This window comes from Primulina eburnea, chromosome 8 (assembly GCF_022965805.1).
Source record: "Primulina eburnea isolate SZY01 chromosome 8, ASM2296580v1, whole genome shotgun sequence".
In the NCBI taxonomy this organism is placed as follows: Eukaryota; Viridiplantae; Streptophyta; class Magnoliopsida; order Lamiales; family Gesneriaceae; genus Primulina; species Primulina eburnea.
This window is the reverse complement of record NC_133108.1, coordinates 3,049,209-3,180,747: the sequence shown is the minus strand read 5'-3', so window position 1 is coordinate 3,180,747 and position 131,539 is coordinate 3,049,209. Positions and strand designations below refer to the sequence as shown.

Below are 131,539 nucleotides of genomic sequence, written 5' to 3'. Positions count from 1 at the left end.
AATGAATGACTCATTTTTGGTCATAATAATGAAAATTCAGTGAGAATACTGCATTCTGTGCACACGATCCTTGAGAATCCCACTGTACAAAGCTACATGATTTGCAGGAATTTTCTGAATTTCATTACCTGCAACTCTTTCGAATTTCTCCGAATTTTGTCTGTTCATTTATGTACGACCGACTGTTGATTTTCTTGCTTGAATCTTTCACATCTTCCGCGAATTTCACTATGTTCTTCTTCTTCGCCTGATCACTTTTCTTGCTCCATATGAATTCATGAACATGTAGATGAACAGAAAAATCCAATGAAAAAGAAGTGCTTTCTTGATATTTAGTACCTGAATCAGAAGCTAAACACGATTTGAGAGCCTTCGTTTCAGGACATAAGTAAAAAATATTTATCGGGATTTTGTCTCCCTTCCCGACCCGATCCCGAACATTCGGGATCCCGAAAATTCGGGTCCCGATATTTGTCGGGTACGGGATCGGGAATCTTTTTTTATTCCCAATTCTTATCGGGACGGGGATCGGGTTAGAGGGTTACGGGACGGGTCCCTACCCGATCCCAGCCCTAGTTTCATATGACAAAATAATAATAATAATAATAATAATAAAAGATATATATTATTTCATTAATCTGTTGACCTATCCCGTCAACAGAAATTATATGAGTAAATTTATTTACTCATAAATAATGTAACGTATTAATGTCTGTTGACGGGATAGGTCAACCAGCATATATATATATATATCACAAAATAATATTAATGTTAATATTAATATATTAATAAAAGTTATATAAATAAAATTAAATCAGTTTGTCGGAGGCTATTATTGTGAAGCCAAAGGAGATAATTATTGTATTGTATTATACTCATAGGCTACGTTTGGTTGGAAGGATAGGATAAACTAATGATTAGTATGTAAATGATAAAGAAAATGATTGTGGTAGGATTGTAATATATGGTGTAAAATAATATTATGTTTGATACGATTTTTAAGTGTAGGATAATTTTGAATTTTTTGATGAAAAGACAAAATTGCCATTTCCCTTCGCGGCGGCGACCGGCCGGCCGGAAACGATTGACGGGGCGGCGGCCTGAAACGGCCGGCCGGAAAAATCGGTCGGCGCCGGTGGTCGGACGACGGCGGTCGTGGCGGCGACGGCGGTCGGTGACGGGAAGTGGTGGTGAGTTTGAATATAAGAGAAGGGTAAAATTGGAAAAATAGGAGGTATTAAGAGTGAGACAAATAATCATAGGGGGTGAGGAGGTATTATTTTAACCTACCTAATATAACCTAATCATTCATAGGAGGGATTGACTTGATTTAATAAAAACCGAACCAAACGAATGATTAGGTGGGTTTAAAAAAAATAAACCCACCTAATCAAGAAAACCAAACACTCCCATATTGTTTTATCACGTATTAATGTCTGTTGACCTGATAGGTCAACCAGCAAAAGATTAAGGGGGACGATTATTATTTTATATATTGCAAATTAGTTTCATTTTTATTTTATTTAAAGTTTCCTTGAAGATTTAAAATTTGAGATATTGTATACATACATGCATCACGCGATTATATCTAAATATGTATAAAATTACAAACACAAAAACATATATTATGAATCAATTTTATAATACTTATTTTCTATTTGATCAGAAAAATTATTACGTTTTATACTAAAAATATTATTTTTTATTAAAGAATGAGGATGGTAGTTTTATCCAAGATTTTTTTTTTTTGAAGTAATTCATGAAAACTTTTGCTACAGCTGTTGCACAAACTTGTTTCTGGGTTTGACAGGAAGTTTAGATAAAACTTTCAGAATTTTTTTTACAAGATTTACTAATTTTCAAGGATTTCTCTCAATTCTTGGCATTTTCTCACCTTTCTTTTTCTATCTTTTTTAATGAATTATTTTGCCCTATTTTTTTTTTATCTTTTCCTAATGGAATGATGGTATTTATAGGCAAAAGTAGGTGAAATATCATGCCAAGTATCTAAGATAATTGACACTGCTCACTTATAACTTGGAGAAGCAATCTATCTATATATTTATTTATTTATTTAAATGGTTATTAATTGTTTATTTTGTGTTTTTATTAGTAATTATATTATTATTATAATGGAGCTGTTACATGTGATACCGTATAAGAAAAACCTAAATTACAATTTATAAATTTGACTTTTTCAAATCATTGAAGAACCCATCAATTTCTATAAATATATCTTTTTTAATGTAATACTGTACTTAAATGTATGCTTAAATGTATGCTTTAATTGATTGAGATTATTGTAATTATTTTTGTAAAAACGCTCAAAATATAATTTGACTACTAGCTAGAAATAAAACTTATGTTTTCGTATTAATTAATAATATTCAATACGTAACTTTTTTGTGTAAATATAATTATTAAAAGTTTGTTTTTAATGTTAAATTAAGGATTTGTGGGATTATTCGGACATGGAGACATAATATGTATGATCCCCATAAAGAGAGGATAGATTGTTTTACATAGTAGTGATATCAAACGAAACAGTAATTATTTTCTTGATTTGAATAGGGAAGCTTTCTTTTTGTATTTTAGTTTAGAAAGCATCACACAAACAGAATCACAAATGTTTCTTTTGTCAAATTGAAATATTAAAACGCACAGAAAACTCAGTGATACGCAGTGATCACAAAGATCAGTGACCACCAGAACCTTTCCCTGCTCCGGCGCCAACTCCTACACCAACACCAACTCCAACTCCAAAACCGCCGCCACCACCACTGCCTTTTCCTGAACCTCCACCAAGGCCACCACCATGACCTAAGCCACCTCCTCCGCCTCCTCCTCCTCCTCCTCCACCGCCACCTCCAAGACCACCACCACCACCAACTCCACCTCCGGCTCCAAATCCTCCTCCATGTCCAGAACCACCGCCTACACCACCACCTCCACCACCACCGAATCCTCCACCTCCCCCTACGCCTCCTCCAACACCTCCACCGCCTCCCACACCTCCACCAGCTCCAAATCCACCGCCATGACCAGAACCACCTCCCACTCCACCTCCTCCACCACCACCGAATCCTCCACCTCCCCCTACGCCTCCTCCAACACCTCCACCGCCTCCGACGCCTCCACCAGCTCCGAATCCTCCGCCATGACCAGAACCACCTCCCACTCCACCTCCTCCACCACCACCGAATCCTCCTCCTCCGCCAACGCCTCCTCCAACACCTCCACCGCCTCCGACGCCTCCACCAGCTCCGAATCCTCCGCCATGACCAGAACCTCCTCCCACTCCACCTCCTCCACCACCACCGAATCCTCCTCCTCCGCCAACGCCACCTCCAACACCTCCACCACCTCCGACGCCGCCTCCAGCTCCGAATCCTCCGCCATGACCAGAACCACCTCCCACTCCACCTCCTCCACCACCGCCGAACCCGCCACCTCCGCCAACGCCTCCTCCAACACCTCCACCACCTCCAACACCTCCCCCTGCACCAAATCCTCCACCGTGTCCAGAACCACCTCCTAGTCCACCACCACCACCAAACCCTCCACCTCCTCCTGCTCCCAGCCCTCCACCACGCCCTCCACCTCCTCCCAAACCCCCTCCAGCTCCTCCACCAAGCCCACGGCCGCCTCGTGGACCTCCAAATCCTCCTCTCCCTAAGCACCCTCTCCTACTGAATCTGCAATCGTCACCTCTCCAATCATCCTTTTCAAGTTTCCTATCCCCTAAGGCATTGGCGCTCAAATTCAAGATAATCGCAAGCAAAAGCACCAATGCACGCACCCATTTCCGTGAGAAGAACCCCATTGCTTAAAATATATAAGCTTAGAACTCTCACTTCACTCTGGATGCTCAGCATTACTGGAACAGATCAGTTTATATAGAGCTGAGAAAATACCAATGATGGATAAGTTTACACTATTTTTTCTACGCCCCCATTAATGCAGAGTGTGTGCATGCATGGAAATGTCACGCGTTAAACGGATGGGAAGTGGCGGAGAGCCTTAAATGAGAATGACAATATACAAGAAGACTGATTCAAAGTCAGATCAACACACATGCAAGGCTTTCATTTCACTTTACAGTTTACTCTCTGTTCCATTTTTATACTCCACAATTCCTCTCCGACGCATTGCAGTGATCTTATATTTTGACACAAGCCATATAAATTAAATTAATAAAATATAGCATTTCCGTCTGAAAAGCCCAAGTAAATAACCAGGATTTTCGGGAAACGAGGAATTCAGCGAAAATTCAGTGTTCGAACCAGGATTTTTAAAATATCGAAATTTCAAAAAAAATTATTATTTTCTTCAAAAACATTCTCAGCTAAAATGTTTCCAGAAATCCAATATTATGACTAATATATATATACACACACACAATATTATGACATATATATATATATATGTGTGTGTGTGACACACACACAGATATATATATATATATATACAATATTATGACATATATATATATATGTGTGTGTGTCACACACACACATATATATATATATATATATTTTAAAAATTATTTTGTGTTAGCTTTCTCCAGATACTTTGCAATTAAACTAATGTAATTTCTTAATTAAAAATAAAAATTTAAACAAAACAAATAAATTTGTATCAATTATATATTATTCGTTGAAAAGTTTAAAAAATCAAATCAAGGATATTTAGAAAATATTTGATTTTGAACATATGAATCGTGGTATGATTTATATCCCAGGAATTCTGTTCGCATTCTTGGGATCGGCGTATGGTATATTCTAAAAAATAATAAGTGATTATTTAAATTTTCACAAACTATTTTTTTTGAAAAAAAATAAAAAATCATGTGCATTAAAACATGGATTGGATTAAAATCGGATTTATGATATTAATCGATGAGTATTTACATTTATAAAATATCGTAATAATTTTAAAGTCACTGTATTCTGAAAAAGTTGTGTGAACCCTAAATTGATGTATAAATAAATACATAGACTTGGTTGGGTGTTACTTTCTCTAATACGTTTATAAATCTCATTATTAAAATAATAAATATTTTATTATTATTTAAATAATATTGCGTCAAATTTGGCACATAGGTGGTCAAAATAGTGTAGCCTCTTTTATCAGTTCCAATTTAATGCACCTATTTCCCCGTAGTAAAGACTTAATTTCTATATAGTAAACAAATCATCCTTCCTTGCATTGAGCAACATAAAAAAATACACGAAATCCTTTGAAGTCCGCACATGTTGTAAAGATCAGACACAAATATAAATATGTATGTAACATTTAATCGCGATATCAATGATTGTTATTAGCTATTATTGAGTCTCATGTGAGACCGTCTCATGAATCATATATAATCTGTGAGACGGGTCAACCCTACTCGTATTCACAATAAAAAGTAATACTCTTAGAATAAAAAGTAATACTTTTTCATGAGTGACCCAAATAAGAGATCCGTCTCACAAATATGACCTGACCGTCTCACACAAGTTTTTGCCTAGCTATTATGGTACAATCTATCATTACTCAACAAAATATTTGACTGAGATTACACGAGAAACATTTGTGATTAATGAAATAATGTTTTGACGTGGTTGATAAGATAAGTACAAAAGTTATTTGATCAAAAATCAATCTACATCAAACATAATATAAAAAGTAATTTTATTGTATAATATAATTTTTTATATTTATCAATTTCATTTATGATCATATTACATTTCCATATCGTTTCATAATCTTATGTCATGAGTCAAATTTTGTAATAATGTTTTGAATTCGATTAAACGAGGGTCAAGGTGGGGGTGTAGACAAACAAGGGGCTAAGTCGATACAATTGGGCTTTACTTGGTTTTGGTTTTGAGATTTGGGGAAATATTTTGGAGCATCTGAACTCATGTAAAAACTTCTGTGAGACGGTTTTATGGATCGTATTTTGTAAGACAGATATCTTATTTGAATAATCCATGAAAAAGTATAACTTTTATGCTAAGTTTATTACTTTTTATTGTGAATCTATCGGTAGGGTTGACCCGTCTCACAGATAAAAATTCGTGAAACCGTCTCACATAAGACCTATTTTTGAATGTATATTTGATTTTTTTTAGAAAACATAAGACTATTATCGTAGTTAAATTAAATCATGTTGGGAAATATTTCAGATAACTAAAATAATGTTTTGAAAATGGGGAAAAAGAAAAAAATTTAAAAATTGGGAAACGTGATTTTGGGAAATTAATTAAAAATTTATTAAATATCAAATAAAGACAAGGTCTCATCATGAACTGCATCATTTTCCATTAATTTTATATCAGTTTTTTAGTTAATAAAATAAACTTTTTTTTTTTACGGTAAAACCTGTGATCAATTATTACAAGATTTACTAACCAAGAGAGAAACTCACCATTCACCCACACAAAAGAGGAATGGTAGTAAGAAGAAAAATCAGCAATGTTATGAGCTACTTTATTAGTCAATCTATTCTCATGAATAAATTCCGCAACTACGGGTTTTTTTAATAATGTATATGACTTCTGAAATGCGAAGATCCGCATAACTAATATCTTCCTTAAAGTTCGTGACTGGTTGCACTATCAATAAGGAGTCTGTTGTTACTTGAACATTATAAAACTGTTTGTCATATAGTACCTTGAATCTTGATACCTTCCTTGATGGCCTCTAATTCTCCAATAAGGACGGAAACAGGTTTTGAAATTTGTTTATCAGTAAACTTTTAATGGATGAATTTTAATCTGGGAATTGTTGCCACATGAAGCATCAATTATCACAGTACGTAAGATTCATCTAAAAATAATGGAGTTTTCTGTAATTAATAATTTTTTCTTATTTAAATTTAATGGAGAATTTGTATTTTCAGTAAAATAAAATAATTTAGGCATTTATTTAGAACTTAAAATTTCCATAATCAAAAGCAAATAAATATCTATGTAAGAATAAAATTGTTAAAATTAATATAAAAAACATACACGCACAAAGGAATAGCAATTCACTTTTGTATATATATAATTATTTATTAAATAAGAATAATAAATTGTTTAAATTAAATGTTATTTCAGTCAATATAAAGTTTATAATACATAAATTAGAATTAAATGATTTTTATAATATCAATCATATCCACAAATAACTATTTAGATTAATCATTTATTTCGACGTATAAAGATTTCTTCCCAAATTTACCGTCAAATCCAAAGAAGATGAGTTTACAGACAAATTGGATGATTTCAATTAATTAAACACAAAAAACTCATTTGACACTGTCTTACTAATCAATTTTATAAGACGGATATCATATCCGATCCGATTCATTAAAAAAATATTAATTTGATGCTAAAAATATCACTTTTCACTTCAAACATAGATTGAATAGACTTGTATCACAAATATAAATACGTGAGATCAACTCATATGAAACTTATTGTGAATTAAAATATGTATATTTCTATAATTTTTATTTTCATGTGTATGGCATTAGTTACATTTCTTTCTAGAAGCAGTCATAATAGTGGGCCAAAAGACTAGAAAACAAATTCAGATTAGAGAAAAAAATTCTTGGGCTGCATTTTAGATGGATGGATTGGGACTAATGATTTAAATTCCATAATAACAAATTAATTAGTTTGATTGAGTTGAGAATTGATGTCAAATTATAGTTATTTTTGATTTATTCATCTCAATATAAAGATATTTTAAATCATTCGTTCAAATTTTATCTCAAATTCAAATCTTTTCGATCCGAACGCAACCTTAATTTCTTCGTGGACTCCTTTCTTGACTTTCGGATGAATGTGACTTCAAAAGAACATCAACCATGTCAAATATTAATACGACGGATTTAGCAAGATATAAACTGAGATTTTTTTAAAAAAAATTAAAAGAAAAAATCTTCAAATCGTGTCCATTTATCAAAAAAATCTTAATTTTTTCAAATGTAATAAAATTTTATCCAAGAAATTGCCTCAACTGAATTTCATCTCATTTTATGCTACGTTTTCCATCGGGCTATTTTGTCTTTAAGCATAGGAATTAGGATAATACAAAGACATTGACAAGTTCTACACAGTATACAAAAAAGACTTTTCCGAATCCACACAAAACCCATTATTTTTCTATTCAATTTTTGTCTACATTGAATAACAATTTGGCTTTCAAGAATTATTCGAAACATGAAAGAAGAATATTGTACTATATCGATATACCTATCTATCTGTAAACAAAACAGAAAAAGATGAAATGTTTATTTAAAAAATCTAGTGCTTTGATCATCAGTTGACTGGAAAATTACTTGATGAGTTGATTTTGTTGTTGCCATTGCCATTATTATTGGCATTAATATTGCTCCCATTTTCTTGATATGGGCCCCCGATGATCGAAGAAATGGCAGCAGCCAATGCAGCAGTGAAATTCGGATCATTTGCGATAGCATTTACACTATCTGTCAACTGAGTTTGCTGACCTTGATGCTGCATCACTTGAAGCGAAGAAGATATTTGATGAGCCCCTTCAAGATCTTGCGACATTTGTAGGCCCGAAAACTTGGACTGGTTGTATAAAGCTTGGCCTAAGATCTGTGGCAAAAGGGCAGCAGCCGGATTCCCATTTCCAACTATGTTTTGAGGTGGATTTGGGAATGGGATCGAGAATTGGTTCGAGGGTGTTCTTGGAAATGGATTAGGGGATTGCGTGAGGTCTAATGTAACGGTTGGAAAAGGCGCGGATGCAGATATGGTTGCCATGTTCGAGGAACAAGGGAGGAGTGTTCTTGCCAAGAAATTCGGGTTTATTAACTCGTCGGCGCTAGGCATTGAACCCGAGAGTAGCATTCTTGCTGCTGAGGATGTGGTTGAGGCCATAGCCATCGCGGCTGGAGGCAATGGGTGGTTGTGGTTGCCTTCGTATGTTGTTATGAGGATACTTCTATCTTCTGCGCATCTTTGAACCTAGAATCATGTAATGGAATAGGAGATTAGACCAAGGAAATTCGTCAAATCTGATTTAAGGGAGACGAAGAAGCCTCACTTGTTTTCGTACTGGGCAACCAGCGGCCATGGTGCAACGATAATACGCTCGTGGGCATGGGTTTCCCTTAGCCATTTTCTGCCCGTATTTTCGCCATTGACATCCGTCAGTGATCTAATCAAACATTCAAACCAAAAACCATTTTACTATATGCAATTACAAGAAAACAGACAGAAACAGAAATCAATCTCAAGTTATCTATATCGAGGGAAGTCGGATGAACAGAATATATTGCACATTCACATGTAGATGGCATGACCACACACCGTTAATATGAGAGTTGTATTACAATCTAATAGAACTATAGTTTGGGAATCAATTATTAAATCATAGTCATAAATTACGTACATATGCAGTGGGGTTAAGACAGCATATTCAAGTTGTTATCGAGGAAAGTCTTGCCAGAACGCGTGACTAGGCGATCCTGGACCATCTTAGAAGGCATTTTATTAGATGTGGAAAAAAAGTTTGGAAGACTGACAAAATTTTGACTCGTACTCATTTTTAGGTAATTAAAATCGTTGAATTTTATACTCGATGAAAGCTGATCAAGTTCATGACTCGTTAACGACGCAGACTCGCATGGAAGATCGATAACAATATTCCGGTATGTTACGGAACATTAGCAACAAAGGTCCTCGATCGAGTCTTGAACCCAGTCGACGTTGCTCTAATATCATACATGTTCGATACCACTTATCTTGAGAATTCGAAATAGTTGAAAGTGAGATGATACTTTTATGTTCTAATAGATTTTGCCAGCATGATATATAGATTCTACAAAGATTATTTAGTCGAGCGTTACTTATACATACCATAGGAGCCTCAGATCGAGCTCGAACTGAAACACGAGCCTTCCTCATAGTAGCCTCGGTAGCTTGATCAACACTTTTAGGGGAGGGGGTTAGCCTGGGAACCTTGTTCTCGACACTTTGATCCTCTCCTCCGCCCATTTCCTTATCACTCTCTGGTGGCGGATCACGGCCAATCCTCCCCTCGGATGATGATGACAAGGATGCCTCATACGTGTCATTCGAAACCGCCAATCCAAGATCCATGAACTGTCTAGGAACCATGAGTCCATTCCCAACGCCATTTTTGTGTTCCTCTGCAGCACCTCCGTTGTGATCAATCGGTTTTTGCTGCATAAGGTTGATCATATGCATTTGAAGGCCATTGTAATTGTTTGTTACTTGATTTAGCATGTCCTTCAGACGGCGATTCTCAGAATTCATTCTTTCTAGCTCAGCTTGTAGAACTGTCAGCTGTTGCTGAGTAGTGACAGAATCAAGAGTCTCATTTTAACGATATTTAAAGATTCGATGACAAAATATTGATTTTGTTAAATTTCTCGGGGAATCAATCGTCCTAAATCATTCTTTTTAGCAAAGTTTGTATAATGGACAGAATCAAGACTTGAAACGATTTTTGGTCTCCATACCTCACTAGTTTTAGCTTTCTTGTCCTCCGAGGTGGAAGATATACCATCGTCCACGATGGACCCATCACTGCCAGTATTCCCAGCAGTAAGAAGATGCAAACCAGTCTGTGTAATTATATATAATTCGCAAACAAATCAACCGTTTATCAGTAGAAAAAACGTCAAATGAAGAACCCAATAACAACATCAATCGATAATACAGTAAAACAGGTTTATTTCCTCGAACGTACGCACGTTTACATTGAAATCCACGACTCTAGTGTTCTCTTCCTGAACATGAAGATCATCGGCGGCGGCGCAGCCTTTCTTGTCGGAAAAGAAATCCATTTCATCGATGACCTTCCTCTTGTCTTCATGATCAACCATGGAGGTGCAACAGTTAAGATTTACAGGGAAGTGAATAGTGGTGGGAGGTGGCGAGGAAGAGGACTGGTCCATGAATTTGATGGCGTGAAGATGACGATGGGTTTTGTTGGGTTGAAGAAAAGTATACAAACGAGAATTGTGATCTGGATCAAAGGAGAGTCCACTTCCTTTGGCCATAATATATAACAAGAAAGAAAGAATGGGGAGAGGAAATGGCAAAGTCTAGTGAGATCAGAGCAAATGACTCGCCTACAAAACGGGAAGAATGGGACTAGAGAACCAAGACCAAATATAAAGAGGGAGAAATTAGTAATGTTCGCGCGTGCGTGTGTGTTGTTTGAAGAGATATCCAAGGGATTTGATTTTTGGTCCTGTTTCATATCTTGCTCACATTAAATTTGGTCAAGGGCAGACTATTTTTTTACGTTTGCAAATTTTTCTTGTTACATTAATTTATTATTTTTGACTGACGAAATCAAAAATTTATAATGTCATATCAATATTTTTCGACGGTATATCAACCCTACGATGAGGCTATTGTCGTCTGAAATATTCATAAAACTTCCTGCCTGAAGTGGTAATTGGCTTCCCTTTGATCCTTATTCGTACTGCTGCTGTACTACCAATCTTGAAGGAAGATTAACGTAGTCATAAAATCATTCATCAAATCAAATTTCTTACTAAAAATTAAATCATCACGTTTTAGGAGTATGATAATAAAATTGTTGTATATGTCGGTGGCCGTATGGTATTAGTCAAGAAATGTAGTTAATGTAAAACCTGTTTCCATTGATTATATATTTAATATGCAAAAGTTTGAAAAACCAACTTGATTTGAAATACCGATGGCTTAACCTCTAAAAGTCAAAAACGAAAGAAAAATTACATATACAAGAGATAAAGTGTCAAAGAGTAGAAAGAAAAATTAAGTACATAAATAATAAAGATTTAAGTATCAAAGAAGAACAAAGAATGTACCATTTTCAATAACATCAACATAAGAGTAGGTCTTTTGTGAGACTGTCTTACGAATCTTTATCTGTTAGACAGACCAACCCTACCGATATTCACAATAAAAGTAATATTCTTATCATAAAAAGTTATATTTTTTAATGGATGGCCCAAATAAGAGATCCGTCTTATAAAATACGACCCGTGAGACAATCTCACACAAATTTTTGCATTAACATAAATGAGAAAACCCAAAAAAAAACGATAAATGAGAAAACCCAAAAAAAAAAACGATAAATTAGAAAACCCAAAAAAAAACGACATTTAAAGGGTTGTTAGTTGTCTCACATCGGTTGGATAAAATACCTGGGAGTTGTATGTATGGTCTTGGACAATCTTCTCTCCTTGAGCTAGCTTTTGAGGTTGAGTTATGTCCAAGTTTCAATCTTAACATGATATCAGAGCTCGAGTTCCACCGTTATCTGTTGCATTGTCCATAGTTGGGTCACTCGTTCTATCCATAATTGGATTATTTGTAAACTTCATGCACCAGATGTTCATTCCTGAGCGTGAGGGCGGTGTGTTAGTTGTCTCACATCGGTTGAATAAAATACATGAGAGTTGTATGTATGGTCTTAGACACACCTCTCCTTTGAAACTAGCTTTTCAGGTTGAATTAGGTACAAATTTCAATCTTAACAGTGGTCAATATTGTGACCCAACATAGGAAGTGAGCTATGCGTATATAAGATGGATGGTCCACTTAATTATGGACCCACTTGGAAAATATGCAAAAGTTTTGGGAGCAACTGCAAAATGACTGTGATTCTGTTTCTGTTATTTGTCAACGGAGATGAGGTTGACATGTTCTAGAAAATCTCCGCCTTATTTACAATGGCGGTCCCTATAAATTTCATTAGTTACACTATATCCACATTCAGATATTTTTATTATTTTTATAGTTAATTTAAAAACTGGCGAAAACAAGTAATCATCCATGATTATGTTATACGTAAAATTGCATAATTTTGTCGTAAATAACGTGGTTAGGTATTATTATAATCCTATTATAAATATCCCAAATTTTAATAATTTATTATTATCATTTGTTCGGGATAACGCTTGACTCCAACGTGCAAAAGGACCGAATTAATTGCCCTGTCTTCTTATTTTTTATAATTACTATAGTGACCACATCTCTGATAAAATATTTGGGAATTTGTCGTACGTATTGAATTGAATAATCTTCATATTTTTTGAGAGGATATTTTATTTTTAACTTCGATCAACTATTTATTTAAGAAAATGATCTCCTCAATTATAATTTAAATACCTTTAGGAACTTTCGGGATTGAAATCCGAAAGTTATGGATTCGTCCCAACAGTATTCCACATGTTTATTTCGGACTCCGGTTTGTAAGGAATTTTTGTATGATAACATGTGAATCATGATTACTGAGTTATAATAAAAAAGATTTGCAGTAATTATCTCAAGAATGGGTTTCATGTGAGACTGTCTCACGGATCTTAATCTGTGAGACGGGTCAACCCTACCCATATTCACAATAAAAGTAATACTATTAACATAAAAAATAATATTTTTTATGAATGACCCAAATAAGATATCCGTCTCATAAATGCAAGCCGTGAGACCGTCTCACACAAGTTTTTGCCATATGACGATTACATTCTCTAATATTTATAAAAACATAAACAATATTTGTCTTTTGTTTTCCTCGCTCATTTAGCAAAATTTGAAAACTTATATGTACCTGATGCACGTACATATATACATATCTTCCAGAAAAAGATCATAAACATTGTAATTACAGGCTCAAACCTATACATACATACATATATATATGGTCGGGTTTTTGCGGCCATGGTGAGCTAATGACGTGAACAACAGCAGACATCACAAAAATATCTAAAAATAACTTTTCATAATAACTCAACTTTTCACTTAGAAGTTTGCGCCCGAAAGAGTGAAAAAAGGATCAACCTCATGGAATGAGCTGATGGACTGCGTCCTAGACTGTATTTGGAGTTGGAATGAACTTCTCTACTAAAATGGAGAAGCATTGGAAGACGACTCTTTCGAGTATACGTCTCTGTGTAATCATATACAAGAAAACTGGAGAAAGTAGCTGGAATCTTGTGTTCTTGCTGACTTGGGAAGTGCTGATGATCGGCAGAATCAGAAGACAGCTTTCCAAATAGCATCCTCTCCTTCTCCACACTTTCTGTGGACATCCCTTATCCTATCGACAGATCTGCATATCCCGCTGCAGCTCCAATCAAACGAGGCAGCACAGAGGTTTCCTGCCTGTGCTTTCCATTCACAATCTGCAGAGACATTCCAGGTTGGCAGAGAACGTGAACATCTCCAAAAAAATAGTATTGAAGTATTTATTGGATTGCACAAATAAACACGATAGATTTTTCAGGCAACTGTGGATAACCAACCACAGGCAAGGCCTGATAACTCTTATAATCAAGAAAAAGCAGCGAATGCGTAATTTTGGTCACGTGGACAGTTTAGAAGAAGGTCTTTTACCAGGTGCGGTTCCGCAACAAAATCTACGATCATCGATATGATGAACGTCAAGTCCAATGAACCAAGATCCCAGAGACACATCCTCATTAGCATACTTGTGCAAAACATGCCTGCAATAATTGGAGAATTTAACATCACATGCATCACCAAGATTTAGATACATCACCTGTTATTTAAATCTTAGTTTCAAGCAAGAAATGGAACTTAACTGGTTTACCGAAATGTAAGAAGCCAAATCTTTTGAAATGGCGTACAATTGTCCCGTGGCATGACGGAAATACTTGTTTCCCGTCTCCCCAAATTTCCAGTACTCGGGTTCATGGTATCTTACTCCCCTGCGCCATGTGATTCGAGAAAAAAAACACCTGATGAAAAGCTAAGTAGATTGAATGGGAAAGTTTGAGAGGTTTAGCTGGCATACCTCTGAGCAAGGACGGGACCGGACTTCATACATCCTATGTACGCCCTTGGTTTTTTTCGGTGTCTTGCTAATATTCCCCCGAGAGTTGCTGCAGGAAAACAGGATAATAAAGAACTCAGCAATGATTCTGGAGATCCAATCTGTCAAGAGTGGATAAGCACAAGAAATTGTGCTCAGAAGACAGCGAAATAAATATTGAAAATACAATGTTAACCGAGTTGTATTTGTCATTGATCTTTCTCTCAGTTCTGATCAAAGTGCATTAACAGCAAGTCGAGGCAAGGATGTTCTTTTGTCCATAAGACGAAATTATGGTATCAAAGTGTTATACGTTGCAGACAATCATCTCTAAGATATAACGACTTTGAATCGAGAGCTTTCAAAAGCAGCGAACAAAAATACGAAATAACTTTCAAGTACAAGAAATATAATATGCAGCGAGATGGCAAGAAGAAAATTAACGATATATGAGAGGGATTATTTATAATTGATCATTGGATGCGTAGAAGAGACACGCCTTTACGGACCAGATGTGTAGAGGAGTCACAACTCTATGTGACTCGTCAAGGAACACATTGTTTGGTGCGGACAGCAGCCTAAAGCATATGCAACCTTAGCCAAGGGACGCGCACACTGTTTGGTACGTTCAGAATCAGTGGAACGAGCGCACCCGCGCGACAATACGCGCAGCAGCGCGCATGGTTCTGTGCTGCGCATTCAAAACCAGTGAAACTCACGCACCCACACGCCTAGTCGCTGGTACTACTTTCCAAATAAATTTGGTCCAAAAAGATTGATATCGGTCAAAGACCACAATGCACCGAGCCGAGCCGGCCTATCAGTGCTTCTCCCTTCTAAAAATTTCTGGTGCCCTTGAGGTCCAAACTTTTAGCTCAAAATTGAAGTTAATAAAGAGGACCTTATTTGGCACATTTCCTAATGTGGGACAAGTCGTTTCTTGGCACATTTTCAAAGTTCGTTCACTACTCATCTTCTTCATTTATCGAACAGTATCTACCCCTTATCATCACTTTTTTTTACAGGGCAATATTCTAACATTTCCTCACTAAAACGTAGATTTCGAGCAATTTAAGTTTATAATTGTTCGTTTCGATGATTAGCATAAGCAAAAAGAAAAGGAGGAAGTCTGTTTTACCTATATTAACATGGACATCGTCGTCAACTTTGACGTAGTACTCGGCATCCCATAAAGCAAATGCGGTTGAAAAATAAGCCTTGGTCTTAGCAGACAACTCGAGATAACCCTCGACATGGTCCTGATCACAAGTAAATAGCACACTTGTTGTTGCAGCCTCTTGCTAAAGAAGGCCTAGGAAACGAAAAGCAAACTAACGAAATATAATATGTTACCAGTCTCAAGATGTCTCCATGCTTTTTATCTTCTGCTTCAACGGCTCGATCCAATATGCCTCCTATAGTTGCACTGGCCAATAGAAAATTTTATGTCAAAAGAATCATATTTGAAAACATGATGCAAAAGTAGAATACAAGCATACATTGGTTGCTTTAGAAGATTAGTTTGAGTCCCACCTATGACCGATGACAAAGCGAACGACGATCCCTTTCTCTGATTCCAACTTGCTTCGTTTTTCACCTGTTTTTTCCATGATTTTAGTTTTAGGAAGTATTTCATATTCATCTAAATGTATATTTTATGGTTAAAGGGGTAATGATTGTAGATAGATGCACTACAGAGGAGGATAGAATTTGTTTTCATAAGCTGGATTAATATGATTCTGGATTAATAGATCCATGAATGAACCTCGTGGCAGCCATGTAGAACGAACTGAATCTCTCCTTTTTCGACTGCTAAATGCAGTATTTATTCCAATAACCATGAAACACTTTCGTTTGCCAGAAGGAACAGTTTGTGCTGCAGCTTCTGATACAGGGGAGACACTCAAGATCGACTCCTGTGCTTCCTTTGCCGCGGCTAACTCCATCTCAAGATTGGAAATGGTCTGGTCCAACGTCCTATTTCAAATGCAGCATCTTTTAGTCAAACCCACAATACAGTTACTCCGAAGACTTTTTTTTGCTAAAAAAAACAACACGAGCTCACTGTATAGCTTGTTGATTCTTCGTTACGTCCCAAAAGATTTCCTTTGGTTCCCTCTTGATATCCTTTGTCTGCAGAGGAATCGAGTCCAAAGATCATTCTCAAATATATTTCAAGACTTGCTAAATGTATCTATCTACTATGGAAAAGTTAGAAGACTCACAAATTTTGGGTCACAGCCTTCAGATACCAATTTCAATCTTTCGGCTTCTGATGCAGTTGTTCTTCCTAAGCCTTCTGATTCGGGCTCGGTCAATATTCTGCTACCAAATATCATGATTAATATTTTCAAGCTCCATGTTTAATTTATACAATACCAGGAAATTTGACTAAGATCTACATCTCCATCACCAACAACCAACCAAATTTAAGCAGCTTCCTTAGAAGAGCCAGATAGAGGAAATCCAAGTTAAAACTACTTGAAACATGAATCAGCACAATTCAAGATTTAGATTTATGACAGAAATTAGTGTATTTTCCAGAAGAATTATATATATAACTTTTTTAAAAAGAATAACTGCATACTAGCATTTACCTCTAAAGCGAGGAAAACAGAACAAATTCACTCATAAATCTGAAAACCACGAGAATTTGGATCTCAGCCGAAAAAAGACATTCGATTTTCTAAAATCATCAATGTTTATGCAAACAAACAAATACCCAGCTTCTTTTTTTTTTGATACACAAATACTCAGTTTTAAAAACCACTGAAAAGGGGAAAAAAAATTAAAAGCAACCGAGTGTACAAAAGCAAATAGGTAAATGAATCAAATAAAAAAAACAAACCAATACAAATACAAATTCAAAAGAAACAAAAGCAGCAATCTTTTTACCTATTGGTAAACAGCATTCCTGCAAAGAAACAGCCAATACAGAGAAAAAACGTCCATTTGTTGGACACAACACTTCTCGAAACCTGCTCTCCCCCTCTATTCTTCACGTGCATTTCAAAATATCCGTCTAAACCAAAAATTCTTCAAGATATTCCCACATGAGAAATAAGTTTTCTATAAACCTGAAACCCAAAATTCTCTCAGAATTTGATGATATTCTCGGTCAAGAAACGTAAAAAAGATTTAGTTTTAGGAGCCCAAAAAAAGAAAAGCTGCCTCCTTCTCTCAGGTTCTATTCCCTCCACTTTATTCCTTGCCTCTGTAAGTATATGTGTGGTGATTGCAGAACACTTTGCAGGGAAGGGACTTGAAGCACGAGTGAGGGAAGGGAGATTACCAGATTCCACGGTCTTATACTGACTTTACCAATCTATCATTTTCAACAATTTATCGGGCGACAGGTTCTCCCTCATGTCATGGAGGGCATCCATCAACTAACAGTTTTGCGGACTTGGATCCCACATCAATTCAAAGTTATATTGCTTTAAAAAATTGAGGTTATAATTTAAATCTCACACATTATTTTTCGTGATAAAAATCAATTATATTTATACTTATAATAAAATAAAATAAAAATAATAATTATAATATAAAAAATAATACATTTTAGTGTATAACTCAGATATAAAATATATTCATTTCACAAGAGTTTTTGTGATTTATTTATTCACAAAAACTTTTGTGACACATTCCCACGAGTCACAAAAAACGAATCTCCTATTTGAATCACTATGAAAAGTGTTTTTTTAGAACATGTTTATTGTAAGACAGTCTCACGGATCTTTATTCATTAAACGGGTTAACTCTGCTCATATTTATAATCAAAAGTGATATTTTTTTATATAAAAAAGAAATATTTTCATGACTGACCAAATAGAATATATATCACAAAATTGATACGTAAGAAGATCACACGTGAGTTTTTGTGTACTTTTCACGACAAAAGTATTGCTTATTATTATAAATATGGATAGATTTGACTCGTTTCACAGATAAAAAACTATGAAAACCATCTCACAATGTATCTATTATTATTTATTTTTTTTGGAAGATCCACGGAGATGTTTGTTGCATCGAATCAAATTTGGATTTTTATTCAGATGAGTTATATCGGTTTTTTTAGTAGGTATCTTGTGTGATGGTCTCTCGAATCTTTATCTATGAGACGGGTCAACCCTACCGATATTCATTATAAAAATAATACTCTTAACATAAAAAATAGTATTTTTTCATGGATGAACCAAATAAGAGACTTGTTCACATAAATACGATATGTGAGATCGTCTTACACAAATTTTTGCTTTTAAAAAAAATAAAAAATTCAAGGGTATTTGGTAAATATGCGGGTCCTGAAATAAATTTGGAATTTTTCGGTTAGATGGATTAAAAGAAAATGTCATTGAGGATATTTTGGTAAATACGCAGGTCCGACTCTAGTCCAGAAAGAAATATAGTAGTCTACACCCACGAAAATACAATGATATAAAAAAAAAACATTTGAAGCCGTTCGTCTCGAATTTAAAATTTTCAAGTTATATTATATATTAATCTCATACATAATTACAAAGTCAATTAAATAAGTAAAACGTCATTTTCAATATTCAACAGAAATTTAAATTATATATACAATAAAATCTCTAGTAAAATCTTATCAGTTATTAATCTAAACACGAAATTTTGTGAGCTGATTTCATGAGTCCAATTTTTGAGACGGATATCTTATTTGAGCACCTGTATTTTCCATGCAAAAAATATTACTTATTATTATAAATATGAGCATAATTGATCTGTCTCACAAGACTAAAATTGCATTGCCCATTCAATTTTAAAGTAGATCTCTTGTGAGACGGTCTAACGGATTTTTATCTGTGAGACGAAGTCAACCCTACCAATACTCACAATAAAAAGTAATACTTTTAACATAAAATGTAATACTTTTCATGAATGACCCAAATAGATATCTGTATCACAAAATATGACCCGTGAAACCGTTGCATACAAATTTTTGTTTCAATTTTAGATTTTAGGATTGAATGTTTTGGGAGGATATGGTTTAGCTATTAATGTGATTTTATTTTTACTTCTGTATTTGGTGGGGGAATTGTAATTTTTATGTGCGTACCAATTTAATTTAATCAATGGATGTCAACTTTTTGTTTTACTGTACAGCGGTAACCACTCGGGAATTATATTGTCATTATTGGATACATTAGCCTACCATTTGGGGGTTGACCTAATACAAATTTCGAAGCTGTTAGAATTAATAGTCTAAGTTTGAGGGTTCACCTCTAACATTTAATATCTATATAAAACAAAAAACTTTTATCAGACAGTTTCATATAAAAATTTGTCGGACAGTTTCATATATCAATTTTAATCTGATTTGAACATTAAATAATATTATATTTTATATCAAAAATATTAATTTTTTGAAAATATGAATCACATCAACTCGTCTCAAGGATATAGATTTATGATACTTTATCGCAAAAGACTTACCCTATATAAAAACATTAGCAAATTATCTTGCATTCAGTGTTGTTTTAGGCAAAAATTATAGAGTTGTGAAATTACTATCATTATTTTTTTTAGGCAAGGGCTTCTTATTGGATCAAGCTATTGATTTTTTTTTTACCCCTAAAAATCCACGTCGAGCAGATATTTTTACATCTTGAAAAGGGTAACAGTTTCTGTCTTCGAATAAATGATCTTTCATACAAGTACAACTAGTGATTTTTGACAAACATTTAGTGTCTATACATCAAAGATAAAAATGTAATTTTACCAACAATAATGTAAATCGAAGTTAATTTTTTTATAAGATTTCTTTTAAAACGACCTCACATATCTATATATGCGAGATGTATTGATCTCGTCCATATTTGTAGTGAAAAGTAATACTTTTGACAAAAGAATAACATTTTTTATGAGTTAGGTTTGGCCAGAAATTCTTCTAACAAAATTGTCTAATGAGACAATTTCGTATGAGTTTTCGTGCTTCTGAAGTAAGTCTCTTGTGAGACGATCTCACCAGTACAATTTGGACGAGGTTTGTTCTCTTATGCTACATGTACTGGCATACACGTCCCATCTCACTAGAAACCTTTGAAACACACATTATGCTGATTGAGGACATTCTCGTCATTTGCATCTTAGTGATCCTACCAGAGTGAAACTTGCCATCCAATGTATAGTACCATACCACCTAACGAGTTTGATTAAAAAATTATATACAATTATTACATTATTTTTTAGAAATAAAAAATAATTAAATGCAAAAAATAATACAAGAATAGAGATTATTATATCATACTACAGTACAAAAAGATATTAGAGAATATAAAATAACTCTATGAAAAATTAAAAAAAAAACGAGTACTTTATGTTTAGTACATTTATTTCTTAAATTTAATACATATTGGCAAAATTTTGGGACGAAGTATTTATTCTAAAATTTCAAAAAATCCTATATTTTTTTTATCTTAAATATTTAAATTCAATTGCTAAGCATTCACGTCTCGAGCTCGGGCCCATGTCTGCGTGATTGTACAATGAGTCTCTATAGCTACTACATCGTACTCGTCCTCGATTTACGAAAATGATTAACCCAAGTTGATATAGAATTCTATTGTAGCCTATTATAAACTCGTTTTAAATATTAAATTTTTACAATGTGGGATGAGATGTATCACAATCATCCTTTCTTCAGTCTGATCCCTCGATTCACTAGCGTCGATAATATGGAGGTGAATCCTACATGTTCAAGATGTGACTCCCGTCATATTAGGGGTATCAAAATGCGACACGATCCGGCAACCGACATGACCCAACACGAAAAAAATAAGATTCGGGTTGAGTGGATTCGGGTTAGTGCCATGTTATGCGGGTTGACCCGCGAACTTGTTTTTTGAAATATTACTTATATTTTTATATATTATACGTTTGAACAAAATTTATTGTATATTTATATGATAAATTTTCATCATTTAATATTTATTTTGCATATTTTTATTTTTTAACAATTTTTTATTTGATTTAATAAATATACTTTAAATTTTCTACGATTATACTTTCAAATTTAAATCGAAAATTTTGTTATTATGTTTTAAATTAAATATACTAATTTTGTTATTAGTAAATATACTTTTAATTTTCTACGATTAAACTTTCAAATTTAAATCGAAAATTTTGTTATTATGTGTTTAAATTAAAATATTATTATTATGTTTTATTTTTTTGAATTTTTTTCGGGTTAGGCAGGTTAGACGGGTTAGACGGGTTCGTGTTCGGGTTAGGGGGTTTTCGGGTTGCTTCGGGTTCGGGTGGGGTTCGGGTTGAAAAAAAAATAAAAAAAATTTCGCGTGTTGACTCGAAACATGACCCAACCCACCCGATTGACACCCCTACGTCATATAGCACTTTGCTTCGCAGGATCAAGATATGACTCGCTCCATGAACGTAACACTTTGACCCACATAACACTTATTTCTAGGTGTTTCTTGCGGGTTAGCGTCTTTGATACCATTTTGTCACGTCGCGAGCCCGAGCTCGTGCCCGCGCCTGCATGACTGCACAATGAGCTTTTATAGCTACTACTTCCTATTTATCCTCGTTTTACGAAAATGATTAACTCAAGTTGTTATAAAAGTCTATTTGTAGTCCATTATAAACTCTTTTTAAATCTTTAATTTTTACCATGTAAGATAAGATGTATCACATAAGCATTTCTTCAAAATATCAATTTCGTTAACTATATAATTTGTCTTTTTCATTTAAATTTGATCTCTAATAAGTCATTTAAGAATACTTGCGCATTATTTATTATAATAATTATTTGCAAGGATTTTTCAATCTAATTAATGTTTTGTAATGATATATATATATATATATATATATATATATATATAATCATCTTGTATTTGAATTGAATAATTTGGGTTTTCATAATTTGGAAAAAATATATTAAATCACACTAAATGAGACCCATTTCAAATCCCCTAAAACGACTCAAAATATAGCTTAATTAAAATAATACAATTAAAGAGTTAAAATTCATTGTAAAATAAATTTATTCGAACAAACTCAATAAACTTGTTATTATGAATTCGAAATCATTATCTCGAAATTAATCGGAGTCTTAAGTGACATAATCATACATTTTTAGTGCAGTATAATTATAATATGTGGATATTAACTTTATATGAATTTTAAGCTACGCAAGAGATAAAAATTATAAGTTTACCCACCAGCCTTTGCTCCATATCATGCATACAAAACAATTAATTCTTCCGAATTTCATAGGATTTCATAATTATTACGTTAAATATGCATGCATGGCCATCTTCTCGAAATGTCAAGGCGTTAGGTGTTAGGATTACATTCACTGTCGGGGATGCCGACAGGTGAGATTTATTATAATGACCAAGGGTGTGGGGTGGGGGCATAATGGCATATGATTTAATATATATATATATATATATATATATATATATATATATATATATGTTTATTAAATGAAGAAGAAAAAAGAGTAGAAGAAAAAAGAGTTCATAAAAGAAAGTTCATTAATAACTAATTATATAATATTATGGCCTATGACTTATAGCCACACATGAAAAAAAATATCTAATTTATTGATATAGTGACGTTACCGTATCGAAATCGTATTGAATTTATCAAAATTTTTGGTATTTTGAATGCGAAGATTTCAGTACGCTATGGTAACAATATCAAAATTTTCAATATGATCATAATATGAAATACAAAAAATCAATTTTTGGAACAAAATATATAAATTAAAAAATATATGATATTTTAAATAATAAAACTGTAAAAAAAATATATAAGATTTTTTCAGTATAAAATCTGTGTTCAACAAAATCTCTATAGACACGTATACCGAGACTCGCACACAATTTTTGGACAATTGGTGTATATTCTGATTCGTAATTTGGTAATATATAGTTCGCTATGGTACGATTATTAATCAACAGGGATGTAAACGATCCAAACTAGTCGAACGTATAGGTGAGCTTGGCTCGTTAGATTAATTACGAGATCAGTGATTGTTTTATAATGGCCTTGTTTAAAATTGATAGACTCGATCGACTTTTATCAGGCGAATTCGACTTGTTTTGGAAATACTACTTTGAAAAGCTGAGTTCTGATGTAGTCGTTATCATTTATCAGCGGGCTCGATAGCTCGTAATATTTAAAAGGAAGCTGGCTCGTTTCGAGCTGTAAACATACATGACTATGAGTTGATTCGACTGTTAAAATAAATATATCGAATAATTTATATTGACATAAAGTAACTTTTTGACAATATTTTATTGCCAATCTCACAAATGGTCAATAGCTACGAGCACACGAAAGTTCGATCGCGAGCCATAACTCTGTTTCGAGCTCAGACCGAACATGCTTCGAGCTTGGTTTTTAAGTGTCGACAAATCGAGTAGCTTGGTTGTATGTTAACAACGACTCAAACAAATAAGCAGCTCCGAAAGCGCGAACTTGGTGTTTACATCCCTACCTCAAACTATAGCAAATTGAAAACTTCTCAAGCTTTAAACAAAGTTTTTATTACTTACTAAAAAATATTTTTTATGAATATTTTTTATCTATTTAAAATCCCACTCGTTTATTCTCTAATAATTCCATTGAGATGTGTCCTCTATATATACTATTAAATGTTTGCCAAATCTCTCGATATTTCCAATTCCATGGAGCCACAAAATGTACTCCGTAGTCTATACCACCACAAAATCCAAATGTTTGCCCTTCCCATGCTGCATTAAGATTTGGGCCATCCTTTTTATATGCCATAAGTTAGTCGATAATTTTTTAAACTTTCTTGTTATTTTATTTCCATTTGAAATTCTAAGCAATTGTCCTATACATAAATTTGACCATGGACACAAATTAATCTTAAAAATTTAAAAAAAATCAATAACATTAAACTGAGAATTAATTACTTATTCTTACCAAAGAAAGAAAGTTTAAGCAACGACATGTACATTCCAAACAGTTTCTTAATTTTAGCCACTATATTGACAATGATGTATGCGTGTCACAATTTGATTTTTTGTAACACCCGAAATTGGACGAGTTTAGGGACTAATCGGGTCGAGGTTTGTGAATTTTTTGAATCCCGAAATAGTTCGGGCGAGTATGAAGATAAAATCATCATCACGAGCTTGTCCGTTATTATTATTATTATTAGTAATAATAAATTTGTGTCATTTTTGAAGTGAACACGGGACGGGGATGAAGATTTTATCTCCGCGGGTTCAGGTTTGGGGAAAAAAGTGAGTATGATAGCGAGAATACAATTTAGAGAAATAAATAGAGATGACAAACCCGTCCCAATACGTTGCCATCCTTACTAGTATTAATGTTGGTGGGTCAAATGTATAAATCAGTAATAATCAAGAATCATGTGATTGAGGTGGGGGGACTTGGCTTACCCATTTTTCGTGGGCAACTTACCCAAGAGTCGTGTGATAAAGCAAGATAAGAATCGTGGTTTCACTTAGCGAACACTTATAAAATTACAAAACATATTCTTAAAAAGTATATATGAAAATTTCCAACATGCATGAGCATATATATCAATCATGTCCAATTGAGTTCACGCACACGCACGGTGACCCAAATAAGAGACTCGTCTCACAAATACGACCCGTGAGACCGTCTCACACAAGTTTTTGCCTAAACTATATAACTAAATAATTTCAGCTCGATATTTGAGTTTACATTATTTTTATTCATGCTTTAATAAGCTAGAATTCTTATGTTTCTCTTACGAATCAACCGAAAATCGAACCGATTCGAGAAAACTGAATGGCTTAATTAATTGTCACTTCTGAATCTTCTACTAGAGAAAGAACGAACGAGGCCTATCGGGTCATTAAGCTCAGGCCCAATTATAATAGTTAGAGAAGTGTCGTGTAAGTCGGGCTGAGGTCATCATGCTCAGGCCCAATTATAATAAATAGAGAAGTATCGTATACGTTGGGCTGTGGTCACTTCAGCCCAACCAGTTTAATGGTCCGTTTTCCAGACTACCTGTAGTCAAGTTATTCCAAGTGCTTTGACTGCAAATAATCATGGCACCGAGCTCAGCAGCGATGGCGATGGAAGGAGACAAACTGAGCGGAGGGGCGACCGCGACGGCTGCGTTTGTCGCTTTCACATGTTTCTTCGCACTAGCAGTCTCTGTCCTCTTAATGAGACATCTACTCGTGAACAAAAAACGGGTGAAATCTTGTTATTTGAATACGGAACCGAAGCCTCAGAGCACTTTCAAACGAGTTTTGACCGAAAATTCATATTCTCAGTTCAAGCACCTCATGCTCCAGGCATCGGATGTACAGGCAGACGGTATGAGCTATTATTTTATTTACGGTCATTATCTTACCTGTTTGTTTTATACGTTGAATGGATTGCTTGGGTTTTCCTTTTACAGAGGAATGCACGAATTTGCATCCGTATAAGGGAGAGATTTCGAGGTTGATTAAGAATCCGAATGTTGGGATTCTGGAGTGCCTTTATGGTGATGATTATGAGTGCGGAGTTTCGACCATGGGGCGTTCTTTTGTGTGGGTTGATAGTGAAGCGGGATTGAGAGAGCTCGTGGAGGTGTTGAGTCAAGTGAGATTGTTTGCAGTGGATACTGAGCAGCACAGCTTCAGGTCCTTTTTAGGCTTCACAGCTCTTGTTCAGGTTTCATTCGACAATAAATCGACATTGTTACTATCACGTCTGCTCTTATGTGTTTAAGTGCATAATGTGCATTGATTTCCATTTAATGTTCAATTATGTGCATAAGCCAGGGGTGATTAGGAATTTGTATCGTTTGTATAAAATTAAAATTTGCTTTTTTTCTTTTCCATTTTAAGTAATAAATTATGTGCAGTTTCATTAAAAGACAACCAATTTGTGGCCTTGTTGTCTTGATCGGCCAAGATTCAGCCCTAAAAAAACAGAACGAATGTTCCTCTTAAACCAGTTTATAAAAAAAGTATGATGAGGGAAATGACTTTCTTGTCTTTTTATTTTTAAATAATCAAATAATGACTATGCATCCCAGTCAATTGCTAATGTTTGTTTTCTATTAAACCTAGAGCCCAGATTGCTGTACCCTGTGCCCTACTGAGAATTATTACTAACTCTTGTGCGAATGGTTGCTTATAATGTGTTTTATTTGATTCTTTGAGTCAATGCAAGTACTGCTCCATCCATTTTTTGTGGCCATATTGCCAATGCTAGGTATCTTTTATTTTAATTGTGTTTTCAAATGAATAGATGAACATGGCTTATATCATATGTCAGGGGAAGGGACTTTATCTTGCCATATTTTAGACCACACTATACACCCGTACAAATCTGGAATGTTTTCATTGAACATGGAAATAGCACAGAAAGAAGAACCTTTCACACTTCAAGTTCTGCTTTACAGTTTTAGGCAACTGTGTGCACTTGACGTTCTTATGTATTCTTCTTCCAAGCTATTTTATTTTACTTAGGTTTATATTAAAAGTGTGCAAAATTGATACAGATATCCACTAAAAGGAATGATTATCTAGTCGACACAATTAGATTACATGACATGATGGGGCTTCTTAGGCCAGCATTTGCTAATCCTGGAATCTGCAAGGTGATGCATCGATATTCTTGTTTTGAATTTGTCTTAGTTCATTTTTTTGGTGGTTTTAAATCCTTTTGATATTGTGTGATGGTGGTTCAATAAATTATGTGAACTCAAGCTATATTTTCTACTAATTGAAAATACTTGAATCTTTTTTTTTTTTGGTGGTTTTAAATAAGAAAATTAACAATTGCTTACTGGCTTAGGAAGAGTATCATGATGTCTTTTAAACTCTCAAGTCTCAATTACAGAGAAACATATAAGTCAGAGTCATGTTAGTCGTCACAATTCACTAGAACTGAAGACATGTTATTCACACCACACCCTTTCTTGTGACTAAAATATAGTCCTTGTTCAAAATTGAAAGTAAAAGTAGACTACTTAATAGCAAATAGAAGGTTCAGATGTGCTAATTTGAGGATGCAGATGTGCATATCCAAGTGTTAAAAGGAGGATATCTTTTTCTTTTACACCCTAGCTGTGGTTAATAGAGCCTGAAAAGATAAAATCTTATGCTTAGGAAAAGTAACTTAATTTTTTCTGTTACACAAATTTAGTCATGAATGGTGCATGAATAAGAGCCTCTTTTGCTAAACTTAAACATCTTATAATCCTTTTGAGTTTATAAGATGTTCTAGCAACGTATAAGACATTTTGTTTTAAAAATCAAGCTTTTAAAGCTTTGGATTTAAAAAGTTTTAATTGAAAAGTAGAGAAACAAAACAAATGATCAAAAGACTGGAAAATTAGTGAAGAAAAACGGATTTAAGAATAATCTTGGATATTAGCTGAAGTGTTGAGATCTTTCTAACCAAAACTTATATGATTTTAAAAAATAAATTTTTGAAAAGGTCTTAACAGTTAAATGTTACAAGTTCTTTTTTGAAAAATTTTAATGAACATTTTTAGACGGCTTATAAGTCGTTAAACACCTTATAAAACCTTTTAAATAGTTTATAAGTTTAAGCAAACTGGCTCTAAATCTTTTTTCTCCAATGAGAGCTTAATAGTTTTTTTATGAAGCCATATGATGCAAAACATTATATGAAGTAATTAAATCAAGTGGTGCTTGAGGAAAAAAATATCATGGTGCAGGTATTTCATGGTGCTGATAATGACATTATCTGGCTTCAAAGAGATTTCCACATCTATGTTGTGAACTTATTTGACACGGCTAAGGTGAAATCTTATCCTGCTCTCTATGAAGTTTTTCTGTAATTAAGTTTCTGATAACTACTATCCAAAATGTCTTAAGATTAAAGGAGAACATTAGATATTGGAGGTTTTGTCTTATAATTTTATTTGTTATCTCGTGGAGGGGCTATTCTATAATTGCTGTTGGTGCAATTATATTGCAGGCATGCGACGTGTTATCCAAACCACAAAGGTCATTGGCATATTTACTTGAAACATACTGCAGAGTTTCCACAAATAAAGTGTTACAGGTACTTATTATTTTGGATATTTTCTTATATCTTCATATTTAATACAGATAATTGAATATCATGTTTGATTTGTTCCTCTTCTTGAATAATTGTACGCAAAAAAAGCCAAGATAAGAAACCTTTTGTCCGTGTCTTCACTTCTTTTCTTGAAAATGCATCCTTGAATAAAATATGTTTGCACGCCTTTCAATTTTTACTGGCATTTTCCAAAAGCATGAGACAAATTAAAAAAGTGGAGACTGTCGAACTTTGAAATACTAATTATTTACACTAAATGATATACTGATTTTACAGTATTGTGGATGGTTTTTCTTGTTTTATTTGTCCTTTTTTTTTTGTAATTATTACTCTTCATGTTTATTTTCCATTATATGAGGTGTTACAGGGAAAATTCTATTATTATTTGTGAAATTTAGTGGTGGTTCAAGCAGGGGAATCTAAATTGAAATTTGTCAAGAAAATGAGAACCAATTAGTTTTTACTTTACCAGCAATTTCAAATTTTATTTTTATTCTAATAAACGTGTCTATGGAGGGGTTGAGCATTTGAGAAATTCATGAATATAAAAAACTTTGGATCATGTGGATCTGAATTTCACAACAGATTCCTCAATGATTCCCTTTCTTTTAGCTTTGAACACGAAGGAGACTCTCATAGTGAAGATTTGTAGCTGACTTTGTACAATCATCTGTATTGTAGAGAGAAGATTGGAGACGACGCCCCTTATCTGAGGAAATGATACAATATGCTCGAACAGATGCTCACTATTTGTTGTATATTGCACATCGTCTTTGTTTGGAGTTGCATCGGCAGAGAAAAGGTATGGTATAAATGTTACTTCCATCTCTGCACAAAAACTTAATGAGACTTCCTAAACGTCCCCACTTATTAATCACAATTCCTATACTCTATGATAATGCAACTTTACCTCAAGAAATTGTTGGAGAATATTCTATTCCCAATCATGTTAGATTTTTCTTTTAGTCGTTCTTATATTATGAGACAAGTTCAAATAATTATGTGAGGTTTAGAACAGAAACTTTGTCATTTGTCTAGTTACCACCATTGACGTGACAGCTGAAATTGTTTCATTTATTGGGATATAAGATTAGGGAAAGAAAATGAAAAGATGCTGAAAAATGATATGTAAGAGTACTAATTATGAAGTGTAATAGAGTCATCATAGTCTTTTAGTCTATATTTCTGCTCTTCACCGTCAACATCCTAAAAAGAATCAAGTGCAGCAGAAAATTTGTCTCCTGGTGACAAATTCCGTTTTCTTCTCGAGGCTAGTCGACGGTCCAATGCAACTTGTTTGCAGCTTTTCACAAAAGATGTTGAAGCTTGTCCAGGAGAATTGGCTGCAGCATCAATCATTTCTCGTTGCATGAATGATCAGGAAAAAATCCCCGGTCTTTGCAACACAAAGGTATCTTACTTTCTGAGTACCTAAGAGTGAATATGTCTACGTTCCCTAATGTATACCTAATCACATGAACCTCACATCACCTGAAAAGTCATTGAATTAACATGGGGAGGTGGATGTAATATACCCACGTGGGTACGAGTGGACAAACGCTGATGAACATTTCCTTTCAGTTTCAGGAAATTGTGAAACTACTTTGCACATGGAGGGATATAATGGTTAGTTGAAGCATGTCTCATCTTCCGATTAAAAGACTTGTATCATTGATTTGCTCACCATATTATCTATATTTTTATTGTTGCTGACCTGATTTATTTTTGTGGAACTCTAGTATTTTAGAGTAACTTTGTATCTCGACTTGATAAAACATGGTATTTCAAGTTGAATACCTTACAATCGTTAATACTTGTAAGAGCCTTTAAAAAGTAAGGTCATGTGTACTACCATAAACTTTATAGTAAGTTCACAAGTGTTTCCATAAGTTTCTATTTTTTCCTTGTTAAGCATATCACTATGTTCTCATTACTTTGCACGTGTTTGCATTTCTCATACTGAATTGGGTTTATAACATCCTACTTGGTCCGATGTATTCTTTCAGGCTCGTCTCCACGATGAGAGTCTGAGATTTGTTTTGTCTGAGAATGCCATCATTGCACTGGCAACTAAGATTCCAAAAACTGAGATTGAAATATGTAGCACCATCTCCAAAGTGGACGAAGATTCAGAATTCACCACACGATTTCCTTACCAATCTCCATCTCCTGTTGTTTGCTCACATTTAGAAGACCTAATTTACTTGCTCCGAGAAAGTGTAACAAAGATTGAGGATGTATTTCAATCGTTTGTCCAGCAGCACCTAGGTCCAGGAGGTAGCTGTCCTCTTTCTGCTTATAATTATGCTCTTATGTCAAAAAGTAACCTGAGACAAGCCTATAGATCAGCCTCCATTCATACAAGATTCAGAGTTTCAAAACAAGTTGCGAAGAAGGCTTCGCGAGAGCTATTTGTGCAAAAATTTTCCTGCAAATCCCCAGTTTATCACAACTGCAAGATCTATGCTGATGACGGGCGATTGTTATGTTACTGCGATCGCAGAAAGCTTGAATGGTTGAATGTCTTGTTTTGGATGTTTGTTATTTATGGCAACCCTTTATACATGTCATACTGGGTAATCTTCTAATGAACATGTTGGTTCAGGTATATCAATCGGAATCTGGCAAAACTGGTGGAAGATGACCCTCCTTCTATCATGCTTCTCTTTGAACCCAAAGGACGGCCAGAAGACGAGGATAATGACTTTTACATTCAAAGTAAGAAAAATATATGTGTTGGTTGTGGTGAAGCGAACCACTATTTGCGGTATAGAATTATACCTTCATGCTACAGAATACATTTCCCTGAGCATTTGAAAAGTCATCGTTCCCATGATATTGTCCTTGTTTGTGTGGATTGTCATGAAATTGCTCACGCTGCTGCTGAAAAGTACAAGAAAACAGTAGCTGCTGAATTTGGGATACCTCTTTTTGTTCGCAAAGTAGTCAACTTTGATGAGACTCATAACATTCCTACATCTTCTTTGCCTGTTGAGACATCCGGGGATGCAGGTGTATCTCCTTTAGAGTTGCGTACGGCAGCTATGGCTTTGCTACGCCATGGACCACAAATGCCATCCCAACGCCGTGAAGAATTGATGCTGGTATTTTGCTCAGAAGTATTGGTTAATTTATTTTTAGAAAAAAATATAGTTCGAAGTAAATGTTGCAATATTTTTATTCAGATGCCACTTTCGTAAATCAATTTACCATTTTTAATAAATGGGCAGGAATCATGGTTTAGGTATTCGTAAAGTGATGTCTTTGCTAAACTTTTTAGGAAGAAAGAATACGGATCTTGGCACTTGGTAAATAAGTAATGAAATATTTTGAAAGAGTATATTGAATATTAGTAATAACAAATTAAGTTATGCAACAATTAAATTACAATCTACAAGAACTCAATGTATTGTGTAGACCATGAAAATAAATGGAAGTTGAATCTAGTTTCATGATACAATTATTCAATATTGATATTAAATGATGCAGATAGTAGATATTAGTAATAATGAAGTAGTTACATTGATATAGATTTTTCCTCGTATCTCATTTTGTTAGTTTGTGGTTTACATTTGATTAGGAGTAATTTTGTCTCTTCACAATGAAAAATCAATGTCCATAGTTCACACTCACACATAGAGATAGATTGACACGCAAAAGGAAAATTCCATGTTTTGTTTTTCGTTTTTTTTGGCGCATTAGTTATTTCATTGTGAAAACTCACTCTGCTTTCAGATTTCCTGAATCAAACATAATACAGTGTTTGTCATGTAGTATGGCATTAAACAATTACTGATGATAGTAATCATAGATGTGTTTATATGAGTTTGTTTAAATGTTCTAAAAATCGTTTTGTTAAACGTCAATCTTGTCAAACTGTAATGTATTTTCCCCGTTTCATGAAAATCTCATATCCATTTTCTTGAACTATTTACTAACAAATTATTTCTTTGAGCAGATCATAATGATGTATTATGGTAGGCGAGAAATATCAGAGGAAGATCTTGAGAGAGCTTTGATGGTTGGAATGAGTCCTCATGAGAGAAGAAAGTTTGGAAAAAAGAAAGGTTATGCCTTTAAACATGTTAGAAAACATGAATATCTGAATGACGAGGAAGAAAATAACATTGGGAGTAAGCCAAATATCTCCTCTCAAAATGCATCAAGGGGTGAAATATTGGATTCTTTAGTTAGCAATACTGGAGAGACTGATGAGAAACAATATTACGACGATATTCTAATGGTAGAGGATACAGGAGTAAGCAGGCAGCCTTCATCTTCTTGTATCGGTGGCAATAATACAATATTTTCTGCTAATACCAGTTATATGAATTCAGTTGTTAAGAATGTTCCGGGTGTCATATTAGCGTCTGATTCCAGTTATGATAATATATCAGGAAACAGTAGCATATCAAAAGAAATTACCAGTGCAGGTCAAGTTAGAGATAGTTCTTTGAAGCATGAATCAAAAGTATCCTTATTAGGTCATGGACCCCATGGGAAACAGGTTGTTGAGTATCTGCTGAAGGAGTATGGACCAGATGGCATAAATCAATTTTGCCAAAGATGGAGACAAGTTTTTGTTGAGGCTCTTCATCCTCGTTTCTTGCCGGCTGGCTGGGATGTAATGCACAGGTATGCTGATGTTCGGTACTATCTAAAATTATAAAAGCTTTCATGTCTATTAGTTTGGCAATCTCGAACATGAGGTGATCAATTTCTTCGATTATCAGGTTCTGATTAGAGTATCTGGTGGATATCAGTTTATTTAGGAAGCTGAGTAAAAAAATAAAGAAAAGAAAAATGGTCTTGTGATGGAAAATGCAAAACATGTGAATTTTCGATCTACACTGTGAGTAAAGTATATATTCAAATTTAATATTGGTTGTATAACTGATTGAAAAATGAGAGATATCAGTGGGTCTTATGCATTGTTCATGCTTTACTGATTCCAGCTCTACAGTGTTTTTTTTTTTTTAACAAGGCTGTTAACTATTGCATATGGAGAATGGCTAGTTTTATTAGTTCTGTGAGCACGATTTGTCGATAATGGCTTCTTTCTTTCTTTTTTTTTTCCCAGTGGTAAAAGAGATTTCGGAGAATTCAGCGTGTACAGTCCTGCCTACAAAGTTTGTGCGGTATCTGAAACGGTATAGATGCACAAGATGTGCTATCCCAAGCTAAGGGTGTAACTTTCATATATTCATATTATCCCCTTTATTCGCGTTCTTAAAGAGGGCTCTCTATTGATTCATTGGCGGTTATTCTACTTTACAGAAGGGGGATTGTGAGATTTTGCGCCTTATTTATTTGTTTTGAGGTCCTTTTAGCACATGTAAGAAATCGAGCTCTAGTCGAGCCACGAGTTGGCTCACAATTTCACAAGGTTAACTCAAGTTTTTGGCTTCATGAACAAGGTCACCACTGTACTTGCGAATTTGGCTCCCAAACTCGAATCAGATATACGTTTAACAAATTTTATATTTAAAGAAAATGAGCAAGTCACGAGGTTAATTGATTCAAACAAACACAATGGGAAAAAAAAAATAAAAACACAATGCCAAAGTATGCGATTATCAGGCTTGGAAAAGTAACATATCCGCACCTGAGTGGCAATAACCAAGGTAAACTGTGAAAAGAACAACGGGTTCGAGTCAATTAAGGTCTCCGGGTACTCTTCGATAAATTTTGCTTTGACAGCATCGTTCAACTCTTGTAGAAATGCGCATACTGTTTTGGCCTTGGATTTCCCAACACTCAATTCATTCGCTACACACACGTCGGCCCGATTTACAGGATCAATGATAAGCCATCGACAAAAACTCACAATACAAATTAAATAAACTATGTTATAATACATTAGGAAAACCATACCCATGAAATTATTTCCCAAATCCCCATTCTCCACCTTAGAACCATCAATAACAGTGATACTTCCAACCCCACCAAGAACTAGATTTTTCAAGGTTTCCGATCCTTTGGGCCCACAGTTCAACAAACGTATGCTTGATTTCTCAAGATCTGCCTGCCCCTGCTCACCCCATATTCTGGAAAATCATTCAATATCAGAGCTGTGGACGTAATGATGAACACCAGGGATACAGTGGAGGGAAATGGGATTCAAGAAAACGTCACGTGTATAACCTGAGCTGGCGATCGTATTTAATTTTGGGCTCCGCCATTGAAGATTACTACTTTGCTTCGTCGGTACGCTGAAAATTTACATCCGCTAACATGTCCAATACTGAGTAGTAATATTTTAAATTTGTAAATATATCATCTCACATTGCTTAATATTTATTATTATAAATCAATGAACAATAACAAACCAGATATTTATTACTGCACGTAAAAATAAGATATCATTGTACTGAATTTACAAAAAAAAATATCCAATAATTGAGTTTCAGTCATGTTTACAACTTGATTCGAGGCATTGATCTAACCAAGTGTCGCAAGTTTATAACAGTCCGCACAAAAGCCGCCATGCCGAGCCCATTTTGTGCAAAAGTTGGATGGATTCCTTCCAAAACTGCAAAAGTTACTGCTGCCTGTGATTATAATCAAAGAACATCTTGAAGATGGTCTACGAAGCTGCTAAAAACAAGCTGACGAAAAATGAAGCCACATCTCACAACCGAAACACATTCCTCGCGAAAGGGCAGGGATTTTGTGAGGCATAGGTACAAGGGGGTCTCTCTATGCCTTGTGCCTAGAGTTTTTATAATCTTGATATATACATCTATGAGAAAGTAAATATAGTTTTATCATGTATTGACATTATTATGATCAAAATCAAATTTCAGGAAATAAAATTATAACAAGATCAGCAGAATATTTATTTCTCATTGTGTCGATATTACAACAATAAGACACCAAAACTACAATGAACAATCCCAGGGAAATAAGGGATCTAGCATGCAGTAATCTAAATCTAAATCTAAATCTAATGCATATGGCAAAACCAACCCCCGAAGTTTAAGTAGAACTAAAACACCTAACTATGGCACCTTAAGAGAGGGTATCAATGCGAGGTATGATGCGTATGCTCAGATCGTCCAAGCTCGGGCAGCCACTGATATGCATTCCATGCTCGTTTGCTAAATGCAGTAGACATATGAAGCACAAATGAGGTGAGATGTCATTGATAGATGTTGTAGCTTGGCAGCTGTCTGGAAAACAAGACAAGACTTGGCGGAAGGATATTGTTCCTTCTGGCGATTCTTTCTGAAAATATTGCAGCAGCGATAGATTACAAAGAAAGAAATAAGATATGTATATAGTATATACGTAAATGCACACACAAGTAAGTACTAGCATGTACATGGCACAAGCTATGGTAATTGAAGGATCATGAGAAAGCGGCCCTTTAAAATTTAATTGAGAAAATTTACCTGAAGTGAAGTTTTATTCAATTTCTGAATATGGTCCCAGAGAGTTTCCTTGAGTACATGAACATCAACCTGTTTGGAAGTCTTGTCGTACGGAACCTCAATCTTGTTTACCTGTTTTAAAAAAAAAATGAGCATGGCTGATGCCTTCTAGGCTCTAGCTGCCTTTTTGTTTCAGAAACATCGAATGTATTGGTGAGCAAAAAAAACATATCAGAAGGGGATATTTTCAGCCTTCTTGCTTGAGCATCACTTTAGGCGGTAAAACTATGACTTTGCTGTCTGCCAGCGATTGGGGCAGCCCATTAGCATGTGAGTGAATATTGCTATAAAGATGGAACTGGGAACAAACATGTGCTACCAATGAAGATACTAAACCTATCTCAGCGTTTAAATTGCCTACAGTTGGACTCTGCGAGCGATGATGAAAAATTGTAAGCTCTATCAAAATGTAACCAACCTGCCGAGGTTGGGAGATAAGTTTGCTCGACTCTTCAACATCGCTGTTGGAATGTCCATCGTCAAATGCACCGTCGAAACCACCACCATCATCATCCCAAAACTTTGCTTCTCCAAAGTCATCTCGATGTTGAATATCTTCATCTAAACATACATATTAGTGGTGTCATTGGGCCGACATGATATGAAAAGGTTAACAATAAGTTGGGTCAAAAAATATTTAAGTCAAAATGATGAAAAATTTGTCACCTATGTTAGCTGACATCAGGAAAACAATACCAACGTGTTATCATGTTTCGTTATAAAAATTGTCAGTTGCCACATGCAATGACACATTTCAATACAGATTGTGTCTACGATTTGAAAGGACTCTCGATTCTTGGTTATGGAAGAATTTATTTTCTTTTGTAAAGCTGAAACCGGGTCGAAATCGTATCACTATAAGTAGCACATAAGGTCGTGTGAAATCATTCAAGGCAAACCTACCTTTCCTCCTCCTTCCACCCTTTCCAAGGCACTGCAAGTAGAAATACAACAAAATGGTTAATATCCCAACACCATGATGCTTTGAATCTATTTAGAAGATTGAAAGACTAAATAGACATAGATCAGCATGTATCATTCTTCTTCCACGACTGACGCAAGAAATTCAAACTAGCAAACAAGAGTGGGGTTGGCGGTTGGGCTAGTAAGGGGGCAGGAGGTCAGACTATCAAGTTTACCAAAACATTAGGTAACAAAAATAACTTCACAAGATCCTCTGGTTGGTAGTGACAATCTTCTGGAAGCTTTGTGTTGCAAGGTGCTCGATTTGCTGGCAGCAACAGTGACTTGGGATTCTTAGGAGCATCAAATATATTTGAAATATCAGTGTCGATGGCTCTAGAAAAATCAAGGTCTGTCTCTGCTTTCTTGTTTTTCATTTTCTTGGCCTTTGCTGATCCAATTTCCTCAGCTGGGTCCTTAGGATCTATAAAACAGTTTTCCTTAAATATCAGAGCTTAAAAAAGTAGAAAACAGAAAAGAACTGGAAGTTTTCGATGTGCAAACACCTGTTGCAACTTGAAAGCATACCTTTCACCTTCTGATATTTCCAATGATTGGGCCCTGCCCATGCATTTTGCTTTGTCGAAAATCCCAAACTTAAAAACAAGTAGCCATCAACTTCTCCAATTCTATCATCTTCGTGGAAGTCATGGAACTTTACACTGTCATCACCCTGAAAAAAGCAACAAGTTACAGAGCATAATTATCATATAATTTATTTTTTAAAAGGGCGAATAGACACAAGAATAATGTAGAAAATCTAGGGATGAAAATCTACTGAATAAGAAACATCTGGCTGAGTTGGTAAAATTGGATCCTGATCATAAGCTCCTTCATCTACCGTATTTGCATGGTTATCATGACTGAAGCCGAAAGTTTCACCATTACCGAACAAATCGCCATCCATGTCAAGTTTATTGTCAGAACTCCCGATAACTTGCTCAGAAGAATTCAAATCATATGGTATCTGTTCATCTTTACCAAACTGATTTAATATGTCCCCAAGGCTGGGGGATATTTCTATATCGTTTGACATATTCAGCACCATCTGCTCAATGCACTCTGAAAAATTAAACAAACGAGAATTATGTGATTAAGAGACCAGTCATCTCTGCAGAATTTAAAAAAAGGTAAATTCCTACCAATACAAGCCAACATATGCGCAGATGTACATACCTCTAGCAAAAGACAAATCAATTGTCTCTGCCCCCTCACACTGAGACGTGGTAGACATACACTTTCCAGGTACTTCCATTGAATCGAAAAGGACCCGGCAATCAGCATAAACTCCAAGATTGTTCAGCAACAGACCCTTAGCCCCACCTTCATCAAACTGTGCTGATGTCTGATGGTAGAGAGGATCCACCACAAATGCAACTGAGTGACAAAATTCAACACACGCTTACTCATGCCAGTGAGTGAACGCATAAACAAAACAAAGGCAAAAACATATACAAAGAGTGTGAGTTCACAAAGTCAAACGAGGAAAACAAAAGCATTTTTCTAACAGTGGTAAGGACCAACATACCATCAAACTTCTTTACATTTATAGCATTAAAAGATGGCTCCAGTGTAGATAACGGAGACAACTGCACATAAATAGCCACTCTTTCAATATTCAACAATAGTGAATAGACTAGATACTGAAATCAAGTTATTGACCTACTACACAGGAAGAGACTCTTAACCTTTCTCCCTTGCTCCTTCTTCGAATCATTTTCTTCTTGTTCATTATTGATATTGGCATCCTCGACAATAGGATCTGGATAAGTACATATTAAACTCAATTAATCGAAAGTAAAATAAGGGAATAAAAACAATTATCGAAACCCACACATGCGAAAAATCTCAGGTCAAGCACCATCATTCATTTGAAAAGATCCAGGTGACAAATACTGACGGAAAAGCATTTAGTAAGAGTAAATGGTAGAATGAAATCCATCTGAAAATGTACAGATCAAATGCAACATTTAAGTTCTTATCAACTAAAGATCAAATAATTCATGAGCATAAAACTTATGAAAATAATGACAAGCAAGAATAAATATAGGTATTGGAACCCTAACCTTGTTCATTTTCTTGGCCAACCCTGTTGATTCCTCCAAGGACTTTATACGCCTCAGAATGAACTGAATCCACCCTCAAGGAATATATCTTAACTCCAGCTTCTAGAGTACAACTTGCCTACATAACAAGTTAAGATATAAAAGGTGTGAAAGGTACAAACTAACATAAACACAAGCCATACACACTCCGAAAGCGTTTTCTTGAATAAAGGGATGTCATTAGCAGTAGCCTCTGCTCCACATTTCCAGCCCAACTTGATATTATTTGCAGGTATGACTGATGATAACAACACGCCAAACCTACTTCAATATGAGGTTGAGCACATGATATGTGTGACCAAAGCTAGAACGTACATAATTGCTTTCTATATGATACTTAAGCACTTAATCATCCACTCGGGCAGAATCCCGCAACAACTTATCAAATATATATGTAAAAAAAGACAAAATACTAGCATGATAGCACAAAAGTTTCTTAGTCGGACTTGGACACTCAGTTTAGACTGATAATTAAAAAAAATTAGCTTTCCTTTTTCATTTTTTCTATCATTTTTAAAGTTCGGATCCCGTTATTTTTTAGTACCAAAATCTGCCAAATACAATACATAAACTTGAACTGCTTCAAACTGCTCTTGCAATTATTAATCTCCAGTAAACAACAGCAAAATAGACATTAGAACTAAGTTCTCAAAAGCTCAAATTGGGAATAAATTTAACTGTACGCCCCATAGGATCGTATAAACCACAGTGATTCACAACAAAGCCAATGCCAAACGGAGCTTTCCATAACCAAGAAGCTACCTTCCCCATGTATTAAAAGAAAAAGGCACCTTTTAATTGAACCCATGAAAAAAAATCAGTCTACCTTTTGGAAATTGGTCTCGGCATCATTTTCTTCTTCAACATTAATAATTTCGACGAGATGATCAATCAAATTCAGCTCCCACGTATTCCTCTGATTAATTTTCTGAACGGACATGCGTATTCAAAATATATAACCAAAAAAGAAAAAAAACTTATAAACAAAAACAGAAAACAAATAAGTAACAACAGAAACTGAAAAACAAATCCGAACATTTTCACTGGCAAGTTTAATGCAATTATGCAACAATTGAAGGATCTGTTCTTTTCCGAGACATGGGTCGTCTTCAGGAGCAGAAGAGGTAGGGGCGTCGAGCTTCCGGCGGACAGCAGCGGCTCGGGCTGCGCGTGCCTGGGCCCTTTCGAGTTTGTCGTTGTTGGAGGCTAGGAAGAACGGGCTTGTCGGGGAGAATGGAGCCCTTTGTTTCACTTTCGGGCTTAAGGCTTCAGCCATTTTCGTCAACGTTAGAAGAATTCAAAATTTCAAGAAATCGAAGCAACATATGAGATTTGATTGCAATTTTTTTCAAAATGATTGATGTTTATGTTTCCCCCCATTCAGTTTCAATTTTCAGTTGCTTATTATTATATAACTATACCATCTGGTATTTCCCTAAAAAAAATAAAGTATATTTGCTATTACGGGAGAAATGTAAAAATTTGTGTAAGACGGTCTCACAGGTCGTATTTGTTAGATAAATTTCTTATTTAGGTCATACATGAAAAATATTACTTTTTATTGTGAATATCAGTATGGTTGACCCGTCTCACATATTAAGATCTGTAAGACGGTCTCACATGAGATACACTCTGAGATGAGACACACTCTGAGAGAAATTGTATACACTGCTTTTGGAAATCCTGAGATCGATTGGTTATGAGAGTTTATAAATCATTTTTTTTCATGAGTTGTATAAAACTCAAGCAAGACTGATTTTATGAATCAATTTTGTGAGACAGATCTCAACGTACCAAAAATTATCTTTCATATTTATCTTTATCCTATTATACTCTAATATTTTGTAGTAAATAAAAAAAACTCGAAAACACGACAACATTTTTAAAATTATTATTATGTTTTACATTAAATTTACTAAACATAAAAATCCTACTTTTCATTAAATTTTAATAGGATTAAAAAATTTAAAAGTAATATATTATGTTTTACATTAGTGCCAATTATCACTAAGTTCACATAATCAAAGAAAAGTCATATAAACAATATGTTAAGGTATAAATCACAGTAAGAATTAGATTATTTCTTTGTAGTATTTCTTATTTCATATGATGTTTTATTTTTCTTCTAGTTATCATATGTAATACGAGAAATTTTAATATTTAAATATTTTTCATTTCAATTAATTAGTAAAAATAAAGCCCAACAAAATAAATATTGGTGTGGAAGAGCCCAAATTAAAGTCCATTACCTACAACCGTTAGGCCCAGAACCTTCTGGAACTAAAAAGTGGACTTTGAATATTGATTTTTGCATATGAAAATGGTATATATTATGCAGATTCACAGCTCTAAACTTTAACGGCAAGAAAGAATCAAGGAAGTTGAATCAAACTTTGAATCATCAATTCATTCATAAAATTTGCGATCGGAGCCCCTTAATTGTTGAATTTTCGATTGGATTTGATTGGAGACGATCTAAGATTTTTTGGGATGGATTTCGAATTGAGAAGGGCCAGAGAGAAGTTGGAGAAGGAGCAGAGAGAGAGGAAAGAGAAGGCCAAGTTGAAGTTTGAGAGAGAGAGGAAGGCTAAACAAGAAGCGGCACGCCAGCGTCAAGCTCTCGAAGCCGTACAGAGGACCCGTCGACTCGAAGCTGCAGAAGCAGAAGCCAAGGTTGATATCCCCTGCTTTACTTTTCCATTTCATAAGCTTTTTATTGAAAAGCTTGCTAGTTAGCATCAATATTTTTTTTAATCAGTTTCGATAAATTATCTTTTTATGATGACTGGATTTGATTGGGGATTAGATCTTGATACTGTAGAATTTTGTGTCTTTCTCAGGCAAACCAGCAAACTGAAGAAAATTTACTTGCTGGTCGGGGAGTCAATTTTTCACGTATGTTGGAAGCTATACCTTATCAGGGTAGTGGTGACAAGATTAAATTGCCTCCTTCCTGTTTCACGGAATTGTCTGATCAAGGTGCTTTCGACAAGGGGCCATCGCATTTCGCTTTATCCTTAATACATCAGGATTCTCTCTCGGGTGGGGAAAGTGCTGAAAAGGAATCGTCCAGGACAACACACGCTGGTGTCCTGGAGTTCACTGCGGAAGAAGGTTTCGTGGCACTTCCTCTGCACTGTTGGAGTAATTTATTCCCTGATGAGGCTCCAAAGTCTTCTATGGTGGAAGTGCGTTATGTTTGGCTGCCCAAAGGAACTTATGCAAGACTTCAATCAGATGAATTTGGTTTTTCTGACGTTCCCAATAATAAAGCGGTTCTGGAAACAAGCCTTCGCCAACATGCAACTCTTTCCCAAGGTGATGTACTTACGGTCAATCATGGTGTTCTGACTTATCATTTACGTGTACTCGAGTTGAAACCTTTTTCTAGCATATCTGTTCTAGAAACAGATATTGAGGTCGACATAATGGGTCCCGAGTCCCAAGAAAGTGCAAACCAGTATATTTTGAGACCTCTCGTATTTGGGAAGCCAGAGTCTGGAATGGTTGATGAAGGGAGTTACAAGTACTTCAAGTTCTCAATAGATGATGACACTTGGAATATGATTTTATTGGAAGATGTTAAAATTGTAGTCAATTTAGAGTCACAGACTCCAGAAGGAGATACTGATCTCTATGTCTCCAAACATCCCCTTCTGTTCCCTACCCACCACCAGCATGTCTGGTCTTCCCATGACATTGGTTCAAAGGCATTGATGCTTGGGTTAAAGGATCGGAACATGGGTCCAGGTACTTATAGTGTTGCTGTATATGGCTTTAAGGGAACATCAAAATTCTCTGTTTCAATAGTTGTTCAAGATATTTCCATACAATTGGGACAGCATGCTGTTTCTTCATCATCATTTACCAGGGAAGATACTACAGAATGTAGAAATTGTAAACGCTACGTCCCTTCAAGGACTATTGCACTTCATGAGGCCTATTGTACTAGACACAATATCATATGTCAGTATCATGGTTGCGATGTTGTTCTTAGAATTGAGGAGGCAAAAAACCACGTCCATTGTGAAAAATGTGGTCAAGCTTTCCAAATGGGTGAGATTGAGAAGCACATGAAAGTGTTTCATGAGCCACTTCATTGTCCTTGTGGAACTGTCCTTGAGAAAGAAGAAATGGTATGAATCGTGTTCTATACATTTCTTTTCAAATATGTCCACCATTGGGTGACTGTAATCTTTCTCCTTTTGGGGGTGATTTTGTGGCATTCATCGCATAAATATCTTGTCTTCAGTGAATGATGAGGAAAATCACGTGTTTTGTGTTATTTTTTTAAAACGTTTTCTCTTGGCTCACTGTTATGAACTTTGACAGGTTCGACACCAGTCTTCCGATTGCCCCTCGCGACTTATTCCATGTCGATTCTGTGGAGATATGGTTCAAGCTGGGACTTCAGCTGCAGATGTGAGAGACCGAATGAAGGGACTATCAGAACACGAGAGTGTCTGTGGATCTAGAACCACACCCTGCGATTCTTGCGGACGTTCTGTTATGTTGAAAGACATGGATATACATCAAATTGCCGTGCATCAGAAAAACTGATCTTCTACTGTTGCCTTTTTTTACTCTGCAGAATTGATCCTTTTTATGTAACGCACATTTGAAGACAATCTTTTTACGGGTCTGATCACCCTCTTGCATACTAGAATTGTTATTGCTCTCTTTTATGATATTGCATCATGATTCATGAAGGAATCTGATTATGTATGTTCCGTTTGAATTTTTTTGTATTCTTTTATCCGGGATTCGGTCGTCGATAATAAGACTGTCGCTCTGTTACAATCATTCAAACAAACGAGTAAACGACATGGTACTTTTGACGCATCAGCCAAGTGAAACTCGATTTCTTGCTAGGATAAAATGTTTGTGGGTTTTTCCTCCTGTAATTATTGTGAATTTCGGACTCGATGGAATCAAAATGAGCTTTTTCCTGTTATTAATTTGCTTCTAAATGTCTGCAGTCCGAACGTGCATGTATCATAGACATGACGATTCTAAATACGAGCGCCATGTTCTCAGCTCTACCTGCATTGACCCTTGCTGATGAGAAAAAGGTCAAAGTCACGCTTGCCTATCAAGGAAAACGTAAAAAATTTTCCACCCAGTTTCGAGAGGGGGCATTAATACATGAACACGAGGGATCTTTCGTCGTGGGGAATATCATCACAGCTGGTGGCAGGATAGGTGACCACTCAACACGGAACACATCGCTAGTAAATGTGAGGAATTTCCCCAGAAAACCAAAGCAAAGGAACAAAACCACTTCTGGAATTATGAAATCAAACTGACCCAATAAAGCACAAAAGACTTGGCATCGTCAAACATCACGTTATCAAAATGTTTCAACTTAGTTGGATTGACTGCATTTAACTTTCTTCCGAAAGGAGGTGCTCACGTCTAGATAAACATAATTACCATGTGTCTGGCTGGGTCGTATCTCACACTCTAATTGAACATGAGTAGGAAACAGTCCAGATGCATTAATAGATAACAAAGTTGCCACAATACGAAGCCTCTAGCTGTTCTAAATACAACAACAATACCGATGTGAGTATGCAAAGAAAAGGGAGCCTCTTCATTATGCATTGAAACCAGTCGGTCATCTCTTCCTTCGCTTCAGCTCCACCTGATGAGGAAAATAAACAAAAAACATTGAGCATGACCGGCTGACCAACAACTACTGACCAACAAAATTGAACTACGGTGAATTTCTTTGGTGCACAATGTTGACAAAAAACCTAGTCCTTGAAAATTAAGTATCAAAATTTCACGAGTTACAGACAACATAATCAGAGAGCAAAATTCAGGGTACACCATTCCGAACAGTTGAAAAATAGGTACAAGAGCTTCAAGAACAGGGACGCAAAGCCACATAACAGCCACCAAAGCATGTTCTAACATAAAAGAGGAAAGGAGAGCTAATTCTTGAAGTAATTTGGATACTATAATAGAAAGACAGATACACATCTTGCTGTGATAATCTGCTAAAGCAAAGAGTAATTTGGACAGCATAATAGCAACATCGCTACACATCTTGCTGTAACAATCTGCTCAAGCAAAGAAAGAAAAGGTTATGTGTAGATCTTATATCTCAAATACCAACCATAAAAGACCTTAAACCCAGATTCAAAGGGATCAATTGAAACTTTGACAGCATTATGACAGAGAAAAATTCATACCTTCGCTTCAGCAGGAGGTGATAAAGGAAATGAGTTCAAAGACCTTTTGGCGTCGTCATCAGATGAACAGTCAGAGCACAAAAAATGATCCAATTTCTTTGCGTCTTCAATGGTCATACGCATACAAGAAGGATGAAACCTTCAATAAAACAATACATTAAATATGTGCTCTCGACAGTGAATTAAAATAGAAAATCACAACCAAACCATTTCAAATTAATAAAGCTATGATCAGCAGTTTGAGACACCCATCACAAGGTGCTAGAACTTAACCTTACTGTTCAGTCAACAACAATCTAGAGCATGCATGCACGTATAAATGTCTTGCCACTAAACATCAGTCCGCTAGATTGCAAAACACAAGAAGCTTAGTTTGAATTAGTCAACTCACATTGACTTCCCCCATATTTATGTGCATCTAACCTCTGCATAAACATTTGATGTTATATAAAAGCCAGTACAGCTATCAAAAGCTATAATTCATCTTTGTCTGAACATAATAGCTAGAACTGAACTGCGATATATCAAGTCGGCACAATTTCAAAGTCTGCCAAATTGATGTTAAATCATTGCTGAAATGGGTGTGTTTTCAGTATTATTGTGTAGTTCTATTACCATAAAGTGTGTGTGACTGTGCTGCTGTGATGAAGTGGAGTGTGGTCTGGATTTTTTTTCTTGGTCCTTGTTGTATTTGCATATTTTAAGAAAAGGAAGGAAGATTTGGATTCTATGAGAATCAGGTGAAAAAATTGAAATTGTTGGCTGCTGTTTACTCACTTTGCATACATGAATTCAGCTAAAATGAGATGACCAGATTGAAGATCCGAAACGGGTAGCATTAGGTATGATTGTATGAAAGTGAGAAACATGTTTAAAATTCCAAAAAAATAATGTCACTTCAGAACCACTACAGTAAAAAATAGGCACAAACTATATATCTAACCACCTAAAACATTTAATGAAAAATATTTCATGTGTTGCATCCTAATTGCACAACCGAAGTAGTCAAGAGTTTTACACGATCTAATCATACCAGTCCTTGCATCCTTCACATTGTACCATGAGATCATCTGGGTTGTAAGGCATCTCACACTTGCAATACCTTCAAAATAAAACCAAATTCTCATATCAGATATCAACAAAGTGTATTTTACATTTTCAGTAACTAACACCAGAAGAAACGTCAAAATTCTAAAAAGTGACTCACACAGCTACACGGTCTGGAGTGAACCCTCCAGTTGCAGCCTTGTAGTCAAACCTACAGAAGTAATCCTCTGCTCCCACATTTTCAAGCTTGGTGTAGTTTTTAAAGGTGTGCACAATACACCTGCCTTCGATAGTATGAGCACTCTGTACATCGAAGTGATCCGACAAGAAGAGCTCCTTGGCACCATGGAACTGTCTGCGACCTCCAATTGATTCTTCAGGCCGGTAGTACCATTGTACATGCACCTTTACATTGTTCCTGTGATCAGCCTCGATTTTTTCCACTCTGGCCACGTAAGGGGGCTTGTCTAAATCTGATGGTCTCATCAACACACAATCACCCGCTGCAAAAATACCAACGTAGCTTAGTCTAGCACATTCCCCGTGTTTAACTAACCAAAAAACCATGTGATATACACATAGTTAAGTTTGTAAGCATAACAGGGAAGTTTGCCATGCATGCAAGATTGTAGAGAGCACTGAACTCTTGAATAATTCAAGCACTTGATATTATTATCTCAAAATGAAACGTGCATATGAGGGATGCACGTGCATTTCCAGGTAAGGACACGGCTGAATTTTCAAAAACTATCGGGTATGCCTAGATTAACTTTCCAAAAAAGGAATGAGAACGATAAATGCCTTTCTTTACCACAAAATAATGATATAATAATCATAACTATTAGAAGCACAAAGCTCATGAGTGTCTTAGCGGCCAGACGCAAATTGTGAAGCAACATGTGAGCCATTGTCGACTTGGGGAGAACTAAGGAATAATACAATCGAACATAAATATTTGAAGACACTCCCATCCAATATTTACTTCAAAACCATAAACATACAACAAAAATAAATTCATTAGTTTAAAGTGAAAATAAATAAAATTAATTTGCATTTCATCTCATATTCCCTATTTATTTAGGTCACACTTAAGGCAATCTTTAAAGCAATCTTGAGCCTTAAAGCACATCAAAACCTGTGCTTCACAGGATCACGAAATGAAAGATGGTGCCTTGTCACGTGTAGGCAGAAAGATGAATCTCCACGAGCCTTAGCTTTAGGCACATACCCCGAAGGCTTTTAATAACTATGAAAATAATATCAAACTGTAGACATCAACTTTTTCTGTCAGAAAACCTACGAATATAGTTTTCGACCCCAACCTCTTTTTCACAGGTACTACAAATGGAAATGGTGCTCACTTCTTTTAAATTAAACATTCCTGGTTAACTCCTATTTGCATTCAAACTTTACACTCATATCACTGTGAATCAACCTGTCATACAATAATTTCAAGGTCCTCATGTATGTGACTTTGACATGGGTATTCGAACAAATTGCCATCCAGAAGCTGCCGCTTAACATTTCTTTCTACAAGCCATAACTTAAAGCGTTTAGAGCTCTAAATAATTTGGAACTAAAATTTTCACCTCAAAATTATACATTTTGCACTAACAATGAGTTAATCCATGCAATAGTGGGTTTTTGTCACTACTTAGAGAGCATGATTCGTGGACACAATAGAAAACAACACAGTTTTTATTTGAAAAAAACAAAAAAAAAAGAAAAGAAAAGAAATAGAATCCCTTTGCCATGAATCAATGCACCTTGCAAGTAAAACCAACCCGGGCAGCCAGACCGACACGCAAAAACTATTAGAAAAGTAAAATTGTACACAAAAGGACAAATAAAATGACCATACGTCGAACGACTTTGTTGGTGCCCTTGATAGAGTAAGAGTCAAGGTCCTTTTTTCCCGGTTTCGTCTTCGCCATCTCTTCTCATCAAAAGTGAATTTTTACAGGTAATTTATGCAAGATTATAGCTAACTACAGAGACCAGCAAAACCCTAAATGCGCGGAGTTTGAGAGAGAAATTGGAAGGAAAAGGGGAACGGAGGGGCTGTGTCGGAACACGGGGGTTCAGTTCGCTTCCGGATTCTCTTTCTAAGCTAAATAATTAAGTCTCATGATAATACCAGTACAAAATCCCTAACGCCAGAGATATGAAAAATCTTATTTTCCTTTTTGCCCCTCGTGGTTTTTTGTTCTTGCCCCACATTGAATAAATGCAACTACGCAGTTCTTTATTATTTAATTAAGTGGATCTAATGTTAGACAGTTTCACGGATCTTAATTTATGAGATGAGTCCACTCTACCCATATTCACAAGAAAAAATAATAATCTTAACATAAAAAATAATATTTTTTAATGGATGACTCAAATAAGAGATCCGTCTCACAAATACGACCCGTGAGACCGTCTCACACAAGTTTTTGTCAAAAAAAAACTACCCAGTTTTTTAAGTTGTTTTTCCTATTCAATTTCACCATGTAATAAACAGCCTATCAAGTTCATTTATTGCATTAATTAATTAATAAGACGTAACAATTTGATTGACCAATGAGATGCTATCGTTAGAGTATTTTCAAACATGTACATGTTAATTAGAGCATGTTTTACCCGCATGAAATAAAATTGATCAATGGAGGTCATTGGTCAGTCTTTAAAAATCAATCTAAATTTTTTTCCTACGATTTGTTTATCCTTAACAAATTATTATTGTTGGTGATTTGTGGAAGATTTCATCCTATCTTGTGGGACACTGCCCCATGAAAAGATCAAAAGCCCAGATTTATACACACATACATGGGGTCCACCAATTTCTGTATGGAGTCCATCAATTTCTTTAAAATCAATGACCCAGATCTTGTTGGGACAGTGCCCCACAGGTAATGTCGAACCTACCGTGATTTGTCTGCCAAGCTAGCATTCTTACTTGAGAATCTTACTCGAGAGTGAGAGGAAGACTTCTTTAGCTGACTTTGACTGAAGCAACATGCAATCACATGTAACAAGAAATTGCTCACACTTGGGCAGGGGGGGAAACATGAACGGTCGGATGAGAAATAGCTGGTGGCATATAAATTTCCTTGTGGAAAAGAAAGAAGGAAGATGATAAGAAATTATGAGCAAAAACGAGAGAGAAGAAAGCAAGAAAGACGAAAGAGAAAGATAAAAGATATGTTGTAAATTGAAGTCTTTTCCGTAAATTTCTTTCATTTGAGATCTTCTGTAAACTCATTTGTTCTTGGTAATAAGAAAGTTGTTGCTCTCTTTGGAATGTAGGCCAATTTGGCTGAACCACGTAAATGATTGTGTTCAGCTGCTGCCATGTGGTTTGATGTGACCTCGCTGAAATGGAATGAGCTGGGTCAGAAGCTCCAACGGGCCAAATCAAGAATTTATAGTGTTTGGGAATTTGAGTATGGACAATGGCTTTTTCGACACCTGCAGATAAGAAAAGAACTCGTGAATGGGCACCGGGAGGGTGTCCGGCGTGACCACTCCGATGCTTAAGTCAGCCGATTTGTCAAGGAAGAAACTTAGAGCAATATGTATGAGTGCTTGAGAATGAAGAATTTTTCAGAATGTGTAAACGACAACTATACCTGTGATTTATAGGAAGGAAAACTAGGGTTACCTCGATGCGTGGGCGTACCTACCACTTGTACCCTCGAACGTTGACTGCCTGTCCAGTCCCTTTCTTCCCGATAGCTTCGCGGACACTCCAAGAATAAGGGACGTTGACTGCATGTCCAGTCCCTTTCTTCTCAATATTTTCGGGGATACGTTCAGACTAAAGGACGTTGACTTCCCGCCCAGTCCCTTTCTTCCCTATAATCTATAAGATCCTGTAAGGAAGTTACTTGGGTATTGGGCCCTCGGCTTTGACATGAGAACCCGGGTCCTAGTTAATCATCTCGGGTCATGTAGGAAATACCCGGCCCCTTGGTTCTCACACGGGCCATGCAATGAGACTTCCCGGGTCATTCATGACCCGGGCCCTTTCAAGGGTATCACCACCCATCCCTAAAATAGTCGGGCTAGAGTCTTACTCGCTGTCCCGATTAGTCTACAATAATCTGCGGCAAATAACAGCATCGAAGCCTTCAAATATCCCAGAGATGGGACGAGGTGCCGAGGCCTCATGTCTCTCGGGCTTACCGGAATAATTTGTTATCCCGCTTACCTGGATGTCCCGATTGTTATGACGACAGGGGTCAGCCTTAATTCCTTCCTGGAGACGCTTCGTATTTCGGGAATGGATAAGTGTGGCACCTCGAGAATCGCGTATGTCCTTTCGTCTTCTGATGACTAGTACTATAGTGCCTCGATATTCGTAATAACCTCTTCGCCTACCTCAATAATAAATGCTACGTGCTTATAAATACAGGAAGGCAATGGGAGGTAAGAAATAACACCTTCGATATGGCAAGCTCGAGTGAATCCACGGCCCGCAGTGGCATATACGTCCCAGCGCCCAATACACTACATCCTCATCTGGAGGACCTGAAGAGGACCATTGAAGAGTTGGTCCTGTCGAAGGTAATGTCTACTTGGTATAAGATTCAAGATCTTAATACCACGTTCCAGGAGGGCTTGGCCTTCACTCGGGCACAAAGAGCGGTGTCGAGGAGGTATAAACGGGAGCTTGAAGTAAACCATGTTGCAGAGCTAGCTACTGATGAAGTCCCTGCTTCATGCGATGTTGCTGAAGGACTGGCATCAACTGGAAAAAATTTCATCTTCTGAGTCCTTTAACATCATCCAGTTTCCTGAACTAACCCACTGGATCCACGAGTGGCAGGATGTTGTAGGTGTACTAATAATCGGTGCTAGGCATGAGCGATTCCTTTATTAATAAAATTTATTTATTTGTTTCATTTTCTTCTTCGCACGTTAATCAATGATAAACCGAATATAATTTGTAAATCTACGATTGGATCATCAAGACCAAAAATCTCACCTACTTTAAATAAAGTATTAGAGCTCTGTTTGGAATAAGATGCCGGGGCCTTGAATTTCCCGGACTGAAAATAGCGTGCCGGGGTTTTAAATCTCCCGGGCTTAAAATAATGTGCCGGGGCCTTAAACCTCCCGGACTGAAAATAGCGTGCCGGGGTTTTAAATCTCCCGGACTTAAAATAATGTGCCGGGGCCTTAAACCTCCCGGACTTAAAATACTGTGCCGGGGCCTTTAACCTCCCGGACTTAAAATAATGTGCCGGGGCCTTAAACCTCCCGGACTTAAAATAATGTGCCGGGGCCTTAAACCTCCCGGACTGAAAATAGCGTGCCGGGGTTTTAAATCTCCCGGACTTAAAATAATGTGCCGGGGCCTTAAACCTCCCGGACTTAAAATACTGTGCCGGGGCCTTTAACCTCCCGGACTTAAAATAATGTGCCGGGACCTTAAACCTCCCGGACTTAAAATAATGTGCCGGGGCCTTAAACCTCCCGGACTTAAAATAATGTGCCGTTTCATATTTCTGGGTGATTAACCTGGGGTAATGATGACGTGGGCCCCTCTGAACAACCGCCAAGATCAATTCGCATTCCGAGTAGATAAATCATCATGACGCCTCGATCTGTGTAACTGTCCTTTCATTCTGTCCGTCGCGACTTTCGAGGCGCATCGAAACCGTACACGTGTTCAATCAGTCGACGGTTCAGATCGTCCTTCGTCCCTTATATGTAGCAACCCCATGTTTTTCTAAAAATCACTTTCAAATCACCATTGTCGGCGAAGCCCTTGCAAATTCTTCTCTCGCAGTCTCCGGCGTTCGAAGTCTCCTTATTCCGACGATCTTCCACCATCTCCGCCCCAAATACTCGTAAGTTTCCTCTTCTCATTATGTCTAATTCTACTTCTTCTACTTCTGGGGCCAATGCACGAGGCTCGTCAGGATATGAATCCGCTGCACTTCGTTCTGATTCGTCTCCTTCTCCCACCTCTCGCCGCCCTTCTACCCAGACTGTCAGAAAACCTATAAGCTTTAAACCCCCATCTTCTTCCAGACGTTCTAAACCCTCTTCTTCGGGCATTTCCCGGATCCCTAAAAAAGATAAGAGTAAGGGCAAAGTCCAGGCTTCCGACCGCCCTTTAACCGAGGTCCTCGAGGTTCCATGGTTCTCCTCTTTGAGCAGCTCCTTGCGCCCCGGAGCAGAGAAGGAACTTCGAACCCTAGGGGTCATTCCCTCTACCTATCATATTCTCATACCCAAATCTTCTGACCGGGCGGATCAACCCCCCTCTGGTTATATTACCTTTTTTCGGGACCAGCTTTGAAATGGTCTTCGATTTCCCATTGCCCCATTCTACATCGAGGTCGCCAAATTCTTTGGTGTACCTATCAATCAATTTCACCCCAACTCCTTCCGGATCATGGCTTCGGTTTTTGTTCTCTTCCGTATGCATGATCTGGTAATAAATTCCAAAGTTCTGCATTACTTTTTTATTTGTAGATTAGGAGATAATGTCTTTTCCCTTTCTGCCCGGCTTAATGCCCGCTTTCTTGATGATATCCCTTCCTCTCAAAAGGGGTGGAAAGGGAGATATTTTTACATTCGCCTCCCGGGCTCTCTTGATTGTTCCATCGAATTCCTCCCTTCTCTTCCCCCTCAGCCAGAACTTCCCCGGGCGTATAAATCTGAAGAATTTTATACCCGAAGCCTCGCTTTGGTAGAGGGTAAAAAGTTTTCTTCCTCCACCCTTATTGCCTAAGAGCACCTGGTTACCCATCATTTAAGTGCCCGGGTTGAGGATCCGATTGACCAAGTGATTGATGAAGTTGCTGGCTCGGGCCTTCAACCCGGTAACTTCCCTTTACCTGTTATGCAATTGCTCCCTTGCTTTATATTTGCACTTGGATTTTACCCTTTCTTGCTCTTTATGCAGATTTAATGGATGAGGTTTTTGCCAAAAGATGGGCAGCCGAGAAGGCAGCCAAGTAGAAAAAGAGGGCAGCCCGAAAAGCTGCTGCCGAAAAAAGAGCTGAGGATGTGGCTGCCCGGGCAAAGGAGACGGCCCGGGTACAATTTGAACATAAGAGAGCGGCGCCTGAATCTAGGGAAGACGAAGAAGACCTCCTCCCCCTTCGCCAACGGCAACGAAGAGTCATGACCATCCCGGTTCTGACTCTTAGTGAAGATGACCAAGCGGGAGGCCAGGCTTCCTTTCAAGCGCATCAGTCAGACACACCTTCCCTTTCGCGCGATGACCAGGAGCCCCTCCAAGAGCCTTCCCAAGAATCTCTCCAAGAGCCTCTCCAAGAGCCCTTGCAAGAGCCTCTCCTTTATGTGCCATCTACTCGGGCTAGTTTTTTCATTGAAAAAGATTCCCGAGTCGTGGCAAACCTCTTCAAGCAGATGCTCCTTCCAATTGACGAGGCCTTCCTCCAGAGTGTGCCGCCAACCCCTCGATACCAGGAGGGCGTGAACAAACTCCTGGCTGTAAGCTAATTTTTTCCTTTCTCTTTTTTCTCTTTTTTTTTTTTTATTTTGATCCGCTTTCTCTTTTAATAGGGTGCTCATATGATGATGTCAGCCCACGAAGAGGTGACCTTCTTGGCCAATCGACAGGCTCCCCAACTCCAAGCCATCAGGGAAGCACATGAGCGCCTCCAGGAAGAACTTTTCCGATTGAAGGGACTCTATGCAGAAGAGGTGGCTACTCTTCGGGGTTCTGTGGAGTCTGTCCAGGCGGAACTGGCCAAAGCCCGGGATGAAATAAATGAAGGTCGCATCAGGGAAGAAACTCTCCGAGGACATAATTCGGTTCTCGAAGGAAAAAACCTCTCCCTGATGGACACCGTAGAACAACATATGTCACGGGCTGAGAAAGCGGAGGTGGCCCTGGCCGAGTCTGAGAGCCAAAAAGAGCAACTGAGGACCTCCTTCCTGGAATCCCCAGAATTCAAGGCAGCAGTTGAGCATAGAGCCTATCCTTTCTTTAAAACCGGCTTCGACAGATGTCGTCAACAATTTAAAGGAGCTGGGCTTATACCCAAGGATAAAGAACACTTCCCAGACTTCGGGCTAGCTATTGCATCCCTTGCAGGAGCCGGGGCGGAGGACAAAGAAGAAGAATCCGGAGAATCCGAAGAGGAGGAAGGAGAAGAGAAAACTGGAGAGGAGGAAGGAGAAGCAAAAGAGCAGCCGACAGAAGAGGAGAAAGAGCCGGGCACCGACCCTGTTGATATAGAATAGGATTGTAATCTCTTTCTTATTTTTAAATTCACCTCCTGTCCTCGGGCTTATTAGTAATGTAATACTTCCTTTCTTTTTATCCTTCTTCGCAATCTTCATAAAAATTTAGCATCCGATCTCGACAGGACTAGGATACTCCTGACTTAACAAGTCTTAGGAATTTTTCAAGTGTTAGAAACTTAACCGAGGTAGAAAACTAGGCAACGGTCTCCGGTATATTAACTGAACATTCGTGATGCAACTATCTGAAACAAACGCAAGTTTAAAACGGGGAACAGGTCCCAGATCTTTGGCATGGTCAAGGTACGGGGCCCCGAGCCAGGGTGTAACGCCCTGGGCTTATGTAGAGCTAAGGTACGGAACCTTAGGCCGGGGAGCAGGTCCCGGGACTTTGTAATGGTCGAGGTACGGAGCCCCGAGCCAGGGTGTAATGCCCTGGGCTTATGTAGAGCTAAGGTACGGAACCTTAGGCCGGGGAGCAGGTCCCGGGACTTTGGAATGGTTGAGGTACGGAGCCCCGAGCCAGGGTGTAATGCCCTGGGCTTATGTAGAGCTAAGGTACGGAACCTTAGGCCGGGGAGCAGGTCCCGAGACTTTGGAATGGTCGAGGTACGGAGCCCCGAGCCAGGGTGTAATGCCCTGGGCTTATGTAGAGCTAAGGTACGGAACCTTAGGCCAGGGAGCAGGTCCCGGGACTTTGGAATGGTCGAAGTACGGAGCCCCGAGCCAGGGTGTAATGCCCTGGGCTTATGTAGAGCTAAGGTACGGAACCTTAGGCCGGGGAGCAGGTCCCGGGACTTTGGAATGGTCGAGGTACGGAGCCCCGAGCCAGGGTGTAATGCCCTGGGCTTATGTAGAGCTAAGGTACGGAACCTTAGGCCGGGGAGCAGGTCCCGGGACTTTGGAATGGTCGAGGTGCGGAGCCCCGAGCCAGGGTGTAATGCCCTGGGCTTAGTTCTTCTCGGTTTGATGTATTAATAACTTAAAGCAGACAGAAACATGAGAAAAGCGATCCTTTATTATTTCTTGAAAAGCGAAAATTACATCTGTGCATCGGCTAAGGGTAATATTTCTGTAAATGAAGTACATTCCAAGGCCTCTTAAGAAGTTTTCCCTGAGCATCTTCCAGATAAAAAGATCCTGAACTAACTCTCCTAATGATTTTATAAGGCCCCTCCCATCGAGCTTCAAGTTTGCCCACATCCCCAGCCGGATTAACCTTCTTCATAACCAAGTCCCCTATCTGCAGATCTCGAACTCGGACCTTTTTGTTGTAGGATTTCATGACCCGGCCTCGATACGCTTCCATCCGAATCATGGCTTGATCCCTCTTCTCTTCTAATAAATCCAGTTCCACTGCACGGCTATCATCATTATTGCTCGGGTAAGATTCCACCCGGGCAGATGTTTGCCCAATCTCAACAGGAAGGACGGCCTCGGATCCATATACCAAGCTGAACGGAGTTTCTTGAGTCGGTGCCCGGGGTGTAGTCCTGTATGCCCATAGTACACTGGGCAATTCTTCTACCCAGTCCTTCCATTTGCCTTGCAGTCTGGTCTTTAAGGCTTGCACAATAATTCTGTTTACAACTTCTGTTTGACCATTGGCTTGAGGGTACGCCACAGAAGTAAAGGACTGGGTGATCCTCATTTCCCGGCACCAAGACGTTATCTCCTTTCCCTGAAATTGCCTTCCATTATCTGAGATCAATCGTCGGGGTACGCCGAAACGACAGACTATATTCTTCCATAGGAACTTTAGAACCTCCTGCTCGGTGATCTTGGCCAAGGCCTCAGCTTCTACCCACTTAGAGAAATAATCAACAGCCACCAGCAAGAATTTTTTCTGAGCCCGGGCAACCGGAAATGGACCCACTATATCCATACCTCATTGATCAAAAGGACAAGATGCCCAGATAGGCTTCATAGGAGTGGCTGGGCTGTGTTGAAAGTTTGAATGATGCTGACATCCCTCACAAGTCCGGACCACTCGGGCGGAATCACAGTGAAGAGTCGGCCACCAGAATCTGGCTAGCATCGCTTTTCGAGCCAGAGATATTCCTCCCAAATGCTCACCACAGCATCCTTCATGAATCTCTTGAAGAACATAAATCACTTCCTTCCCGCTCAAACACTTCAATAATGGTCCCTGGAATGATCTCCTGTATAGAACATTATTTAAGAGAACAAACCTGGGAGCTTGTCTTTTTATCTTCTATGCTCGAGCTTTCTCCTCGGGCAGTTCACTATCCCGGATGAATTTTATCAGAGGAACCATCCACGAATCTTCTGGCACTGTCAACATCTCCTCCTCTTCAGTAGCCAAAATTACTTGGGAGACAAACAAAACTTCCCGGGTACTGTCTTCCGACAAAGAGGCGGCTATTTTCGCTAAGGCATCTGCTTCTCCATTCTCCTCTCGGGGTATCTATTCAATACTCCAATCCATGAATACTTCTGCCTGGGCTTTGATGAGATGCAAATATTTGAGCATCCTGTCATCCTTGACTTCATACGCGCCCTTTATCTGCTGAGTGATCAACTGTGAATCGGAGTACAATATAATTCTGGCCGCTCCAATCTCCCGGGTAGCTCGGATACCGGCTAGAACGGCCTCATATTCTGCTTCATTATTCGTCACCCGGGAATCAATTTTCACTGCCAACTTAATCTTCTCTCCCGTCGGGGATATTATCACGACTCCGACTCCGCATCCTGCCAGGCAAGAAGCCCCATCCACAAACACTCGCCATCTTTCCTCCTCAGCAGGTTGAATCATCTCAGACAGGAAATCGGATAAAGCCTGCGCTTTTATGGCCACCCGGGGTCTGTACTCAATATCGTATTCCCCCAATTCCACATTCCATTTAATCATCCGCCCGGACACTTCTGAATGAGTCATAATTCTTCCCAGCGGGCTGTTAGTAAGGACGATAATGGGATGTGATAGAAAGTAGGGCCGCAACTTCCGGGCAGTCACAACTAGAGCCAAGGCCATCTTCTCCACTTCATTGTATCGTAGCTCGGGACCTCTCAGGGCATGACTGACATAGTAGACATGCTTCTGATCAGAATCCTCTTCCTTTATTAACACTGAGCTAAGGCATACTCTGTGGTGGACAAATACACAAATAATTTATCCCCAGGCTCGGGTTTTACCAGCACTGGGAGCTCAGCCAAATGATTTTTTAGATCTTGGAAGGCCTGCTCGCACTTATCATCCCATCCGAACTTCTGGGCTTTCCTGAGAACCTGAAAGAAAAGATAACTCCTGTGGGCTGACCGAGATATAAACCGAGATAAAGAGGCAATCCTCCCGGTCAACTTCTGCACTTCTTTGACAGATCGGGGAGAAGGCATACATAGCACGGATTTTACTTTTTCTTGATTGACCTCGATCCCCCGCTCTGTCACTATAAAACCCAAGAACTTACCACTCCTGACTCCGAAAATACATTTAGCAGGATTGAGCTTGATTCCATAAGATGTCAAAGTAGCAAAGGTCCTCTTCCAAATCAACAATAAAATCCGCCACCTCCTTTGATTTTCCCAGAATGTCATCCACATAAACCTCTAGGTTTCTTCCCAGCTGCTTCTCAAAGACTTTATTCATTAAACGTTGATACGTGGCCCCTGCATTTTTCAACCCGAAAGGCATTACAACATAGCAAAATGTACCTCCCGAGGTGATAAAGCTGGCCTTTTCTTGATCATTTTTTGCCAAAGGAATTTGATGATATCCTTGATAGGCATCCATGAAACTGAGCAGCTCGAAGCCTGAGGTGGAATCCACCAACTGATCAATCCGGGGTAACGGGTAATGATCTTTTGGACAGGCTTTATTGAGGTCCCGGAAATCAACACACATCCTCCATTTCCCGGTGGCTTTGGGTACCAGCACCACATTCGAGAGCCATGCAGAAATTGTACCTCGCGAATGTGGCCGGCTTGCAGCAACTCTTTTACCTGTTCATCGATAACTTTGTCCTTCTCGGGACCAAAGTGTCTCTTCTTCTGCTTGATCCGGTGAGCTCCCGGGAGAATGTTTAATTGATGCTCAGATATCAGGGGTAAAATCCCTGTTAGTTCCTGCTGGGACAAGGCAAAAACATGAATATTAGTCTTTAAACATTTCAGTAAACTGACCCGGGTGGATATATTGAGGTCCCGAGCTACCCGGATCTGTTGGCCTGGTCCTATCTCCACAGCCTCCTTGCTCCTCTTCTGCTACAAAGTGTACTTCCCCTCTTCCACCACTCTCCCTCTGATTTCCTCCGTCTTGGCTTTCTTCCCTTCCTTTCGAGACTTGCCTTGATCTGCCCGGATACCCTCCACATAACATTTCCGGGAAGAAGGCTGATCTCCACGGACCTCTCCCACTTGACTTCCCACTGGAAATTTGATCTTTTGATGGTAAGTAGATGCTACTGCCCTCAACTCATTCATGGCCGGCCTCCCCAGAATGATATTGTAAGATGAGGGGGAATCCACCACTGTGAAGGTGGTCATGACTGTATTCTTGACATTCTGGAAGCCTAGAGTGAGCGGCAGAACAATTTCTCACTCCGGATAAACCGCATGTCCAGCAAAACCGAAAAAGGCAGTCTCCACAGTCTCCAACTTAAACCCTTGCAAATCCATATGCACTAAGGCATCTTTAAAAATCACATTGACTGAACTGCCCTGAATCCACAAAGACTCTCATAATGTCGTAGTTGGCCACCCGGGCTTGGATGAACAGAGCATCGTTGTGTGGCATGTTTACTCCCTTTAGATCCTCCGGACCAAAACTGATCACGGCCTCGTTCATCCTAGATCCTTCCACCTCCATACACTCCCGCCTACTTCTCGACTTCCTGGCTCGATTTGAATCTCCATCAGTAGATCCTCCCGAAATCATTTTGATCAGTCCCGCCGCAGGGGAGGAAGATCTCTTCTTCTCGGGCTCCAGCTCCCTCCTTCTACCCACATCGTTCCTCGGGCTATTTCTTGCGTTTATCCGAGTGTTAGGCATTGGTGGCCGAGGTGTCCAGAGTGGACCTCTCGACCTCTTGACCGATTGATTATATCCCTGATTGGTGGGTGGAACATAATTTCTCTTTAAAACCTTGCAATTCTCAGTACTGTGCTGACATACCCCGTGCCTAGTACAAAATCCACTTCTCTCGGGCGGAGACAACGGGTGATCGGGAACTGGATCCCTACTGCATTCCTGTACCTCTCTCTCCCGGATAATTTTCAGAGGCACGTGTTGGGAGAAGTGCCCTGGGTTACCCCGCCTTGGTCCTCTCTCCTCGGGCTTAGATGCCCGGTCACCTCTCTACTTTCTGATGGCTTCCCTCTTTTGTCTCTGGGCTTCCTCCATATTAATGTATTTCTCTGCCCGAGATAGCAAATCTTCAAAGTCCTCAGGCACTTTCTTTGTCAAAGATTTGAAAAACTCACTCTCTTTCAAACCTTGAGTGAAGGCAGTGGTTTTTGTCTCCGCAGCACAAGTGGGCACATCCAAAGCCACTTTATTAAACCTCTTAATATACATCCTCAGACTCTCCTCCGGGCCTTGCCTTACTTCGAACAGACTGAAAGCAGTTTTCTTATACTTTTTGCTGCTACTGAAATGATGCAAGAAGATTTTCTGAAAATCATCAAACGATTTAATACTCATTGGAGCCAACCCATCAAACCATCTCTGAGCCGAATCTACCAGCGTAGTCAAAAACACTTTACACTTGATCCTATCGGTGTAGCAATGCAACATAGCCATATTCTCGAATCTGGCCAAATGTTCCTCTGGATCTTCGTTTCCATCATATGTTGCTATTTTGGCAGACTTGAAGTTCCCGGGAAGAGGCTCCCGAATAATTGCCTCAGCAAACGGGCGTCCTTTGACAGACGCTCGAGAAGTTCCACGATTTTCCAGCTGTCCTTCCAAGACTTTCATTTTCTGCCTTAACTCCAACATCTCCTCGGCCATCGTTGGTGACTTAGATCCAGCAGAGGATTCCTCAACTTCTCCCCTCTTCTCCTCCTCCCTCAACTCCTGCTGATGCTCTTGCTCTTTTTCTGGTTCCTCCTCGAGTGGTATATCATGGTGGGAAGCTTCTCGCCTAGCCATAGCTTTCTCCACGGCTTCATTAATGCGCTTATCCAACTCCGCTGGAGTCATGGTAATAAGATCAGGAGGAGCGTCCTCTTGTCTTGAATGATTTGCGTCAACTCCCTGAACCCGAGAAGTGTTCTGGTTAGTTTTCCTCGTGTGAGCCATATCAACGCCTTAGTCTCAAGTTTCCCACAGACGGCGCCAATGATGCGACCTCGCTGAAATGGAATGAGCTAGGTCAGAAGCTCCAACGGGCCAAATCAAGAATTTATAGTGTTTGGGAATTTGAGTATGGACAATGGCTTTTTCGACACCTGCAGATAAGAAAAGAACTCGTGAATGGGCGCCGAGAGGGTGTCCTGGCGTGACCACTCCGATGCTTAAGTCAGCCGATTTGTCAAGGAAGAAACTTAGAGCAATATGTATGAGTGCTTGAGAATGAAGAATTTTTCAGAATGTGTAAACGACAACTATACCTGTGATTTATAGGAAGGAAAACTAGGGTTACCTCGATGCGTGGACGTACCTACCACTTGTACCCTCGAATGTTGACTGCCTGTCCAGTCCCTTTCTTCCCGATAGCTTCGCGGACACTCCAAGAATAAGGGACGTTGACTGCATGTCCAGTCCCTTTCTTCTCAATATTTTCGGGGATACGTTCAGACTAAAGGACGTTGACTTCCCGCCCAGTCCCTTTCTTCCCTATAATCTATAAGATCCTCTAAGGAAGTAACTCGGGTATTGGACCCTCGGCTTTGACATGAGAACCCGGGTCCTAGTTAATCATCTCGGGTCATGTAGGAAATACCCGGCCCCTTGGTTCTCACACGGGCCATGCAATGAGACTTCCCGGGTCATTCATGACCCGGGCCCTTTCAAGGGTATCATGGTTGAAACTAGAAAATCTGTATACGACCAAGTCCTTGACAAACCGACTCTACATGAAACAATTCTTGTACTCTTTCAAGATTTGGGAGGAGGACATTGGTGATCAGATTGATGAGTTTATCAAGATCATCGATGATCTTGAAAATATAGAGATGAATCTAGAAGAAGAAGAACAAGACAAAGCCCTCATTCTTCTAAATGCACTTCCGAGATAATATGAAAATTTCAAAGATGCAATGTTATATGGGAGATATCAAAACATCAATTTAGATGAAGTCCAATCTGCCATACAAGCTAAGGAATTACAAGTTACAAACAAAAGAAAGCAGCTTGAGAAAACCAACAGGAGAAATGCTCATGGCTCGAGGCAAAACAGAAAAGAGGACAAATCTGGGCTCAAGTAACAGATCAAGATCCAAGAGCCAAACAAAATTCAAATGTTTTCAGTTCCACCAAGGAAGGGAACTTCAAAAGGTATTGCTCGAAAATGAGGAAAAGATTCGAAGAGAATCCAAGAAAAAATGTAGATGCTGCCATAGTGTCTGATGGATATGAGGCTGCAGAAGCTTTAGTGGTTGCAGATCAGGAATAGAACAATGATTGGATACTGGACACAGGCTCCTCATTCCACATGGTCCCTCAAAATCTTGGTTCCAAAATCTGTCTGAAGCTGAGGAATGATTGGTTCTTTTGAGAGACAACAAATCTTGCAGGATAAAAGGCATGAGGAACATTACACTGAGATTGCATGATGGCCAAGATCTTGTTCTGAAGCAAGGTGTGTACCTAAATTAAAACGAAATTTAATTTCTCTTGGCACTCTTGATTCAAATGGCTATGCTTTAAAATCTGAAAATGGTCTACTGAAGGTGACAAAAGGTTCATTAGTTGTAATGAATGATAAAAGAAAAGAGACTTTGTATACTTTACTAGGTAGAATTGTAGTAGGTGATTCCTCCATGATCCAGAACACAACAGATAAATCTTGCTTATTGCATCTAAGGGTTGGCCATGTGAGTGCGATAGGATTAATAGAGCTACCCAAACAAAACTTCTTGTGCGCAGATAATAACAACCTAGAATTTTGTGAATTTTGTGTTCTTAGGAAATTCCAAAATAACTCACTTAAGCAAAGGAATACATAAGAAAGGACAAAACAATATCATTCCTTGTCAAGACTCTTACTTGAATAAAGTTTTAGAGAGGTTCAACATGTATGAACCAAAACATGTATATACTCCACTAGGACAACACTATAACCTCTCAGCTTCTCCATCACCTACTGAAGAGGCAGAAAAGGAACATATGGCACAAATACCCTATGCGAGTGGGGTTGGGAGTGTCATGTATGGAATGGTGTGTAGCTGACCAGATTTAGTATATGCCATAAGCGTGGTTTCAAGGTTTATGGCAAATCTAGGCATACCACATTGGGAGGCTTTAAATGGACCTTAAGATATCTAAAAAGAAAATCAAATCTTGGACTGATGTTCAGAAAACAGAAAGAAATCACTCAACCAGTTGTAGGATTTGTAGACTCGGACTTTTCAGGAAACTTGGACACACGGAAGTCAACAACTTGTTTCATCTTCGCTATTTTTACACCGCAATATGCTGGAAGGCCACCCTCCAACCAGTGGTTGATTTATCTACTACAGAAGATGAATGTAAGGCCGTGACAGACGCCTTTATGTAATCGATTTGGATTAAAGGGATAAAATGTGAATTTGGGATAACACAAGATCGGGTTGTAGTGTATTGTGACAACCAAAGTGCCATACACTTGATCAAACATCAAGTGTACCACGAGAGGTTAATACATATAAACGTTAAACTACATTTCGTTAGAGACATCGTACCAAAAAAAAAAGAAGTGAATGTTGAGAAGATCTTCACCGAAAAAAATCCTTCAGATATGTTAACTGAGACAGCTGATTTTGACTGGAGCAACATGCAGTCACATGTAACCAGTTACAAGAAATGGCTCGTACTTGGGTGGATTCTTTAACAATTATGTTGGCTTGATGTAGTACACATGACTGGATAATTATTAATATAGAAGTGGACTAAACCATCAGTCTCAAATCTATAGGTTGTACTTCCGTTTTCTATTGCTTCAGACATATAGTCAAGTTTTTACATCTATTACTTTTAATTTTTTTTCTCTTATATACACATATTAACTAAGTTTTATAAAGAAATGTAATCATTTTTTGAAAGTAAATTTATTTGAAAAATTTATTTTTCATGCAATATTATTAAATTGTGTGAAAAATAAGCAAATCTATATACGTGGGAAGAGATAACATGTAGTTATCACTCAAAATATCCTAGTAATATCATATTCTTTATTATAATCACTATTGTTGAGGTTGATTATTTAATTAAGATTTGAAAAAATCTACTTTTTATTGGAATTTCATTGTCTCCGTAAGTAGAAATACAAAATATATTTCCGTTGAGCAAATTTATATCTATTTAAAAACCTTCAGATTGAACAGTGACACAAACTATTATAATATTTGTTTCTTCACAAACAAATCAAGCCAATTAAAATGAAAATTCTGGTAGCTAACCTTCTACGAGCATTTGCTCATAAAAAAGAAAGCTGTCTTTTTACGAAGGAATTCGAGGTTCGTGTAGCAAACAAACTTCCTCAGGACAATTCAAAGATGATCTTACATTGTCAATCGAAGGACAACGATCTAGGCTATTATACACTTTATGTGAATGGAGCATTTAACTGGGACTTCTGTTAAAACTGTTTTTACAGAACTTTATTCTTCTGTCATATGTGATGAGACGGGAAAAATACAGTTTGCGACGTCTTTAATACTAAAATAGGGTATGAATACAGATATACAAGCGATTGTTTCTGGGAAGCCAGAGTTGACAGGTATTTATTTTGGTGCACTCCCGGACGCGACGAGCAAAATGCATGATTGGGTAGCAGGATATAGTAATATATCCGAAACTTTACATGAGCTCCGCTTGATCTTTATTCAATGTTTTCTTGTTTCATTGAATCTTAACTACAATGTGCATTTGGGGGCCCTTGAGATATAAATTAATTTCGATGATCAAAATATATATTTTCGAAAAGGTAATCAATGCTATATATGATGGTTTTTTTTTCCTATTTTAGCCAATAAACAATCGAACTTTTATTTTCTTTGTCTTAAAAAAATAATGATAAAACAATCATGCGAGATGGAACTTTCTGAGACCTAATTCATGAAAAATATTAATTTTTATGTCCAAAGTCTTATTTTTCATTCCAAAAATATCATTTCTTTTTTGTTATTTATGTTATGAAAAGAAACTTGAATATGTATCGTGGTTTTTTTATGTCACGTTAATCATTAATTTGGGATAACTTTACATCGCTATCCCAAGTAATTTGGGATTTTTAGAAAAAAGAATGATGGTTATTATAAAAGGATATTTTATGGATAATAAAAGAAAATATAAAATGAGAATTAATATATTTATTTGGCTATAAAAATGGATATTTGTTGAATATTATAATTACCAATCATACATTTTAGTGACATCGTCGGAGCTTCCACCAAAATAAAAACCATCAGCTCTTACTTCCCAATAACACAATGCGTCCACGCAATGAGATTGGAGTCTATGGTTAAAAACTTCGAAAGCTCTATTTCTTCCATCCCACCACATATGGCAAAAATATACGGTTTTCTTAACAAATGTGTAGGATGCACATAACTCCCAGCTAAAATCTTCTTTCGCATAAAGTATATGATAGCCTAGTTCATCATCCCCCGCTGCGCAATGCAACCTCATCCGCGACGAATCTGGAGGGAGATTATTGACAACGCCTACATTGTATCTCCTTCCAATAAAACAATATGCAAATATATGTGAAAAGCTAGCAGATACAAAAATGAATATCAAGAGATTTTTCATTTTGTTTTCGAAAAGAAACGTATATTGTAATAGTTCGATTTGTCATGTTTCGATTTTCAAACTTCTTTAAATAAACTTGGACGAGACTTATGAACTCGAAGGAAAAGATATATAGAAATATAAAGTGAGATTTTTCAAATTATAGGGTTCTTTATTATAGAATATTGTAATTTTGTTATTTCCTGGTCAACTGATATTCACGGAATATAAATATAAAAATACAAAAGAAGTTAATATTATAATTAATGATGTAATCTTTTTAGCTATTATTTACAAAATTATAATAAGTCTTATTCCATTAATTTGGCTTCTTTTATAACAATTTTCGTTTTATAAGATGGCCTACGTTGGATTTTTTAGGTCATCTAATTACTCAAAATTAAAATAAGTCTTATTCCATTAATTTGGCTTCTTTTATACTTTTCTCTCCTCTTTTTTGTCTGAATTCTAAAATGATATGTGATGTCATATCAGCGGTATACCAATAATAACAGATGTCGTGTTATCACCAATGAAAAAATGATTAAAAATGTAAAACATGTCAAGTTATTGTGTTAAAACCTAATTTAGACTAATTAAATGATCAAATGTGTATGACCGAACGCTTGTTGATTTACCAGAAACAATAGTTAGTGATAATATTACATTCCAATACTTTAAACAGTACAGCAATCCAAACGTCACGTTTTGATTTATTTACCATGTAAAAACAATTCATCGCACCCTAATTAACAAAATGTAATTTACACCCACCAAATTGTAATTGTCTCCTTTCCGTTATAAATCTACTCATGTTTTGGCAATAATCTACTCAAACTATATTTTCCCTCTGTTTCTGATCAAATTTAAGATCAAGCTTTGTTTAACTCCCATAATCCCTATCTTTGGATACATGATATGCAGTAGCTACACTTGTTCTATTATGGATGGAATTTTGTGGAATTTTGAGTTAAAAATCTTATTTTGAATCTTCGGTAGAATGATATTTAAAATGATATTGACAATGAATAATTTTTTTAAAATGCACAATTTTTGTTTTCGGCTCTAAAAATTTATTTCTCAAAATTTATAAAATATTATTTTCTCAAAAAAAGACAGCTTTCTGTATATCTAACCACCTAAAACATTTAATGAAAAATGTTTCATGTGTTGCATCCTAATTGCACAACCGAAGTAGTCAAGAGTTTTACACGATCTAATCATACCAGTCCTTGCATCCTTCACATTGTACCATGAGAACATTTGGGTTGTTGTTAGATTGGAACTTGGACCTAACTCAACCCCAAAAGCTAGCTCAAGGGGGATTGTCCAATACCATATATACAACTCACAGGTTATTTATCCTACACGATCAGGAATGAACATCTAGAGCGTGGAGTTTACAAATGACCCAATTATGGGCAGAACGGGTGGCCTAATTATAGGCAGTCCAACACATAACGGTGGAACCCGAGCTCTGATACCATTTTAAGATTGGAACTTGGATCTAACTCAACCCCAAAAGCTAGCTTAAGGGGGGAGGATTGTCCAATACCATATATACAACTCCCAGGTTATTTATCCTACCGATGTGGGACAATTAACAGTTGTAAGACATCTCACACTTGCAATACCTTCAAAATAAAACCAAATTCTCATATCAGATATCAACAAAGTGTATTTTACATTTTCAGTAACTAACACCAGAAGAAACGTCAAAATTCTAAAAAGTGACTCACACAGCTACACGGTCTGGAGTGAACCCTCCAGTTGCAGCCTTGTAGTCAAACCTACAGAAGTAATCCTCTACAGAAGTTCGATTTGTCATTATTACTTTTAAATTAAATAAAACGATTTGAATTGAAAATAAAATTATATTTAATCAAAATTTTAAACTTATTTTGTCAAACTATTAATTTCTAAATGCATGAAAAAATATAATATATTATAAACCTAAATTTAATTGTGAATTTAAATAATATAAATAAATAAATTTGAATCAGAAGTACCTAAAAAGTGTGGACAAATGAATCGTTCATCTACATATATCGAATGATATGATACTAGAAAAATATTGTTGTAGAGTTGCTAAAATGGTAAAGAAATATGTAAAAATCAATCAATTTTTCATTAGTTTTTTTCCCACTAGTTTTGATAATAACTAAAATAAACTGAATGATTAATTGTTTTAATTACTCTCGTATGTTCCATTTTATTTAAGTCTCTCCATATTTATATATTATGAAATAGTACTCAATCATAACAATAATGTCAAGACATTTTATTTTTATTTGTAGAGTTATTTACATACAAATATATAATGACAATTATATTGACAAAAAGGTTATAAAACATTAAATAAAAAAAATCAATAAACACTTAATTTTAACAAAAAAATTATTTTGAGCTTATTCACATATGTTATCACAATTGATACTTTTTCAGCTTATTTTTCTAAAAAAAAATCAATGACGACATCTATTATATGAAGAAGAAGAAAAATAGAGTCAGATAGTACATAGATAAAATTATTATGAAATAGTTTTAAAAAATGACAAATGAGTCAAAAAAGAGTAAGAGCAAAATACTCCTACAAATAATTCTTAGTATAACGCTGCCATAACTAAATTGGAAGTTATGTTGGAATAGAGTAAGTCTTTTGTGAGACGGTCTCACGAATTTTTATCTATGAGACGGGTCAACTCTACCGATGTTCACAATAAAAAATAATACTATTAGCATAAAAAGTAATATTTTTCATGGATGACCCAAATAAGATATTCGACCCACAAAATTGATCCATGAGACCATCTCACAAGAGTTTTTATGGTTGGTGTAATGATAATCACCAGTTGTGCAAATAATATATACAAATTAGAATTTAAATGAGAGGGAGAAAATAGTCTATAATTAATTTTCTATATTTTATGGTAAAAGTTTAAATTTTTATCTTTGTGATGCCTTTGAATTTGTATAGAGGAATATATAATTTTATCTATTAATAATTGTAAAACAATTAAGTCATGACAATTATATCACTTAAATTAATATATATAATAAATTTTAAATATGAAAAAAAAAATTAGACCATTATAAATAGGACATTATCATCATTCATCAAGCACCTCTAAAATATTTCTTATTATCATGAGTCGCAATTTGACAATCCCGATTAATAATTAATAAGAATTTATTATCCATTGTTACTACTATCTCATTATTATTTATTATCTCATGCCTCACCATTTTGTGATGTTAAATTTTATTGTTTTTAATTAACAAAAACAAAAGGAAATAGGTGAAGAAGTTAGGCACGATATGAATCTAATTTATTGATAACCTTCTAATAATAATCAATTGAATTGAAAAATATTATTATACTTAAGTACTTATAATTTATTCTAATTCAAATTTATTAACTTTTTAATGTCCAATAGTGCACATGATTTTAGGGGAAGTTGGTGAAAAATTCCCAATCAAAACAATTCTTTGGGTTCACTCTCTATCCACAAAATTGTGGTACTATGTCGTACAAAATGTGGTACACTTCATGTGGAAATGTGGTACACTTCATGTGGAAATGTGGTACTAAAAAAGTATCTAGAGACTGAACAAAGAAAAAATGACGGCTGGGGACTGAAGGCCAATTTCCCGATGATTTTACTTTTCAAATGATAATAAGAAACATATTAAAATATAAATATATAGTGGAAACGAATTCAAATTTTCTGTTAATAGCTTCGAACCTTAGCAAATGTAATTCTAAAAAAATAAGAGGACAATGATTATGATGATGCATGACACTGAAGATTAATTTAGGGTGGTGATATTTTTTTCTCTTTTCTGAGATAGAATAGTGATATTTCAATTATTAATTTAAGAAAATTAATATCCATTTAAGAAAATTGTTGGAAATGAAATTTTATTAGTTCACTGCTTTAAACAAATATATCTAGGGCATAGAAGGGGTTAGGGATGACAATTTTCCCCACGAGTTTGAGACCCTGCAGAGAAAACTCGAAACGAGGATGAGATCTTCGATTTTTTTGGGTTGGGGTTCGGGATCAGGTATTTTTTAAAATCTCCGAAGTAGTTCGAGGCGGATATGAGCTTAATATCTTCATCTCCGAACTCGCCTCGCCCAGCCCCGTTGTCATCCTTAGAAGGGGTTAACAGAGTATTTATTTATTTTATTTTCAATTCTTGTGTTTAAATGTATTAATTTTTTTCTCAAAATACAATTTGTATCCATAAACTTTCTTTAGCTAATGTAATATTTTTTATTATTTTTATATAATTTATTGATTAACAAAATGTAGGTTTGTGAAAGATTTCGAATTTACGATATTTACGTGGTTATAATTTAGAATATAACTTAAAATGAAAAATTATTGTCACATGTTCTTAATTATTCCAAAATTATAAGTAAGTACTATTTTACATTTTAGGAACATGTTTATCAATTAATTGATGTAATCATATACTAAAATATTTTCTTCCACTCTTATATTGCTTAATTAATTAAAATATATTCATATAATTCTATTTACACTATTATATTGCTTAATCAATTCAAATCCTTTCATATCATTGTATTTGTATTGTTATGTTAGTTCAATTTAGTACTTAATCTGATAAATCATTATTCCAAACTCTTATAATTTGTTTTGATCTATATTTTTTCAAATATAGAAGTGGACTTAACCATCAGTCTCAAATCTATATGTCGTACTTTTTATTTTTTAATTTTTTTTCTTATATACACATATTAATTAAGTTTTAAAAAGAAATGTAATCATTTTTTGAAAGTAAATTTATTTTTCCTATAATAGTATTAAATTGTGTGAAAAAATAAGCAAATCTATACATGTGGGAAGAGATAATATGTTGTAATCACTCAAAATAGAGATAATATGTTGTAATCACTCAAAATATTCTCGTAATATCATATTCTTTATTATAATCACAATTGATGCTGTTGACTATTTAATTAAGATTTGAAAAATCTACTTTTTTTTATTGGAATTTCATTTTCTCCGTAAATAGAATTACAAAAAATATTTCCTTTAATTAAAGTTCTCAGAGCAAATTTATATCTATTTAAAGACTTTCAGATTGAACAGTAACACAAAACTATTATAATATTTGTTTCTTGAATTCCCAAACAAATCAAGCCAATTAAAATGAAAATTCTCGTAATATTTATTTTTATATTAGCTAACCTTCTACAAGCATTTGCTCATAAAAAAGAAAGCTGCATTTTTACGAAAGAGTTTGAGATTCGTGTAGGCAACAAACTTCCTCCGGACAATTCAAAGATGATCTTACATTGTCAATCGAAGAACAACGATCTAGGCTATCATACACTTTATGTGGACGGAGTAATTTACTGGCATTTTTGTTCAGACTATTTTTACAGAACTTTATTCTTCTGTCATATGTGGTGGGACGGGAAAAATGCAGTTTTCGACGTCTTTAATAAAAAAATAGGGCGTGAATGCAAACATACAAGCGAATGTTTCTGGGAAGCGAGAGGTGACGGTGTTTATTTTGGTGCAAGCCCGGACGAGATGAGGAAAATGCATGATTGGGTAGTAGGATAATAGTATGTTATTGTAATATCTCGGAAACTCCTTATTTCCAAACAAATATTAATTAATAAAATTTACATTAATCTTTATTCAATGTTTTCTTGTTTCATTGAATCCCATGTCTCTTAAGAATCTCCTTTAATTTTATGACAAAAATTTGTGTGAGACCGTCTCACGGGTCGTATTTTGTGAGACAGATCTCTTATTTGGGTCATCCATTAAAAAAGTATTACTTTTTATGCTAAGAGTATTACTTTTTATTGTGAGTATCGGTAATGTTGATCCGTCTCACAGATAAAGATTCGTGAGACCGTTTCACAAGAGACATACTCTAATTTTATTTTAAGAACCTAATTTATCATAATCTGGTAATTTTATTTCAAATTTCTTTTGATAAATTTTGTTTTCGTCATTAAATATATTTGTTTCCTTGTGTCTATACATCTTTTTTCTTTATTATAATAGTAAACAATATATGAGGATTAACTTTTATTAATAAAGAAGGGATTTGAAAAATAAATAAGACAAAATTAATGATATTAATTTTAACTATAAATTTAAATTCTTAAATAACATTTAATCAAAACCAAATTGATTATTTAACTCAAATAACATTCTTATATAACTTAATTATGTCACGTTAATCAGTAAATTGGGATAACTTTTCATCCCTATCCCAAGTAATTTGGGATAAAAAAAGAACGATGGTTATTATAAAAGGATATTTTATGGATAATAAAAGAAAATATAAAATGAGAATTAATATATTTATTTGGCTATAAAGATGGATATTTGTTGAATATTATAATTACCAATCATACATTTTAGTGACATTGTCGGGGCTTCCACCAAAATAAAAACCATCAGCTCTTACTTCCCAATAACACAATGCGTCCACGCAATGAGACTTGAGTCTTTGGTTAAAAACTTCGAAAGTTCTATTTCTTCCATCCCACCACATATGGCAAAAATATAAAGTTTTCTTAACAAATGTGTAGGTTGCACATAACTCCCAGCTAAAATCTTCTTTCGCATAAAGTATATGATAGCCTAGTTCATCATCCCCCGCTGCGCAATGCAACCTCATCCGTGACGAATCTGGAGGGAGATTATTGACAACGCCTACATTGTATCTAGATCCTTCCAATAAAACAATATGCAAATGTATATGAAAAGCTAGCAGATACAAAAATGAATATCAAGAGATTTTTCATTTTGTTTTTGAAGAGAAACATATATTATGATAGTTCGATTTGTCATGTTTTGGTTTTCAAATTTCTTTAAATAGACTTGGATGAGACTTATGAACTCGAAGGAAAATATATACGGAAATATAAAGGGGATTTTGCAAATTCGAGGGTCTTTATTATAGAATATCGTAATTTTGTTATTTTCTGATCAACTGATATTCACGGAATACAAATATAAAAATACAAAAGAAGTTAATATTATAATTAATGATGTAATCTTTTTAGCTATTATTTACAAAAATTATAATAAGTCTTATTCCATTAATTTGGCTTCTTTTATAACAATTTTCGTTTTATAAGATGGCCTACGTTGGATTTTTTAGGTCATCTAATTACTCAAAATTAAAATAAGTCTTATTCCATTAATTTGGCTTCTTTTATACTTTTCTCTCCTCTTTTTTGTCTGAATTCTAAAATGATATATGATGTCATATCAACGGTATACTAATAATAACAGATGTCGTGTTATCACCAATGAAAAAATGATTAAAATTGTAAAACATGTCAAGTTATTGTGTTAAAACCTAATTTAGACTAATTAAATGATCAAATGTGTATGACCGAACGCTTGTTGATTTACCAAAAATAATAGTTAATGATAACATTACATTTCCAATATTTTAAATAGTACAACAATCCAAACGTCACGTTTTTATTTATTTACCATGCAAAAACAATTCATCGCACCCTAACAAAATGTAATTTACACCTACCAAATTGTAATTTTCTCCTTTCCGTTATAAATCTACTCATGTTTTGGCAATAATTTACTCAAACTATTTTCCCTCTATTTCTGATCAATTTATGGTGCCTTGATTTAAGATCAAGCTTTGTTTAACTCCCCTAATCCCTATCTTTGGATACATGATAGACAAAAACTTGTGTGAGACGGTCTCACGGGTAGTATCTGTGAGACGGATCTCCTATTTGGGTCACCCATGCATAAGTATTACTTTTTATGCTAAAAGTATTACTTTTTATTGTGAATATGGGTAGGGTTGACCCGTCTCACAGATTATGATCCGTGAGACGGTCTCCCATGAGACCTACTCTACATGATATGCAGTAAATACACTTGTTCTATTATGGATGGAATTTTGAGTTAAAAATCTTATTTTGAATCTTCGGTAGAATGATATTTAAAATGATATTGACAATGAATAATTTTTTTAAAAATGCACAATTTTTGCTTTCGGCTCTAACAATTTATTTCTCAAAATTTATAAAATATTATTTTCTAAAAAAAAACAGCTTTCTTTCTTTATATCTAACCACCTAAAACATTTAATGAAAAATATTTCATGTGTTGAAAAATAGAACAATGATTGGATACTGGACACAGGCTCCTCATTCCACATGTGTCCCTCAAAATCTTGGTTCCAAAATCTGTCTGAAGCTGAGGAATGATTGGTTCTTTTGGGAGACAACAAATCTTGCAGGAAAAAAGGCACAAGGAACATTACACTGAGATTGCATGATGGCCAAGATCTTGTTCTGAAGCAAGGTATGTATCTAAATTAAAACGAAATTTAATTTCTCTTGGCACTCTTGATTCAAATGGCTATGCTTTAAAATCTGAAAACGGTCTACTGAAGGTGACAAAAGGTTCATTAGTTGTAATGAATGATATAAGAAAACAGTCTTTGTATACTTTACTAGGTAGAATTGTAGTAGGTGATTCCTCCATGATCCAGAACACAACAGATAAATCTTGCTTATTGCATCTAAGGGTTGGCCATGTGAGTGCGATAGGATTAATAGAGCTAACTAAACAAAACTTCTTGTGCGGAGATAAAATAAACAACCTAGAATTTTGTGAATTTTGTGTCTTAGGAAATTCCAAAAGAACTCACTTTAGCAAATGAATACATAAGAAAGGACAAAACAATATCATTCCTTGTCATGTATGGAATGGTGTGTAGCTGACCAGATTTAGTATATGCCATAAGCGTGGTTTCAAGGTTTATGGCAAATCTAGGCATACCACATTGGGAGGATTTAAAATGGACCTTGAGATATCTAAAAAGAAAATCAAATCTTGGACTGATGTTCAGAAAACAGAAAGAAATCACTCAACCATTTGTAGGATTTGTAGACTCGGACTTTTCAGGAAACTTGGACACACGGAAGTCAACAACTTGTTTCATCTTCGCTATGTTTTATACCGCAATATGCTGGAAGGCCACCCTCCAACCAGTGGTTGATTTATCTACTACAGAAGATGAATATAAGGCCGTGACAGAGGCCTTTATGTAATCGATTTGGATTAAAGGGATAAAATGTGAATTTGGGATAACACAAGATCGGGTTGTAGTGTATTGTGACAACCAAAGTGACATACACTTGATCCAACATCAAGTGTACCACGAGAGGTTAATACATATAAACGTTAAACTACATTTCGTTAGAGACTTCATACAAAAAAAGAAGTGAATGTCGAGAAGATCTTCACCGACAAAAATCCTGCAGATATGTCAACTGAGAAATGCTTGAAAATAGGGTGCTGTTCCTCTTCTGTCATATGAATTAATAAATTTTACATTAGCTCTCGGCTGTTCCTCTACCTCTACTTTTGCTCTGTTGGATGGGACGGGAAAAATGCAGTTTTCGACGTCTTTAATACTAAAATAGGATGTGAATACAGATATACAAGCGATTGTTTCTGGGAAGCGAGAGGTGACAGGTTTATTTTGATGCACTCCCTGACGCGATGAGCAAAATGCATGATTAGGTAGCAGGATATAGCATGTTATTGTAATATATCTGAAACTCCTTATTTCCAAACAAATATGAATTAATAAATTTTACGTTAGCTCCGCTTGATCTTTATTCAATGTTTTCTTGTTTCATTGAATCTTAACTACAATGTGCATTTGGGGGCATTTGGGGGCCCTTGAGATATAAATTAATTTCGATGATCAAAATATATATTTTCGAAAAGGTAATCAATGCTATATATGATTATTTTTTTCCCATTTTAGCCAATAAACCATCGAACTTTTATTTTCTCTGTCTTAAAAAATAATGATAAAACAACTCATGCGAAACGGAACTTTGTGAGACGGATCTCCGACCAGACCTAATTCATGAAAAATATTAATTTTTATGTCCAAAGTCTTATTTTTCATTCCAAAAATATCATTTTTTGTTATTTACGTTATGAAAAGAAACTTGAATATGTATCGTAATTTTTTTATGCCACGTTAATCATTAATTTTGGATAACTTTACATCACCGCTATATCAAGTAATTGGATTAAAAAAAAAATTGATGGTTATTATAAAAGGGTATTTTATAGATATTAAAAGAAAATATAAAATGAGACTTAATATATTTATTTGGCTATAAAGATGGATATTTGTTGAATATTATAATCACCAATCATACATTTTAGTGACATTGTCGGGACTTCCACCAAAATAAAAACCATCAGCTCTTACTTCCCAATAACACAATTTGTCGACGCAATGAGACGTGAGCCTATGGTTAAAAACTTCGAAAGCTCTATTTCTTCCATCCCACCACATATGGCAAAAATATAAAGTTTTCTTAACAAAAGTGTAGGTTGCACATAACACCCAGCTAAAATCTTCTTTCGCATAAATTATATGATAACCTAGTTCATCATCCCCTGCTGCGCAATGCAACCTCATCCGCGACGAATTTGGAGGGAGATTATTGACTACGCTTACCTGGTATCTCATTCCAATAACACATGCAAATGTATGTGAAAAGCTAGCAAATATAAAAATGAATATCAAGATATTTTTCATTTTGTTTTCAAAGAGAAACATATACTGTAATAGTTCAATTTGTCATTTTCGGTTTTCAAAACTTCTTTAAATAGACTTGGATGAGACTTATGAACTCGAAAGAATTAAAGATGTATGGAAATATAAAGTGAGATTTTGCAAATTCGATGGTCTTTATTATAGAATATCGTAATTTTGTTATTTTCTGGTCAACTGATATTTACATAATAGAAATATAAAAATACAAAAGAAGTTAATATTATAATTAATGATGTAATCTTTTTAGCTAATATTTACAAAAATTATAACAAGTCTTATTCCATTAATTTAGCTTCTTTTACAACAATTTTCGTTTTATAAGATGGCCTACGTTGGATTTTTTAGGTCATCTAATTACTCAAAATTAAAATAAGTCTTATTCCATTAATTTGGCTTCTTTTATAATTTTTCTCGCCCTTTTTTTGTCTGAACACTAAAGTGATATCTGATGTCATATCAGCGGCATACCAATAATAGCAGGTGTCGTGTTATCACCAATGAACAAATGATTAAAAATGTAAAACATGTTAAGTTATTGTGTTAAGACCTAAGTTAGACTAATTAAATGATCACATGTGTATGACCGAACGCTTGTTGATTTACCAAAAACTATAGTTAATGGTAAGATTACATTTCTAATATTTTAAACATTACAGCAATCCAAACGTCACGTTTTGATTCACGTTTTGATTTATTCACCATGTAAAAACAATTTATTGCACCTTAACAAAATCTAATTTACACCGACCAAATTGTTTTTGTCTCTTTTCCGTTATAAATATACTCATGTTTTGGCAATAATTTACGAGTTGATCTCATGTGAGACCGTCTCACGAATCTTGATATGTGAGATGAGTCGATTCTACCGATATTCACACTAAAAAGTAATACTTTTAGCATAAAAAGTAATATTTTTTCATGGATAACCGAAATAAAATATCTGTCTCACAAATATGACCCCTGAGACCGTCTCACATAAGTTTTTGTCATAATTTACTGATCTGTTTTCTCTCTGTTTCTGATCAATTTATGGTGCCTTGATTTAAGATCAAGCTTTGTTTAACTCCCCTAATCCCTATCTTTGGATACGCGATATGCAGTAGCTACACTTGTTTTATGATGGATGGAATTTTGTGGAATTTCGAGTTAAAAATCTTATTTTGAATCTTCGGTAGAATGATATTTAAAATGATATTGACAATGAATAATTTTTTTAAAATGCCCAATTTTTGCTTTCGGCTCTAAGAATTTATTTCTCAAAATTTATAAAATATTATTTTCTCAAAAATCATTACGTTTAATTCGCACCCACTTTATCATATATTCGAGAAAGTTATTTTGAAAGTAATCAATACTATGTTTATATTAACTAAAAATATATTTTTATATTTAGAAATTTATATATTTTTCTTAAGAACCTCCTTTAATTTTATTTTAAAAACCTAATTTCTGATAATTTTATCTCAAATTTATTTGATGATTTTTTTTTTTCATTATGTCTATAAATCTTTTCTCTTTGTTATAATATTAAACAAAATATGAGGATTAAATATATAGATATAGATTATCTAACTAACTGATAAAAAATACTTACAACATCACAAAAATATATAATTATCATAAACTCGTGAAAATATATTGTGATTTCACTGTAAATCAACAACTTAATTAGAATTTTTGTAAAAATGGTCCGCCAAAATTGCTTATATGATGGACGTAGATAGTGACATGAATTTTTGAAAAGAAACTGGAATATGTGTTACGAATCTTTTTAGTCATTTTTAGTCATGTTAATCAGTAATTTGGCATAACTTTTCATCCCTATCCCAAGTAATTTGGGATTTAAAAAAAATGAATGATGGTTATTATAAAAGTATATTTTATGGATAATAAAAAAAAATACAAAATGAGAATTAATAAATTTATTTGGCTATAAAGATGGATATTTGTTGAATATTATATATAATTACCAATCATATATTTTAGTGACATTGTCGGGGCTTCCAAAATAAAAACCATCAGCTCTTACTTCCCAATAACACAAGTAGTCCCCGCAATGTTTCATGATGCCATGGTTAAAAACTTCGAAAGCTCTATTTCTTCCATCCCACCACATATGACAAAAATATAAAGTTTTCTGAATAATGGTGAAGGTTGCACATAAATTCCAGCTAAAATCTCCTTTAGCATAAAGTATATGATAGCCTAGTTCTTCATCCCCGGCTGCGCAATGCAACCTCATCCGCGACGAATCTGGAGGGAGATTATTGACAATGCGTACCTGGAATTCCGTACATGCAAATGTATGTGAAAAGCTAGCAAATACAAAAATGAATATCAAGAGATTTTTCATTTTGTTTTCGAAGATAAACAGATATTGTAATAGTTTGATTTGTCATGTTTCTGTTTTCATACTTCTTTAAATAGACTTCTTTATGAACTCGAAAGAAAATACAGGAAAATATAAAGTGGGATTTTGCAAATTCGAGGGTCTTTATGATAGAATATCGTAATCTTGTTGTTTCTTGGTCAACTGATATAGAAAAATAAAAAATAGAAAAGAAGTTAATATTATAATTAATGACGTAATATTTTCAGGAATATTTACAAAAATTATAATTATTAAACTGCAGACGATGTGAGATTCTTAAATAAAATTTACCCAACACCAAAATTAGAATTCAATTCCAAATCCATTTGTTGACTGTTCAATAACTTCAATTGCCAAGTCAAAGCAATCCGTATCGCAATACGATTTCAAATAAATATTTATCTAACAAAGCAGAACGTATAATATTATATATATAAGATTTGATTAACATTTCCTTTTCAAGGTCTCTTTTCACACACGCACATTAATACTTTGTATCAAATAAAAGTTTTTTGACATTTCGTTGCAAAATTTTACGGGGATGCAACGTGACCTTTTCCCTATATAATAACATACATCTTTAGAAAGATATTAAAGTAAAGAGAAATATTTTGTGCATAATAATGTTACACGTTAGAAGGAAATATAATTTCCGTATTAAATTTACTTTTCAAGATTAATTTTTCCTTGTTGATATGATTTTGAATATTTAAATATAGTTTGTCTTTCGAGATAATGAGATACTTAATGTGATATGATATCTTGGTTTAAATATAGTTTGTTCCTAATAAAACTCTTACTTTTCATAGTGTGTAAGTTTCCTTGTTAATAAACCCTAAGGCTACATTTGGTACCCTTGATTAGGTGAGTTTATGTTTTTTTAACCCACCTAATCACATGTTTGGTAGGAATTTTATTTAACCAAGTCAATCCCTCCTATAAATGATTATGTTATATTAACTAGGATAAAATAATCACTCTTCCTCCTAGGATTATTTATCAAACTTTTAATTCATCATATTTTTCCAATTTTACTCTTGTTCTATATCCATACTCACCACCACTTTCTGCCACCGACCACCGACCACTGCCCGCCACCACCGCAATAGTGGAAGATTCTTAATTATCTCATTATTAACCATCATACCAAACATAATATTATTTTATCATTATATATTATATTTCTACTTCAATCATTTTCTTTATCATTTATCTCTTAATCATTTCATAATTTTATCCTCCAACCAAACGCATCCTAAGACTATAAAAAAGAAGATTCATCTCATACATGGTATGACTTTTTACACAGAAGCCTTGAACGCCATAAGCTTTATAAAAAATAATATACAAGTACGGATGTAAATGAACCAATCCGTTTGCGAGCTATTCGAAGCTCAGCTCGATAAAAAGCTCGTTTGAGTTTGTTTGCTAATCATATCAAACCAAACCCAAGCTCGATTTTGAGCTCGAAAATTTAATCAAACCAAGCTCAAGCCTAAGGATATTCGGCTCGTGAGCTCGCAAACATATTCGATAACAAGCTCGCGAGCTCGAGTCGTTTATGTGGCTCGTAAGCTTGAGCTTGGCTCATTTGTTGAGTTGAAAAATAAAAATATTAGTACTAATGTCAATACAAGGAATTGAATACAAGACATGTTTGAAAACTCATTTTTATTAAAAAAAAAAATTGTTATTAAGGACTTTGCAGGGTAGTTGACTAGTTGTTATTGGAGATGATTTTGTAATTTCTGATTTTAATGGATTCTGTAACGTCCTCTCTACTCTCACCAGACTTAGTTGGAGTATTAAGGGGTGAAATTATTTCATTGTTATTTATATGGTTATATCAGTATATAATGAATATTCTAGATGTATGATTTTGGAATCTTCAATAATATATTGATTTATGTTTTTTTAGCTCTTATTTGTGTCGTTTTGGTTATTTATCAATGGATTTATATTTTTATGTCTGATTTAAAATTAATTTATAGATATATTTAATTTTTAACAAGCTCGATTCAAACTCAAACTCGAGCTCAATTCCAAGCTTATCGAGCTCGAAAACGAGACGAGTTCAAGCCTGGCTTGATTAACATGCTAAATGAGCTTTTAACGAGCCGAGCTCGAGCCTGGCTTGGTTAACATACTAAACGAGCTTTTAACGAGCCGAGCTCGAGATTTTCTCGAGCTCAATAATTTCAATACAAACCGAGCTCGAGCCTGATAGTAGAAGCTCGAATCGAGCTCGAGCCTCAAACAATCTTAAACAAACCAAGCTCAAGCCTGATACTGTTTGGTTTGGTTTGGATTGTTTACATCCCTACAAGGTTGCTGCTGCTCGAAGAGTGCTGAATCTACGTGTTGTCATGATTGTTGGAGACATATGCAGACAACATCTGTGAAGGAGTTGGTTGAAGATTTATTTTGTTGCTCCAGTTTTTGGCATCACGTCTTTGCTTTCTTAATAAAGTTTTAATGTTTTTAGTTATTTTAGAAAGTTTTTTATTTTCTCAACGTGATTGAGGAAATTGATTTTTGATTAAAGTCTATAGTGATTGGTTTGTGTAAACTGAAAGTTATTTTCTAGTGATTATTTTTGTCTTTAAGACAGTGTACAAATATTTATATTTGTGCAAAATTCATTTAGTTTCATCATATTTACTTAAAGTTAATTTGTGTTACAATATATTCCGCTGCATGTTGTCTAAAATATTGTAACATTTTACACAACAATTAAATCTGATAAAACACAAATTTACGGACACATACGATATTACTCGAATTATTGTTAGACAAAATAGGCACAATACCCCTAAACACCTATTTGTTTTTTATATTATAAAATTATCTCAAATATATTTTTGAAATTAAAGTGTATTTTGGGTAGTTTTATAATCTAAAAAACAACGTGTAACCGCATGTATAATTCTCATTGTCTATAACATAACTCATTATTTGGTTAGATGGATATTTGGGATATTTGATAATTGGATTATTATATATAGACATAATTTTTTTAAGATATGTTATTAGCTACAAATAACATGTATGTACACATGATTATTGATGTTAGTTATTTTATACACGTGATTAATATTAATATTGAGTTTGGTTGTATTTACTGATTAAAATTTTGAAAATTAATTAGTTAGATAAAAAAATTTATGCACTCGCGTATACTAGAGATGTCAACGAATGAAACCGCCCCGTTTGGGGCTGGTTTGGGCACACATCTTCTGGGCGTGAGCATAATGGTTCCAGAGAGGATTGACAAGGCCGGTGAACGTCGGAATTCTGCTCGGAAAGTTCGTCGAATTCACGAAAAATCGAAACCAAATGATAGTATTATTATTCCATACAGGTGGTTACTTATGTTAATTATTCTTGGATCAATTGATCTTTCTTGTGTTTCACATAGTACCACCACGTACGATAACTTTCTTGAGAAATGGGGATAAAAGAAGATAAGAGTGTTTCGGATTTCACCAAACAAAGAACGGAAAATAATGAACACAAGAAGAAACATTCCCACTTTCTGTATATGTTATGGCCGCAAAAACCAAAAACAAGCAGCCATGAATGACATAATTACCAAAAAAAGTTACATACGATTTTTGGCAAAATCAAAGATGAGCAATTACAGAGGAGAAAATACTTGGAAAACGCAAACTTCATCACTCATACATATTAAAGTAAATCCTGATCTACTAAACAAAAGAAGTGAAACAAGAATACACCCTAAAATTGCATCCTTGCCTTCATCGAATAACTTAAGATAATCCACATTTGTTGGGTATCTTCTTTTCGCATATATTACAGTATGTTACCATCGGTCGATGACTGAGATACACCGAGAGTTTTCACTGAGCTTGAGCTGGCTCCTAGTTGACAGTTAGCGAAATCAAGAAAGTTCCTGTGACCAAATAAACATATAGTAAAGAAAGGAAGTGTAGGAAGATAATCATAACATGATGTGAACAATGTGATGTGAATTACTTTTGGTCCATTGTTTTCTAGCAAAGCAAGGGAAGACAAGATACCTACCAACAAGACATGATAACATAGTGTGTGAGATCCAAAAAATCAATTCTGAGCCGTACATTATATATATATATATATATATATATATATATATATCTCTCTCTCTCTCTCTCTCTCTCTCTCTCTCTATATATATATATATCTCTCTCTCTCTCTCTCTCTCTCTCTATATATATATATATATATATATATAGAGAGAGAGAGAGAGAGAGAGAGAGAGAGATCATATTTCAGCCTGACACATTTCATTTTATATGATAAACATGTGGCATCTGCCAGGTCAAAGTATCTATTTAATGCTATAAAAGCCATTTACTAGGCTTGCCTATAAGTTATAAAAGAAATGATATTTAAAAAAAAAAGAATTAGAATCTATGATTAATAGCTAAATCTTGTGGTTATAAATCAAGAAAATTAATTAATGTAAAAATGGACTATCTTGCTCTCAAGAGCACAAGGAAACATATTTTTTATAAGCATCTTTCTTTTGCTAATCTGCAGCACTTAGATGCAAGATATTTATTAACAATGTCCATATATTTAGCATAATTCTTGTTGACACACAGACAGCGTCATCCAAGTTGCTCTTGTCAAATGAAAAACTGAGAATTGAAGATAAGAACTGAAATGCTTTTAGGACTGGCACCGACGAAAGGAAAGTAGATAATAAAATGGATAGTGAAGGGAGATTAGTAAGGTGTAAGAAACTTAAAATCACAGAGGCTATAAAAGGTGTTTCTCATATCATTAACACTGCTAAATTTCCTTTTTAAAGAATATAATCCGACATTAATATGCTGCCAAATATGTGATCTTGAAGTTGAATCTACAGAACAATTAATCTTAGAGACATCAAAATCTATGAATCTATACGGTCTTTTCCCCAAATTATCCTGACAAAGCACTTATTCCGCTCAGAAACTACATAACATGCAAATCTCAAATTATTAATCAACTTGCTGCAATGAAGACAAGAAACAATCAAAATGTGCCATGTAACCTCAAGAAATTAAAAGAAGCGAATAAAAATGATCAAAACAAAATTAGTTGTTTCAATTGCAAGTTTAATTTTTGAAGTGTTACCGTCATTGGCAGAAGAGGATTAGATACTTCATACTTTGCTAACTAGCCCCTCCATGTCCTTGTAAATATACTTGTCAGCCTATTTCCGGAGACTCTTTGCAAAGCCTTCTTAGCTCCAACCACATCCATTTCTGCCAATATCTGCAAATGGGCATAGACACCGGCCGCCACAAGCCTCTTTCGACAACTTTGGCTACCACCGGCCATGATTGCTGACACCATCGCTACAGGAAACTTCTTGGAAACAACCACATCTTCGGGATCCAACATTTGCACCAACCTCATCAAACTTTTCTCGTCCCCCACGAACTCTTTCTTATTTGATTTCACTGACAAGAGTGATATTAACGCTTTTGCCCCAACCTCCTGCATTCCATCGGGCTTCACGGACTCCATTAACTTCACCAAATAGCCCATACACCCACCTATCGCCCTTTTATCACCATCACTAATTGATAAATTAGCAAGCAAGGAGGCACAAACATGCTGTAACTTTACATTCCCATGCTTTATAAGCTCCGCGATTTGTACAATAAACTTGGTCGAACCAGATAAAATGCGGTAACTCGTATCCGTAGCAGATAATGAATAAATTGCTCGCAACACATGTTCTAAAGTTTCAGCATTCGTACACTCGTGAAACAAATGTAGCAACTTTTTCAAACCCTTTTCTTGTAACAATAAATCGCAAAAATATTCACCTGAAGAAGCAAGAATGGATACGCAACTGGCGGCTTTTGCTTGTGCTGATGGATTCCCAGAAATAAGCAATTGCATCAAAACAGGAAGTGCCCTTTCTTCGACCAACAAATTCCGAATATCTTCCACAATCGAAACATTCCTTATCGCACCAACAGCGTGCGATTGAGCTACAAGGGAACCAGATTTACACAATTCTATTAGTATTGGGACGCCCCCATAAGCAGAAATTGCCCAAGCATTGTCAGGATCAGCAGTAATAGATTCCACAGCCATGGAAGCCTTTTCCTTCATGGACATAGAGCTGAATTCAATTACTTTCAACAAAGGGCCCAATGCCCCCTCCTCAAACAAGCATTTCCTAGGCAAATCTCCAGCAGATATGAGCAATGACACTGCCACAACCGCTGGTTCCTGCACGGAATCATGCGCATTCAGATCGAGCAAGGAGATCAAACAGCCGACATTCCCTTCCTTGGCAACTAACCCTGCGGACTTTTCTTCCTCAGAAAGGAGCTGAATCAATGAATCCAAGGCCTTCCGCTTGAACTCCAGCCCACCGATCTGAATTCTAGTAAAGAGGTCTTTAATAAAAAAGGTGAGTTCTTCCTTCGAGGAACCAGCATTGGGCCGAGAGAGAACAATGGCGGTAGACTGATGGAGAACCCCAGATCGTAGTAGGAGGTCGAGGTCGTTGATTTGTTTGGAAAGCCATCCAGCGGCCATGTCAAGATCGGATTGCATCAAAAGCTTCCCGCGGCTGAAAGAAGCGTCACAGCACTGTTCGCAGAGTGTCTGCACGCGGCGGAGGGTGGAAAGCAAGGCCGGAATAATCGTGAGAAGCAAAGGATTCTCCGACCAGTGAGTGGAGTCGGAGACTTCCGAGAGAAGAGATTTAAGGGTAGCGAGTCTCGACCGAAGAATCTGCCACTTAGAGGCAAAGCAAGTGACGGAAAGAGCGGAGGGGAGGAGAAGACCGATGAGTTGCGTTACCTCTCGGAGGATCTCGGAAGGAGACGGTGGCGCGGACGGCGATAGCGGTGGCGGGACGGTGGCGGGATGCATGATTCTTTACTTTTATTAATTTTTACTGTATTGGCGTGTGCTTGTTTATAAAAAGAAGGATATGACTAAATAGGAACGCGAGAGGGGATTGTGACACAGCTACGTTTAGTACCTTTTTTACTCGGTTGCTACCAAGAAACCTAATTTCTTCTAATTTTGACTTTCATCTTATAATAAGATTAATTTTAATTATTATTATTTTTATAATCATTATTATTGGTGTAGTGCACGTGCAAAAATATTCACAATTTAGGGTTGATTGATTGTGAGCTCTGGATTTCTAATCTAGTCAAAGTGATCCACCTCGATTTCAATTCGGAAAAATGCTAGAGCCTTTTGATTTATTTTTTAAAATAAAAATAAAAATAAATGTTATAGCTAAGTCTTAAACTCCATATCTCGTCTCAAATTTAATGTCTTAGTATCATATAAAATAACGGTTTGTGTCTAAATTTGGATGCTAGACGAGTGTAAAAATCTCGAATGGAATTTGATATATTTTTTTTATTAAAAAAAATCATTTATCAACTATACTTTAAAAGAAAAAGTATTTAAAAAAATAAATTAGATTATCTGCTGTGGCTGAAAACACAACACATGTGTACTTTTTACACGAGATGATCAGTTGATCATTTGTTGGACCTCACACATTATCAGATAAATTTGAAATTTTCAGTCAAAGCAGAAGATCCAAATCCAAAAACAATATGTTCTCGGTAGCTCAAATTAAAACTCGAGCTTGTTGACCAGAATTATGGTTTGAGATTAATAATCAAACGTCAATCAAGATTTCATTCAATTATTTCAACTTGAGTTACGTTTTTAATTTCAAGTGTTAAATATAATTATATAAATATATATAACATGTTAATTATATATATATATATATATATATATATATATATATATATAATTAACATGTTTTGAGCGAATAATCTTAATAATACCTTGACGTCTAGCTATTTACCTTTATGTCCATAGTAATGAACTATGTTATTAAACAAAAGACTTTTACATTTATTATACTTGATTTCTGGAATATATTGTGAAACACTATTTAGTTAAAACCGAAATATGTAGATAATGGGGCCAAGTAGAGCACATGGCTAAACGGGTTGTGAGTTGGCCAAATCAGGGTTATAATTATTTTTTAATAATAAAAACTCTAACGAGACGGTTTCACGGTTCAATTTTGTGAGTTTTGTGAGACATATCTTCAGTCCGATCTTATTCATGAAAAAATATTAAGTTTTTACTTTAACTATTAATCGAATTGACTTATCTCACGAAAAAATATATGTGAAATCGTTTCAGGACAAATATATTATTTTAATTTAACATTAATATGAATCAAGTACATAATGAAAGGAGTGAACCAAACAAAAAGAATGAAAATAAATTTTTTATTTCATTGAGGTTAGAAGGTCCCTACAAAAAGTAATTCTTAGATGTTTCTAAATTCCATTTTGCCCTCAAAAACCAAAAATTCATGTAGTAAGACTAGCCTGCACTAAGTCTGTGAATCCAAAATGGAAAATTTAACCCCAAGAAATTTAGTCTAGCTAATCATGTCAATTGAATGAGAGTTTTCTGAAAGAAACCTAAATCTTCTTTGAGAAACAACACAACACACACTTGGTTATGTTGGTGGAAAGAATCTGTTGAGATTAAATGGCAATGTATAGAATTCTTCATTCCGGTTGTCGCCCCTAAACGTCCTGAACTTTACCCACCAAGGCATCCCTCGATCTTTTTTCGACTTCTCTACCTCTATTGTGTTGTCGAGAAATACAGCGACAAGTAATCCCACAGTTGCAGGAGATGTGAATATGGCATTCAAAAACGCGTTAAACTGCAAAAACATGAACAAGGCGTGGTTGTTGGATGTAGAAGGAAGACGTGTATGATCATGGAATAAGAATACATGAGGGAGATTATTGTAGGATCTAGTCCTTGCCATTGCCAATGTATCAAAAGCTAGCCATAGCTATTAGCAATTCTGGAACTTAATGTTTTAAATTATATTCCGTCGCAAATGCTTTGTTTGCGATCATGTGCCAAAAATGGAATCACATAGGACAACAATGACAATTGATGCTACCAACAGTTAAAGTGAGTATGAGTAAGATCATTGTAATTTTGAAACAGTAAGGGGTATTTTAGTTTGAAATGTGGAATGTTACCCATCCAGCATTTGTGTGAACCAGTCCATGTGGAGGATGCCAAGTAGTGATCAAAGAATTGAGGAACAGAGATCCCGAGGAACAGTGAGAGACCGGTGATGAACAGGTTCCTCATAGAATTCATGTTAGTGAATTGAAGAAATGATAAGCCGACAGAACCTACAATCAAGCAAGTATAAAAACTCGGAAGTAAACAAACTCGAGAGAAAAAAAGGTGTTATAAAAGATGATATCATACCAACGAGACCGAATAAAACACAGTAGAATGCAGCAAATATTGGGAATGGTATAGATGCAAAAACAGCTCCAAATTTCCCTGCATCCAGCACAAATTAATTTTTGAAGAACAAAAAGTCAAGGGGGTTCCTCGTTTCCGAGAAAGAAAAAGACTGAGTCTGAAATTAGCATTTTCTACGTTCCAAATCTATTGAAGTAAGAATACTGATACTGACCAAAGATGGCAAAGAATATCATGAAGGCAGATGAAATCTGCACAACTCTACGGCTTCCAACTCGAGTTAGTCCAAGAAGTCCCACATTTTCACTGTCAAATGTTTCCAGGGCATTTGTGGCATTAAAATATTCAATAAGAATATCAAATCATAATGAACTAAATACAAGATATTTTTAGTTTCAGACTCTCAATTACTTACACAGATACAGTAGAACCACTGCATGTTCCAAAAAGACCACTGAGCAAAACCCCTATTCCCTGTATTTATATCAATCATCATGAACACAGCCAAAATCTCTATTTCAAATATCAGATCTTTTATAAGTGAAATTAAAGTTGAGTGCAGATTGGCAAACCTGCCAACCAATGCCACGGCTGAGCACATAGGCAGGAGGTGGGGTGGCAATTGCCAGACGAGATGCCGCCTTATAAGCCCCAGTGGACTGCAGATAAAGTTACAATCATAATGTATATACACTTTGTTTTGCATAAAAATTATGGTTCAACACTTATAGTTGTTAGAAAACGACTATGTACTGTTCTTGAATGGAGGTTGATCAATTTTTATCACCACCAGTTGGTGATATGCGATTACCCCATGATATTAAATCGAAAAAGCATAAGATTTCCAACTACTCAAAAATTTTCATCATAACTTTGAAGACATTAGTTTCAACAAGCTTAAATGAATTGTTCCTATTTGACAATAATACAGAATATTTCACACGTGGTAAATTATCATGTCTTAGTTTTTTAAGAAAGGGGCGTATAATTTCCATTTAATGCCTTCCAATTACAGGTAAAAAAAGTTGGAAATACAAAGACCAGATATGTAGTTTGATTGTGATCAATTGCATTAGAGAGAAAAGCAGTAAAATTAAAATTTGCTTTCCAGTTTAGTTGTTGATATCAATCAAATCAAAGAGCTATATGTTAGAATGAAAATTTCAAGTGAACACTTCCCACATTGAGCTTGTACCGAAATTTCAAGGTAGTTTTTTAAACAAAGCTACTAAAACTTCCATCGAGAAGAAAATCTTCAATCAATACCTCAACCATTGAGACAAGAACAGCAGACATCATGGCGAAGGCGTGACCAGCTGCAAAAGTCGGTGGCCCCCACTGAAGAGGATAAGGGAACTTGAACCTTAGACAATTGAAAAATACTGTTAGATTCATCGGAGACATAAGCCAGAGATTTAACAGAATGTTTATTTGTGTTTATACAACCATGGAGCTGTGGATATAAGGTTGGATCTGTCTGTTCGGCAACTGTACTGAGTAACAATTGGTCTGTTACGGTAGGCTCCACTTGCAGTTAATATGACGGAGTATACCCAAATAACAGTGACACAAACCAATACTGGAAATCGTTCAAAGATGGGGAAGTCCCTTAATGGTTTAACTTGTTTAAGATACTGTAATTGAAACTGTTAGTTGCATTGTTGTCAAGAAAAGAAGGCATAATTGCACAGTGCTTCTGATGTTCAAGATTTACTCACTTGTGACAATCCAATAACCAATAAAAGGGCTGGTAGGCCAATTTCTATACAATTCCCCATCTGTAAATTAAAAAACAGGTGGTCAGATAATAATTAGATACAGGGGATCCTGTAACTAATCATGTTTTGCTTGCATTTCTATGAGAGATTTGTAAAATGCAGGTGCAATCTATGCATCATGGTCATTTTTTGTGTCAAAAAAATGTCATAGAAAGTAAAGATACAAGAAGTTAGTGTCTCTACTTTTGTTAAAGCATTAACAACTTTTTAAGCATAAATCGATGGTTCAAATCTTAGTCTTCCCATTTCAGATATTTATAGTCCAAAACGGGAGTGAATACTATAATTTTTTTTAAAAATCGCTACTCATATGTGCTTAAGCATGCTGTAAATTGAGCTTACACGGCAAGCCCCAAATCAAGTAGAGCAAATGATATTTAAGGACACGTAGGGCAAGTTCAGAATCTAGAGTCCATTTTTTCGCTTCAAATTTTGTTTTAGGCAATTCTGAGACAAGAATGAAATCTGGAAAGTTAAATTTAAACTGGCATTTATAAAACATAAAGATGAAATATTCTATATAATCCATAAAGATGAAGTATAAATATGAATGATAGTAAGTTACCGCAGGAAAGCCCCGTTGAAATAATCCCAAACCAACCAATCCAACGACAGGTGCCATTCCAAGAGGACTGAAAAATCTGTTAAATATGAAAAATAAATAATATTTCACATTGAAGTAGAACTTGTTTATTTCGTCTTTCTGACATTTGGCTATCAACAATATACCGTGAAAAGAGTCCCCATACTTGGCTGTAGCCAAGAATTATTTGTATGCTTGCAGCAACTATCAGAGCTCCTTGGATAGCTCTCATCGTTTGAATAAATCTCTACAAAGCGTTCGTGAGATATAAAGCAAATTGCATGGCGCCCGCAATGACATAAACGCAGAACATTAGGACTTAAAAAATGGGGAATCAGGATTATCCACAAAAAAAAAAACAAATGGTACTTGGTACTTACAACATGAGGCTCATTAATCTTTTGCAGTGATGAATCATTAATAATATATGCTATAGGAATGACATATGCGAATGACCCCCCAACAACGGCAGGTAACCTCGTTCCAAAGAGCGTTTGAAGAAGTGTGTTTATGCCAGCTACAAAAAGCAATGTTTGTATGACACGTGCTTTGTCGCCCTGTTTGATCAGCAACACATTATTTGGTTACGGAATCAATGCCCAAAGCAATCCATTAGGCATGGGATTTTAATTAAATTCTGAAAATAGTTACATGAACAAATTCTAGAAAGATATTCAGTAGCTACATTAACAATAGAATCAAGATTTGTCATTTTGAATTTGACGAAATTTTAAAAGCATAAATGAACAACTTACATCAGATCCACCCATCCATGGGACAAGCAATGTTGGGATCATCACACTTGTGCCAAGTACTAATACATAATTCTGAAATGCTAACAAGATGGTTTCAGCTGCAGACAAGAATTTAATAATTCGCATGAGCACATAATGGCCACAGAAAGTCAACCACCATAACCAATCAATCTTATTTTTAACCAAGAGAGATGGACACTGTATCAAATTTTTTGCGTTCAACAATTGCAGGGCAATAATTCTCAAAATTCCATCATTTAACATTGTTAACAAGAAGGCCTCGAGAGCCAACATTATGAGTTTCAGAGGTTTTGCTTCTTGAACTCAATCCTTGCCAACTAAAGGACTCCAAAAGTTATACTTCATGTTCAAGAGAATAGTTTCACCCAACAATTGGCAAATATTTGAAAAGCCAGATTTTTCAAATCTTTGGCACTTTAATTTCGCTACACAAGAAAACAAATAAGACATCTTGAAATAAATGTAAGGGTCATGCTACATGTATAACGTTGGTTATATATTGGGTTACAAAGTGCATTTGAACCGGCAAAACTATCTTAAATGTCATTTCCTTGAGTCATTTTAATGATTCAAATTAACACCCATGATATCCGGCTTTACTTGAGAATTTGAGGATAATTCAAAGATGACCCAAAGATTTTAAAGACCCTCGCATTCAAGGATTATCAACGTCTCTAATAACTTCCTTTCATTACTCTGTTTGATCCACACCAAAAAATTCTCTACATTCTTGATTGCGGCGTCCCAAAGTCCTTTTTTCCCTTTCAAGACCTCTCATTTTTCATGTTAAAAAAATAATGAACCAGAACTTCTTAGCATGATCCAGTTTAGGAAGAATGAACTAGATTTTTTTCCCTAATTATAGTAAAGAAAACACACATTCAAAACATCCTAACTTTCATACATTTGCACACAAATGCCAGGTGATTCCTCGTAAACAGTTGTTATAAGAAAGTTTCGTAAAACAAAATCCACATTTTCATTTGGTCCATCACTCCCAAAAACGTGACGACGCCAGAAACAGAAGTCGTAATTTTAAAAATAAAAATAAAAAGCAGAAAACCATAAACCAACAAAGCTAAAGGTGCTAAAACTCACAGACAAATAATCCACACGACTAAAAATTAAAATAATTAAGCCCCGAAAAAGCTAAAACCTTCAGCATTTATCATCTCTTCTCCCACTCATTGTTCACACAACTGAACACCATTCTCGATTATCTTTCAAAAGAAACCAACTTTTTGAAACAAAACCCAAAAATATTCAGACTTCAAAAAATGACCAAAGGAATCTATTTATAAAGTTTTAGTGATGTGTGAAAAAGAAATTATGCCACATACGCCATGGAGGATTAGAATCAATGCAGTATTCAAGGTCTTGAAGCTGTTCCATGGGAGGGTGTGTAATGTCACCCATTGATAATAAACTCTTTTTTTCCCTCAAGAATCAAAGAATAAAAGTTGGTTCTTTTAGTCTCCGAGAGGGAGAATATGAAAGCAGAAAAAAGAAACAAGAACAAACTAAAGCAGGAGCAACAGCAACAGATAAAAAGTTGAAAAAGTGCAAGTGAAAGAATATATATATACACATACACATTCATATAATAAGTAAATATTAGCTAAAATAAAAAATGACATTGTTTGGTGTGTTTAATATATATATCAACAGAATAATCCTTGTACATATAAATTTAAACGTATAAACATTCGTTTTGAAAAGATTGAATTTTTGGAATAAATCTTTCTGTTTATTATTTATTTGTTTTTTGTTTTACGAAGTGAAGAAACATATATATTTTTTAAAAAAACACACAGTACTCCCACTTTTTTGTTGAGTGTCTCCTGTTCTCATGCGACGATAAGCTTGAGTTTTTGAATTTGTGCCAGATTAGTTACTGTTTTTCGATTCTTTTTCGCCAACCATTTTCTTAAATTATTACCATTTTACAAAACAAATTCAGGCAATCTTTTCTCACAATAAATGCCATTTATTGGTTGAAACCTTAGTATTGGAGGTGCTGGAATAAATCTTATCTGGCACTCATAAATTACAACTAATGCCAAAATCTGACACAATATTTAGCCTTTTTTTATTTTTATTATTTGCATTCCATACATTTGTCATAATAATACATCCTTGCCTGTTTGTGAAATTTTAAACAAATTTTAAAATAAAAAATAATAATCTTCGTAGTATCTTGGGGTAATCCTTTTTGCAAATGAAATTTTTTTAAATTTATTATTAATATTTAAGCTAAAAAAATTTGAAGCTTTCACATTTGTCTAAGAAAAAATATTCCATTGGTCTTGCATTGCAACATTGCATGCATAGTCTTTTATAGTTTTTGATTCACGCCCATGTATAATTACTGTGTCTGGACATAAATAAGTCATTTATCAATCAAATAATGTTTAAAAATATTTTCAGTTGTTTACAGATTAAGAAGTATGTCAATTATAAGACGTTTTCATAGATTTTTTCCATGAAACGAGTCAATCATGTTCATATTTACAATAAAAGTAATCTTTTTAGCGTAAAAGTAAATTTTTTCACAGGTGGCCAAATATAATATATGTTTCACAAAATTGATCAGTGAAACCGTGTTGTATCAGATTAATTGAGTTCATTTATATGGCCGGACTATTTTGAATTAATATCTAACTTGATCAAATAAATCAAGTCAATAATTAATGATATCTAATCATGGATTGAGGGCAATGGAACCAATGCAAATTATATTGAGGATAGGGTTTACTATTTTAGTTAGTGTGTACCGGACTACTGCTCTTGATATGTAATCATATCTTTCATGATATCATATATACATTACTAAGGCTACGTTTGGTTGGAAGGATAGGATAAACTAATGATTAGTACGTAAATGATAAAGAAAATGATTGTGGTAGAATTGTAATATATGGTGTAAAATAATATTATGTTTGGTAAGATTTTTAAATGCAGGATAATTTTGAGTTTTTTGATGAAAAGACGAAATTGTCCTTCCCCTTCGCGAAGGCGGCGGCCGGAAATGGTCTGCCGGAAAAGGTCGGCGAGTGAGATGGCTGGAAACGATTGTCGGAAAATTACCGACGGATTCTAAAAAAATCGTCGCAAATAGGACGGTTTTTGAGACACCGTCGCCGATCTTGTTTAGATCGGCGACGGTGTCTCAAAAACCGTCACTATTTGCGACGGTTTTTCAGACCGTCGCTAACCGGATGAGAGGGTAAAATAGGAAAAGGTACGTCGGATACAAAGCCTGACTAATAATAATGAGTTGGGCCATGGGTTTATTTAAGCCAACCTTGTACAGGATAGTCCATTGCATAGGGGATTGGGTGGGTTTAGTTAAAAACCAACCAAGCAATGGATTGTGAGGGACAAACTTAAACAATCATCCCTAATCACCCAAACCAAACACTACCTAACAGTGTTATTCTACTGCTGAGAGTGGTTTATTTCACCACTCTAAATCGGTACATCCAGATCTAATACATAGGTTGTTGAATGTGAGTATCGATTGAGCTATTACAATAAAAGGTGCATATTTAGTGGGTGTATCAATTGAGCTAATTATTTGACATGAATGTACTAGGTTTGAATGCTGAAGAATATGGTAGATATTGTAATAAATACTGTAATAGATGTAATTGTATGGACAAAAGATCAAAATAGGCCCATGGACATTACGATTTTAGTTTAACTTGCGGTGATACTATAGTCAATATAAATTCCATGTCTTCGAATTATTATTATTTTTTATGCAGGAAATTTCTTTTTATAATCATGAATCCCAAGTATATGTAACAGTGATAATTTACATCATAGGATCTCGTTAAAATGATTTCCTATTTTCTACAAGAAAGTTCTTCAGAAACTAATTCGTTCGTACATACATATATATAACGAATTAGTACATATATATATATATATATATATATGATAAAAATTTATATGAGACAGTCTTACAGATCGTATTTTGTGAGACAGATCTCTTATTTGGGTCATCCATAAAAAAATATTACTTTTTATACTAAGAGTATTACTTTTTATTGTGAATATCGATAAGGTTGACCCGTCTCACAGATTAAGATCCGTGAGACGATCTCACATGAGACACGCTCTATTTCTAAATACAAAATTATTGAATGAAATAAAAAATTCATATTTCGACCGCATCCCTTTAAGGAAAAAAATTGTATGAGGCGGTCTCATGGGTCGTATTTTGTGAGACAGATATCTTATTTGGGTCATCCATGAAAAAGTAAAATTTTTTATGCTAAGAGTATTATTTTTTATTGTGAATATCGGTAAGATTGACCTGTCTCACAAATAAAAATTCGTAAGATCATCTCATAAGATAATTACTCTCCCTTTAAATTCATCTCAAAATTACCAAAAAAAAAAAAAAAATGAAAAGAAGTTACGAAATGACAACAACAAGAATTTCCAACATTGAACATATTCTAAAAAACCGTGTTTCACCATTATTTAAAACATGTCAGGATAAAGTCTTTCGTTGCACAAAAAATGTTCCTTGAGTTGAAAATACATTTTTTTATTATATCTAGAAAATGCAAAACTTATGAGAGACGGTCTTACGAGTCGTATTTGTGAGATGGATCTCTTATTTGGGTCATCCATTAAAAAGTATTACTTTTAATGCTAAGAGTATTATTTTTATTGTGAATATGGGTAGGATTGACCCGTCTCACAGATTAAGATCCGTGAGACGGTCTCACATGAGAACCACTCCCTAGAAAAAATATAATAGTAATTAGAATATGAGAAGGGAAATATTGAAGAAAATCGTCAAATTTTGTTTGAATTAATGGATTTCTAATGTGTTCAAATATATTTTTGTATTTAGAAAATTAAGACCATAAACTTCAAACTCAACTATCACATATTTATGATATTTAACATTAATAATGATATTTTTCAAATTTACCTGATGACCCCTAGGTTTAGCACATATGGCCCACCTCTGCAGGACCCCAGCCCATCAAAGGGATAGAGAGCTATACCCACAGTCCCTAGCTCACAATCCCGAGCCCATCCAGGGGTCAGGAATTCTGGACCCTAATAAGGAAAAGAAAGGCGAAGATATGTTCATCAAAAGATAAGAGACCCAATAAATGCGGGATACACGTAAATCGAGACAAGATAAGAATAGAGTCCTAGCCGCCATCGAGCTAGAGTTCTAGTGTTTGAAATCCTTTATCCCAAGGGAAGATCGTATCTCCAAAGAAGTTCTACCCTAGCAGGAAAGCTCATCCCCCTTTTATAAATATCAGGTCTTGGCATACGGTTTGATCCATAGACACTCTATTATTCACTTAACATTATTATATTACGCCCTTAAGTATGTTCTACGAACTGACTTAAGCATGGGAGGGGCTAAGCCGAAAAATTCTCTGGTGCCCTATAACCCTGTTTCTATTTGTGCAGAGCCCAGGATTCCGACCGGACCAATCAGCTGTGACGATTTGAAGACTCGCTCTCCAAACCGAGCTCGAAATAAAATTTTGGTATCATCGATTGGCGTCGTCTATGGGAAATTGAAAAAAGAGAGAAGATGGTGAATGTTGAAGATATGATCAATGGAAGTCAAGGAGATGAGAATACTATATGGTCATCATATATTTTGGATTCACAATCCATTAATCCCCATTTTTTTAGATTTTGATTCGAATTCTTGTCGTATTAATTTTTTTTTATCAGGGTTCACCATATTATAAAAAATTGACATAGATCAATATTTTAAATTAAATGATAAAACATTTATCATCTCTAAATTCCAAAAAAAATTATAATAATTATTATTTTATTTCAATAAAAATAAGAAGGCGCAGGTAAAATATCCGTGTGCCTTAATTTGTAAGCTTCCGAATATTTATTTGATGCTGCCCAAGTAGAGAGTGTGTGTGTGTATATATATATATATATATATATATATATATATATATATATATATATATATATCCCAATCGTGGAAGCGCACACGTCACCGTCACACACACAATCTCACACAGTGGACGTGTATATGATTGGTTCTATACATACACTTTTTGCCTGTATTATTTTCTGAATGAATATTAATGCACGCTCTGATCAATACGCGTGCTCCGATTTTTGATTTGTTTAATGACATTTGGCGGTGGTTTCTGTTTTCTGGAATGTGCATCCAGCAATTTTCATGGAATTCCGCTGATAAGTTTCAATCATCGCACGTTTCCTCGGGTATTCATGCATTTGGTGTGTTTTTTTGGTTGGAAATTTTCATTTTTGTTGAATTTGTTCGAAATGTAATTCACTTGATGGAACTGTGGCTGCAGGAAATTTGAGAGAGAAGCTGGGATTAAGGTGTCATTTTGATGGAGAAGGACGACGATAAGGGCCGTTGCATCTTTCCGTTGACTAGCCTACAAATTGGGTAGGATTTTTGTTTATTTTATGTTTTCTTTGGTGTCGGAATGCTTTGGTTGTCAACTTCTTTGTGTGTGAATGGAGGTTGCTTTCTCCGTTGACGGCGTAACATACAAAATTCTCTGTATCGTCGGCGCTAACACCTGTGCTTGTTTATGAGATTATTTTTTCGTGATGCTATAGTTGCGGTAGGTGGAATGATTTGATGCTTGACCTTGTATGTTGTTGTGTAATGCCTTGCCGAAAGAGTTTTGTTGACATTTGCAGAGGTACCTGAGGAGTGGACATGCTTGCAGATAGTTTTTGCAAACATGACTTTTGTTGACATTTGCAGTTGTACTGAAGCGTTGACATGGTTGCAGATAGGTTTTACTGAGGATGTGAACAATTGCTCTCATTTTAATTGCTCTTTAAAATATTAGATCACGAAGTTTTATGGATTATATAGGTTTTGCATATTGTCAGCAAAACATGCAAACAGACGAGTGCACAGGAGTCTGTTCGGTGTCGACCTATTAAAGTTGTATCCGTGTTTCCTCTCCAGTATGCTCGATTTTGTGAGAAGAGTAATGAGAGATACAGTCCCTAATGCAGGACGATTCTTAGGTCGTGATTTTGCACTTAGATAGCTGTCACAAGGAATGACTTCGAATGGTAAAATTTAAAAACACTCATTTGGACAGCTTTCTCTGAGATAAAGTAATGAAACCAACCCATTGTTAACAAGTAAATGAGTGAAGTCATGACAAGAGATGAGAATGCAAATTTTCCTATGCTACTCAATCTAAGATCATTTGTTAGTTTTGGAGCAATTTCTTGGATGAAATCTTTAATTTCTATCTGCTTAAGAGTGGCAAAAGATTTTGGGAAATTAGATTGGTATTGGGTCATATTACAGGGCCACATGTTCAGGGGTTTATATGCCACGAGACATTTTCTGGGATCATGTTATAGTGGAAAGATTTTCCATTGGAAACAATCTGCCCTCGATGCTAAAGCTTACCGAACTTGAATTAGGAAAAATAAAGTACCAGGAGGTTATGGAAGTCTGATTAGTGTTATCTATTTTTTTTCCTTGGGACGGATTGGCATCTTGATCCAATTCCGGTTTTAGTGGATAAATGTGTGCGCTATCTGAATTTCATGCTGAGCATATTTTCTCTGTTTTCCCTGCACATGCTCAGTTCCATATAGTTCAGCATGCTGGAATATTTTTCGTGAATTATATTGTTTAATTATATACGACGATAGAAATCTTTTATATTTTTTTGTGAATCATTCCCATGTCTTCAAGCACCTAGAGATAATTTTCTATGATGTATTTTAAGTTTGATTGCCAGCTACAACTTGTTCTCAGGGATTTGCAGTCCTACCTTTCACATCTCAGCTTATTTCTGGCCCCTGAAAGCAGAAAACTGTATATTTTGGTGGACAACCGACCTTGGTTGAAAGACCTTGCTTCAAAGCCAACACATTTGTGGCAGTTGATGGTCACCAAGGTTTCTGAAACATCTGTCTGTTTTGAGAAAGATTTAACTTTAAACTTTTATCATATACAATTATAAAAGTAGTTTGTTTGGATATTGTTCAGTCCAGACTGTCACCCTTTGCAAACACTAGAGGGAGGAAGGAGAAAAAAATGACTGGAGAACTTTTAGAGTCGCCGACTTCTTCCACATCAAACACAGGAAAGTCGCGGAACTTCAAAAGGTGGTTCTCATTGATTAATACCGTGACACAATCACAGAAGAGAGCTCTGTTACCTGTAAAGAAGCTGAGGAACTCTTTGATAGCGAACAGCAAGTTGCATAGAACCTTGTATGGCTTTATTGTATTTGAGGTTTCGTGGAGTGATATACGCGGTATAAATTATCTGAATGAGCTACAGGTAGTCAGTGATCTCAGTGATTCATATATGTAGTGCTTGCCTTTTAGTGTACATTTTGAGTATTATTGTGGCGTGTTTTGTTCAGACTGATACATCACTTGCCATAGAGGCTAAAATGATGAGAAGATGGGAATTTGACAGTATAGCACAAGCTGTGAAATGCGTATCTTCGTGGTTCCAGGGAACAAGGAGTGAACAGATTCTGTTGAATGATTATTTGGATGCTGCATCAGGTACGCTTTTCTTAAAGAGAATTTTCCATTTTCTTTGTTCACTCTATTCTTAATATAGAAAACTTCAGGTTTAGATACCTGTGCACTATTACAGTAAGCTGAAAAGGATCTTGCTTTGGCTTCTGTATAATTATAGATTGCTTAATGTGATTTGACTGCTCAGTTATGGCTTTGTAATTCACGTAACTTTTAATTTTTTCCGGATTGCACATTATCTTTTTAAGTTTTACTGAAATCAAGATTGTTGCAGGGGAGGTTTTCCATGATGCTCAAGAAAGTTTTCCAAGGACTACCAAGGCTGATATTGATGGCAGTATTGGTGATATTAGGTGTGCTGGGGATGAATCTCCCTGCAGTTCAAGTAGCAGTTTCAGTGTTTATCCAGCAACAACAGACAATAGCACCAACAGATTACGTACACCCCCTCCTCCCGATGGCCCTTACAAACGAAGGAAAGTAATGAAGTCCATCCTTTTTGACACTGAGTACAATATATATTCTGAAGAAGCAGATGCTGAAACTGTGGAAATATACTCCCAGACATCTGATGAAAGTGACCATGAAGAGATTAACGGGCCTACCATTTACAGGGATGTGTTGATTTTGCTTCGGTTCAATGATCATGATCTCCCTTTCAAGCTAAAGGAGATAATTATGTCGGATTTGCGGTTACTTACTCTACTTGAATCAGGACTTCCAACTTGGGTACTCTTTCTTCAGTCTTACCCAGTGTTTTGCCATCTTTATCGGCCATGGATGTGCCCTTTGGCTAGAGCTTTTTATGTGCTGATCTCAATTATCACTGTCCTAATTGGATTCTACGATTTGTACAAAAATGTGCCTCTGCTTAAAACAACAGCATCTCATTTGTTTGGACCTCTTTTTGATTGGATTGAAACATGGGAAATGATTTCAAGAATTAAGTACTTGGGAACAATGTTATTTTTTCATAATTTTCAGAAGGCCGTTAAGTGGTTTCTAATGGTTATGCGAGCTGTACGGTCATTTCTTTCTGTTTTCACAGAACCAATGACTGGACCTTTTTCTGAGTTCTTGGATTTATTTCTTCCTCTCTGGAGTGTGTTTGTAGAACTGGCGGAGAGTACCTTCTCCATAACTTGGATGGTTGTTGAGTCTTCTTTCACAATGATAAGTGATATTATAGATATTCTACTGCTTCCAATATGGTATCTCGTAGTGATGCTATGGACTGTTGGTAAGTAAACCGACTGACTTGACTCTTGAGACAAACATGTCATAAATATTCTTTTGGATGCAGTGTCTGATTATGTTTGATATCTTATTTTTTATATATTGTATTACTTATTTTTTATGCATTGTATTGATTGCAGCAACATCTATTCTATACCCTATTTTCTGGATTTTGGGGGAAATACTTTATACTCCATTTCGGCTGGTTCTTGGATTCTGTAGCCTTTTGACGGTGTTATGTACATGTATGTATGAAATGGTTGGCGATCTATGGCTGTTTGTGAGCAGCATCTTTCAGTTTAGCAGAGGTGTTGAGTCAACAGTTAGCTCATATGAGGTTTCAATGTTCCGTTCTCTCTGGAATGACCTTTTCTCCCAGGTTTCAATGTTTATTGTAAAATTTCACCAGCTAATTACATTCACATGTATGTTGCTTAATCATCTATTTTTTCATTTCAGATTTTTCGTGCTCTGCGAAGTATTCTCAACGGTTTAGTGGCCTTCTTCACTATATGCAACAGACATCGCCTAAGGTATGATTTCAGTGTATTGGCTATCAGCTATTTCCAGTTATAAACAAGTTGGTTGCGCAGTTTGTGGACAGTACCTTAATGGCCTTCTGAAAGTTATGAATGTCGTGGAAGGTGGATACACTTACCGGTTTTAGATCCCATAATAGTCCATTCAAAGACAGCAACAAATGTTGATAATGATGATGGTACAGCAAAGTGTCATCTTAACTTTGTGTCGAAAGGTGATGTGAATGAATGACTAATGTGGAGAGTGGTTCGTTCTTATGTCTCATTCTCTTGGTCAAAATAAAAGCTGAAACACCATTGAGATAGTGGCGTGTGTGGGGGAGAAGGTTAAAATAAAGCTAGTATTCCCCATAGGAGCCTATAAGTATCATGTACTAGGGCATTCCAGGCATACGTGGGAGGGGCGTAAATCACCTTGAAAGTTTGACTTGGCTTTAGACACCGTAAATGATGTAGTCGAATGGATTTGTCTTAATCCAGATACTTGTGTTTTTTAGTGCATTGTTATACAACTAAGCAAAGAAGTTATTATGATAAAGTACATATGTCATCTTAAAGTCATGTGGAGAAAGTTTTCCCGTGTATGATTAACAAATCTCTATTGATACAATAACTTCTTCTTTGATGGTGTTTGATTATTTTTATAGGTGAGTTGAGTCGAAATAGCTCGAGCTTTTAGGGTAGCTTACAGCTGATTTGTTATTTCTCTTTATGTTGATTAACTTGTGTACATACCTTTTCCGTTCCTGGATTTATTTGTACTCTTTTTGGATCTTTGTCAATAACCTTACATTTTGAACTTGTCTCAATGGATTTTATAACAGCATCTATAATCATAGCATGGAATTCATTCAAAAATTGCCACATGCTTCCATGAAAGTACAGTGTGAAGAAAAATGTCCCAACCAATGGACTTCTGAAGCTCAAACAACTGTAAGTCGTTCCGTGAAATGCCATCGTTTTTTCATACTTGTTTCACTGGAGGGGTTAGTCACTCAACACACCCCACCAAAAAACTTTTATGTTGGCATGCAAGCACCCTACTGGATTTCGTCTGATGGACAATGCTCCTCCAAAATTTTTAGCTGACACCTATCCCCATTAGAATGACCAAGTAGACGTTGGGCTATCTGACATCAATTTTCACTCGTGGTTTTTTTTTTTACAGCCTAGAGGTTGGAAAGCTACTCATCACAAAATGAAGTCCAAGTAGTTTAATTGACTCACACGAAGGTTTTTAAAGGGATAAACAAACATTTACACCGGCTAGTATCATCTGTACACATGAATGGCTGCTCCCCAGAGATCAAAGAGTGAATAATTTCTGTAGTCTGTTAGCGATGAGTACATAGTAGATTACATAAAGGTAATACCTTTTTATTTTCACCATTCAATTTCTCAATTCCTGGTGTCGTCGTCAAGATTTTTTCCGGCCGGAGTAGAAATTTCCCGATAACTGTAGGCTTCTCTCTTCATTCCTCTCACAGCAGTTACTGTGTAATCATTTTTACTGATGTGTATTCATTATCATGTATATGTATTTAAATTAACAGTAGTGACATTTCTATTTAGGACTTCCTTGTACTTATACCATAGATGGACGCAGTTATGAATAAATATATATTATTGGTTGGCTGTTCAGTTACTGTGTAATTATCTTTCTTGAAGTGTGTTCATTATCTTGTATACGTATTTAAATTTTTAATGTTGGAGATATTTCTCTTTAGTATCTTAAATGTATCAAATAGAAAAGCATATCATCACGTTAAAATTAGTTAGCACTTAATATTAAGGTGGTATTTACATCGTAAATATATATATCTAGAATGTAGTTTGGATTTTTCATTTTCTTTTTAAGTATTGTGGTTAGAGGATTTGGATTTAGTAGAATTCATGCTAGGAAGGCATGCTGCATTACCTTTGGCGGGAAATTATCCGCCAGCATTTGAAGAAAAAAATTGAAATAAATTCATATTGAGATGAATTTTATATATAAAGGTAATTACTAGTTGTAAATTTCAAATTCATTGTAAAATAATTTTCTTTAAACAAATCAATAAATTTGTTATTATGTGTTTAAATTTTTTAACTTCAAATCCTTGAATTCAAATACAACTTTATGTCCTTCGTTCCATGTTCTACGTCCACTCTTTGTTTTTAACTCTTTTATTTTTTAGCATTTAAAGGAAACAAAATCTTTTTTTTTTTTTAGCAATTAAAGGAAACAAAATCTTTATGACTAGAAAAAGACACTAAAAGTCATATTAATTTGCATATTGTAATTATTTTTATTAAAATATAATCGTTTCATATTATACTGTCCGATGTGATTTACCCCAAAAAGACTAATAAGATTTAAATGCAAATTTCTAAAAATCGGATGACATTTCAATGAAATGGTCAAAATACTATTAGACCTGCAAAAATCATCAAAATTGTAAGATGACGTGTCTTTTCCCCATTGGCGCAACACACGTAGCAAGATCACTAAAATTAACTCAGCCGAAATCATGTCTCAATTTCATTTGGGAGCTAACAACAGAAGCAAGCCAACAAATACAATGCATAAATCGCTACTGATTCAGTTGTTACTGTTTTCTGTAGTGGAGCTGATTGCAAATGGCGTTTACGGATTGTACGGGCCTTCGTCCCCCGTTCTTCAGTTGAACCCAAACAATTTCCAATCCAAGGTCTAGAGTATGCTCTGATTCACGCGTGATTTGGTGTGTCCGGAATTGTGTGTTTGTGATATTGTGATGATATGACAGCTTAGTCGGCTTCTGTATTTTGGGGGGACTTCGTTTATGTCGATGGAATTAAGGAGTTTGGACTTCAGAGTGAAGGGTTTTGTGATGGATTTTGGAATTCTTCATTTGCGGTTCTTTTCGACGAAATGTGATTAAAATGATGGATCATATGAGAAATGGAAGGATTTAAATTCATCTGGAACAGTTTGCTTGAAATTCTATACCGTTTCAGAACCAAAGGTTGACAAGCGGTTTGATCCGAAGTCGCGGATAATTTGATCAGTCAACTGCTTGTCATTTTTCATTCCCATTTACGATTTGTTGTTGATTTTTGCTCAGACCCTTCAAAATCCCATTTTTAGGTCTTTTTACTCAGTTTTTCTATCACGTGGAGTCTCGACCAGCGACCTCGTGTTTTAAACTTTCACAAATTATTGGTATAAATGTAATGCAGGTTGTAAATTCAAATCGTATTGTGTTGGTTGAGTTCTTCGCACCTTGGTGTGGTCATTGTCAACAATTGACACCAACTTGGGAGAAGGCGGCTAGTGTCCTGAAAGGTGTAGCAACTGTGGCCGCTCTGGATGCCGATGCTCACAAGTCACTTGCTCAGGTACCTTCTTGTTGAGTGTGATGGTCTTTATGCTAGTGGCTTATTTAAAGAACTTCAACTAACGAGGAACTATATTTCTCCTTGTCAGCAAAGGTTAATTTTTAAAAATAGAAAAAGTTGAGTATTCCGTCTATTAAGGAGCATGTCAATTTCACAATTTGTGCGTCAGGTAAAATATGCCATGTTACTTCCAAACCATACCAATCATATTTGTAGTGCTAGGCTATGAAGCAATGGAGACCAAATTTTGTTATTTTCCAACTTGCTATCTGACTCATGACGGTTCTCGCCGAATAAGCTACACGATTTTGTTGCTGTTTTTGTCTCTATGAAACTTCTTTTGTTTTGTTTCTCTAGGTTTTTACCTGAGTTATTTTCTGCTAACTATGTTAATTTTCTCCCTTGATTGCTGATTATTATATTGTGATCTCACTAAATCAACATAAATTAGCCTGGTTTTCTCTGATGTTGCGATCTTTCATCCTTTCCATGTTCTAAAGGAATATGGAATTAGAGGTTTTCCAACTATAAAGGTCTTTGCCCCGGGGAAACCCCCTGTAGATTACCAAGGAGCTCGGGATGTCAAGTCCATTGCGGAATTTGCACTGCAGCAGGTAAAGTGACTCTTGTAACTACTCATGATTTTATTATTAATTTTCGTATTTATTGATCTCTTCCATTTTTCCCTTTTACTGGAAGCAGTATAATGCTATCAGCATAGAAGAATCCATAGGGAAAATATCATGCATCTTTTTTTCTCCTCGACGGCCACCTGCTATTTGAACTAAATTTGCAAGATAATCATATGATTTTTCAGGTGTCAAGGTTTTGTGATATTTTGTGATATTTTATTTTAATACAGATCAAAACGCTTTTGAAGGAACGCCTGGATGGGAAGTCAACAGGGGGATCAAGTCAAAAGACAGAACCCAGTGAGTCAGTCGAACTGAATTCGCGTAATTTTGACGAATTGGTACTTAAAAGCAAAGAACTATGGATTGTGGAGTTCTTTGCCCCTTGGTAAGTCAATCCATTTAAGTTGGTAGGTTGATTGGCTATGTGGAATGCCTGCCATTACAGTACACGCTTGACTGGGCAATAAACTAAATTGCTATAGCTATGTATATTGGAGTATATTCCTTGTCATTTATTTTACGAATCAGTTGTTTTTATACTGATGTTTCTCACCCTGGTGGTCAAAGTTAATTACTATTGTACTGTTATGAATATTTTGAGTTAAAACTTTTTGGCTTTTGATCCATTCTCTTACAATGAGGTGCGGACACTGCAAGAAGCTTGCTCCCGAGTGGAAGAAAGCAGCCAGGAATCTCAAGGCCCAGGTGAAATTGGGTCATGTGGACTGTGATGCAGATAAGGTAAGTTTCAAGACGCTACTCAATAGTGATATTGTTTGCCTCATATTCTTTTTCATATTTAAGTTAAAGATAATCACAACGTTGTTGATGGCCGCATCCAGCATGTGCCTTTCCGTATTTAGGTTAAAGATAATCGCAATGTTGTTTATTATGCTCCGCTCCCTATATTGGCCATTGAGTATATCTAGGCCAGAATTTGTGATTAGCAGATTATCTATCCAAAGGTTTGGATTTTGGAATGGTAAACTTTGGTCAAATTTTACCGGGGTGATCGTGATTTCAATATTGTAGTTCAAGATCTCTATCTATTTTCAAATTAAAAGAAGCAGCAATTAAAAGCTAGAAGCATAAATCATTGAACATGACAAGCACATGCAATCAAAATAAGGAGTAGAAAATGAATTTTTATACATTCACTCCTTAACCTGTAGCATTTGAAATTAGTTCACATATGAATTTAAGTCATATCAAACATTACACGTGCCTGTGAAATAATCGTTAAGCTCACCAATCCATTTGGCATCAATGAATTTAATATCTGGCTGGCACTTGAATGTTATGGTTTGCTTTGTATATCATTAATATCAACTATAAGTTAGTGAAACACTGAAGCTGGTTATCCTTAATCATCACTGCTGTCAATGTACTTGTACTGTTGTACATTTGTGCTCATTCATTATGCATCGTCGATCCTTGTAATATAGGGACTATGATAAAGACAACTCAATTTTGACTTGCACTTTAATGTTACAAGTCATTAAGCAGCACATCTCTAACCCGTAAGAGTTTCCAGTCTTTGATGGGCAGATATAACGTACAAGGATTTCCAACAATCTTGGTGTTTGGTGCTGACAAAGACAGCCCCTTCCCATATGAAGGTGCAAGATCAGCCCCAGCAATTGAATCATTTGCCTTGGAGCAGCTGGAAGCAAATGCTGCTCCTCCTGAAGTGACTGAATTGATTAGTCTGGTTATCTATCTTTTTGTCCCTAAACATTTTCCTTTTTTGCACTCTTTTGAAGTTCATGCTACTCAAAGAACTTCAGCATTATCCTCTTTAGGATGTTATGGAAGAGAAATGTGGCACGGCTGCCATCTGCTTTGTTGCCTTCCTCCCTGACATACTGGATTCCAAAGCTGAGGGTAGAAATAAGTACCTTGATCTTTTGTTGTCAGTCGCAGAGAAATTTAGAAAGAGCCCTTACAGGCAAGAAAAAAATACCTTTCTATGTTTTATTGATACCTTTCTATGTTTTATTGAAGAATGCATGAAAAATATATCTAAAACTTGTAGCTTATTGCAAACTTAACCAAAACTAGCGTTTTCACCGATGCTGCAGTTATGTTTGGGCTGCTTCCGGTAAGCAGCCAGATCTTGAGAAGCATGTTGGAGTTGGTGGCTACGGATATCCAGCTATGGTAGCCCTGAATCTAAAGAAGAAAGTATATGCTCCTCTGAAAAGTGCATTCGAGCCTGACCATATTATGTAAGCATTTGTTGAATCTACCCCCCTCTTTATTTCCTCGCTCCTGTGAATTGGGTTTATGTTCTTTCATTTTCTCAGAGAGTTTGTCAAAGAAGCGGGACGTGGTGGAAAGGGCAATCTGCCTATGCAAGGTGACCCGACGATTGTGAAGACTGAAGCATGGGATGGCAAAGATGTGGAAGTTATTGAAGAAGACGAATTCTCCCTCGAAGAACTGATGGCAACTGAGGATTAAATACAGTGCTCACTGCATACAGAGGAAGTACGATTTTGATAAAAAGCTGCTTGGTGATGTGAGTTGTAATGTATTGCACTTGCTGTGAGTCAGTCCGCGAATTGCCATTAAAAACTTGGCAAGCTTCAGTTATAGAACTCTTTTTCCTCTAAAAAAGGGAAGGTTCCTGGACTCTCTTCTAAAGCAAACTTAGATGGGGACACACACAAACAGCGTACTAGCTAAACCAAATATTAGAATCTGGTAGTTATGAATAACCTTTGTTCAGCAAACTTATATGGTTTTCCAACTCTAGCAGCCTTGGGAGGCCCATGTAATTTAGACATATTTTCGGTGATAGAAACGCAACTTTTCCTCGTATTAATAAGTAGAACCAAGTAATAAAATACCATCAGACTCATTCCATCCGACATCCCATGTTAAGAAACCAAGAAGTCGAGGGCTTATCCATGCGTTTCACCATTTTATGTCCAGAGTCAAGTCAAGCACTTTCTGAACATTAATTATAAAACAATTAACAAAACGGTAAGCTACAGACCAACAGAGTTCAGATTAGTCAATCACAGCCTCCACAGTCCACACCTAATCCAACCCCACAAATTCTTTCTAAACGTAAGAAAAAAAGCAGGTCTACAACTTCCTGAAAATGGATCATATTTTTACCTTATTCTATGTCGAAAACTGTGCCTCACTTTGTCAAAACGATAATCTAATAGTAACTCATCTAACAAATTGTACTTGAGCAAAAGAAGAGAAACAGAGGAGTCACGACTCACGCTAATTAGCACTCAGATTCAACTGCTGTACGAAGCCTGGTAAAACTCATATATTTGTTTGCTACAGCTACGTATACATCTACAGAGCCTTTTCTATTGTGTCCCTATACTCTGACATTTGAATTTTCGATTCGGAATAAGCATTCTTTTCTCAACGGTGAATCTGTAAAGATGGCTCTAATGAAATCTTCCACCTGCAATTGAGAAGAGCTGGTCAATGACAATGAGTTGTCGACATGATTCTTCACATACAAAAGGAGACAGGACGCTACTTCATCAATTTCCCCCAAAATTAAATCGATTTACATTCGTTGTTCATTTCATTGTCACATTTTTCTACTTGTAAAACCTCTGATTTTACATGGTAGAGATTTCTATTTCTGAAAAATTCCTTAATTGGGAAATTCTAAAGATATTTACATGCACCTCTTAAACTTTTCATACCTCTGATACCGTGAAACTGCAATCAGCTAATTCACCACTCTCCCAAGCCATGGTAATTGACTTCAAAGGCATGTCCAAAAGTTCTAATGAAATTGGATACATCGTACAAATAAGGTCCCCGAGCAAAAAGATAATCAACTATTCCTAAGAGTGAAGATTAAAATAGCAAAATGATACCTGCCAATTTCCGCAACTTCCGCACAGAGAGTACAAAATCATCAAGGTTGTCTCTCTGGGATTCAAGTGACTTCCCTCTTTGGTCAACAGCCAATAAGGACTCCAGTAAAGATGAAAGATGCTCAAACAGCAAATGGATCAATCCCTGAAGCTGTGTTAAAGAAGGGGAGAGAAGAAACATTAACTTATAACACCTGGCAACTAAAGTTTCCACAAAACTATTATTTTTTGCACCTGCAATGTTTCTTCTGCTGCCATATCATCTAGAAGGAGTATCTCTTTAGAAATCTTCAAAAAGACCGCCTTTAGAATCATAATCATACTTTTTTCATAAACTGAAGGAAGCATCAGAGGTTCCCAGATGATATGTACTTTCTCAATTATGAAAGAAACCTGATAAAGTATCAGGTAACATCTCATCCTTGTAACTTTAAATAGGAAGCAAAAAGAAAAGAAAGATAACCAGGAGGATAGAAGAACCATCAACTCTTGATTATACCTGGTCAATACAAAACTTGGCAGACTCAAATTGTTTCATCTGGTGTGTATTATGGAATCCATTAGCTCCGTCAATGGCCTAGAACATCCACGAAGTCGCAGACTAAGCAGATTAAAAAAAAGTCTACCATTGCAAATATGCACACAACCAAGCTAATAAATAAATATCTATGCAATTTTAATGTTTTGACAGCTGACCTGCTTTAAGTTATGCATAACAAGTTGAATTTGTCTCTGTAAAACATCTTCCGCCAAAAGTTGAAATCTTGGAGCCAAATCAACAAATACAGCAACTTCTTTCACAGAACTAGGAAAGTATGGACGATACTGCATAATTAGAGTAAGACAAGAGGTGACTGTATATTACACAAATATAAAACTCTTAACTGAAATAATAAAGAATCCTGATGACATGCCATTCAACTAGTTATATTCAGCAATTTCCAAACTACTTTAATTTTTTAATCATCAACCAAGCAAAGGTATTTCATTAAGGAATAGAACTTGGAAACTAGATTTTGGTTGCACCAACAAAAAAGATCACAGTGGAACTCCTTGCAAATTAATTAACAGCAAGCATGAAATCTTATCATAATCCCAACACATCAAATGCCAATCTTCGGGCAAATAGCATTTAGGCCCTCGTGAAAACCCAAAAAACCCATAATCCATTATAGAAAATCAATGATATTTTAAAACCTAATAGTTTTAAAAATCTCACAAATTTGCCCATTTCGCTAAGAGTTATAAGTTTGATTTTTAAGAACACGGGATCAAAAGACCATTGATCATACATAGGGGGTTTCATGTTTTTTTTAAGTTTTCACAAGAGTGCTCAATGCAATTTGCCCGTCAATCTTCTGATCGAAAATGATTATTGTGAAGGCATTTAAAAACGTGGAGACAGTTTATTTTACTATAGAAACAAAAACAACTAATTAAGGCAAAAGTGAAGTGAGAAGTTTGGAATAATTATCGCACCCTTTATTTCAATTTGGAGATCCCACAATAACAAAAAATTGTTGAACCAGACACAAGAAGCATCCAAGGCTATGGCACCTCATCTTAAAAAATGCTGCAGGTTTGCAACTTGCTGTGCCTTTAACAATTAGCTATAACATGATACATTTCATCTCTGACATGACGAGAATAAATTTAAAGACACAAAAGAGTCGACCTCTTATTTATACCATTCAGCATTCTGATATTTGGTTCATCACATCAGTAATATTAAAGAAACGTAATAACAAGTGGAGCATGCATGAAGTAGTGAAATGCTTCAGTCTTAGTAAGAGGGGGAAGGGTTAATTACAGAAGAACATTGATGCATACCTCGAAAGCAAGTCCAAGAATCTCCTGAGATAGGTAGAGACAATCATTGTGAATGAGAACAGCAGCCTGGTTTATGGAATCAAGCTGCCTTTCGAGCTTCAGAAATCCCACCCAAAAAAAAAATTTGCTGTTAATTGTCAATGATGGAATAGCACAACGTAACAAAATCTAGCAAACAAGAAATACAGAAATGCCTTGTGCACCAACCTTCACTGGAACGATAGCTTCATAAAGAACCAGCGCATTTCTAGCAGTCTGATAAAATTCCAAACCCACTTTTGGAGGTAACAAGCAAACATTCTGCATAACAAATCTAAATCGCAATCACGTATTTCAGCTTATGCGTGTGAGTGTCTGCGTAGGAAAATCAAATAATGCCAAAACTAGATACCAGGGTCAGGTGATCAGGTCCCAAGTGAGAAAAGAAACCACACACGCACGCACGCACACAAAAAGCCTAGGAGATCTAATATTTTCTTGCACGAAGCTGACCTTAAGTGTTTGGTGCACAAGATCCATTAGTTCTTTAGCTGCTTCCGACACCACACATTTCTCAGATGAGAACAGTAACACAACATGATTACTGAAAGCCCCGGCAATTTCTTCCTTATTCAACCCCGATATTTTTGTTATATAGTCCTGTAAGGGAAATAAGCTAGCTGAGTGAGGGGACAAAATGGAGAGCAAGAAAGATTTCAATTGTGAACTCACTTGAGAAAGGCTGAAAGTAGATTGCAAAAGCATGTTCCTAGCCTTGGCCAAAATCTGAACTTTTTTTCTTGATGCAAAGTGGACCTCAATATTGTTGGTAAATTTGCTCAGCTTCTCGTCTTTGACATCAGATGGAGAAATGAACAGAAGTTCCTTTAAAGCTGATTCAAAACCAGTTGTAAGTTTTATAATCTCTTGAAACTCGCCCAGATTGGAGGGGTCATCTGGTACAACCTGAACTCGAGAAATGTTGAAAGGTAACATGATTAAAGAGTGTCTGAAATTAATAGCGCTCAAAGAGAAAATGGTTGTTTTATTTTAGATGAAACGAAATTACATAAGCACAAACAGATTCAAACTTTACTAGCCTAGCATGGATTGATTAATTCTAGCAGCTCCAACATACATCACATTATTAGCAAAGGAACACGGTTAAATTAAGCTAAAGTGTGATGAAATAAAAACATGTTTGGACTTTTCTTTCCAACAATAATAGCAATCACGTCTGGTTGATAACTTAAGACCATCTTTAGTCTTTGCCGATTCAAACAAAGTGTCTTATTGTAACGATTAGACAATCACATCGATGGTATAATTCTAATGGTGGTTGGTTATGAAGCAGACAATCCAGGGCACATAAACATAAACTATCAGTGTGTAGTGAACCGCATCGACATTACAATTCTACGGTTGGCTGGTTGTGAAGTAGTTAACCCCATGCAGAGATTGAGAATGATAAAATATTGGCATTACAAACCACCACATAATACAGGCAATGGTAATAAAAGAGGAATCTCATTCCAAAAGAATTAGAAATACACAAAGAAAGTAAATCAAATAACTTGGAGAAACAAATAACGGCTCCTTGGCAGTCCAGCAAAAAATATCAACTTAAAGACTTCTTATACTTGAAAACAGTGACCTTCACAACTATTCTATCACTTAGAGCACGATATTGAAACTATTCTCCTTCAAAGATTGATTATGTTACTAAAAAGGATAACAGTGTCAGATAAAAACAACATCACTAGTAATGGTGATAAGTAGGTATCTAATTCCTAATAAAAACAAATACTCTCACCATTCAGGAACAGATATCAACTTCATAACTTCTCATGCTAAAACTGCCATGATGTTGAAAACAATTATCTTGCCTTTTGTCCTGAATTCAACCCCTCGGAAAGGGTCTTCGCAATTTTTAGAAATCAGGCGGGTTTTTTCAGCTAATACGAAATTAATCGCTAGCCGTTTGATGTAATGAGTGTTTTAAAAAATTTAGAAAGTTCATTCTTCCTCGACTTAAGCTTGTGATTGGCACTTCCAGAAGGATAAAGAGATTTTCAGCTTGTCGTGCCCCATCCCTCGCAATTCCTCCAAACAACTAACTTCTATAAAAAAAAATATCCAGAATATTTATAACAAACCTTGGAAAGGAAATTTGAAATTATCTGATTGGACATCCTTGGCCAGGTCAATCTTCCAAAAGAGCGCATCCAAGAACCATTTTGAAAGCACAAGAATTTGTTGATGAATTTAAGAATTTGGACAATGTTAGAGTACATAGCTTCACCATCCACCTTGGTTCCCAGTGACTGAATGAAGATTGTATGGATGCACACAACAAAAGTGAGTTTCAAAACTATTAGCAGATATTCCTTTCAATGAAGTGTGCCGGTAAAATAGATTTCCATAATATCTGTAAACATTATTCATGACTACAAAAGTAGCGAACGTGCCTCAGGATTAGAAGAAGGGACGATTTTCAGTACTGCCTCGGGTATTCGATCCAAGTCTTGATCTGTATCTTCTATTAATGAAGGAGTAGCCCTGGCACTCACTACAGGAGTGATAGTATGTTTAATAATCAAATCTGCGACTTTTGCAAGGCCATAATCCAGAATTTCAGCTGCCTACAAAAACAACTCGCATGCTGAAACATCTCTAATAAATGTCAATTAGAAAGGAAACTGACAATGCTTCCAGAATCTAAACCAGGTTTGAATTAGAACACAATTAAAAGTAAACTCACATCCATCGCCTCTAATATAGTATAAAGCTCGAGCTCATCAATCCCATTCACAGATGCTCGACTCTTAATATGAACTGTGTTGCCTTCCTGCTCAAATCTCACAGCATTCTCCACGAACCTCGAAAGCAGATCTTGAATCTACATTCAAATCAATTCCCATAAAGAACAATCTATATAATTCAGTAATTACGATGTATTACTCACAATGGTCCCAATATCTGCACTAGAATTCCATCAAATTATAAAACTAGTAAATATGTGGAAAGACAAGTACATCACCTACTTATTAAGCACCACACTCAATCCACTTAGTAATAAGAGAATCTCAATTAAGTCAGAATTAAGGCCGTGACAGAACAATCACCCATCACATAGACTCTTTCAATATCTAATTTGGATTGCCTTGACAAAGTCCACATATTCTCTGAATAACTGCAAACTTCAACGGAAGAATTTGTAGTCGCGATCGAAGGCTTCAGTTCATTCATACTAAAAATCCATTTTATTGAAAAGAAAGGGACGAAACTTTTACCTCTTCAAAACAATCAGTCCAGTGCTTCCTGACAATCCCATACACCAAGGGCCCACCTTCGACGAAATCGTTTCTACCCACCCCGAGCAACAGTTTCAACTCCCTTAACCCCTCCGCAGCCTCAACCACCCTACCACTCTCGACATTATTCCTAACAACACCTAACTTTTGGTCTAATTCCAAAACAACCCCAACAAGCTCCAAACTTTCCCTCTTTTCCACCAATTCTCGCCTCTTCTCCACTATCTCTCCGATAATCTTCCCCACATCGGACTCAATTGGCTGATCAGAAATAAGATTGAGCAGGGTAATCACTTGAGAAGAGAGATTCTCGGACCTTGAAACGACGTCCGAGCACTGGGAGAAGAGGGAGGCAAAGTCAGCCTGGTGGGAGAGGAGGTAAGCTTGAACCGTTGATTTGATTCTGAGTGAGTGCGCATCAAGCCTGGAGATGAGGAGGCGGAGATCCGGCGCCGAAATGGGGGAATTCGGGGAGTCCGATGATGATAAAAGATCACGGACGTCGATGGTGTTGTATAGAACATCCATCACAAGAGTCCAACTGCGTTCAATTATTTTCACATTACAGTAAATCTCCCTTCCGCCGCTCGCGAATGAAGGGAGGAGTCCACCGCCGGCGTGTGTAGACAAAAAGACCGGGATGGAGGAGAAAATGGTCCACCACAACAAATTAGCCCCCCATAAAAGTTAGGATGACACAGTATATATTTAAAAGTTATTTATCCAATTTAATGAAAAATACTTAAAATTATTAATTTCGGATAACAAACAGTCTTAATAAATGGATAAAAACTTATGTGAGATAGTTTTACAGATCGTATTTTATGAGACGGATCTCTTATTTGGATTATTCATGAAAAAATATTATTTTTTATTCTAAGAGTATTACTTTTAATTGTGAATATCAATAGGTTTGAACCGTCTCACAGATAAAGATTCGTGAAACCGTCTCACAAAAAACCTACTATAATAAAAGAAATTATCATATTGAAAATGAGTGATTATTTATTGACTTGATATTTATGACCAAAAGTGGAATCTTCCATATGTTCTTTTTGGTTTTAAGCAGTATTTCTGATCTTATAAGATATGCACTAAACAAATGAAAAAGCTCTAGACAGCCTGAACGTCTTCCTTACAATAGAAAAAAGTCGCTATATTAATTGAATTAACTTCTATGTTGTAATATTTCATCAAGATTTAATCAAAATCACGATAGTAATTTTTTCGTGAATAGATGATCTCTTTCATCTTTTTAAGTTTCTTCCGGGTACATATATGCCTTATAGTGATTTGCACATATAAGACAAATCTTTTGATCACCATTTCTTTTTATGATTTTTTTTTCAATTAATTCTAAATCTTTCCCTACCTCGCTTTGATATATCATATAAAAGAAAAGATCCGCAAGAAAAAAAGTTAGTAGGACTCTTGTATTACACATGAAATTTACATAAAGCACATTCGTAATTATAATAATCCAACGCACCACCAATAAACTCACATATGTACATTCTAATAACAAAAACTCAAGGAAAAAACTTTAATTATATATATAATATATGTATATATATATTATCAAGCACAAAATTATTAGATTACATACAACATATAATATATTTGACCAAGACTCTCTGGTCGATTCACAAAGCACCTTTTTTCTGCTATATAAATTTTTTTTTTAAAAAAAAAAACAACATCAAACTAAGAACTTGTATAAAGCTGTCTTAACCACATGATCGGATATTATCTGGTCTGCTCTCTCGGATGGATGAAAGGCATCCCAGAATACGTACTTATTTGCATCACTACATGTAAAAGGATTGCGTTGGTTACATGCGTACCCCATCTCGAACATCCCCGTCGCGCAACATCCCACCCCGGATTCATCGAACCCTGCAAATCGTCACACAAACTATTTCATGAGTAACAAATATATATAATAAATCGATCTGGTCGAGCTCGAGAATACTGACAGGTTCATTTTGAGTGCTGAGTCGAGGTGTCATCCTCTAATCGGAATAGTGGTCGGAGAAGAATAGGTGAGTGAAAACAAATGGAAGTGGCAAAACTTACCATATAAGGAAGGTTTCTTAACAATTTGTAGAAGAATGTAATAGGGGTTGGAGAAGACAAGGTCCACCCCAACCAGTTCTTGGTTCAGGTTCGTCACCAGATCTCTCAACTTGTCATTGAAATTCATGGCTACTATGTTGTACGACTCCAAACAATCATCGGAGTTAAATAAATTTCGTGCTCGTTCCAACGGCATGCAACCCATAGGGGGAAGGCCTCCGACGGAGATCTTACGAGCTCCGAGGTTGTAAAGGTTGATGGTGAAGTTCTTGGCGATCCCAATAAGAAATTGTTGGTACTGATCGATGGTGTACTCTAATCGTCTTCTTGGTGGAAATGCGTAGTAATTCTCCAAGAAATCGTTGGTCCCTATACTCATAATATACAGTGCCTCACCAATAGTTTGATTAGCTTTCTCATCTCCAAGGTAGGCTCTTAGTTTCGTTTGGTAATCTTTGTAGTATTCCAATTCCTTCCACAATGGTATCACACCCTGAATATTTAATCAAGTGTTCAAGGATTACGATTCTGTGGCACATAAATATATCTGCAATATTTGAAAAAATATTTGCACTTACTAACACATCAGAAGTGGCAGTATCATATCCAGTCCCGGCAGAAGCGAAAGTGACACCAACAGCAAAGTCCGATATATTATATGCAGGATCCAAGTACGCCGGAACAGTCGACTTTAGACCGACCGCCTCGGATATGAAATCAGTCGGAATCCGGCCGTTCGAGAACCTGCCAGTGGGTAATCCGCCACTAAAATCACGCCCGTATGGCTCGAAATTGCTCCGAGCAATCGTCGGGAGAAGGTTATTGTTGCCCGCGTCGACAGACGAGTCCCCGAACACGATAATTGCTGGGATTCTTGCACTTGTGCTAGTCTTGGCTAGTAAGAGCAAACATAGTAACAGTATGTATGGTCCCATTACGTTTTTTTCTCCAACTCTATTGTTGTTTTTAATTGAATTTATATAGCAAAGTTACGAATATCGGTGGTCATTAATGGCGCTGTTGAGCTGCATTCTTTCGGAATTTAATTGCCTCGACTGTGGCTAAAGTTAGTTCGATTTTGTTCATGTGAATAGGCACTTTAATTCCTTTTTTTGCCAAAAAAAATCATCAGAGCTCCTTATTCAATGTCTCAGGCCTCTTCTGTGTATTTGGGTAAAATTAAATAAATACGTTAAGGAGAAATAAATTAATTTTTAAAATTAATATTGATATTCCATGGATGAGCCTACTACCCTTGGCTCATCCCTAGCTCAAATGGAAGACAGGCTCATCAAGGGTCCGGATATTCTTCTATAAATATGAGTTTTGAGTGTTCAGTTGATGAATTCAACATACAATCTTTCAGCAGCAACCTTAGCTGCTCCATCTTATATCCTCAGTATCTGACTTGAGCGTAGTAGGGGCTGGACACCCTCTCGGCCCCTTTCTAACGGTCTTATTCGTGATTTCAAACTCAGGGCAATTTCGAAATCTGCGTCTGGACTAATGATGCTTACTAGAATCGGATCCTAGATTTTCCGTGAATATCAAATATGTATAATGTGATCAGGTCAAAAATCGCAATGAAAAATTACTAAATATACCAAAAATCGAAGATACATGACTAGATATACGACGGAAAAAACAATTTTTGAGTAAATAGAACATCGGATAATTCCTATGTTTTTTTAATATCTATATATATTTACAAAATTTGAAAAATGGTACATAAGGTGTGTACCAAATTAATTAATTTCTAAAATGGGTTGACATTAATAATTTGAAAATTCGTACGATTGGTTTTCAATTCATTATGACATTTTTTCCCCTGCCGTCGAACTGCCCACCGAAAAGTAGGAATAAATATGCAATAATAAAAAGAAGCCAGGCGATGGATCGAGTGAACGAACTTGTAAGAAAGCTAAGTAGCTAAAGATGTGAAGTCTTGACTAAATTCAAGTAGTTTCAACCAGAATGGAGGTGTTTGTTTTATTTTATTAAATGTCTCTTAAATTTATCCCTATTTTTTATGTGTAAATTGTGTTTATTATTTAGGAGTAGGTCTATTGTGAGACGGTCTCACGAATCTTTATCTGTGAGACTGGTCAACCCTACCGATACTCACAATAAAAAATAATACTCTTAACATAAAAAGTAGTACTTTTTCATAGATGACACAAATAAAAGATCCGTCTCACAAAATACGATCCGTGAAACCTAAGTTTTTGCCATTATTCGGAATTCAATGTAGGGAGATGATCAAACTTATATCTACGAGTTATCGTATGAGACCACTGCTACTGAAGCTCAGTCTCATAAATATAGTATTTATTAAACATGAAATCGATTCACATATTTGTTTTTAAATAAATTACCCATTTCTGTCAAAATATAAAGTCCTTGATTTCATATAAAACAATAAAAAAATTATTAAAAACATAAAAGAAACTATATAAAATAAAATTAAAAATTGACGAGCTACTTAAAACCTGGCCCCCTTATTTTATAGGTTTTAGCTGAACTGTTTATAAAAATTTAATAAGCTAAAACCACCGTTATTCAAACTGGAGCGCTAAAATTATTGTCGGCAAATTAATTTTTATCGTACACAATTAAAAATGGTATTTTGAATATAACAGAAAACTGTATACATATTTTTTTTAAATTTCTTGTTGTATAGTACATTAAAAGTTTAGATTTTTTTTGAAGGAAAATTTTGTTTAAATTGAATGGGGAAAAAGAAATACACACATTTGTATTATAATTATTATTGATATATAAAATTTCATGTTCAGTTACTTAAAAAACCACGAGTATAAATGTTTCATCATTAAAATTTAATCGTAGACAAGGAGTTTAAGAGATATTCGAAATGATAGAATAAGTGAATGTTTGATTGATATTTAAAAGTTTGATTTTGCTTGCCAATATTTTCTGCGACGAGTTTGTCACACATGCAGATGTTGCTAGTTAGTGTGATTTGATTTATTTGATTAACGTGATTTGTAAATTATTACATGAAGATGAAGATTTACTTAATACACACCGAAAGACTAAGGCTGCGAGTTCTAAATTAGAATTAACAAGGAATACGAATTCTTTGAAAGTCTCGTATGGTTGGGTATTTTACATCACTAGTAATTATAGAAAATAAATAAAAGAAATATACTTACCAAATGAAGTAGGGTTCCTTGTGATTTGCAAGAAAAGTCCATAAGGATCAGAGACAACAATCCTAAGCTTCTCCATCTCTTAATTCATCCTCTCCACCAAACCATTCAATTTGGCGTTGAAACGCAAAGCAACTCCATTGTATCCGTTCATACAACCTCCCCCATTCCCATTAACAAGATTCGTAGTCCTCTCCAATGGCAAACAACCCATGGTGGGGAATCCCCGTTAGCGACATTTTACGAGCCCCCCAAATCGTAAATCTGCTTGACAAAACTCTCTGCGATATCAATGTGAAGTCTTGGTATTGATCAAGGGTGTATTTGGACCTCGTGTTAGGGAGAGTGTAGTAGTTCTCTAGGAAATCATTTGTTCCTAGGCTGATTATATATATATAGAGCATCTTTGATTATGTATTCGGTTTTTGTGTCACCTAAGAAGGATCTTAGGGTTTCTTGGTAGTCTTTGTAGTACTCCACTTGCTTCCATAGTGGTATCACACTTTCTGTATGGAAAATTTGCAAAATCAGTATATTGTACCGTTGATCCAAGAAAGCTGGCACATAAGGCTTCAGGCCAAAGCTTTCAGAAATAAAATCCGGCCGTTCGAAAACCTTTCGCCGAAGAAATCACGGTCATACGGCCGGAAATTGCTCTTCAATACAGTCGATTGTTATTCCCAGAACCAACGGATGGGTCTCCAAACACAATAATCGCCGGAACTTTCGACGCAGCGGTGGGGATGAAAGCACCAAAACTTGAAAATAATAACAAAATCAGACAGGAAAGTAGTATTACAGTCAGAGAAAGTGGTTGTGCATGACGAATATTTATAACTAAGAATAGTGTCTGAAGCAGGTTGCTAATTTCATTTTTCATGGGACGTCGGCGGGGTACAAATGCAGCTGCATGCATGTTCTTGCACATGTAATCAATCCAATTTCCAAATCAGAGTGAATTTTCAAGAATTTGGTTTAACAAAAAGAAAGATTCTGTATTAACATTGTCGTGAAATAATTAGTTACGTTTCGTTGTGCTAGATTTAACCTTTTGGAGTTAATTGAAGATTACATAATATTCAGATTAAAAGAATATACAAAAGGAGTCTCGTAGAATATTAGCCTTTCAATTTGGTTATTCGAAAATCTCTTGCCATAATATATACATTAATGTATAACTCATTTGATTTGTTTTTTTTTCCTGTATCTTTAGGATATATTAATATTTATAAGGTTATTAAGCTTTTTTAATATATAATTTCTTGAGTATAGGTCTCTTCTGAGACGGTCTCACGAATCTTTATCTGTGAGACGAGTCAACCCTACCGATATTCACAATAAAAAGTAATACTTTTAGCATAAAAAATAAATTTTTTCATGGATGACTCAAATAAGATATCTGTCTCACAAAATTCGACTCGTGAGATCGTATCACACAAGTTTTTGCCTAATTTATTTATCTTGGTTTCCCAAATATTTACCACTTATTTTGATAGCTCTAATAATAACTTATATTACATCCAATTTTTCTACATAATTTTTTTAATTAGGACCGAATTTTACTTTTACAATAATATAGTAGTTTTAAGCGGGTGTTCATTTGAAAACTATTTGCTATTTTAAAACAAAGCATTTTTAAGGAATTTTCTAATTCAGAAGATCCAAAATGATTAAATTGAGACCTGTAAAATAATTTATACTTAATAGGTTTATCACATTTTTCACATAAAATATACATTAGAACGATTAATGTAATTCATAATTCAAATGAAAATGACAATGAAAAACAACTAAGAATGAATACAATGTTCTCCAAACCGGACCGGACCGGCCGGTCGGACCGGTTCAACCGCGAACCGGCCTCCAGACCGGTCCGGAGATAAGTAAAAATCCGGAAAACAGGTTTAACCGGAAAAAACCGGTTAAAACCCGGTTAAACCGGAAAAACCGGAAACCGGCGGTCTTTAGGAACCGGAAACCGGCCGGTCTTGATGTTTGCTACTTTTTTGTATAATTAAACTTGATGTTTTCTTGGGCACTTAAACTTGGTCATCACTATTTGGTTACATGTTAGGTTTAATTTGGATTTTTGAATTTGAAAATTGATGTTTATTTAGATATTTGTTGTAATTTTCATCTTAAAAATTAAGTAAAAACTATAAAAACATAAATAATCAATATTTTACTATTTTATTTATTATATAAAATAAATAAAATATTAATTTTATTGGACGGTCGAACCGGTTGAACCGGTTGAACCATTTTTTAAGGTTTGACCGGTTCGATTAACGGTCCGGTGATAAAAACACTGAATGAATATACTAATTAAGGTTGCGTCATGAACTGAATGATTTAGATTTGAGGAAGTATTTGAATTGATGATTTGAAATGAGTTTAAAATTAATTACAATATATGACTCAAAAAATAACTATTGTCTATTGAAAATTTGAAATTCATCGAAAACGAATTTTTTCAAACAAACAAGAAATATCTATGTTCAGATCCATCGATCCAAATGTAAATTAATATGATACTTCAGTACCCCTTCATCAAAGACAAGTGAAACTGAAAAATACAGAACCCTATAAATATAAACTCAGAATTACCTCGCATGTATCCGAAAATAATTGAAAATAGAAGTTATTTTCTAGTGATTAGAAAACTCTATTTTTGAGAAGGTCAGAAATCTTTTTATGTGAAAAACTAATGTTTTATCAATGTCCAAGAACGACAACTTCTGGTTGAATATCATCATCAAAATCTTGATTCTGTATCTCAACTTTTTTAAATGTGTCGTCGTCATCGTCGTCATCATCTTCTTCCTCCGCATGGTCATCAAGGGATCCCTCGTCTGCTTCGTTGAGACGACGATCGTGGCAGCTCTCGTGGGTTCGTGGCGGGTGGCAATTCTCTAGCCTCCCACTGCTTGCACCATTATCATGATCTGCGACGACTTCTCTTATTACAACACAACAAATCAAGGTTGTTATCGTCAAGAAAAGAGCAACCCTTTGTCTTAATGCAACCATTTTTTAGATTATTATATTTCGTCTCTTTTTTTTTATTTGAATTTTTGTTTTCAACTTTATGCTTATATATATTGCTGGTTTTTGCGCTGGTCTAAGGCAATTAAATCTGGTTTAGTGGACATGTGGTGTTGTGTATGAATTATTAAATTTAATTAATTACCGGAGAATATATCGATTACTTTTTAAATAATCTCGTTCTTGGAAAATATTTAAGTGAATCTTAAGAAGTTTATTAATCGTAGATTTTTAATGGTCTATTTTAATCCAAATCCCTATTTCTGTGTCGGAATTTTTCAAAGTTCTCTTGCTTACTAATTATAATTTAAAGGTTCAAATATGGCATTTGATTTGTTTGTCCATTCGATTTCAAGTATTGCTTCCAATTCTTACGGAATTTCATTCAAAGTTCACAAATTTCCAACAAATTTTTCTTATTATTATAAAAGGTCTACAGCCAAAGTGAATAAAACACTTATAATATACAATTTCGGGACTTTAATTTAACATAAAATATAATCAAATTAACCTACATTAACGGGCTCAATCAGTGTACAATGTTAGATCTTTGATTATATTAAATATATTTTTTGCTACCCCGAAGGGAATTTTGATTTTAAGATTTTTAATTAGGGAAAATCACAATTTTAGTCATATAAATTGACATGTTTTGGGTCTTAATTATGTAATTTCTCAAAGTTTTGATTTTCTTACAGTAACTTTGATTTTTTTTAATATCTTTTTTGTCTGAAACCACTTAATACAACAAATATTGTTTATTCACATCAATAATTTCCTACTAGACTTGTGTGACCAGAACAAAACTTATATTATATACACATAATAAATTAAATTAACAAAAATAAATTGAATGACAACTTTTTTTTCCTCCAATTTTGATATTAAAAGTCATTTTTCTCTATTTTTCTATTATTTTTGGTCAGATTAATTTTAATTTGAGTAATATCAGTTTAATTCTCGTCACACATAATCATATTCGATGAATTTTCTAAATTCGGATATTAAAAAAGACCCCAAAAAAAGATCATATTACTCTGTGAAAATCAAAGTTTGACAGCTATAAAACTAAAACAAAAAACATGTACAACTTACAGATTAAAATCGCAAGTTTCATAGTGAAAATACACACTTATTCTTGGCAGGAATTAATTAGAAATTGTGATATATCTTAATCTTTATATGTTGAGAAATTGTTTATAGCATGCATATATATATATATATATATATATATATATATATATATATATATATATATATATATATATATATATATATATATGTCCATGCATATTTATCAGTTTTTGTCACGTACACACAAAGATAAGAGATTACCACTCAAAAATTTAATATTGGTTTGAACAAACGAATGGATTGGAGTCATAAACTCAATAAATTCCTCTCACTCTAGAAATCATGAATGGTTTCTACAAACCAACGATTCCAATCCATCAACACCGTCGGTGAACAAACAAATCCTGAGTATATAATTACACGCAAGAATGCAGCAAATCATCCCTTGCTTCCTTGATCTAAATCCGAACAAAACTCGGTCGACCAGGTTAATTGTATATCTCCGGCTTGAGATGTCGCAGCAGAAACAATGTGGAACATTACCGGCGATATGCATCGCCATGTTACTGGTGGCAGGCACATTTGTTGCGGAATGTGGGGCGGAGAAGCATAAAACATTAAATTTTAGCCATTTGAAGGGATGGTCATCAAATTCAGAAAAGAAGGTGGTGCCCACACCGGCGAACAGCTACACGAGAGGCTGCCTGGCGATCCTACGGTGTCGCCCGGGCCGTAGGCTGTCGGCTGCTCAGCCTCTTTCGGATAAATGAAATTTACTTCTGACGATCAAGGGGTCGAACATTGTGTTCGTTGCTCATGAGAAATAACTGATTTAAGACATATAATTGTTTGATTATTTTTTTTTTAATGAAGTATGATGTTTGTCTAAAACATTGGACTGATAATAATGATGAAGAAGCAATAATATTTACTTGACTGTTTCTTTTTCCTTTTATTTTTGTTGATATTTTCCGATTTCACGTGCATGTTTTTGGGTTAAATTTTCTTAAAAGATTCATAATTATTTGGCTAAACTGGGTTTTTTTTTTAAAAAAATGTTTTCTTATCAGGATGATCAATTAATTATCTCCCAGCATTTAGAGGGAATTCTTTCCTCTAATGAATAGGCTCCAATAGATCGAATAATATTATTTATGTTTTCACTATGAAAAAAAAAAATCAACATTATTGGAAAACATGTCAAAAAATTTGTTAAAAGATCATCTGCTGATCTGTTATTTATTTATTTTTGGAAAACTTTGGCTTCTATTTTTCAAAATTTTATTCTCTGTAATAGCTTTCATTTTAATTTAAAATGGAAATGATTTATTTGGTCACCTCGCTATTACTTCAAATTCGAACTGTTACGTAATTTTGATGCAATTAATGTGAGTCCTAGAATTCTTACTTTTGCAAGAATCTTTGGTTCAAGTTCCAATTATGTGGGTTTATCATGTTGAAGTTTATTGGTAGTTTGATCGTTTTTTATCAATTATAATTTAATGAACAATGATGAATTGATAATTAATGATGATGAATGTAACCGTTAACAGACAGAAACTCAATGTCATGAAGGAAATATACTTTAAGAAATGATAAGACATTAATTAATTACTCATAAATGTTTTGTCTCATTTTTTGTTATTCATAAATCATAATATTATTAATATATCATCTACATATAATCTATATTTGATTATCTCATTTCACGAGCCAAACGATATCTAATAATCTAATAGCAGCATAATTTTTCTATAAAAAAGTGTTGGAAACCATTACTCCAAAAAAATGTGTCATCTCATCATCCAAACCTTACACAAGAAACCCGTATACATATTCAATTAACAAAAGCTGAAGTAATCTCATGTATAGGCTTGTTGGAATCAAGCTTCGTGGCGAGATGGACCGATACACTCTAGTTTGCAAAACTCAACCATAAAACCACCACATGAATTAAATTTTAAGACCAATTTCCGAGGTCGTAAATAAAATCCAAAATGTCAAGATTCAAGAACCGCCCATTGTCATATCATTGACATCAGGTGTATTTGTGTTGGTGCTCAATGCACTGTCATTTGAGATGCACGTCTGAGCCTCCCCTGCTCCAAAGGTAAATTCTTGAGGAGGGGTGTCAAAAGGGGGACGTGAAAAAATTGAAGTCCCGCCAATGTTATTGAAAGTTGGAACTGCTGCAACTGGCGGATCATGAAGCCTTGCAAAGCCAAAGCTGAAGCTTGGAATGGCATTGTTGCTGTTCTCCACCGAACCAAAAATCTTGAGCTCATACTCCTGTAATTGCTGATGCACCGCTAAAATATAAGAAAACAATCAAAATTATGAGTTGGAAACTTTAAACTCCGCTTAATCTGCCACTACATTTAAGATCCTTTTTACACAGAATCGACATACTAAGGTTCTAGGCATAATGATTGTGATGTACAAAGCAATGCAACTAACAGCGATTATATAAACAAATCATGTGATGGATTTTATAAATAAATTCTATAAAAAGCATAGGCTGACACAAATCTTTAGCATGACACAAATGCTCGGTATTTCAAAAAGTTAAACAAGGAAAATTAACTATCTGTCACCACAAAAAAGTATTCCACTAGAATCAAATACTGGACCTGAACTAAATTTTGCACATAGTTATGAATCAAACTAAATTTGATATTCATGTTTAATATTAGCATCTAACATGATGGTTCCACTCCTAGATCAAATCATTTTGTGGATTAGAACCATATCAAGTTTATTCTTTTTAGAAGAATAATAACTTCACAAATTACTCGTTATTCCATTATTCTCACATCCTCCAACAAACTACATAGAATTCTGGTACTTCAGATTGCAATCTCTCATCCAAATCTTTGAACTCTCAACAGCTTGCATTTAATAAAGTCCGTTGAATTACATTTCAAGGGCAAATATTAGGTGTACCTAATTGGTACCATCCAAGGCAATATAGGTGATATCTAACTGAGAAAACTGGCAGGAAAGTTGGTTAAACCTTGATTCAATTCGACTGAAGGTCTGCGCTCTTTCACCCACTGATAGCTTTGGGCAAGTTTCCAACCTTTGCTTTTCATCAAGAAAGCAATTACTATAGCTGGAGACCTGCCAATAAGAGTTACAGAATTTAACCACGATCTTTATAGGCATTAAGTAAAAAACTTCCAATCAAAACCAGCGAGAAGAAGAAATTATTGCAAACACACAAAACATTTGTAGATTAGTATGCTGATGGTACCTAGTCATATATCACAAGGGTCATGTTATATTTTACATTAACGATATGCCAAATATATATATGACAATTAGTTCTATGAACGAGAAAATTACCTCAAATAGTCAAGTGTCTAAAAGTATTCAGAGTTCCAACCCAATGCCCACTTCAGAAACAGAAAAATTACAAACACATACAGATATCCAGAGAGAGGAGGAGGTAAATAAAAAGTCAAAAAAAATAACTAACAAAAAACAACAGAAAAAAATTACAAGCCCCAACTTGTGACCATTCACCTGTTTTTCCCTAACATACAGTGCACAAGAACCCGGGCCCTATCTTTTTCACATTGTTCTGCACAAAGCGCAAGGGCGTGATAAGGTTAATAAAGAATATAAATATACACGTAACAGATTCGAAGAAACAACAAGTTTCACGGTGTTACGACAAAGGTTAAGTCATGCATCACTTCTTACATGATAACTGCAAACGAGACATTTGAATGTATGATTTGTAAACATCCGCCTTTAGATAGAAACATCATTTTCTCAATAGTCGAATTCATATGTTATTTGATTCATAGCAGGTAAAATAAGTAGCTTCATTGATACACATTGGCCAGTCTAACGCATTTCATGTTCATTAGATGGTGCAGATGCATATTTCTATTGTTGATCCCGATTAATTATTTTATCATCACATAATAAAAGTGTATAAAAATTTGATCACATTATAAAAGTCTATTTGAAATCAAGTCGAACTTCTAAAATTTTAAACTTATGTACTTACAAATTTTTGAGTTCAAGCTCGAGCACCTATAGTATTTACTCGATGTATAAATATATACTGACAGAGATAAAAAGCTCACAAGCTAGCTTACGAGCTTTCAAACAATCATGTAAAAGTCTAAGATCAAGAATGATTGAGATCAGGTTGAATGGGTCACGAGCTAACTCGAATCATTTTATGCCTGCTAGTATATTTGTGGGGAAACTTAATCATGTCCAGGTATATGTAAATATTTATGTATGACTCCGAACTAAAATTGTACATAAACAGCTCCATTAAAATTAAACGCAGTTCATTAGCATTCATCTTTTTCAATTCTCCTCCCCTTTACTTCCCTTCTTATATCAATCACAACAGTGTAAAAGAGAATTTGACACAAGAAAAGAAAAGGTGAATATTAACAGTCATAAGCCTCACCTAGAAACTGAATCGCATCATCAAATGACAATTTTTGATTGTCTTGGAGGCAAGTGATAGGTAAAAGAATTCTTGTACAAATTTTGGCAAGCAGGTACAGTCTGCACATATACAGATGTCTTTAAAAGAATGAGAAGTCGTTATCAACTATATTTGGAAAGTTGATGAATACACGTAAGAGCTCAAGGATCAGCACATAACAACCACAAAATGCAATAAGTGCAAGTAAAAATCGAGCTATTGACCAGAAGTACGAGGCACTTTCTTCAATGGTTTGGATATCTAAAAATCCTATGCACAATTAATTGTAAAGATTAATCTCATCCAATAGTAAATTTTCACAGAAATATTCTTACTAATGGTAAAATGGCCAATCATTAGTGACATGAGTGACTCACTGGTCACTACACTAGTTTGTGTCATGTGAGAAGGCCAACCACCAGTAAGATACTAATCCCACATCCAATATCTTGCTTCAACACTTTCTATTGAAGAAGCAAACGTTGAGCTTTATATAAGATTTAACACTCTATATTCTAGTGAAAGGGTACTCATTACTCAGTAACTATTATGTTTTATGGGTCCGAGCATGTCGAATGTACTGAATACGTGCTTAAAATTTCTAACACGAATCTAAAGAAGCGCAAAATAAATGGGATGTCTCCGTCTAATTTTCCATTTGACCTTTTCGAACTAACACTGAATTGAATTAAATGACATCATGGTAAATCAAAATTGCACCCAGAAATATCCAAAAAAATAGATGATATAACCGTCAATAAAGAGAGATAAATCAATACTAGTATGGCATAGAAAAGATTGAGCTTAATTAACGGGAAAAGAAAGTAGAAATCATCAAAGCACTGACGGAAATATCGATCATTATTTTACATTAAGAACTCGGGAGATGCCCTGAATTTTGAGAAGTTCAGCGCGTGCAGCATTGTCGTAGCTGCCCAAGTAGAGGAACTCGGGCAAGATCTCCGATGGGAAGGCGCTGACATGGACGGGAGATGCAGCGGATTTATCGGATACGGTGGCCACACGGTGGCCGCAGATGCCACACACCTCCCCCTCCTCGTACTTGTGGTAATGCCCGCAAACCCCGCACGGATTCTCTCTCTCCCTCTTCCTCATAATAGATTCAAGATTCAAATAATTCACTTCCCAATGCTTCGTTACACCTTGATACCGAAATTCGAGTATTTGATCGGTCCAATTGACGAAAGGAGAATGGAACTTGAGGGAGACTTGGGTTTCGGGTCAGAAATCGAAGTGATTGAAGATGGGGGATCGGTCGAGTGCTTGGAAGATATCTCTTCTTTGAACTCTTCCTTTTGGAGATGAATGCAGATGCTACAATCATTTGCTTCTCTCCATTACACACTGATACACACACACACATATATATATATATATATATATATATTTATTTATACCAACCGCCTACCGTCTAGCTGCTAGGAGATCATTTTTTTACCTAAATATTTAATTTTTTGTGATTATTTTCATATTTCTCTTTTTAATTTTTTTCTTATGAAATTCAAACTCAAAATCAATAACATATTTTTTATAGAAAAAACAATACAAATTGATTAAAAAAATATCAAACAAAATGTTTTAGAAAAATAAAAAAAATTATATATATTATTATACGTTCACCTGCGTGGCTTCTAAATATCGGAGCAGTGAGCGACCACTCGGCACCTAAGCAATCCTAGACGATGCTTTTTATAACACTCATTGTCTTACTGTATTATTAAAAATTATCAACCGAGACATATGTGTTGCGTGTGTAACATAATATTGAATATTTTATATATTGTTTAATCAATTTATAGAATGAATGTTTTATATTTGTAATTTGACTTAATATTATAATATAATATAAATTATATAATGAATGTTTAATCTTTCGTCAGTTTATACAATGAACATCTAATACAAAAAACATAATGAATTAAATATCTTAAATGATATTTTCGTCCCTTTTCAATTTTTTTGGTCAAATGTCCAAAAATTTATGTAACATACTCATTTTGTATTCAATTAAAATCTAACGAAAATGCATTATTGCTTGATCCGCACGACCCTCGTAGAACGGTAAGACAAACAATTATAAATTGCAAAAATTTTATTTTATTAAATTATATTAATATTGAAAATGTATAATATCTGATTTGTGTAGTATCAGTTATCACATCAACATTATTGACATATTTTATTATTTCTCTGTTAACAAAATAAACAAATAAGTCAAAAAAATGTAAGTGTGTCATTATTTTGTTTGTTTTATATATATGCTACATATTTGTTTGAACAATATTTTATCTTCTATTTGTGTTCTTGATATTTTGTCTTTCTAAAAAATTATCGAAGAAATAATAAAATAAAACCAAAATAGATATCGCACATTCTGCATTGAGAAAATTTCTATGTCTGCCTAAGATCTCATCATTTAATCAAATATATTCTCTTTGCACTGCTTATTATTTTCATCGTTGAACTAAAAATATAGAGTGTGTAATGAACTTTTTTACTATGTTTCTCAAGTTTCCGAAAATTTTAAAATAAAACATCTGGAGTCATATATTTTCATCCAAGTTTGATTTTCCAGCCCAAACCAATTGTATGTGTCTTAACAGGTTTCAAATTTTATTAATGTTAGATATTGATATTTATAGATAAAATTATATTATATTTGTGAGATACAAATAAAATATCATCTAATTAAAATATACTATAAGAAACTACATTCAACCACAATTCATTCTGTTAGGATCGGTTTAGAATTTAGATGTGGTGAATAAACTCTTTTAAATTTTTGTTTCTAAATCATGTCAAATAATCAGCTGGTCTTGATGGTGTTAAATATCAAGGCCATATTTTCTCAAATCTTAACAAACGGTCATACATCATATTGTGCGGAAATGATCCGATGAATCTTATGACTAACTTATATTCAAATATATGGATGTCTGGGCATTCAAACTCACGTACACATTATCATTTATTCTACTTATGAAAGAATTTTGATTGAAGACTTTGGTTTTACAAAACTTGTAACAACTCGATTCAACCTTATGACTTATTCACTGTCTAAATTGAAAATACTAGTAACTTCTTACAATGGTTGAAACATGATCTAACAACCAATGTAGAAATAAGATGATGAATCATTTAATTCAAACTATCGAGAAACTTCTCAAATGATTTTGGCAAGAAACAATCAAGTAGTTTGACAGAAATCCTTGAAGACTTTGATTATCCGATTAAGTATTCCTTG

General features: G+C 35.4%; 14 protein-coding genes and 1 pseudogene across 28 annotated transcripts; 4 read left to right on the top strand and 11 right to left on the bottom strand.

The window, feature by feature from the left end:
- Positions 1-2,541: 2,541 nt before the first annotated feature.
- Positions 2,542-3,901, bottom strand: LOC140837689 (uncharacterized). Its single transcript, XM_073203801.1, has 2 exons — positions 2,896-3,901; positions 2,542-2,757 (listed from the first exon to the last, which is right to left on the bottom strand). The coding sequence occupies exons 1-2, from the start codon at positions 3,821-3,823 to the stop codon at positions 2,696-2,698; spliced, it is 990 nt and encodes a 329-aa protein (XP_073059902.1). The 5' UTR covers positions 3,824-3,901; the 3' UTR covers positions 2,542-2,695.
- A 4,194-nt stretch (positions 3,902-8,095) lies between these two features.
- Positions 8,096-11,171, bottom strand: LOC140838446 (WRKY transcription factor 6-like). 2 transcript variants are annotated; one of them, XM_073204752.1, is made up of 5 exons: positions 10,727-11,171; positions 10,493-10,597; positions 9,867-10,316; positions 9,052-9,165; positions 8,096-8,972 (listed from the first exon to the last, which is right to left on the bottom strand). In XM_073204752.1, exons 1-5 carry the CDS (start codon positions 11,033-11,035, stop codon positions 8,298-8,300), a joined length of 1,653 nt encoding a protein of 550 aa, XP_073060853.1. In that variant the 5' UTR covers positions 11,036-11,171; the 3' UTR covers positions 8,096-8,297. The 2 variants fall into 2 exon arrangements, with proteins under 2 accessions (XP_073060853.1, XP_073060852.1); XM_073204751.1 differs by having other exon boundaries at positions 9,867-10,322; positions 10,727-11,168.
- Positions 11,172-13,600: 2,429 nt separating this feature from the next.
- Positions 13,601-18,179, bottom strand: LOC140838445 (probable beta-1,3-galactosyltransferase 2). Its single transcript, XM_073204750.1, has 11 exons — positions 17,701-18,179; positions 17,031-17,127; positions 16,871-16,938; positions 16,571-16,782; positions 16,339-16,402; positions 16,159-16,231; positions 15,944-16,064; positions 14,788-14,875; positions 14,576-14,701; positions 14,367-14,476; positions 13,601-14,155 (listed from the first exon to the last, which is right to left on the bottom strand). Exons 1-11 carry the CDS (start codon positions 17,811-17,813, stop codon positions 14,007-14,009), a joined length of 1,221 nt encoding a protein of 406 aa, XP_073060851.1. The 5' UTR covers positions 17,814-18,179; the 3' UTR covers positions 13,601-14,006.
- A 7,666-nt stretch (positions 18,180-25,845) lies between these two features.
- Positions 25,846-66,258, top strand: LOC140838443 (protein RRP6-like 3). Of its 6 annotated transcripts, XM_073204741.1 has the most exons (13): positions 25,846-26,142; positions 26,228-26,484; positions 27,320-27,418; positions 28,505-28,588; positions 28,768-28,854; positions 29,554-29,674; positions 30,099-30,283; positions 30,454-30,498; positions 30,879-31,387; positions 31,478-31,976; positions 32,831-33,507; positions 33,953-34,041; positions 66,245-66,258. In XM_073204741.1, exons 1-12 carry the CDS (start codon positions 25,869-25,871, stop codon positions 34,026-34,028), a joined length of 2,913 nt encoding a protein of 970 aa, XP_073060842.1. In that variant the 5' UTR covers positions 25,846-25,868; the 3' UTR covers positions 34,029-34,041; positions 66,245-66,258. The 6 variants fall into 6 exon arrangements, with proteins under 6 accessions (XP_073060842.1, XP_073060847.1, XP_073060846.1 ...); XM_073204746.1 differs by lacking the exon at positions 66,245-66,258 and having other exon boundaries at positions 30,102-30,252; positions 30,423-30,498; positions 33,953-34,341; XM_073204745.1 differs by lacking the exon at positions 66,245-66,258 and having other exon boundaries at positions 30,099-30,252; positions 30,423-30,498; positions 33,953-34,341.
- On the bottom strand, positions 34,394-40,769 carry LOC140838444 (condensin complex subunit 2-like). 3 transcript variants are annotated; one of them, XM_073204748.1, is made up of 16 exons: positions 40,410-40,769; positions 40,200-40,301; positions 39,335-39,452; positions 38,957-39,030; positions 38,797-38,857; positions 38,445-38,645; positions 38,047-38,330; positions 37,797-37,941; positions 37,445-37,692; positions 37,209-37,239; positions 36,724-36,866; positions 36,267-36,377; positions 35,883-36,099; positions 35,017-35,423; positions 34,747-34,919; positions 34,394-34,641 (listed from the first exon to the last, which is right to left on the bottom strand). In XM_073204748.1, exons 1-13 carry the CDS (start codon positions 40,647-40,649, stop codon positions 35,884-35,886), a joined length of 1,974 nt encoding a protein of 657 aa, XP_073060849.1. In that variant the 5' UTR covers positions 40,650-40,769; the 3' UTR covers positions 34,394-34,641; positions 34,747-34,919; positions 35,017-35,423; position 35,883. The 3 variants fall into 3 exon arrangements, with proteins under 3 accessions (XP_073060849.1, XP_073060848.1, XP_073060850.1); XM_073204747.1 differs by having other exon boundaries at positions 35,017-36,099; XM_073204749.1 differs by having other exon boundaries at positions 34,747-34,903; positions 35,017-36,099.
- LOC140838441 (uncharacterized) lies at positions 41,710-44,327 on the top strand. The gene is made up of 3 exons (XM_073204737.1): positions 41,710-42,046; positions 42,214-43,509; positions 43,706-44,327. Exons 1-3 carry the CDS (start codon positions 41,864-41,866, stop codon positions 43,931-43,933), a joined length of 1,707 nt encoding a protein of 568 aa, XP_073060838.1. The 5' UTR covers positions 41,710-41,863; the 3' UTR covers positions 43,934-44,327.
- LOC140838442 (chromatin remodeling protein EBS-like) lies at positions 44,721-63,641 on the bottom strand. 2 transcript variants are annotated; one of them, XM_073204739.1, is made up of 5 exons: positions 63,335-63,641; positions 46,778-47,120; positions 46,604-46,672; positions 45,571-45,709; positions 44,721-45,017 (listed from the first exon to the last, which is right to left on the bottom strand). In XM_073204739.1, the coding sequence occupies exons 1-5, from the start codon at positions 63,402-63,404 to the stop codon at positions 44,991-44,993; spliced, it is 648 nt and encodes a 215-aa protein (XP_073060840.1). In that variant the 5' UTR covers positions 63,405-63,641; the 3' UTR covers positions 44,721-44,990. The 2 variants fall into 2 exon arrangements, with proteins under 2 accessions (XP_073060840.1, XP_073060839.1); XM_073204738.1 differs by lacking the exon at positions 63,335-63,641 and adding an exon at positions 48,479-48,771.
- Positions 66,259-82,235: 15,977 nt separating the features above from the next.
- Positions 82,236-85,695, bottom strand: LOC140838440 (uncharacterized). Of its 2 annotated transcripts, XR_012119587.1 has the most exons (3): positions 83,853-85,695; positions 82,725-82,768; positions 82,236-82,641 (listed from the first exon to the last, which is right to left on the bottom strand). XR_012119587.1 is itself a non-coding variant. In XM_073204736.1 (2 exons), exon 1 carries the CDS (start codon positions 85,614-85,616, stop codon positions 83,895-83,897), a length of 1,722 nt encoding a protein of 573 aa, XP_073060837.1. In that variant the 5' UTR covers positions 85,617-85,693; the 3' UTR covers positions 82,236-82,641; positions 83,853-83,894. The 2 variants fall into 2 exon arrangements, 1 of the variants encoding a protein (XP_073060837.1); XM_073204736.1 differs by lacking the exon at positions 82,725-82,768 and having other exon boundaries at positions 83,853-85,693.
- A 1,316-nt stretch (positions 85,696-87,011) lies between these two features.
- Positions 87,012-92,699, bottom strand: LOC140838439 (nucleobase-ascorbate transporter 1-like). Its single transcript, XM_073204734.1, is given in 15 exon segments — positions 87,012-87,468; positions 87,800-87,836; positions 87,838-87,958; positions 88,038-88,115; positions 88,252-88,343; positions 88,453-88,511; positions 88,610-88,696; positions 89,304-89,400; positions 89,484-89,671; positions 89,756-89,815; positions 90,381-90,456; positions 90,545-90,645; positions 90,779-90,955; positions 91,154-91,251; positions 92,515-92,699. Coding segments are annotated over 15 exon segments (1,560 nt in total). The 5' UTR covers positions 92,591-92,699; the 3' UTR covers positions 87,012-87,255.
- A 4,500-nt stretch (positions 92,700-97,199) lies between these two features.
- LOC140838437 (uncharacterized) lies at positions 97,200-103,116 on the top strand. 4 transcript variants are annotated; one of them, XM_073204731.1, is made up of 10 exons: positions 97,200-97,432; positions 97,513-97,610; positions 98,961-99,102; positions 99,195-99,491; positions 99,577-99,724; positions 99,975-100,940; positions 101,077-101,315; positions 101,396-101,469; positions 102,300-102,408; positions 102,644-103,116. In XM_073204731.1, the coding sequence occupies exons 2-10, from the start codon at positions 97,552-97,554 to the stop codon at positions 102,686-102,688; spliced, it is 2,079 nt and encodes a 692-aa protein (XP_073060832.1). In that variant the 5' UTR covers positions 97,200-97,432; positions 97,513-97,551; the 3' UTR covers positions 102,689-103,116. The 4 variants fall into 4 exon arrangements, with proteins under 4 accessions (XP_073060832.1, XP_073060831.1, XP_073060834.1 ...); XM_073204730.1 differs by having other exon boundaries at positions 97,201-97,417; XM_073204733.1 differs by lacking the exons at positions 97,200-97,432; positions 97,513-97,610 and adding an exon at positions 97,631-98,257 and having other exon boundaries at positions 99,200-99,491.
- Positions 103,117-103,981: 865 nt separating this feature from the next.
- LOC140838435 (protein disulfide isomerase-like 2-3) lies at positions 103,982-108,104 on the top strand. The gene is made up of 9 exons (XM_073204728.1): positions 103,982-104,165; positions 104,677-104,835; positions 105,336-105,449; positions 105,698-105,855; positions 106,112-106,211; positions 107,005-107,181; positions 107,273-107,418; positions 107,552-107,698; positions 107,777-108,104. The coding sequence occupies exons 1-9, from the start codon at positions 103,986-103,988 to the stop codon at positions 107,931-107,933; spliced, it is 1,338 nt and encodes a 445-aa protein (XP_073060829.1). The 5' UTR covers positions 103,982-103,985; the 3' UTR covers positions 107,934-108,104.
- A 533-nt stretch (positions 108,105-108,637) lies between these two features.
- On the bottom strand, positions 108,638-115,137 carry LOC140838434 (centromere/kinetochore protein zw10 homolog). Of its 2 annotated transcripts, XM_073204727.1 has the most exons (14): positions 114,433-115,137; positions 113,901-114,038; positions 113,608-113,781; positions 113,296-113,463; positions 111,872-112,105; positions 111,653-111,799; positions 111,368-111,460; positions 111,161-111,256; positions 110,027-110,155; positions 109,830-109,907; positions 109,565-109,723; positions 109,331-109,481; positions 109,154-109,236; positions 108,638-108,903 (listed from the first exon to the last, which is right to left on the bottom strand). In XM_073204727.1, the coding sequence occupies exons 1-14, from the start codon at positions 114,979-114,981 to the stop codon at positions 108,814-108,816; spliced, it is 2,289 nt and encodes a 762-aa protein (XP_073060828.1). In that variant the 5' UTR covers positions 114,982-115,137; the 3' UTR covers positions 108,638-108,813. The 2 variants fall into 2 exon arrangements, with proteins under 2 accessions (XP_073060828.1, XP_073060827.1); XM_073204726.1 differs by having other exon boundaries at positions 111,653-112,105.
- Positions 115,138-116,141: 1,004 nt separating this feature from the next.
- On the bottom strand, positions 116,142-117,494 carry LOC140838436 (GDSL esterase/lipase At2g04570-like). The gene is made up of 3 exons (XM_073204729.1): positions 117,108-117,494; positions 116,530-117,022; positions 116,142-116,349 (listed from the first exon to the last, which is right to left on the bottom strand). Exons 1-3 carry the CDS (start codon positions 117,462-117,464, stop codon positions 116,153-116,155), a joined length of 1,047 nt encoding a protein of 348 aa, XP_073060830.1. The 5' UTR covers positions 117,465-117,494; the 3' UTR covers positions 116,142-116,152.
- A 2,287-nt stretch (positions 117,495-119,781) lies between these two features.
- On the bottom strand, positions 119,782-120,640 carry LOC140837688 (GDSL esterase/lipase At2g42990-like; annotated as a pseudogene).
- Positions 120,641-125,541: 4,901 nt separating this feature from the next.
- Positions 125,542-129,658, bottom strand: LOC140838433 (protein-tyrosine-phosphatase IBR5-like). Its single transcript, XM_073204725.1, is given in 6 exon segments — positions 125,542-126,127; positions 126,832-126,938; positions 127,344-127,401; positions 128,254-128,305; positions 128,307-128,354; positions 129,145-129,658. Coding segments are annotated over 6 exon segments (813 nt in total). The 5' UTR covers positions 129,391-129,658; the 3' UTR covers positions 125,542-125,825.
- Between the last annotated feature and the right edge of the window lie 1,881 nt (positions 129,659-131,539).

Coding starts and splice junctions, on each gene's coding strand:
- LOC140838440 (XM_073204736.1), bottom strand. CDS start 85,616: ATGCATCCCGCCACCGTCCCGCCACCGCTATCGCCGTCCGCGCCACCG.
- LOC140838441 (XM_073204737.1), top strand. CDS start 41,864: ATGGATTTCGAATTGAGAAGGGCCAGAGAGAAGTTGGAGAAGGAGCAG. Junction 42,047..42,213: donor CTGCAGAAGCAGAAGCCAAG/GTTGATATCCCC, acceptor TGTCTTTCTCAG/GCAAACCAGCAAACTGAAGA. Junction 43,510..43,705: donor TCCTTGAGAAAGAAGAAATG/GTATGAATCGTG, acceptor GAACTTTGACAG/GTTCGACACCAGTCTTCCGA.
- LOC140838442 (XM_073204738.1), bottom strand. CDS start 48,551: ATGGCGAAGACGAAACCGGGAAAAAAGGACCTTGACTCTTACTCTATC. Junction 47,121..48,478: donor CACCAACAAAGTCGTTCGAC/GTATGGTCATTT, acceptor GTATTTTTGCAG/CGGGTGATTGTGTGTTGATG. Junction 46,673..46,777: donor ACTCCAGACCGTGTAGCTGT/GTGAGTCACTTT, acceptor TTTATTTTGAAG/GTATTGCAAGTGTGAGATGC.
- LOC140838445 (XM_073204750.1), bottom strand. CDS start 17,813: ATGCACGTGAAGAATAGAGGGGGAGAGCAGGTTTCGAGAAGTGTTGTG. Junction 16,403..16,570: donor TTCTACATGGCTGCCACGAG/GTTCATTCATGG, acceptor TGGAAAAAACAG/GTGAAAAACGAAGCAAGTTG. Junction 14,876..15,943: donor CGATGTCCATGTTAATATAG/GTAAAACAGACT, acceptor GTTTTCCTGCAG/CAACTCTCGGGGGAATATTA.
- LOC140838437 (XM_073204731.1), top strand. CDS start 97,552: ATGGAGAAGGACGACGATAAGGGCCGTTGCATCTTTCCGTTGACTAGC. Junction 101,470..102,299: donor TGCAACAGACATCGCCTAAG/GTATGATTTCAG, acceptor ATTTTATAACAG/CATCTATAATCATAGCATGG. Junction 102,409..102,643: donor CTTCTGAAGCTCAAACAACT/GTAAGTCGTTCC, acceptor TTTTTTTTACAG/CCTAGAGGTTGGAAAGCTAC.
- LOC140838443 (XM_073204741.1), top strand. CDS start 25,869: ATGGCACCGAGCTCAGCAGCGATGGCGATGGAAGGAGACAAACTGAGC. Junction 29,675..30,098: donor GTTGCATCGGCAGAGAAAAG/GTATGGTATAAA, acceptor AATCAAGTGCAG/CAGAAAATTTGTCTCCTGGT. Junction 30,499..30,878: donor GCACATGGAGGGATATAATG/GTTAGTTGAAGC, acceptor GTATTCTTTCAG/GCTCGTCTCCACGATGAGAG.
- LOC140837689 (XM_073203801.1), bottom strand. CDS start 3,823: ATGGGGTTCTTCTCACGGAAATGGGTGCGTGCATTGGTGCTTTTGCTT. Junction 2,758..2,895: donor AGGAGGATTTGGAGCCGGAG/GTGGAGTTGGTG, acceptor GCGGTTTTGGAG/TTGGAGTTGGTGTTGGTGTA.
- LOC140838436 (XM_073204729.1), bottom strand. CDS start 117,464: ATGGGACCATACATACTGTTACTATGTTTGCTCTTACTAGCCAAGACT. Junction 117,023..117,107: donor CTGCCACTTCTGATGTGTTA/GTAAGTGCAAAT, acceptor TTAAATATTCAG/GGTGTGATACCATTGTGGAA. Junction 116,350..116,529: donor TAAGAAACCTTCCTTATATG/GTAAGTTTTGCC, acceptor GACGATTTGCAG/GGTTCGATGAATCCGGGGTG.
- LOC140838434 (XM_073204726.1), bottom strand. CDS start 114,981: ATGGATGTTCTATACAACACCATCGACGTCCGTGATCTTTTATCATCA. Junction 113,782..113,900: donor CTATATTAGAGGCGATGGAT/GTGAGTTTACTT, acceptor TTGTTTTTGTAG/GCAGCTGAAATTCTGGATTA. Junction 113,464..113,607: donor TCCCTTCTTCTAATCCTGAG/GCACGTTCGCTA, acceptor ATCTTCATTCAG/TCACTGGGAACCAAGGTGGA.
- LOC140838444 (XM_073204747.1), bottom strand. CDS start 40,649: ATGGCTGAAGCCTTAAGCCCGAAAGTGAAACAAAGGGCTCCATTCTCC. Junction 37,693..37,796: donor GAAATATCAGAAGGTGAAAG/GTATGCTTTCAA, acceptor ACTGTTTTATAG/ATCCTAAGGACCCAGCTGAG. Junction 36,867..37,208: donor GGGTGGAAGGAGGAGGAAAG/GTAGGTTTGCCT, acceptor ATGTATGTTTAG/ATGAAGATATTCAACATCGA.
- LOC140838435 (XM_073204728.1), top strand. CDS start 103,986: ATGTCTCAATTTCATTTGGGAGCTAACAACAGAAGCAAGCCAACAAAT. Junction 104,836..105,335: donor CTCACAAGTCACTTGCTCAG/GTACCTTCTTGT, acceptor CATGTTCTAAAG/GAATATGGAATTAGAGGTTT. Junction 105,856..106,111: donor GTGGAGTTCTTTGCCCCTTG/GTAAGTCAATCC, acceptor TCTTACAATGAG/GTGCGGACACTGCAAGAAGC.
- LOC140838446 (XM_073204751.1), bottom strand. CDS start 11,035: ATGGCCAAAGGAAGTGGACTCTCCTTTGATCCAGATCACAATTCTCGT. Junction 10,598..10,726: donor TCGTGGATTTCAATGTAAAC/GTGCGTACGTTC, acceptor ATAATTACACAG/ACTGGTTTGCATCTTCTTAC. Junction 9,166..9,866: donor CTCGATCTGAGGCTCCTATG/GTATGTATAAGT, acceptor ATGTTTGATTAG/ATCACTGACGGATGTCAATG.